The sequence below is a fragment of the Anoplopoma fimbria genome, chromosome 20 (genome assembly GCF_027596085.1).
Source record: "Anoplopoma fimbria isolate UVic2021 breed Golden Eagle Sablefish chromosome 20, Afim_UVic_2022, whole genome shotgun sequence".
NCBI lineage: Eukaryota > Metazoa > Chordata > Actinopteri > Perciformes > Anoplopomatidae > Anoplopoma > Anoplopoma fimbria.
The window spans coordinates 17,192,659-17,330,204 of NC_072468.1; the positions used below are offsets into that span (position 1 = coordinate 17,192,659).

The 137,546-nt window shown below is 40.9% G+C and overlaps 19 protein-coding genes across 34 annotated transcripts in view; 6 read left to right on the top strand and 13 right to left on the bottom strand.

Annotated features, from left to right (window-relative positions):
• Positions 1-638: 638 nt before the first annotated feature.
• Positions 639-7,647, top strand: cacng8b (calcium channel, voltage-dependent, gamma subunit 8b). Its single transcript, XM_054622115.1, has 4 exons — positions 639-861; positions 4,678-4,761; positions 6,429-6,569; positions 6,851-7,647. Exons 1-4 carry the CDS (start codon positions 639-641, stop codon positions 7,645-7,647), a joined length of 1,245 nt encoding a protein of 414 aa, XP_054478090.1.
• Positions 7,648-12,950: 5,303 nt separating this feature from the next.
• Positions 12,951-18,263, bottom strand: cacng6b (calcium channel, voltage-dependent, gamma subunit 6b). The gene is made up of 4 exons (XM_054622409.1): positions 17,900-18,263; positions 15,124-15,198; positions 13,289-13,426; positions 12,951-13,171 (listed from the first exon to the last, which is right to left on the bottom strand). The coding sequence occupies exons 1-4, from the start codon at positions 18,261-18,263 to the stop codon at positions 12,951-12,953; spliced, it is 798 nt and encodes a 265-aa protein (XP_054478384.1).
• Positions 18,264-25,775: 7,512 nt separating this feature from the next.
• On the bottom strand, positions 25,776-34,708 carry u2af2a (U2 small nuclear RNA auxiliary factor 2a). Of its 4 annotated transcripts, none has more exons than XM_054621748.1 (13): positions 34,008-34,708; positions 32,907-33,048; positions 32,792-32,833; positions 31,094-31,129; positions 30,676-30,782; positions 30,326-30,477; positions 30,088-30,204; positions 29,859-29,997; positions 29,636-29,715; positions 29,114-29,236; positions 28,856-28,942; positions 28,052-28,300; positions 25,776-27,930 (listed from the first exon to the last, which is right to left on the bottom strand). In XM_054621748.1, the coding sequence occupies exons 1-13, from the start codon at positions 34,054-34,056 to the stop codon at positions 27,796-27,798; spliced, it is 1,458 nt and encodes a 485-aa protein (XP_054477723.1). In that variant the 5' UTR covers positions 34,057-34,708; the 3' UTR covers positions 25,776-27,795. The 4 variants fall into 4 exon arrangements, with proteins under 4 accessions (XP_054477723.1, XP_054477722.1, XP_054477725.1 ...); XM_054621747.1 differs by having other exon boundaries at positions 29,841-29,997; XM_054621750.1 differs by lacking the exon at positions 32,792-32,833 and having other exon boundaries at positions 29,841-29,997.
• A 494-nt stretch (positions 34,709-35,202) lies between these two features.
• LOC129109801 (coiled-coil domain-containing protein 106-like) lies at positions 35,203-39,348 on the bottom strand. The gene is made up of 8 exons (XM_054621940.1): positions 39,267-39,348; positions 38,687-38,756; positions 38,499-38,597; positions 38,172-38,393; positions 37,978-38,034; positions 37,536-37,817; positions 37,247-37,414; positions 35,203-37,134 (listed from the first exon to the last, which is right to left on the bottom strand). The coding sequence occupies exons 2-8, from the start codon at positions 38,754-38,756 to the stop codon at positions 36,818-36,820; spliced, it is 1,215 nt and encodes a 404-aa protein (XP_054477915.1). The 5' UTR covers positions 39,267-39,348; the 3' UTR covers positions 35,203-36,817.
• A 1,881-nt stretch (positions 39,349-41,229) lies between these two features.
• On the bottom strand, positions 41,230-51,953 carry si:dkey-17m8.1 (C-Jun-amino-terminal kinase-interacting protein 4). 2 transcript variants are annotated; one of them, XM_054621291.1, is made up of 28 exons: positions 51,856-51,953; positions 50,250-50,653; positions 49,950-50,144; positions 49,707-49,827; positions 49,480-49,550; positions 49,330-49,394; positions 48,864-48,936; positions 48,594-48,763; positions 48,151-48,422; positions 47,727-47,784; positions 47,347-47,499; positions 47,149-47,191; positions 46,876-47,003; positions 46,666-46,719; positions 45,872-46,012; positions 45,611-45,707; positions 45,274-45,360; positions 45,121-45,168; positions 44,840-44,981; positions 44,659-44,701; positions 44,456-44,536; positions 44,250-44,317; positions 43,970-44,118; positions 43,295-43,466; positions 42,793-42,906; positions 42,613-42,711; positions 42,398-42,487; positions 41,230-42,251 (listed from the first exon to the last, which is right to left on the bottom strand). In XM_054621291.1, exons 2-28 carry the CDS (start codon positions 50,346-50,348, stop codon positions 42,133-42,135), a joined length of 2,952 nt encoding a protein of 983 aa, XP_054477266.1. In that variant the 5' UTR covers positions 50,349-50,653; positions 51,856-51,953; the 3' UTR covers positions 41,230-42,132. The 2 variants fall into 2 exon arrangements, with proteins under 2 accessions (XP_054477266.1, XP_054477265.1); XM_054621290.1 differs by having other exon boundaries at positions 45,611-45,743.
• LOC129109299 (transmembrane protein 100-like) lies at positions 50,642-54,875 on the bottom strand. The gene is made up of 2 exons (XM_054621329.1): positions 54,465-54,875; positions 50,642-50,653 (listed from the first exon to the last, which is right to left on the bottom strand). The coding sequence occupies exons 1-2, from the start codon at positions 54,873-54,875 to the stop codon at positions 50,642-50,644; spliced, it is 423 nt and encodes a 140-aa protein (XP_054477304.1).
• A 3,735-nt stretch (positions 54,876-58,610) lies between these two features.
• LOC129109413 (visinin-like) lies at positions 58,611-70,196 on the top strand. 2 transcript variants are annotated; one of them, XM_054621480.1, is made up of 5 exons: positions 58,611-58,991; positions 61,187-61,298; positions 61,767-61,838; positions 66,465-66,473; positions 70,123-70,196. In XM_054621480.1, the coding sequence occupies exons 1-5, from the start codon at positions 58,611-58,613 to the stop codon at positions 70,194-70,196; spliced, it is 648 nt and encodes a 215-aa protein (XP_054477455.1). The 2 variants fall into 2 exon arrangements, with proteins under 2 accessions (XP_054477455.1, XP_054477454.1); XM_054621479.1 differs by lacking the exons at positions 66,465-66,473; positions 70,123-70,196 and adding an exon at positions 63,290-63,440.
• Positions 63,378-67,292, bottom strand: si:ch211-149k23.9 (germ cell-specific gene 1-like protein). The gene is made up of 6 exons (XM_054621477.1): positions 67,097-67,292; positions 64,642-64,824; positions 64,408-64,455; positions 64,160-64,312; positions 63,928-64,039; positions 63,378-63,808 (listed from the first exon to the last, which is right to left on the bottom strand). Exons 1-6 carry the CDS (start codon positions 67,290-67,292, stop codon positions 63,436-63,438), a joined length of 1,065 nt encoding a protein of 354 aa, XP_054477452.1. The 3' UTR covers positions 63,378-63,435.
• Positions 70,091-72,864, bottom strand: atg12 (ATG12 autophagy related 12 homolog (S. cerevisiae)). Its single transcript, XM_054621481.1, has 4 exons — positions 72,661-72,864; positions 71,387-71,523; positions 71,197-71,259; positions 70,091-70,266 (listed from the first exon to the last, which is right to left on the bottom strand). The coding sequence occupies exons 1-4, from the start codon at positions 72,758-72,760 to the stop codon at positions 70,207-70,209; spliced, it is 360 nt and encodes a 119-aa protein (XP_054477456.1). The 5' UTR covers positions 72,761-72,864; the 3' UTR covers positions 70,091-70,206.
• A 20-nt stretch (positions 72,865-72,884) lies between these two features.
• isoc2 (isochorismatase domain containing 2) lies at positions 72,885-75,839 on the top strand. Its single transcript, XM_054621478.1, has 7 exons — positions 72,885-72,987; positions 73,118-73,226; positions 73,639-73,763; positions 73,865-74,077; positions 74,660-74,730; positions 74,856-74,973; positions 75,673-75,839. Coding segments are annotated over exons 2-7 (594 nt in total). The 5' UTR covers positions 72,885-72,987; positions 73,118-73,225; the 3' UTR covers positions 75,739-75,839.
• A 277-nt stretch (positions 75,840-76,116) lies between these two features.
• foxj2 (forkhead box J2) lies at positions 76,117-80,684 on the top strand. The gene is made up of 10 exons (XM_054621149.1): positions 76,117-76,361; positions 76,647-76,993; positions 77,159-77,233; positions 77,367-77,444; positions 78,157-78,315; positions 78,390-78,873; positions 78,964-79,140; positions 79,253-79,354; positions 80,069-80,410; positions 80,565-80,684. The coding sequence occupies exons 2-10, from the start codon at positions 76,673-76,675 to the stop codon at positions 80,675-80,677; spliced, it is 1,851 nt and encodes a 616-aa protein (XP_054477124.1). The 5' UTR covers positions 76,117-76,361; positions 76,647-76,672; the 3' UTR covers positions 80,678-80,684.
• A 1,853-nt stretch (positions 80,685-82,537) lies between these two features.
• On the bottom strand, positions 82,538-93,292 carry epn1a (epsin 1a). 8 transcript variants are annotated; one of them, XM_054621146.1, is made up of 13 exons: positions 93,213-93,292; positions 90,586-90,745; positions 90,155-90,256; positions 89,615-89,773; positions 89,092-89,220; positions 88,639-88,759; positions 88,305-88,462; positions 88,026-88,097; positions 86,538-86,621; positions 85,559-85,844; positions 84,799-84,963; positions 84,318-84,560; positions 82,538-83,020 (listed from the first exon to the last, which is right to left on the bottom strand). In XM_054621146.1, exons 3-13 carry the CDS (start codon positions 90,221-90,223, stop codon positions 82,554-82,556), a joined length of 1,953 nt encoding a protein of 650 aa, XP_054477121.1. In that variant the 5' UTR covers positions 90,224-90,256; positions 90,586-90,745; positions 93,213-93,292; the 3' UTR covers positions 82,538-82,553. The 8 variants fall into 8 exon arrangements, with proteins under 8 accessions (XP_054477121.1, XP_054477115.1, XP_054477117.1 ...); XM_054621140.1 differs by having other exon boundaries at positions 88,630-88,759; XM_054621142.1 differs by lacking the exon at positions 93,213-93,292 and adding an exon at positions 92,956-93,199 and having other exon boundaries at positions 88,630-88,759.
• A 5,647-nt stretch (positions 93,293-98,939) lies between these two features.
• On the top strand, positions 98,940-101,552 carry sbk3 (SH3 domain binding kinase family, member 3). The gene is made up of 4 exons (XM_054621331.1): positions 98,940-98,966; positions 99,361-99,508; positions 99,995-100,197; positions 100,782-101,552. Exons 1-4 carry the CDS (start codon positions 98,940-98,942, stop codon positions 101,550-101,552), a joined length of 1,149 nt encoding a protein of 382 aa, XP_054477306.1.
• A 5,712-nt stretch (positions 101,553-107,264) lies between these two features.
• mfap5 (microfibril associated protein 5) lies at positions 107,265-110,358 on the top strand. The gene is made up of 7 exons (XM_054621301.1): positions 107,265-107,332; positions 108,352-108,428; positions 108,540-108,572; positions 108,705-108,740; positions 108,872-108,959; positions 109,605-109,678; positions 109,762-110,358. Exons 2-7 carry the CDS (start codon positions 108,386-108,388, stop codon positions 109,872-109,874), a joined length of 387 nt encoding a protein of 128 aa, XP_054477276.1. The 5' UTR covers positions 107,265-107,332; positions 108,352-108,385; the 3' UTR covers positions 109,875-110,358.
• Positions 110,359-110,506: 148 nt separating this feature from the next.
• On the bottom strand, positions 110,507-117,334 carry LOC129109268 (adaptin ear-binding coat-associated protein 1-like). 3 transcript variants are annotated; one of them, XM_054621298.1, is made up of 8 exons: positions 117,106-117,334; positions 115,986-116,086; positions 115,461-115,565; positions 115,181-115,262; positions 114,965-115,073; positions 114,624-114,771; positions 112,575-112,683; positions 110,507-111,433 (listed from the first exon to the last, which is right to left on the bottom strand). In XM_054621298.1, exons 1-8 carry the CDS (start codon positions 117,204-117,206, stop codon positions 111,217-111,219), a joined length of 972 nt encoding a protein of 323 aa, XP_054477273.1. In that variant the 5' UTR covers positions 117,207-117,334; the 3' UTR covers positions 110,507-111,216. The 3 variants fall into 3 exon arrangements, with proteins under 3 accessions (XP_054477273.1, XP_054477274.1, XP_054477275.1); XM_054621300.1 differs by having other exon boundaries at positions 111,377-111,433; positions 112,564-112,683; XM_054621299.1 differs by having other exon boundaries at positions 111,342-112,683.
• Positions 117,335-118,867: 1,533 nt separating this feature from the next.
• aicda (activation-induced cytidine deaminase) lies at positions 118,868-120,587 on the bottom strand. Its single transcript, XM_054622385.1, has 5 exons — positions 120,568-120,587; positions 119,753-119,918; positions 119,363-119,645; positions 119,059-119,174; positions 118,868-118,945 (listed from the first exon to the last, which is right to left on the bottom strand). Exons 1-5 carry the CDS (start codon positions 120,585-120,587, stop codon positions 118,895-118,897), a joined length of 636 nt encoding a protein of 211 aa, XP_054478360.1. The 3' UTR covers positions 118,868-118,894.
• Positions 120,588-123,706: 3,119 nt separating this feature from the next.
• nat14 (N-acetyltransferase 14 (GCN5-related, putative)) lies at positions 123,707-125,809 on the bottom strand. Of its 2 annotated transcripts, none has more exons than XM_054621658.1 (4): positions 125,530-125,809; positions 124,907-125,064; positions 124,508-124,813; positions 123,707-124,415 (listed from the first exon to the last, which is right to left on the bottom strand). In XM_054621658.1, exons 2-4 carry the CDS (start codon positions 124,985-124,987, stop codon positions 123,960-123,962), a joined length of 843 nt encoding a protein of 280 aa, XP_054477633.1. In that variant the 5' UTR covers positions 124,988-125,064; positions 125,530-125,809; the 3' UTR covers positions 123,707-123,959. The 2 variants fall into 2 exon arrangements, with proteins under 2 accessions (XP_054477633.1, XP_054477635.1); XM_054621660.1 differs by lacking the exon at positions 125,530-125,809 and adding an exon at positions 125,271-125,520.
• A 110-nt stretch (positions 125,810-125,919) lies between these two features.
• Positions 125,920-133,463, bottom strand: znf628 (zinc finger protein 628). Its single transcript, XM_054621575.1, has 8 exons — positions 132,330-133,463; positions 131,941-132,013; positions 130,895-131,833; positions 130,067-130,237; positions 129,593-129,926; positions 129,169-129,323; positions 128,401-128,643; positions 125,920-128,288 (listed from the first exon to the last, which is right to left on the bottom strand). Exons 1-8 carry the CDS (start codon positions 132,713-132,715, stop codon positions 126,270-126,272), a joined length of 4,320 nt encoding a protein of 1,439 aa, XP_054477550.1. The 5' UTR covers positions 132,716-133,463; the 3' UTR covers positions 125,920-126,269.
• Positions 133,464-134,014: 551 nt separating this feature from the next.
• il11a (interleukin 11a) overlaps positions 134,015-137,546 on the bottom strand; it is a 5,731-nt gene continuing 2,199 nt past the window's right edge. Inside the window, exons 3-5 of the mRNA XM_054621682.1 lie at positions 135,858-135,953; positions 135,539-135,700; positions 134,015-135,395 (exon numbers count right to left, since the gene is read on the bottom strand). Of these exons, the coding sequence (XP_054477657.1) occupies positions 135,213-135,395; positions 135,539-135,700; positions 135,858-135,953 (441 nt within the window). The 3' untranslated portion in view covers positions 134,015-135,212. The remainder of the gene's footprint in view (positions 135,396-135,538; positions 135,701-135,857; positions 135,954-137,546) is intronic.

Genomic DNA, 137,546 nt, shown 5'->3' on the forward strand with positions numbered 1-137,546 from the left:
TGAGACTTTACTTTAGTCTTTTATGTCAGCATGATTAGGATGAAAGGGAAACTTCTGATGCTGTACGGATAATATCTACAACTATAGGCCACTTCATGGGTCTATGTGACTAGATGATCCTGCTTGTGTGAAAGCATACACGCATATTTGTATGTAAAAGGTGCAACCACATTCTCTTCCTAACAAGTAACTGTATATGTTCAAGGTGATCTCGTTAGATCTGCTAAGTGCGTGTGTGTGTGTGTTTGTGTATTCATCTCCAGCCGTGCTGATTCTGAGGGAAATGGTGTCAGGGTCATGAATATGGAGTACACTGAGATTGGGAGGGTGTGATCTGTTGTGTTTCACATCAATTCTGTCTTGTTAAGCGGAGTCAGCAGAGCCATCCAACGCTCCTCCAAGGACACATCATAGAGCCACTTATGCACCTCCCACATTCGCCTCCTACTTGCTCTCGCCCTTTCCCAACACCACCCTCTTTGCCTCCCATCAGTGCCCCTTGCCTCCATAAACTGCACTTTGTGTGTGATTGTAAACACACTTCTGCTTAGTTATTCCATTCTTTTTTGTTCTTTTAACTTGTTCAACCTTTTCTTGTCCTCCCTCCCTTCTTCCTCCTGTCTTTTCTCTCTGAAGGCATGGTGTGTGAGAAGGGGATCCAGATCCTTCTCACCACCGTGGGGGCATTCGCTGCCTTCGGCCTGATGACGGTGGCAATAGGGACTGACTACTGGCTGTACTCCCGTGCACTCATCTGCAACAGCACAGCCAACGTTACCCAGGATGACCCCCATAACAAGGACAAGAAGGATCCAGGGGCGCTCACCCACTCTGGACTGTGGAGGATATGCTGCCTGGAAGGTAAAAAAGGAGTTTCGGGGGACATTGGGTCTATTGGTGGGATTTGGACTGCGGATGCATGCAGGAACAAGTTTGCTTTGGTTAGGCTGTTGATTTCAGTGAAAAGGGTGCAGAGAAAACTAACGTATGAAAGAACAGCCCAGGTTACTTTCCGGCCATAAAGCATTTAATGTAGATCCAAATGTAGTCAGACTTGACCGTCTTACTTACATGACTTGTGAACATGGAAAATAAAGTTGGGTCAACTGTAGATGGAAGAATTATTTTGTGAAATGCGCTTATTTGCTTTCTTTCTGAAAGTTAGATGAGATGATGGATACAACACATAAAAAGCTAAATCCAGCAGCCAGTTAGCTTAGCTGTTTTTGTTTATTAAATCTGTACAAAAACTGAATCCTAAAAAACAGCAATTCCTAAAATGAAAAATTGTCAGAGCCATGTTTGCAGTTTTTGAGATAATCCAAGCTAACTGGCTGCTAGATGTAGCTTCCTATTTACAGTACAGATGCGTTTTTACAAATCCCACTAGTTACCCGGCAAGACCCGGCCTGCGTGGCTGGTTTAGCGGAGACAATTGGTTAAGGTTAGGCATAAACCTCAGTTTGGGTCAGGATAGCCCATTGGATAAGACGTAGGACCTGAACAAATCAGGTCACCAGTACCATTTAAGAGCAGGGACTCTTGACCAATCCTAGTGCTTAAATGCTGCACAGGGCGGGTCTTGCCAGAAGAGTGGGACTTACATAACTCAGTACAGACAAGAAGGTGGTATCAATCTTCACTTCTCACTCTCTGCAAGAAAGTAAATAAGCGTTTTTCCCAAAATGTCAAACTATTCTAAATATATTATTTCTAGTCTTATTTCTCTATGTCAAGTAAAGGGGATGGGTAATATGTGCCAATTGTTCCTGCAGAATGATTCTTACTGAGCACACATTAGTGTAGAGATTTCTGTATTTGGAATTTGTTGTAATCACAAACTCTTGTCTTTCTGCCTCTGCTGTGATTTGACAATTTGACTCGCCAAAATCGAGTGGGTGGCGCTGGACACCGGAGGTAGTGATGGATCCAAGTGAACTGAACTCATTACAGCAGAGTGAAAATATCTTGGCCATGTCAAAGCTTTTAAGTGGAAACATATTTTTCGTCAGTACTCGTGTTGCTGGTTTTATTTCTTTATTTCCTGCGTTGCAAAGCGGGAAGCAGTGTAAACATGTTCAGCGGTGTCTGCCTTTCGCATGACCTTAGAACATATTGTTTGGGAATCTGCAGCATCGCTGTAATATTAGTAATCATTACTAGCATCAACATATACACATTCTATTTGTACTTGGTAGACCGTACCATAGTGACAAAAAAACAATTTTACATAATTGCAGTATAATTACATGATACTGAAGCGTAACCCTTTCTCAAAATAATCCATTAATCATTGTGTTTGGTTCAGGCTGCCGTTATTTAATTCAAGTGTTGAAACAAAAGGCCTGTGTTTACCCTGACGCCCATCGACTTCTCACTCCAAGTGGTCATCAACACAAGCTGCTAATTCATTATACATTACACTGCCTGGCTGACACCCAACAGTAAAGGCTGGGATGGAGCTAACAGTGAAATAGCTACAGCCGAAGGGGTGGTGAGAGTTACCAATCTGTGCCTTTGCTGCAGACTTCTGTCTCCAGGAAAACCTCTTGGCTCTCCTCATAAAGCATCCCCAGCCCATCCTGGGCTTGGTCATTGTACAAAGCTAATTTGTCCTCATCTCTAAGCTTCCTGATAGCAAAGCAGCCAATTAGAGATAAGCTCTAGCCCTTGCAGCACTGCTGCAGTGCACCCCCACCCACTCCCTCCGATGCCTGACTCTTTCAGTTTCTCCACTTGCTATCCCTCTGTCTCACTCCCCCAAACATTAAATTTAATCTTTCACCGGTTTCTCCTCCTCTTCCCCTCCATGTAGTTTCCTCTCTTTCAGTCTTTTCTCTCACATTGTGGTGCAGTAAAGCTGACAGTATCTTGGCATGGCTTAGAGGTCAAGTATCCTTGATGTCTTTGGAGTATTCAGCCAAGATAGATGCTCAGTAGTTGAGCAGCGATGCAGTGAGGTGTAGCTGGAGTGGAAATGCAGGACATGCTAGGGCTAAAAGATTTATGGCTGTGGGTGGGTGGCACATTATGCTGTAGATATAGATGTGTCATGTCCTCCTCTCCTGCCCTTCTGCAGGTTTACTGAAGGTGGTGTTGCACAGAATTACCTGTCAGTCATTACTTTCTTTTATTTGTCGGATTTTCTATTCATAGCATGTATTTAACCTTCCCCACAGCTCTGTCAGCTGGACTCAGGTACACCTTCATCGACGCCAAGCATCAGGTCATAAATTAGTTCACAGACTTTTTATTAACTGGATATTATCTAATACTATTCATTACATAAAAATAGATATTGCAAAATATATACATAAAATGAACTCTTATTGTTGAGGTCAGTTTGGTGGGGTTAATATGTGTATCTCTTGGAGTGGTAGAGGCTCGACCACTTTTCTGTTTATTCCATCCAACTATTTCAATCCTCATACATTGCTTTAAATAACTTTCAAGCTTTTTCCTAATACTTGCAGCTAACAGTTTTTACTTTTTTGCTCACTGGCTTGCTTTTCACACACTTTGTTCATGTGTTAAAGCTGACTCAATGTGTGAATTGTTTTATTTATATTTTTGACTTAATTAATTATCTTATAAAGCCTTCATTTTGTTGTTTTTCAAATTAGTTGAGCAATTCAAAAGCTAACCGGTTCCCCCTGGCAACTGCAGAACCCTGCACAACCAGTACCCTTTGGGTTAGAAGTGCCCCTCCACTGATAAAGATAAACACACCAAGATAAGATGAGATAAGACAGAGCTTTCTTCATCACGAAGGAAATTGTTGTGCAGTAGTTGTAGTAGAAAGTAGGAGAGGATGCAAATACATTGAGTTTGAATATAAAATATCAATATGGTGCAAATTCTTACTATACCCAATGCTAAAAATGTAAACATGTTAACGAAAGGATCATAGATATGTATGAGAAGTGGCAAATAGCTACATGTATGTACAATACAAAATCTGAAGGTAAGTGTTAATGGTTATCCATGATTATGTCCATGATATTGCACATTATGTCAAAAGAACGAGGGCAACAGATGAGTGTACAACATTGGAACCAGTCTTTTGTCAAAATGCATATCATGTCCAAAAAAAATGAACAATCGCCACCTGAAACAGTTTGTCTTAGAATGATAACACTGATTGGTGTCGCTCAACTGATGTATCTCCGTTTCTTTACAGAGCAACCTGTGGAAATATAAGAGCTGTGAGAAAGAGACCAGCTCATCCCACATCTGTCCGTCTCTCCTTCCGTCTGTGTCTCCTCATTCCATCACTTCCATACATCTTTCTAACAATCCATCCATCAGCAACAGTGGTGTGCTGTCATCATCATGCGTGCATCCCTCCGTTTCGTCTGTCTGTCTACATGCAAGACCCCAACGGGTACTTATCTGTCTGCCTGTGTGTCTGCATACTTGTATGTATTTATGTGTGTGATGTATGAGATGTTACTAACTTCGATTTAGAATTTTTGATGTTCTTGTTATTATGTTGAGGTTTATAATCCGGCACATTGGATTCAAAATAGAGATTTCCTAACAAAGCTATAACTGTTGAATCGCGAGTCAGTTTTTTCCTCAGGAGACTATTTGCTGTTGACTTTTCTTAAGGTTACAGTTATGAGTACCTGTCTCTTGTTGTGTCTGGTCACCCCTGTTTCTCCTCTCATATCTCAGGAGTAAAGAGAGGAGTGTGTTCTCAGATCAACCACTTCCCAGAAGATGCAGACTTTGACCATGATGGGGCAGAGTACGTTCTACGTAAGTCAATACCAGCACTACTAGGCATGGATGATAAATGAATGAGAGAGAACTCTGGTTATAAATAAGAGAGAAGAGGAAAAGGGTGTAAATGTAATAGTGTAAAATAATATTCCATTATCTTGTCAACTTGGTTTTGTTATTGCTCATTCCTCAGAAGATTATCTTTGCAAAAATAAACATGTGACATTGTGTACCGAAAGTCAGGGGAGATGGTGTGTCCTAGTTTGTACTCAGTGCCCTGCAGTGATATCTTTCTGCTCCATGATATGTTACATGTGCGCCTGTTCATACATAAAGAAAAGCTTGTGTTCTGTTTACAATGTTGCAGAGGCATTTTGCTGGCATTTAGGTGGCATTTCCTCTCCCATGGCCTAGTTGTCCTAGAAAGGAGTGTTAATGTGTGTGTGTGTGTGTGTGTGTGTGTGTGTGTGTGTGTGTGTGTGTGTGTGTGTGTGTGTGTGTGTGTGTGTGTGTGTGTGTGTGTGTGTGTGTGTGTGTGTGTGTGTGTGTGTGTGTGTGTGTGTGTGTGTGTGTGTGTGCCTGTGCATGTGCGTACGCGTGCATGTGTGTGTGTGTATGTGTGGTTGGCAGACCTGCTGAAAGAACTTAAAGGCCACATGGGAAGGGTTTGAGTCAATCGTGTCTCCAGGACTGAGTAATTAATTTCCTCACTGAGTATTGTTTTTAATGGAGCAGATTTAACCATTATTATTTTCCCTATGACTGTTATTCTACATCCTCCTTGTATTGGCCAAACCTGGGTTACGTGGTGTAAGTTAACACTTTTTGTGGTTGTTATACTCAACTTGGAGTACAGCACCAGTTATTAAAGTTGTAAATGGTGAAATTCCCAGTTGATTTGTTGACAACCATGGTTACCGGCAAGTGCACTTTAAAGGTGCATCATATGTGACTCAGAGCATAGACTCAGAATATAGCAGCAAACAACTATTTGCTATGCAAAGTTCCGGTGGAGTAATGTCTACCTGAGCAGAGAATGTCTGTTGCAATCCGACTGCTTTGTTGACATAGCCAAGCCTGCCGCAAAAGCTTTTAGTGCATGTTAGCGTGCCCCACTGATTAGCTCACTGTCACCACTCTGCACTGCACTCATACAGCTGTTACAGCTGATAATGCTGTTCTGACCCTACATCGTTGCAGAAGCGTATAGCCCTCCAGTTCTCCCTTAGGTCAAATCTGTTAGCTCTGTCAGTACTATTGCCATAGATGGCACTGTTAGCGCTGTTTGCATAGCTAGATGCGAGCCGTCGCCAAGTTGAGAACCACGTGAGACGTAATAGAAAAACTCTCAAACTTGTATTTAACTACTTTAATACTACAGCTAACACTTGTTGAGCATCTGCTGTTTCAGGGATACTGCAACATTACTGTCTTGTTTTGTAGACAAATACATTGTGTTTCCTATGACTTCTTCACAATAGAAGCTTGTGTTTTGCCGAGTGAATCCTTAAAGGTTAACTAATATCCATAGGACAAAAAATGATAACAACAAATACTATCAAAAACAGGGTCTGATGTCATACAAATCTATCATCTTTTATATCTGTAAGACAGATATTCTCACAGAAGTCCCATTTCATTATACATATCGTTACCCTCTTTTCTAGTTTTTGCTGTTCACCATTATTTTCTCCTCTCTTTAGGGGTTGTCAGGGCTTCCAACATCTTCCCGATCCTCAGTGCAATCCTGCTGCTGATGGGAGGGGTTTGCATCGCTGCTAGTCGTTTCTATAAGAGCAAAAGAAACATCATCCTGGGGGCAGGAATTCTCTTTGTGGCTGCAGGTAACTTAAGAGTAATATGTGCTTATATGTGTGTGACTGCTTGTGTGAGTGTATATATTACTGGCCCAAACAGTTTTCATGCTTTGTTTGTGTCTAGTTGTGTTTAGACTATTCTGCCAGTTTAATAGAGGTGTTTACGTTCAACCTTCATCTTGCCAGTTTTCTTTATTGAGAATGTCATGAATCATCATCTCAAACAAATGTGTTTATTAGTACTGTAGGTAAGTCTGTCTGAGCTTATTTAGCTCTTTTGTAAATACCATATTTTTGTGCTCCCTCAGGTCTGAGTAACATAATTGGTGTGATTGTGTACATCTCGGCCGCACTGGGGGACATCTCCCCTAAGAAGGACGAGGATAAGAAGTGGCAGTACTCCTACGGTTGGTCCTTTTACTTTGGGGGTCTTTCCTTCATCATGGCCGAGATGGTGGGGGTGCTGGCTGTTAACATCTACATCGAGAAGAACAAGGAGCTGCGCTGCCGCTCACGCACCGACATTTTCAAGAGCACCACGCACGCCATGCTCCGCCTGCCCAGCTACCGCTTCCGGCGCCGCTCCCGCTCTTCGTCCCGCTCCACCGACCCCTCCCGCTCCCGAGACCCCTCACCTGTAGGGGGAGGTGGGGGCAAGAACTTCGGCCTGCCCCCCTCTGCGCTGCTTTCCCAGGGCCCCATTTCAGTATCCACTTTACCGAACCCCCACTCTCGCTCCCACACGGCCCTGGCTGGAGGCGACATCTCTCTCTACACGTTGTCCCGTGACCCCAAACTGGGGGGTTTGCCGCCCATGTATGGAACGGTGGACAGGGCCACGCTCTACCAGCTCCACAACTGCTTCCCAAAGGATGGAGGTGGAGGGGGGGTGATGATGAGTGGTACACTTCCATCGCTTAAGTCCCACAACCCTTCCAATTCTTCCAACTCAAACGCGCCGATGCCCAACTCGGTGGGCTCCGGCCCTCCACCCTTCACCTCGTCCACAGTAGACAGGGAGCGAGGGATGGGGACTCTGGACAGGCTGAAGGGGGATAGGGAGAGCAACTCTAACACCCTCAATAGGAAGACAACGCCTGTGTAGAGAGAGGGTGTCAGAGGGCGAGAAGAAAGGGAGAGAAGGAGGATAGGTAGTGATGAAAGAGGGAAGATAGAGAGGAGCACTGTGTTTGTGTGGCTCAACAGGAAACAGATAGAAAGACAGGCAGACAGGTGAAATGCTAAACCTCTCCCTCCATGTTCACTGTTATTTAGTCTGCTCAATCTCACTGAGAACAAAAAGAAGATGAGTAATAACAGAGTGATAATAACAACAACAATGAACTTTCACAATAAAACTATTTTGATATTTTAACGTGCTAGAAATGATTTATTTTGTTAATGATCAAACACAATTAACCTTGGGCTACTATAAAAAAATGTTTCACATTTTTTTTGTTGTGCAATATTACCGCTAATTAACCAGATCATCTTTAATGTAAAATTGTTGTTGTGATTATTCTTAGCGTTATTACAGGTCAGCCGTATTTGCAAACACCATAGTTTGGAATGAAAATTGTAATTTTCATGTTACGTTCACTCTAATTTTAGATCTCTACGACTTTTACTGTGAATTTCTTCCATGCAGAGCCACTGGGACTCTCAGTGAGCTGTGTGTAACTGTGTCAAAGTGTCAAGCATGAGTGTGCACAATATGTGGGAGAATGAGGGCCTGTATTTTTTTTAACCCCCATATTATATAATTTTCATTTATAACATGAAGTCAGATTTGACTACTTGTAAATTGTCTTCCAATATTGATACTGACAGAAATGCAACAATAATGTGAGTGACTGAGGCAACTGACCAACTTCATTGTTCTTATAAGTCTGAGTTTTCTATGGGCCTCTGTTTGTCTTATTTCCATTCTAATCAGTGTTAACAGTAGTACTTGTAGCTATAGTCGTGTTGAAGATGTTTGTTCTTGGGCATTAACAGAAACCTCTGACTGGAGGAAGCAGAAAAAAGAGACATAGAATAATACATTTGTACAGATTCAGGTAAAGGTTACTGCCTGAGCAGAAAAACAAAAAAAACTATGATTTTTTTCTATAAAGAGTCCCAAAGTGAGACATGCAACTCATCATTTTCAATGGCAAAAAAAAGACAATATGTATATGTGGGTTGAGAGGGTTTGAAAAAAAAACTATTGAGAAAAAACTTTTGAAAAGATACATGTACATTGTAATTTAGGCATACATATATTTGTAAAGTCTATAGATACGTTTTTTCGGGACCACTGTTCAAACTAGGTATGCATTTTGGGCTGTTTTGTTCCCGGTGCCCTCCCTGGACTCTTGTTGGGTGGTTTCATCCACCAACCCCGCGCTGCCATACTTGCTCCCCCCTGCCCGCCCATATTTGGTCACATGATCAGTGTTCCTCAACTTTATCACATGACCTACAGCAGATTCACCACAGGGAGGACCCCCTAAACCTCTACATGATTCTTTTCACTGTGCTTTCCGTTTGAGCGCTGACTCCTGACCTGATCTGTTTATGTCAAGAATGTAAACACATGTAAACACCCTCCCACCCGCCCCCCTTCTTCTAAACTGTCCTGACTGACTGCAGATCCGGGTTGAAACCATGGACACAACGCTACATGATATAATGAAGAAACAAAACAAAACAAACCAGACGCTTCCAGATTCTATACATTTTCATTTCTTTGATTTCATTTCAGAAAAAGAATAATGTGATAAAAACTGCACACAGATAGCATTTATGTGGGCAATATGAATAGTATGTAGTTGAGAATAGATATATCTAGACAAATGATTATGGTTTATCTAAATGTGTGATAAACTTAAACACTGTATTGCACGAAGTTTATAAAAAAACAATAACAGACATATTCACAGACTGCTGTCTTTTGTTTCTTTTCTGCTATGAAAGAAGAGTGGGGTCTCTTCTTAAATAGAGTGAGCATATACCTGTGTTTTGAGTTAGTATTGAGTTAGATTCATCAGGTAGACAGAAACAGTGCGTTCACAATTGCTCTGTGTTAGCACAGTTTCCACCGTTAGCTGCGAGCCGCTAGCTCAGCGATCGCCATGTTGAGAGCCATGGGGATTCAATAGAAATGTTCTGAATTATGTTATGAGTTATTTCAAGCTAAAGTAGCAATAGCACACTTTTAAAATAATTCATTATCAGTTGAAGTCCTGCATTGAAAATACTTCAAGTCGCCCCTCCACTTAAAAATATATATTTTGCAATTTTTTTATTCTACTAGGATGTTTGATCTTCCCTGTACAGAATGATGTATGTGTGCTGTTTGACACTAGCAGTCTGTTTTCACATTCATTTGCTGAAAATATCTCTGTGCTCAACTTAAATCTGAGATTAGGACATGTACGTAGAAGCAAGATTTTGTAACATCTCTTTGGTAGCCAATTGTGGTTCAAAATGTAACTTGATCGAGTGTGATGTGGACACTTGAAACCTCCAGTGCACTGAGAATAGACTTTACAGTGAAGAAGCAAACACTGTGTCCAGTAGTTAAATATTTGAAATAAACAATATTTCCAATGAAAAGTAGATGTAATTTTAATATATTCTTAATGAAAGAATGTCTTAAACCACACCTGAAGGGGGATCTTTAAGTAAAAGTAAAGAAGTATCAGCAACTGAATATTCTAATGAATCAAATTAAAATTCCTTTTATTAATGCATTAACTAAATTAATTTGAATGCTTTAGCTTTGCCAGGTGAAGCCAATTTTAACTGCTCTATAGATTGTTGGTAAACGTACTCTAGAAAAATGCATCATACATTATAAACTGATCATGTGTTTTGTTTGTGTAAAATCTTAAACTGAAAAAAGTACTTAAGTTACTTCCAATCACTGGGCACGCACACGTTGTTCTGCATTAGTAAGCAAACACTGCTCTTAGTAGTTACTCAAGGTCTTTCAGCCAATCTTTGGTGTGCGGTGATCCTAAAATGACTTCGACCTTCGCTGTCAGACATGAGACTCATAATATTTGCAAATATATGGGTAGCACCAGATGGGCGGTATTTATCGAATAGGATAATGAAAAAGTTCATTCAGTGTACTTTTCTGTTCCCACCTCCCTACCTGAGCATATCACTTTTTTCCTCATGGGCCCATCTGGTACCTCATGCATGTTTTTGAATGAACAATTATAAAGTACTGCAAAAGTCTGCTTTGTTCCCATCAGGTCCACTGGGCAGATTTTGCTTGACCTAAGAGGGTTTATCACTGTTAGAGAGGAAAGTGGAAATCTTTAGAGACAAGAGATGATACTTCCGATGCATTAGGGGCCGGAGATTCCTTGTGCTCCTGGAGACTGAGAACTTGTTATCTTGAGTGCCTTCCCCTGCTATAATAATACCTGCAGTCTAGTTTTAGTCCCAGTGATGCAGCTGAAATTAAAGGGGGAAGGATGAGAGGATGCCAGGACTTCTACTACACAGGCTTCATTCCTTGTACAGCTTAAGGTATATGGACATTTATATTTTTACACATAGGAAGCCCATTTTTATGTAAAAACATGCAGCTACCGTAGTGGTTGTGTGCTACATGTCACACAGTCTCAGTAGAACTATTAACAGCTAAATATACAACCAGGATAGTGTGTCATTAGGATTCGGTTTCTGCCCACTGAGAGTTATAAGCATATGTGGGCAGGTGCCACTCATTTCCCAGCAGGCCGGGTGCTAGAGTAGTTATTGGGACATCTATGATCTGAGCGTTCCCTTGTCCTTGTGTGTTTGTAGGGCAGAGGGGTTAGGTGGAGGCTGGGTGGAGGATTATTGACCAACAGGCTCGCCCGGAGACAACAGGGAAAGTGACGCAGTGAGGTCAGGGGTGGAGAAGGGGAGGGTGGGGGGGCACAGAGCTACGAGGACAGGGTAGAGTGTGGGTTACATAGTTGAAATTCAAGGATTAGGTTTCCCAACCTCTGCAGTGAAATGCATTACGATGAGCTCCGGCCTAAATATAGAGGAGCGGGTTTGGGCGAGGTGGATCTTTGGCAGAGAGGTTAGGAGTCAGACTGTCAAGAGGTGAAATGGGTGAATGTCATGTTTGAGAGCAGACAGGCTGCCATGTCAGCAACAAAAGGATGCAATTATTTCATGTCAAATCCCTTTAATGATGAGCAAAACTGATGCCACATACTGTACATACATATGAGTAGAAATGAGCATATATTTTGTAAAATTGCATTTCCTGCTAGAGAGACAAGGTGAGCATCCTATGACAAAACTAAAGTGAATTTACTGCATACATATTGCAAATGTCATTGTAGACAGCAATACTAATAGTGACCATTCACACAATATAAACACAGTCATTCAGTTTATGTACAAAGTTGAGCTTATAAATTGAGTCCATACAATTCTCTGATATACAAAATGGTATTTTAATCACTTCTCACTGTTGATTTTATTCAACATGCATTCATACTGAAGCAGCATTCACCCAATAGTTGCAAAACACACATATGTAATAAATAATGACATGAAGCCTCTTTGATAATCAAATATTAATGGTTAGAAAGCTTCATAGTACCTATTTCTAATATTGAGGATACTCATTGCCTTTTTTATACAAGTGTCATGTAACTTCTCTCTCAGTAATCAGGACCTCCTCCCTACTGATTGTTAGCATTATCACAAACATAGTATATGTTGATATGCTGATGGTGATACATTCTGATGGCGCTTCGTCAAACTTTTGATTTATAGTCTCATAATTTTGTATTTTTGGCTCTGTGTGGAAGTCCTTAGTCCTTAGTGTACACCCTCTGAGGACCCTAGAAGACCCTTGTACTCGTACTCATGTGTCCTGAAATTATAACTTTGGCTCGAGTCAGATCAGAAGACACTTCTATCTTTCTAAATGATTTGGACAAACGACACATTTTGTAATTTAATTTAAAGTACTTGTTGCTAGCTTTTCATGTTTTTTAATTTCTTAGCAGAAATTGGCTTCCATATTAAACAGACGTTTTAAACGTTTTAAAAAGATAAGTGTCTGAGCTTTTATAGATTTTTTATTTACTCTCCTTATGCTAGCAGAAAGACTAGGTTTATGAGTGGATGTACAGCTTTAGGCAGGCTAACAATCCTATTTGTGACACTTTCATAAGTAAACACAACACAGAACTAAAAATTAAACAGTCAGCAGTAGCCCCACAAAAAAAAAAACTGAAACACATTCCCTCACTAATGTGTTGCTGACTTCTCCTCATACCTTTGATTAAGACTTTGTATGACTTCTTTGAAATGGGAATCCTCTAGGAAATGGACATTTCCACTAGCTTTCAAACAAGAAATCAAGAATACTGTATGTAAAGTTGATTTTCATTTAAAGTGCTAGGTGGCGCTATTCTTGTCTGGCCAACATTTCTGCCAGGGGCTGAAAGGAAGGGAGAGGATAATAAAGAGGCAACCTCCAAAAATAAGGATGGCTCCCGCTGAGCCCACACAGGCCACAGACCAGGACAGCTCATGGTGTAGAGGTATGGTGTGGTCACTGGACAGCAAGGACAGCACAGACTGGTGGAATATCAGGATAGAGAGAAGGACCAGTACACCTGCACACAGAGCAGACAACTGTTTAGAAATCAGATTATCATCTTTCCAAATATCAGTCAGTTAGGGATTTTGCCACACTTGAATGTTATAGGTAACATAGCACCGTGAGGTCCCACCTGATAGGATGAAACAGAAGGAGGCTGGCTTGAGAAAGAAGGCTACTCCTTTGTTGAGGGACATGGCGATACAGATGGAGCCCATTACCATCATGGTCAAACTCAAAAGGGCCAAGATAGCTGCTGCTAGATTCAGCTCTGTGAAGGAGAGTCGAAAGAAATGAAAAGAGAAAAAAGAAAGATGGCAGATGTATTGTGAAGTGAAATAATACAACACCTCACAAAGTTTGATTCTACTGGGTTTATAGATTAGCTTTGGTTATGAAAATATAAACACGGTGTGAATTGTGCCACTTCCAAACTGGCTCTATTTAAAACAGTTTTGTTGGCATTGCAAACCTGAACAGGTGCAACCTAAAAAGCTGATCAGCCAGTGCCAGTTTTGTGTTTTTTTAAACTCAACAACGCATATATTATTATTATTATTATTATTATTATTATTATTATTATTATTATTATTATTATTATTATTATTGTATTAATCAAAACACAGCAGATACCAGCTTTAGGAATGTTTTTGTTTTTGGGAGGGAGAAGATGCCAAAAAGGACGTGAGATAGATCAAAATGAAAGCGACACAAAAGGACAGCTGTTTTGTTTTTCCCCAGCTACATTTTACAGCTTTCTTATCATCCATGGCAGCAATTGATTGATAAAAGTGTGAGCCCTTAAGATTTTTGAATGAATCTGCAGAGACTTAAATCTTGCTTGACATGAAACAATTATCACTGAACACATTTTGTTAATGCAGTTGGCACCACAGAGTCTTTCTTTCCTGGCATTTTTACGAACCGCTTTCAGATAGCAAGACTGAAGAGTCTAACGTCATGCTAGTGGCTCGGTGAGGCTGTATTTAGGCACACACACGGACACATGCTAACATGCTAACATGCTCACAATGACAAAGGTTATATAGGTATAATGTTCACGATGTAAACCATCTTATTTTTGCATGTTAGCATAAAAACATTATAACTAAATACAAAGTAATGATGGGTATGTCAATTTTGCAGGTATTTGGTCACACACCAAAGTATTGATTTCTAATTACTGATGATGGCGCTATATGAAATATTAAAATATTAATATTAAAGTAATCTCTTAAAGTGATCAAACTGATCCCTCCTCAGGGGACAAGAATGTCTGTACCAAATATCATGACAATCTGACAAAAAGATATTTCACTCAAAACCACATGTCAGCCTCCTGCTGAAAAGAGGAATAGTCAGTTAATCACCAAGGTCATCAGGTTACATCATGTAGGACGCAAAATATCTGTAAAAACTTTCAAGGCATTCCATCCAGTAGTTGTTCAGATTTTTCAAGTTTGGACCATGTTGATTGACCAAACAAAAGACGGACAACGTCCCGTTATCCACATGGTTTGTTTGCTTAGTGTATGTCTTCTGGTTTGAATACGCAAACAACACACCTTGTGATTACAATTTGTTCTCACAGCTCTAATATAATAAATATCTGATGTTCCTTGTATGCATCAAAACAGTCCCTGCTCAAAACGTTTGACCAAAAGCTAAAGTTGACTTTATGCTCAATGTGATGTAAGTATCATATCTCTGCCAGCTGATCTTCAAACTGCAGTGAAACCATTAGCTGCCTGGACAGTAAGGTAAACACATTAATCAGTCTGATAGCTTATGGTTTGCTTTGCAAAATGGGTGGCAGCAGAAGTTAATGGGCTGAAACATGCAAAAACCACCGGCATGGTCCTCTGAGTACCCCAGCGAATGTCTTTATTGATAGTCGCTGCAATGCAACTGTTGGTGTACATCTGCATGTGTAACAGAAAATTTCAGGGAGGAAGTAAAATGTCTCACTCTTGTTAGTTGTCTTCTTGAATATGACTGCATTCTCCCCAGAGGTGAAGAATTTGAAGTAGGTGCAGTTGGTTTCTGTGGGTAAATAAAAATATCACACAAAGAGATCACCAACACACAAACACACACACACACACACACACACACACACACACACACACACACACACACACACACACACACACACACACACACACACACACACACACACACACACACACACGCCTATGGATAGCTGCTGGTCTTCTGTTATGTGCCTCCTATGCATCCATGCACTCTGTCCTTCTAGGCATCATTCCTATTTATATCCAAGTGTCGAGCATTAGCTGGAAAACCCAGAGACACACACACTGCTACACACACCGCTACACACACCGCTACACACACACACACACACACACACACACACACACACACACACACACACACACACACACACACACACACACACACACACACACACACACACTGCCCAGCACTGCACATATGGTACGGCCAGAGAGGGTGAAAAACAGCAAAGTAGGTGGATGGCAGAGGGGAGAAAGTGAGGTAGACAGAGAGAAGGGGCAGATGGAGGACAGAAAGGGGGAGGCGTGGCTGTTCAAGAAGAAGAGAGACTGAGGGGAAGGGGATATGTGGGATGAGCGAATGATGAAGGGGATGCAGGAAATATGGATAGAGGCTCAAAGGATGCGATAGCGGGTAAAAGGAGGAGTGAGTTTGGGGGCAGATGGAAGGGGTGGTGAGTGAAGGGGAAAAGAGAGGGGAGCCACAGATGGAGAAGGAGGTGAGGGGAGCAGGAGATGTCAAGAGGGGGAGGAAACACAGAGGGGTTGGTTAATACTGCATTAGACATACACTCTCCCTCAGTCCCTGTCTGTCCCTCTTCCTCGTTTCCCCCTCTCTATATTTAGACAAAAACTGTGAAGTAGTCAGATTCCACTTGGCTTCACAAGCGCATAGTGATGACTTTCACCCACTGAATATTATGTGGTCCAAGATGACCACATGCTTGTGAACAAACACACACTCACAGTCACACATTTCTTTCACACACAAATATGTTTGTGTCTGAGCACATTTGCAAACATTTTTACTGAAGCAGACACACCATTTATCAGCTTACTGATTTTTTTAACACATTATGCTATCACAGTCAACTGCCTTTGCTCTTGCTTCCCCTGCTGAGGCTGTAATTATTGAGCTGTCATGTCTCCCTCTCCAGCAGGCAGCGAAGACGGATTGCCGTTTTTGAGATGACAGGCACGGCATCAGCAGGGCCGCACTTTTCTCGGGACGGGAGCCAAAGGCATGTAAATAGCGATGTGAAACAGAGAAGCGGAGATGGCAAAAACAGTTGTTTTCCTCCAAACATGACGAGCCCACGGCCATCTGCGCCGGGCGGCGTGGGCCAACAGTGTTAGGATGTGTGGGAAAGACTGTCAGAAGCATACTGGCTGCTCTAGCGCACCAAAAGACCATCTCAGAGAGACACATATATATCTACTAGCAACCAGAGATGAAGGACATGTCGACTGGTAAGATGAATTAGCCCTTGACATTTGAATGGAAAAACAATCTTGTCACACATCATTCAAGGTGATGCATGTGAATAGTGTTTATGTTTATATGTGATCTACCTGTATGTCTGCTGGATGAGGAGATGATTTTTTTGTTTCTCTGTCTCAGAAGATTCCCTGAGATGGACTATGATTCCAAGAGCAGAACCTTGTAAAGCCTGCCTTGCCTAGCTCTATCTCACTTCTCCCAATACCTGCCCCTCTCCATCTCCAGACTCGCTTTTCAGACAGAAGTAGGTCACTGTGGAGATAATCAACACCCTCTGGTGAACCTAACCATGGTCAAGTTGAATAAAGTGCTTTTAGAAAGGAGCTGTCACAACTCTAAACATGGCTGTTTGTACTGTGTGTACAACAGGAGATGATTAGGTACCCAGTCAAGGGAAAAACTTAAAATCGATGCCTCATTTCACTGACAATGTTATGAATCACAAAGATTAAATCATATAATGCTAAAAGTACCTGCATGCTGCTTTGTGTTGTTACAATAGCAATAGAATTGAGAATAGCTTTACTGTGGTCCTGCTGGTGCTCTGTTTCCACGCATCGTATTTCTTTAATGACTCAATTTGCACATTATCTGTAGGATGACCTAGATACATATGTATGCAGGCTGTTTAACATACACAACTATTCTTTCTCCACCCCTTTACAAGATTACAGTTGATGTGCATGTATATACAGGGAGAAATGACTTTAAATGTTTATCAAAAATCATGACTATGTTGCTCAGAAATAGTGTTGGCATAGATTTCCTCAGTCCCTTATGGGCTCAGATAAAAGACCTTCCGATGTAAGCGTATTCCCAGAGGGCATACATTATATTAGTTATGCCTGCTCCCTCTGTTTTCACAGTGACGGCAAAGAAAAATCGTGAGTATTAAGAGTACACGTTTTTTCCTCAATGATGTCAACGACTTGCTACCTTTCAGAAACATCCTTTGACCCTTTTCTATTAATTCACTTTCATACTGAGGCACGTTCTGTACAGCGGAGGCCGCCTCAAGGTAGACTTGCATGGCCGGGCAATTCAGATTGCAGGGAAGCATACATGAGCAGACAGTCGGAGAAAAAAAACAGACATGCCCTCCAGAAACCTCACCTGCTCACCTTCTAGACAGCACAGACAGACAGACAGACAGACAGAAGAACACAAACTCATACAGACACACAAACACTCGAGTAAGAGATCTCACCTCCAGGTAGTTCAGCAGGGCCACAGCTCGTCCTCTCTGGGTCTATGTCGGCCACCCATAGGGTGTGGATGCAGCCCTTCCACAGCCCGTAATGGGCCATCTGGCAGGTCTGGTTGCCGCTGAAATTCTTTGGTTGGGCCAGCTCCACCCAAAACTCTGTCCCCATGCCCAACACTGTCAGGGTCACTCCAATGATAGACACAAATAAGGCCAGCTTGATCTTTCCCTCCTGGCTGTCACTCATCCTGTGGGTCCTCCTCGGTCCCCTTCCACCTTTTATCCCACCCAAACCCCCACTTTGTCCAGCCCCTGCCACCCCGACACGACCGTCCTCATCCTGCTGTACGAAGAAGTTGGACCACATACTAATATCAAGGCCAGGCTCAAGGAAGACCAGAGGAAAGAACAGGGCACTTGGGCTAAATGTTACAGGAGCAAATAATAGATGCAAAAATGCAAGGGTGGTTTAGTAGGAAGAAAATGGGGAGAGGTTTGTGAAGAAGGTGCAGGTTTGGAAGTCTTGTTTTAAAAACAGTAAACAAAAAAGATGAGACACAGCTATAACCTCTCCTGTGATGGATGGTAAAATTGAGCAAAAGCAGTCAGGGGAACAAAGGGTAAAGTGAAAATAAGTGGCCAGAACAATGAAATTAGACAGAAAGAGATATGAACAGAGCTACAACAAAGTGGGGAGGGGATGGATGAAGTAAGGTAATTATGAAATGGGAGGAGACGGAGGCAAGGACCAGTGTCTGTTTTTCTGTCCAGTCCCCTGAAATTGAGAGAGGAAACAGAAAGATGAAAGAGCAGCCAGCATATGCTTCACGAGAGCAAAATCCTTTCATCGCCAGCGTAATATTTAATTTCCAAGAGCTTTATCAGCATCTACAGTATTCCCTTCTTAAAAGCCATATGACATGCTCTCAGCCAACAATAGATTAGCCATATGGCGTCTCCCTGAAAGGCACATTTTGCTTCAGATAAAGAAACAATTGGGCCTGTTGAGCTGGTGGAGTTGGATGGTTTGGGTTCAAGGTGAGAGATAAAACCGCAGCGTCAGACTGGACCACCCATCTTCTATTTTCCCAGAGGATTGACAACAGAGCTCTTCCCAGAACAGGTACACTATCTCTGGCTAAGACACAGATCCCCTTTGATCTGAGGGGATAATGGGTTGCTACAAATACGTCCCATCCTGCATTACGTGTACCAACAAACACTTGGAATCTGAAGCCATGACTGTCTTTTTGAGACTGCATGTGATTGTGTGTGTGTGTGTGTGTGTGTGTGTGTGTGTGTGTGTGTGTGTGTGTGTGTGTGTGTGTGTGTGTGTGTGTGTGTGTGTGTGTGTGTGTGTTTGTGTGTGTGTGTGTGTGTGTGTTTCGGTGTATGGCATATTCACTCTAAGTGGGTCCGGGCTTATGGAGTTGTTCCTGTTATTCCAAACTGTGAGCAAGGGGCCTTTGAAGCAGTTTAAACAACGTGAGTGACAGGGCGCGACGGACCCTGCTCTGCACAGGGTGCATGAGAGGTGATAATTCATGCCTGAACCCTCTGACAGAGAGGGGGCTGCAGTAATTAACTCTGCTGCGCAGTCCAACAGGTCACATAGTGCAGGCAGGAGGCATGGCCAGTCAGGAAGGCAGCAGGCCACACACAGTTGTCGGATCACTTAATTCAGAGTTTTGCGCAGACAGCATCAGAGGTTTTGTATAGGCAATGCACCACATGAAGCCACTAAGTGCAATTCTTTTGTGTGCAGTACTTTGCAGTATATAAATATAACGAGCAGTATGCTGTATATATTTAGTTATCGTGAGTTTTGCAGTATATTCCCAACGTATCCTTATACAGGCCTCCAATTAGCTTGAAGACACTTATTTGTACAACAGAAATTTGCAGAACAACATGATAAGATTATATCATAGTAATATTACTTTGCAAAAAGTTGATAAATAATTTCAATTTACTGCCCGATCCTAATTTATAGTAAGCACTGTAAAGGAATATAATCGTCTAATATTAAGCGCTAAGCTTTATTAAATGTCTCTAATGGACCAAAGGTTAAGAATAGCAGCCATGAGATGAAATACTCCTCCAGCGTTAACTGTTATAAAGAATATCAAAACTGCAGCTGCTGACAGCCAAGTTAGCAGTCATAGGGTTACAAACCTTGATCAAATTACATCCATATTAACGATCAGAGGGGTCAGAGCACACCAGGCTACTCTACTGGATGCTCACTTTATACTTAAACATTATCTTAAGCTGTGTATAAATGCGTGTCTTAGAGGTTGATGATGCAACCCAAGCTATAATGGACTGACTTAAGTTCTGCAGCAGCTGAGTGGATGATTAGCTTATACACACAGGGGCATTTTACGAGAGGAAAATAATGGTCTCTCCCAACATTTCACCAAAGACAGACACAGTCACCGGTGTGACATGTGGGCATAAAAAAGCAACAACTAGCTAGGTGAAAAGAAGAGTAAGTCTGACCTGTTTGGTGTGTTGTTCAGTTCAGGAGGAAGAGACGCTTGAAACTTAATAGAGGGGGAGAGTGGTGATGGGAGAGTTAGTGAGAGAGAGAGAGGGAAGGGGAGGTACATGAGGGTTATGGAAAGTGAGTGTAACAGGGGAGGGGGCTGCAGTCTGGTTCGTTAACACTGTTGATGATTACATTTTTTTTGTTTGCACTGCTGCTTTCCCCTCAGACGCCATCGACAATCTCAACATGTTTGAATATTAAATCAAGGAGCAGAGGTGCTGCCAGGGGGTCCGGTCACATGATAACAGCCATGCCATTATGATTAAAAACATGTCTGTATCTGTGATATCCTTGCTGTGTGTGTGTTTGTGTGTGTGTGTGTCTATTTTAGACAGCCACCTGTTAACGACATTAAGTAAGGGTGAAGGAGGAGCCTGTGTTTATATGAGAGGGGCCAGGATGGCGTTTTACAGCAACACTATATACTGTGAGGTAAGTGCAAATCTGACCCAGAGACACAGAGTGAAGAGGAAACGGAGACGCAGAGAGGGAAAAACATAAGTGCAAGACAAAACAGAGAGATGGGAAATTGAGGTGAAAGGTGGATTAGAAAAAAGTAAAGAAACCCTCATGTCTGAGATATGTACTACACTGGTTTAAAAATGGTTTAAAAAAGAAAATCAATGTGCAGCTCCATTTCATTCCTCACCGAACAAGATCCAGAGAGATTTCAGAGACTCAGTCTGGTCCTGTGGAAAGCTTTACTTTTGGCCCAGCTCCGCTTGGATCCTCCACAGTTTAGGTAACATACGTGGCACAGCGAGAGGGAGGCCAACCCCAGCGGCCAGCCACACTCAGGGAGGGTAGGAGAGGGGGGTTGATGCAAACTGAGAGTGAGTCAAGGACATAAATGAACAGGAGAGAATCGGAGAAAAGGGACGAAACAGGCTGTAGGCTGTGGCAGGTAAAATAAACACCTACAATGTCCAAAACAGTCAAATTCCTGCTCCTTTTCAAGGAGAGATGGCTGTTGAAGCCACCATGCAGTTTGCAAATGGACTTCTGCAGAGAGAATGAAACATGTTGGGTACATGACAGCCAGGATTAATTGATCATCTAGAGTATATCTATCTGTTTTAATGCACATATGTGTGTCTGTCCCTAAAAATGACTTTGTTTCTAATTATGCAGCCTAACTCTGCTCCTCCATCATATGAGATTGATAGAAAGTGTCCACAGGCAGTCCAAGGCCATCAATAATCTACAGTATGCTGATATGAAAAATCTTGTCTCCACATCACTCAACTGGCCCTGTCAGCAGTACTGGTTTACGCTTGAGCACACTAAACTGCACACATGTGTTCTCGTGTATGCAGCCATGCGCACACTGACCACACATGTGCACATTACAGCTGCAACCATTTCTTACTCTGACGTTGCAAAGTAATGTTGAGAGTATTTGACCGATTAGAGCATAAGTCTTATGTCTTGCTCTTCTCTATCTTGTATTTTTCTTACTGTCAACAAATCCATGAAGCATTAAAAGACAAATCAATGAATTGATCCGCTCTGTATCGTTGTCCAAATTCAATCATGTGTCTTTAAGTCACACTGGACAACATGGGCACCGAGTTTATTTTCTGTCAATTGCACATAAGTAAGATGCTTGTGTATTAAATACTAGCTAGTACACCAAATCAAATCAGCATCTGAATATAGTCCCCAATAAACCCACTATTTACTTAATTTTAATGGAGTCATAATGTTTGCAAAGCACCCAGCTGTTTAAGTAAATGCTTTATTTTATTTTTGGAATAAAAGCATATATTTGTGACCTGTACTTAAAGATTCCTCTTTGGGAAATTCAAGCGCGGGGCAGAGAACCACAGACAGTCTGGGAAAGTATCGACACACTCTTTTGACAATAACAAAAACATGGAATATGTTGGGTTTTTTTTAACAACATTATCATTAGCTCTGCTCTGTTCAAGTGTCCCAGTGTGACATTGAGCCAACATTCACAATGCCAGGACCCTGAAAGTAATGCATCTAAATTGAAATCAGCCGTTAGTAATTTTATCATCTACACCTGTGCGTTTTCCTATTGTGGCTTGTCAAAATGTCTTCTGTAAAAAAATCCCTTTTCACATTAAACCTGAAATCTCTCTGTGCCAGTGTTTTGAGAGTTATTCCTATGTCAAAGTCCTTTTTTGTGTAACGTTTCCACAAAAGAATCTTTTAACTCCCATACACAGAGTGCAAACTGCCATATGTACACAGAGTACTGAATTCATCGTTCTCCAGTGTTGCACTCTCCCACTGCTGCAGTGTTCTATCTTTCTGAATGAGGATCAATGGGGAGGCATTGCCCAGAATGACAATGACCATCACCAGAGTTTTACATTCACCACTAGAGGGAGATGTATTTGCAATCTTCACTGCAGCATCAGGCCCTGAGAGAGCTCCTTCTCACAGTTAATAGGTCTGGTGTTAGGCAACCGCAGTGTCCTGACCTATAAGAGAGGCAGGGTCTGTTTTACATGTTTCCTCTGGTGGATATGGCTTTTTGTTGGCCGAGAGAGCTGCTGCTTTATCTGTGCCCTCTGGGAACAACAGCGTAGAGAGTGTTGCATCAGTGGCCCTGCTGCTGGGTTTTGTGCAGTGGGGTGTAGCGATGCAGATGGAGATGGGCAGTATAGAGCTGACACAGGACATTAGTTCCTGTCAGAGATTTGTTGCTGTCCTGTAACTTTTACAGTTACAATTCCAAGTGGACATAGCATTTGACATGTACTGCTGCTGACCAAGACTGTGTACTCATGTGGATTGATTTAAATATAAAGGGAAATACTAGATGAATACAACTTCACTTGATTTCGTGGTGGATTTTGACATAGCAAGCAGCCCCAATTTCATTTATTTGCACAGGTTAAAATCAAACAAATGACAAATAACAATGATTAATGTACAGGGAGAGGGAGAGGAAAATAAGCCCAGAAAGGAGCTTATTGATTGGCTCAATCTATTGATATTTAAAAAAACATAAATTCACTGTTGATAATATATGCACATGACATGGGAAGTAAAATAAATAACACAGAGATTAATGTATCCTTTAAATGTGTTTTGTATGACTTTAAGTAAAATGTAACTTTAACCAGAGGAGAGAATGAGTTCTGTAAGTTAGGAACCGTATAACTGATTAAAACCTGACCTCTGCTTGTGAGATGTTTGGGACAATGGTCAGTTGGCTGTCAAGTTAAGAAGATAAAACAACATTTACATGTAACATGTAACTCAACATTTATTTTCTCTTGTGAATAGCCAACCTCCCTGAACAACAATAATCATCTGTTGTCCCTATTGTGGGAAGCGCTGCACACTGGGCAGCATCTTTGGAGGACAACATGCTTCAGATAAAAGGGACGGTCTACAAATCTATCTGATTAGTCCAACACTAAAAACCCCTGCTTTTATGGGATGAGATTAGTGCCACCAGAAATGTAGCCTGTTTTGTAGTGTCCAATTTCAGATTGAATATAATTTTAAAAATTCAGATTGATCCCTAATGTAGGAACGTTCTAACTCTTGTTTCAGGCCACACTGTATGCTTTCAAATCATTTCTCTGAGTCACCGCTGCAGGCAGGATGCAATAGAGTGCTTCAGGAATGAGTCCTAAAACATGTGAATGTGTTGAGCATTTTTGCAGCTCCCTTCTCTCAAAGTCAATGTTTTTTTTAAATTGGGTTTTTGGTTAGATGAGGGAAATGAGGTCTGTGTTTAACAATCGTAAGAGATTAAAACGTGTTCTCCTATGATATAAAATACAGTATTTCACATCAATTACTTAGGCTGTGGCGACCCGCCAAAGACAGTTTCGTTCTGCCACAGTTATTTTTTACAGAGTTGACCGCTAAGGTGTGGATCTCCTTCGTTTCACTGCAGAGTGGCAACATAAACATTGTGTCCTGGAATGCCTGTGTTTACTTGACTGAGGACAGCAAGGCATTCCTGAGGAATACCCGGGTCAGTAAATATGTTAATATGTAAATATGTTCACATTTTCAGCTGTGTGACATCTATCTTTTCTACTCTAAACCCTTTGTGGCTGTAAGCGTTAGCTAGTCATGCTCCATGATGTGGAAACTAAATAATTCACATCATAAGGCTTAACAAATACACGTTATTGACTTCCAATGACCAATCGTGCTCTGTTTGCAAACACCAACCTTTTAGATACTGATGTGGGTTCATTTGACCACGATTCACTACAGTGAAGGTTGAAAATACTGAGGTGTCTTCAGTCTATAATAAACAATTTTACTGTGATTTATTGCAAAAAACGTACAAAAAGGGACGCCGAAATAACTACATAATGATGCCGATTTGTAAAAGTCAGAATTCATGTTTTGTTAGTTCTCTTTATTTGTTAAGCCCTTTTTTCAATACACTATACTATTACTTTTTTAACATACTACACTATTACTTCTGTAACTTTTTTGGACATATTATACTATGACATTTTCGAGATGCTATATTATGACTTACGGCTTTTTTTCGACATGCTACAATACGACCTTTTTTCGACAAACAATACCTATGACTTTTTTGTTACTTTTTTTTCTTTTTCCTACATGCTTTACTATGACTTTTTGCAACAAAGTATGCAATTACTTTTTTTATTTTTTTTACTTTTTTCACATATACTTTGACTTTTTTCAACTTATTTCGATATACTATACTATGACTTTATCGACATACTATATACTATGACTATTCTTCACTTTTTTTCCGACATACTATGAGTTTTTCGACATATACCATGACTTTTTTTCACGTATGATTTTTTAAAAACTTTTTGACATACTATACTGCGACTTTCTTTGACATACTATACTATGACCTTTTTTCAACTTTTTTCAGACTATACTATGAGTTATTCGACATACTATACCATGACTTTCTTTCACTTTTTTCCGACATACTGTACTATGACTTTTTTTCAACTTTTTGACATATTATACGATGACTTTATTTCACATACTATACTATGAGGAATATTTTTCTGAAGTTGTGTAAAGCATTATCACCCATACTATGTTGGCGTGTGATAATATATAGATGACATATTTCCGCCAAAAAAAAAGCTAATGAAGTACTTCTTGTGACTGTGAAATGGCTCCATCGTTTGGACATTATCATTAAGCACAGGACTTGATAAATTATGCCATCAACTGAATGAAACTGTTGGGACATGGCTCCAGTCTGAACCATCTACATAATTAACTATCAATGTCATCACTAAGTGGTTGAATTAAAGTGTGCTGCAGCCTGGTCGGTGGATTCTGGCATGCATAAGAGAAGAAGCATAAAGAAGAAAGACATCATGTAAATTCAGTTTTTAATCAACATTTGAAAACAAATTTGACAAACGAAAGACTGTTTTTGCTTTTTATAAACTAGATGTGGTTTTTAGGATTTTAAATCATTTAAGAAATCACATTGTTTTCCAGAGAGAGGAAAGAAATTAAATGACAGTGACACTGAGAAAGCAGATTTCAGAAAGTAAGGAGTAACATATAAGTTATCACTGACACAATCCTTCTTCAGCACCATCTTTAGCAAACCAAAAAAAGCAGTCTCAGGCCTGTACAGTGTGAACATGTGGTCCTTAGAGATTTAAGGGCAGAAGATGAGGGAGATGAGAGAAAAGCAGACTTTGTGCAAGTACATACAGACCCCTTAGATTTTGTGAAAATCCCCAAACAGCAACATGATATCAGTAAACACTAAAATGTGAAATTTTGTTTGTTGAAATTTAGTTAGGTATTTGATAGCAAGTCTTATTTATATATATAAAAGCAGGCTATATTTATCAAATCATCTCCAGAGAGCCCAAATGTCTCAAATAAGCCATTACAGTATTAGTTTGAATTATTTAGTGTGGACAAGCCATCTGCAATCAAATGATCTAGTTTGTCTTTTATACAAATCATGCTGGAAGTTGACAGAACAGAGAGAAGTTGTGTGGTTTTGGTTTCCCCCTACGGTACAACATGAGTCAAGGGTATTAGTTATGTGTTTATTTGGTCTTATCAAAGAGGTGAGACGTTGCACACACAAAAAGCAACCGGGTCCAACACATCTTACACCCCAAATCTGCTGGGAAACAAGGATAGATGAAAACTAGTAATGCAAAGCTAAAGGACAAGATAGTGACATTTATTAACATACTGACATAATTGTAGAGGGGCAAGCCAAATTTATTTCTTCAGCGAATTGACATGTAAGAACATTAAGGCTTTTTGGTAAGGAAGATTCAAATCCACTATTAAAGACCAATATTTTTTTTTTTCTCTCCCCATCTTTCTTTGTATTATTTTCTAATTAAATCAGGACTGAACTGCTGTGAGAAACAACCTCATCTGTTAAAAGCTGTGCACAAAAGATGGGCGTGAAAAAAGTTACAGAAAATAGAAAAAAGAAACTCAAAATGGTATAGTGGAAAACTTTCTTTTCTGCAGCTCATGTTGTTCTGCAGCCTGAATATAAGGTGATATTACAGCTTAAATCAGTTAAGCTACACACAGTATCGTAACAATTACAGTTGACATTTAGATAGAATCCAATTAGACAACATATTCTCTAACAATCGTCCTGAGGGGGGCAGTAGTCTGATAAAAATTGAAGGAACGCAAAGAAATGATAAGAGTCAAATCAGAAAAAAAAAAAAAAAATAAGAGGCCTCTCCTCTCACTGTTCTAATGATGGTGGCAAAACGGACGTGGATGTTACAGCTACTGTGTATCTAGATTAGATGGTGAAACGAAAAAGGCCCTCATCTTCCTCTCCATCTCCCCCACATCTTCCTCTCACAAATAAACACTCCTGTTTCCTCCATCCATCTTCTCCCTCAGAAAAGTCCAGTTAGTTCCCTTCTGCAACTTCTTCCTAATGTACTTAAAACAGGCTGCCTCCATTTAAATACAAACCTTAAAGTGTGGTTCCCCCCTCCCCCCAAAATGACATTTCTGCCTCACAAAGTATAAAAATGATTGACCCCATCCCAAACCTATTATTACACACATTTCTCAAAAAAACTTTTGACTTCCCCACCCACCCAGCTACACCCATGCCACCCAAATCTAGCCCCCTCTGTTATGGACTCAATAGAAACACTGCCCAATCTTCTCCAATTCCAAAAATCTGTTTTAACTGCTGGACATTTCACATAGACCTCAAATGATTAATTGGATATCACCAAAGCCATTTGTCAAATGATTAATACTCTCAGATCTACCTGAAACGTTGCTCTGCCAAATCAATCAGGGGGCTGATTTGAAAATGGACAAGACATGTTCCCTCCCTCCCCCCCTCCCCCCACCCGCTCCTCTCTTCATGCGTCCTCTACCAGAAGTCCCGGCGGTGATAAGCATCTGGATCGCAGTATTTGGTCACCACCACCCTGTTGGCGAACTTCCTTCCTGTCAGCCCCTGCATGGCCTTCTGGGAGTCAAAAACGGACATGAACTCCACAAAGATCTACAAAGGAATGAAGAAAAGACAATAACAATGAGTGTACATCATAAGATTATTTTTGCATGACATCTAACTCGATACGAATCCAATTCTGGATTATTTACTCAAATGCAGCAGTTCCTACCTTGCCAGTCCCGGGCACCTCCAGGCCGTCCACAGGTCGAGGTATCTCAATGCTCTTAACTTGGCCGTACTTGCTGCACTCGTCCCTGACATCCTCCACAATCTCCTCGTATTCCTCATCATCCAGCAGCTCCTCTGGCGCCACCATGTTCATCAGACACAGCACCTCAGTGGGCAGGCCACCCATTTGAGTCACCGAGCTATTCAGACCCGGCACCTGCAGCGTCACTGGGGTCTGATTTATACTTGTCTGCAAGGACGGATAGAACGGTTAGAACAGGGTCAATGGCATACTTTAAATAACAGCTGGTCTCGGAGTAATATGACAATCTTCAATGTCAATCTGTATTACTGAACTGGAAAAGTTGTGGGAAATTCTGTCCGAAATCAATAACTTTCTGACCTCACCCTATTTGAATTGAACAGTTTTTTTCTCCTGCATGTTAACTTATATAAGAGTGTGTTGGAACATGTTTGATTAACCACCATGACCCACCATTAGAGACGCACCCTCAAAGTTGACCAATATTGGACTGATTCACACATTGTTTTGCCAATTAAGATTTAATGACAAATAGAATTGTCTATGAATGTTGAACCAGAAGTATTGAAAATGTGGATGGTCTTGTTTGTCTTTATGACAATCAGCGGACCATAATGTTTATTTTTAAGGAGATATCTGCGTCTTTAGGTGGGGTGGTTGCCCAGTGAGTCAACTTTGAGGGGGCCGTCTCCTGGTCTTCTCTAAAAGACCATCCAGCTTCCCACCACCCTTCTGTCATCTGTCCAGCCTTTGGAAACTCACCAGAGTGGCGTTCTTGGATCCCACACTGGCTCTCTGCACCAGGAGTTTCTTGTCTCCCAGCTGCATGCCATTCAGCCCAGCAATAGCCTGCAAAACATTAAGGTTTTAATACATCATTTAAACAACCAAAGCCAGGCTGTGTATCTAAATTGACAATGAAATATTAGGACAGTGATTATTCCAAATCAAAAAAGGGGGAAAAGTAGTGTCATTAATTACCTAATTTAGACAACTGTAGTATTCTGTAGTATTGCTTACCTGGTCATTAAGGTTGACATCGACATATTCACAAAAGGCATATCCTTTAGATAAGCCAGTAGCACTGTCCTTGACCAGGTTGAAGGCCTTCAGAGGCCCAAATGACGTCAAGAGCTCCTTCACCTGAGACACATGAGGTAATACTTAAAAAATGTCCACTGATTCCAGCCACCATGTGAACTAAACAGCTCAAAGTTTAGTATTGCCAATGTTGACAGGGCTTATGACTGCAAGCATAAAAGCAAATCATCTTTCTCATTTTATCATTTCTCCTCCAACATTTTAACAGTCTTTTTTTTTTTTATTTGCACCATTTTTTTTGTGTTTTTTTCAAGTGATGCAAGACTCAAAAGTATAATCTGGTGCTCTTTTCTTCTAACACAATATAGTTAATCTAATAGCTATGGTTAGGGTAGTTAACACTGTTTGGGAATGGAATATAAATGTGTTGTGCGGTTCAAGTTTGGTACATTAGCTGTAGCCCAGTTTGGAGGCAAAGCAGTTTCATTCAGGAATACTGACCTGGTCATCGTTCAGGTAGTTGGGCAAGCCGCCAATGAAGAGCTTGTGAGCCGAGTCGGGCACCACAGTAGACACCACGCCTGCAGGAGACATGAAGACAACAGTAAAAAACACAAAAAAAAGAGAAGCACAGAGAGCAAGCTCCTGTGAATAATGTATTAATTATTACTCATGAATTATGCCACAAGTACTTAGGGTTAAAAACCATTAATTGGCTGTGTACCAGGCACATAGACACTGGGGTTCTCGCTCATGCCGGGCAGGGGCTGGTAATCGTGGGGACGACGAATCTTGAGGCTCTGGCCTTGAAAGATTATACCATCAAAGGCCATTGCCTGTGTTGTTTCGTCAACTGAACGGAACTACACAGAAACAAAATTAGAGGTGATTAAATTCTAAATTGTTAGACAAACCCAATAAAATGACATGTTAAGAAGGGACTATTATCTCACCTCAAGGAAGGCAAAATTCTTATCCTGGTTGATCTGTACTGCAAGGACAGGGTTTCCAGGGGCCTGAGTAAGACCACCCAAACGCATCTGGGCATTGAAGAAATCCATCATGGACTCCTGCACAGAAAGGGGGAGGAGGGGGATTAGGAACAGAGTTATTTCAATTTGCATTGAAAAGAAAATATTTTTTAGGTTTAAAACCTTCGATTCAAAAGCCAAATACTATCCTGTTCCTCACCTCTGTGATACCAAAGGGTATGTTGCCAACGTAGAGTCGGCGGGCCTGCCGGGTCATCTGGCTGCCCACTACAGGTACTGGGGTGGGAGTAACAGCCAGGCCATCTGGAGTCATGGTCGGCAGAAGGGCTGTGGCTGGGATCTGGCCTGCAGCTAGAGAGCAAAGGCAGAATGCATTGAACAATCTAACCAGATTTTAACTCGAACCATACAGTGCCTTGATGTGGATATCATTGATGCAGCAAGAAAGGTTTCACTAACTGCTGTAGTAAACATTTTGGTAACAACAAAACAATTCTTCTCAACTCCGAAACTAGTAACCCAAATACAAAAGGCAACAGGGATGGTTACCTTGCATGGCTTTGTACTGCATGGGAGTGATGTGTTCAAAACCAGGTGGAGGGACATCCCAGTACTTCTTCACCTTGTTCTTCTTCTTCTCACGGTGTGGAGAACGGCTGTGTGGGAAGGAATAGAAGGTGAAATAAATGCAGAACAATCAACATGTAAAAGACAGCCCTCATTAGCTCAGCAGTAAACTACTGACACAGATGTTGGGTCATGTCCTTAAATGTTTTTTACAAAACATCTGGAAACTTTTTGGGTTGCATCAATCAAAACCTTTTACACATAATGACGAAGGGACAGAAAACCCAATCCAGACAGATATTTACAGAATGAGTCGACGCTACATAGAATCAGGGGCAGGTCATTAAAGGCAGTTTTTGCAATAATGCACAAACCGCTTTGTGTTAGTTTGCTTTATTACCTTCCAGCATTGTCCTGGGGGATGCTGGGTGGTGAGCTGAAATGACATTGGAAGGGTTTCACATTTCTCGGAAAAATCAATCATGACATTCACCAACATTTCCACTTCACAAAATTAGAACCTGCATTTCTGTGTCCCTCACCAGAAACCAAAAGCTATCACAAGCCTTTGGCAATCTGTGTGTTTCTAAAAAAAAGCACAAAATCTTTGACGTTCAAATGACAAACCAGGGCATTCAGTGAGCCTCACAGCTGATATACAATACCATTTGTGAACAGCTAATGGTGCAATGAAAGCAGAAATGATATCCTCAAAATTATGCAGCAGCTCAAAGGGGGAGGGGTCAAATTTGACATCTTCTGCTAACACCAACTGAACCCCAGTTAAATTAGTAACGAGCCCGGGAGCAACAGTCAGACCCGAGGTCATATTCACAGCCATCGAGAAGAAGACGGACAAAGTTTATGTTAGAAATAATGAAGTGGTCACTCAGGAGATGTATGGTTTCAAGCTGTTAAAAATCAGCCTTATACAAACTCATTAATCCATTTGACCAACACCAAATTCACCCAAAAGCATATTCAAAATACATCATTCTCAACTATTTCTAATCAACTCCAAAAAGACGTGGTGTTATGTGTCCAAAAGAGAGTACATTTCCCTGACAACACACAGGATTGTCACATTGGTAGATGATCATCTGGTAGATGATCATCACCGGCAGTTTTCTGGGAAGTATTTGCAATTGTATAAAAATGTTCCCACAACCATGGGCCTCAACATATTCTATAGAACAACGCAACTCTGGCTCAACATGAGACAATCACACACTGCATGGCTGCATGTGTCAAAGACATCTGATGTAATGTGACACCAGAGATTATTTGCATATAATAAAAAACTACAAAGCAATTCTTTTCACATCAGTTAAATTAACACCAGCCTGTGTGATTTATAGTTCAAATATAGATCTGAAATTCTAAAAAAAACCCAAAAAAAACATTAAAGACTTAGTCTTGACATTCAATGTTAAATCATCATGAATATAAAAGAGATTGAAGCAGCTGTTGCTTTGTGTATTCAAGAGTTTGTCCCATACGCTTGAGGCAAAATTACTGCAATGTCATTAGCACCTGCGACAAAGAGCTTAAGGACAGAGAAATTTAAAAATAACAGCATCCAAAATAGACTGCATGAAAGTCAATCTCTTAGTGAATAAGATATTTCATAAGCTAAAGTGCAGTCAATTTTCAGTGGAGACTGTCTAGCTCAGCTAAAGTTAGTCTAAATAAATGGCTGGATCTACAGCTACACTTAACAGTCACAACTTGCAGAAGATACCCGTCAAGCTTTGTGAATTCACACGGTTACCGAGACTGGTGCCAATGAGAGATATACCCCAAAATGATGAAAGGGTGATTGGAATGGGCTTGGAGGGACATGACTTAGGTTTGTTTGCATTTGCAATACACTAAGCAACTGGTTGGATGCCAAGACCAGGCCGAGGGTCTGGAGAAAACATGCTGGTGCCTAGTGTGGCAAAGATGTACATGGGTGCACTCACTCAGAGATACCAAACTCCCCAAAGTGTGTGCATGTTTATACATCTGTAAAACAAACTGTTAACAATTTATATATCATATTCATTTATAATATTTAAGCGGTGTTATATGCATGACTGAAAGACTTGACTTTTACCTAGTGGTATTTACAGGAACTGCAAGGCCAGTAGGGTTGGATCTATGATGAGAAGAGGAGGAGTTTTCACAGCTTTTTGGTCCAATTGTTACTTTAATTTAAAAAAGGTACTCACCTGCGTCTGTGTCTGCGGTCCTTACTGTCCCCGCGGCGGTCCCTGCTGCGTCTGTCCCTGTCTCTGCTCCTCCTTTTCCTCTCTCTGCTCCGGCTGCGGGAGGAGGACCGACGGTGGTGGCGGTTCTCTTTGTCCCTTTCAGCTGCAGGAATAGAGTGTTTATTTACTGATAGAATGGGATATAAAATGTGAAACACAGTGGAACAGTGAAAACACACAATTATTATCATAGTATACATGTCAAAGACTCTGGTAATACTTAGATGGAAATTAGAATTGCAATGAGCAACACACCGGATTTTGAATCTATCCTACATAACCTTAGCTCATACGGTGATACTAAAGTTTGTATATGCCATGATGGGAATTTCATAACATCACAATAATACAGCTTTCATGGTAGCAATGTGCTGAGTAGTTACCAATCAATGCAATGTGTCCCTTCTGTTCAAAATAGCACACGAAACAAACAGATGTATGTAGTTTGAACTTCTGGTTTCCAAGTGTCCCATTGTGTAACTTGGCCAACTCACAGACTTAAGTTATGGTCCGGCTAGGAGCAGTGTATTGAGTGTTAATGTAAATCTGGGTTAAAGAGAGCTTATTGTGGGATAAGGGCCGTGACTAGGGGTTGGTGATGTTACCAACACGTTGTGAGAAAGCTGAGGGCAAAAATAGGTTAAATAACCCTGTAAGTGTTATCTGGACGTAGCAGCTGCAACGCATGAATGCAAGCTTCCCCAGTCATTCGGTCAGCTGGTACAGGCAGGGGGACTGCCATGATATAGCCTGCCCCTGCCTGCCTTAAAGAAACAATGCATGCTACCTTCTAGTGACTAGCCCAGCTGCCGACCTACAAACACTACAGACGCCTTTCATTACTCGAAATCAGCCATATCGTGTCCGCCAGTATAGCCCACCCAGCACCAGCAAGACTGCAGCCCATATGAAAGGGCTCAGGAGCGTGGGCTCACAGCTCCAGTAATTAGACATAACCTGGTTTGCTAACATGATGGCGGGTGGTGGTGGTGTAGAGGAGGGGGGGGTCACAGTCAATCGAGCCACCACGGTTTCATATTGATGCACAACGGGTTCATTTACCTTGTTTGTTTTCAGAGAGCTGTCTTTCGAATTCGTCGAAGTCCGACATCTCTGGCTCGGGGGCTGCTCGGGCTCTCACAGGCTGCGTTGTTCGGTCGGCGGCGGCTAGCTCGAGCTAGCAACGGAGTGCACAGCACCTAAAGCACGAGAGCGTCGCCGATGGGACGTTGGCGCGAGAGAGTTCGCTTAAACGTGCGGCCTACTGAACGACACGAGTGTGTAACGTCGTTAACCAGCACACACACACACGCGAGCTGGTGTTTAATAACAACGTAACAGGAAGAGTCGCGGAGAGAGAAAACGTGCTCGCATGGGTTAGCTTGCTAATGTTAGCCAGCTAGCTAGCTTGTAGCAAAGTCCAGGCGAACAAGGCCCCGCTGCTCCAGACACTACCGTCAGTGTGGGAGAGCGTTAGCCGGTTAGCTAGCTGCAACGAAAGTCGAATGAATTAAGACTCTTTTCTGAGCCAACCACAAACCCCGGGCGGTCACTTGTCCACAATGCACAGTTATCTGACTAAATAAGCCGAATGTATACGCCTTTAAATGGTAGGAGGCTTCCGAAAACCATTACGATTTCGGTATGCCCGCTTTTTCGCTCCGTCTCCCAGGCACCGTGACACCGGAAGTTGATGAATGACAGACTTCCGGTAACGATCAGTGAAAAAAGGAGGCTGAGGAGCGTTACCTCCTGCTTGGATACATTCAGAGAATAAGTGAAGTTTCCCACACTTATTCTTTTAAATGGAAAAGTTAAGTCTCATGATTGTCTGCTAAAGCTGTGCAGCTGCCACGTTTTTTTTATGCTTAAAAAGGGAAATAAAATAATTTGTTCACATCATTTTGTGTTGGATTGTGTGTGAAATATGCATTGGGCTAAAGGAGAGCCCCAGTGGGCCAACCTCCCAATAGACAGCAAAAAATGGTTGCACTTTACTACCCAATCATAAGCATTTTCCAGTCAGTGTTAATGTTGGATTTTACAGATTAATAAATCTACATTTTTGGAATCAATTGCCTTAATGGAATGTGTGTCACACTATACATTTGGTGAATGCTAGGCATTGTTTCAGTGAGATACATATTTTAGTCAACATACATAAATATACAGACAGACAAATGAGACAAACAGATCATCACACCGTACCCTGGTATGATGAAGTCGGCTTAGAAGTTGCACTGCTGGCTTTTTAGACATACCAACAATCAGATAATGAAAATGGCATAACTTCCACAGATGGGAGTACCTATCTGTTTATATAATTAAGCCAAAAGTCACTGTATTCCACTGTTATCTGTTTTAATATAAGAGATATCATAATTTCACTGCACCCATATAAACACCATGCATTATTGTACAATATAATCAACATGTGTGCTGCATTGGAAATTATGTATTTTGACAAAACCTCTACAAACCTACGGACAATCACAGAGTTCTTTTCACATGAATTTGTAGTGGAGTACTGGTAAAATAGTTGCTTTTGCTGATTCTGACACTCGCATTGTAAAATTGTTTGTGTGATTAATGCCCACAGTTTTGCTCACTGAACAAGAAGTTACACAAAGTTAAAAATAGCTAGTTAAGTAAAAGATCTGCACCGTCTTACAAAAGGTATTTTTGTCACAAAAGCATTATAGCAAGAGCCACAATACCAGAAGGATTAGACACTTACTGTATCATAGTACAGATAATTTAAAAAACCCTTAGTGGAACAACAGAGTAATGCAGCAGTATCGTTGTTAAAACTGATCCCAGGACCAACAGTTATTTATACAATGAGTCAAACGCATTTAATATCACAAACATTTTTGTGTTTGTCTTTGATTCTTAACTTAAAAACAGGGATCTGTCATATGTGTTTCCTTCTCCTCCCCTTTAAAGCCAAAGAAATGGGAAGCAAAAGAGACTGAAATGACTTCAAGACTACAATTTAGGTGGCGTTCAGGTAGTGACATTAGCCCAAAACCATTCCATGTCTAGCGCAAGGAAATCACAAATATGTGATTAAGGCAAGTGAAATGGTTGAGGGTATAATGACAATGTCAAAAATAATACAAGAAAAACAAAAAGACCAATATAAACAAAAAGGAAATGATGATGATCTTTTAAAAGTACATTATAATTCTATAAAACATAAGGAGTGCAACATGATTTTAACATACACAAACATTGTGAGTGAAAGCTACCGTATTTTTAGGATCTAATACACAAATAACGTGTTACAAAATGGCTATGCTTTTTAAATAATTTAAACTGTCATGAACTGAAATGATAGACAATCCATTCATGAACTACTAGCCACAAGATGATCAAGATGTTCAGGAAAGAAAGATATGTGTGTCACTGCAAACTTGAGGCCAAAACATGAACAAGCCAACTCATACACTCATTTAAAGAAAAGCGATCCAAATAGTAAAGACATATTCTTGTTCCAACATTCTGAATCGCAGACATACCATTTTTTCTCTTTGAGCAATGAGAACCATTTTTTTCTCTTTCTGAATGCAGCAGGCACTCCCATTTCCTCAATATAACTGGAACGATGGTGAGGATTTATCAATGAAACTGACATCATATTGATAACAAAAGTGAGATGTTAAAAGTTTATTTGTTTAAAAAGAGAAGGATCTCAGCCACAGTTCACATTGCCATATCCAGGATGCAGAGATTGCAAAATAATTCCTCATGCCTCTGGACATCTCTGAGCTTGAAGGAGAGGTGCCTCTCTGCCTAAACTGCCTCTTCTCTCCAAACTTAACTACCAGTCCACCGTTTTCCAGATAGAAATCCCATTTTTCTTTCTCTCCTCAGTGTCTAAACCTGTAGGAGATGGGCAGGAGCAGGTTATTCTTCTTCAGGGCCTGCACCCTGCTTAGTGTCTCCTCGTCCAGGGCAGCGTAGCAGCGTCGGGCGTAGTCCAGCAGCTTCTCCTTGGATGGGTCAAACTCGCCCACCTCTGCCACTTTCTCTGGGGCGACTAGTAGCAGCTCGGCGATGGGTGTGGTGGAAGCCACCGTGTTGCGGTCCACACCATGGATTTGGAAGGCTTTCGACATATTTTTCAGACGCTGGTATGTTAGCAGGATCTTCTTGTAGCGGAACAGCACTCCAGCAGCATCTTTCACTGAAGAACACAAATGTACAAGAGTTAGCTACAGCAGTTATATGACAGTCTATGGTCAACTAACAAAACTGAAATATTGAGTTTTCTTGCAGGATTTATCTCCTACGCTTACCTCTCTGGCGCTCTCTAGGGGCCCGAAAGATCCGCCTTCTCTTCAATTGGTGTCTGTTGTTGTGTATGGTATCTTGCATTAAATCTTCCCCTGATATCATTTCCTCTTCCTCCAGGTAGCCGTCCTGCTCCAAGTAATCCTCAGATTCTCCCAAGAGTGAAAGTGAATCTGATGAGAACATTAAAAAAAAAAATCTTCAGCAAAACCCACAACATTAAAGCCACAGGAAACATGTTCACCCCCAAGAATAAGAACAATTATGGTGATGGGTTCGTGTCGTTTATATTACCTTGACCTAAGTTGCCATGCCCGCTCATTTCATTCATGGACGACCTTGTAGCATTGTTGCCGTTGCCACTGCTGCTGCTGGCTGTGGTATTGGGAGCACTATGGCTATGGCCCTGCAATAGGGCCTGGGATTGTGTAGAGTTGAACAAAGCATTTATAGAGGCAAGCTGATTGGTAAGTGGATTGGAAACATGGTTTTTGGAAGGCACCATTGTTGGAGGACCAGGCCTTCGTTGGATAAACTGACGTGAGGGGAAATGCTGAGACTCAGACTTCTGTTGCTCTATTAAGGGAAGAAAGGCGTAACAGTTGAGAATCTGCATCTTAGATGGAGGTTATATATAATACAGTAAACCGTGAACATGCTACACAACTATAACAAACCACAACTATATTTAACTGTTTTTAATTTAGCAGTTAAGTGCATAAATCTTTGTTTTTACCAACGGGACGATCTTCCTCTCTTCTTACCCTCCAGTTGAATCGTCTAGATTCATAACCTACAGAGAGACAAATACAAAGAGGTAAAAAATAGTTTTCCATCCATAAAGACTTGCCTTGCAAAAAGTTTTGTTCAACATAATACTCGAATTCCTTTTGGACCGGTTATTATCTCACACCTGTCTCCTTATCTCACCGTTACTGTACTGGCTCTGACTCGGCTCCTGTCCCTGGCTTTTTGTGGAAAAGATGAAGCGGTCCAGCTGGCAACGGAGGAAGTCCCTTTCCTCTTCCAAGTCCTCTATTCTTTTCTGCAGCCAAGAGTTTTTCTCCAGAGAGATCTGTAGCTGGGTTCGCAGGTTGGTGATCACCATGTATGAGTTGTTTACTTGAGAGGAGCCAGCAGATGGGGGCGACTCTGAGGAGGACAGACAGGATTGTTTTGGGAAATCACCAATATTGTGTTTAGGGAAACTTTATGTAAAGAAGAAAATGATTGTACAGGTAAAAGTAAAACATTTACCATCAAAGTTCTGATCGCTCTGATTGAAAAATCCTTGCTGCTCAAAGTTGCTCTCTTCATAGGGGATGGAAATTTCATAGGCGTCCTCATTCTTTGGAGCTGAACAAAATCAAATATGCATGATATTCATTAAATACCCGACCTACAGGCTGAAAATCATATGCATATGCACTCCTAACACCCCTTACTCTGCAGGTGGAGTGAGCCTGCGTGGCTCTTGGATGTGGAAGCAGCATCAGTCCTGTTTCCGTCCTCCATCTCAAACACCAGACAACGTGAAAAAACGTTTGATTAGTTACTGGGTTTTACAGAAATGCAGGTAAACTCGCTGAGATATTTCACCCTAATGCATCGTACAAATACATGAACGTGAGGAGTTGCATAAAGATAGTGCTTATGATCACATTTATAAAAATAAATAAACCGGTAGGCTTTCATTATGGGGTCTGTCGTATTTTATGCAAACCTTATCTTATGTTATTGTTAACCTCTCTGTTCATGCATGAATGATCTGATACAGAAACCCCGACTGTGGTACACCAGTATGTACTTATATCAGGCTGTAATATACCAGGTGCTGTGCTCACTCCATGGATGGGAGATAACACTGGAGTTAGCTCTTAGCTTGGATTAACGTTAGCAAGGATTTAGCTGCGAATATAAAATTACGATTCCATCCTTTCAGGACTCTTTGGTGTTATATCCCGTCATTCAGACATCACTATGATCCCCATGCTACCAATATATTGTGCAGAAACTGGTACATACCACTTTACGTTTGTAATAACTTAATCGTGCACATGTAATAAGACGTTATTACTCTGTCATATCTCCATTCACCAGTTCGCCTGCTAGCTAACAAGCTAACAATAACAATTATCGCTCTTTTATTTTTTTAACACACTCTTACGTCATTTCCGGTTGTAATGACCGTCTTTAATAAACGGTGGTAATAGAGAAACAAGTGCTGCAGTGGCTTTTTTAGTAAAGTGTATTATAACTTATTGCAGTATTTAAAACAATCTTCTTTTATAAGTCTTTTATAATAGGTATATATATATATATATATATATATATATATATATATATAATATAATATATATATATGTTTATATATATATATAAATAAATATATATATATATATAAATATATATAAATATAATATATATATATATATATATATATATATATATATATATATATATATATATATATATATATATATATATATATATATATATATATTTATTTACAATGCATTCTGAAAAGATAATAACTTTGCCTGCAGTAAAGTAACATTTTGGTGAGTCATTTGGCTGATTTGTTAATAATTATTAGTCTTAAACTAATTTCTATGACAAAAGAAGAGCACGTGCACCAGCATCATCCACTGTCAGCGTGGTTGATCCGTAGGACGGGTGCGGTTAGACAGGTAGAGCAGGTGACGACGAGGTGTCAGGTTTCAGTGTTGGCTGTTGGCTCTTTAGTGTCCAACCGGAAAAATACAAGAAGTCCGATATCCTTTGTGATCGCCGTTGTATTATATCTTTTTTTTTTTTTTTTTTTTTTGCCAAAACTGGTAACAAACCGGTAAGTTTGCGATTTTGTTTTGCATAAAATGTGTTCGTACAAATGTTGATTTTGCTGATGTGTATTTGGTCCGCCTATAAAAGGATCGTGAAACGTACAGGGCAGGTGTGGCACCTGTTCTGACAGTACATGCAGGGACAGTGTAAAACGTGTGAGAGGAGAAGCCAGTATTGTAAATGTTCTTATCACGTTGATGTGTTATTTTAAAAAGAATTGTGTGCTTATGTAGGTAAATGATCACTGGCCCATGTAAGTGCATTAATGACATTAATTAGTTGAGATTATTTGTCTGTGGAAGTCTTTATTATTATGGGACTGACATGTCCGAAAGACAAAACCACATTTCCTCAGAACATCTTCCCCTTTCTTTTTCAGTGCAGCCATGGCGCCTAAATATGACGGCTTGTCCCACTGTAAGCTGGCCCTGGTGTTTGCTGTTCTCATGGACCTGTTGGGTGTGATATCTCTGCTACTGGGAGTCTTTGCCCCACTGGAGATCCAAGGCAGAGACTTTGGGGATCTGCTTGTGTACACAGGAGCTCTGCTGGTACTAATGTCCCTGGCAGGCTGGGTCATGTGGTACAGTGGCAACATTGAGGGTCTGACCTCCAAAAAGGGTTTTGGGAGAACTGTCGATGGAGCTATGGATCGCCTGGCCCATTCCCTGAGCCGCAGGATACGGATCCCCAGGACTCATAGCAGCCCGTCATAGGAGGTGGGACCCAAAGATGACAATTACCTGACTGACTGTTTGACTGTTACACAAAGAGCTGTTTTAACCAGGTTGAAGGCAAAACTGCCTGAGGCAAAGGAGTGTCACTGTTGCTTTTCGTTCTCTTTACAAAGACCTCTCTTGTGGACTTACGAAACACCTTGTTCCCATGAAAAAAAATAAAGTGATTTTGTTTGTTTTAATCAGGAAAACTGGGATAATCTGTATCCTCTCTGCTTAAGTAGTTTTATGTGTACTACACTCAGGGTTGTAATGCAATACGCTCTATTATGAATTCTAGTATATGAAGATTAAAGGTGAATCTGCTGTATTATTTGTTTCGTTGTATTCATCTGCTGACCTGTTTATTTTGTGGCACCAGTTTTAAGGCAGAGTAACTCAGAATGAAAGTTAACACATTAACCATTTAAGACATTTTAATGACAATAATCATGTTTGCACAGTTTGAGCGTCAACAAATACTCATTTACTTTCCAAGAAGCATAAGGAGACCCAATGAGTGCACAAACCTGTAATTGCACATAAATACTGACACTATGAATGTATCTCCCTTATTTTACAAAAGATAGTGAAATCAACTGAAAACATAAAATCCAAAGACATTAGGCAGATAACTGATAGAGAAAATAAATAATTTTCACTGAAGTTGTACATTTAAAAGATGGGATATCACATTTTTTTATACAGACACATGCAAAATTGCACGTTTGTAGTAACACCATATGCAATGTGAAGGGGAAGAATTTGAAAAATCAAAAAAAGTTCACATCAGAAGATAAGAAGAGTCTGATTGTCTGTGCTGTACAGTACACTGAGAGATGATCAATACCTGTTTCCAGTTCACAGTTAACAACAAAGTATGTACACAACAGCTTCAAGAGCAGCCACATTATTAAGTTAAACTTTATGATCAATAGATGTTGCACAGAAAGACCTGGTGCCCCCTGGGAGGAATAAAGAGCTGTATGTCAATACTCAATGTATTGTTAGTGCAAAGGTAAAAAAGAAAAAGAAAAAAAAGAAAAGCTATTAACAATCACGCAGCTGAATTTCTTACCAGAAATTATATAAAGTTAGATGAAGGCAAACAGTAAGGCATCAATATCCATCTGAACATTCCAGTGAAAAGATTGTTGTTCAAAATTAATGAGGTAAACAAGGATTATATTGCTCCCACATTGAGATGCTTGTTCATTCAGTTACATGTAAGCACAATTTCCAAAATTGTCTCTAGCTTTGCTGGTGTACAGTACATTACTGCTCCGTCTTTATCGCTTTCCAAAAAGGACAGAACTGGGAGAGGATCAATGTCAGAGGGCAGGGCTGGGCATAGAGGGGGTGGGATTCTGCCAGATGATCATTTGACTGCGTTCAGACCGCTGAGTTGTATCTTGGGACAACTCAACAGATCCCTCATTTGCATCGTCTCCTGAAAAAGTGTACGGCTCTGTTAGGCACCACATAAACAAAGCCCTGCCTAAACAGTAAATAAAGTCAACATATAGCTAGAAAGCCGCTCCAATGCATCAGACAGTTTTAAACAATTTTACACAATGATATTTTCCTTCAACTCACCGATTCGGAAGTTGACGTAGCCCTCTCCTCCACTGAGGATAAGCTGAGAGGAAGTGACATTGATGCTGCCAGGAGGGATGATCAAACAACCTGTTGGGCAAAGATGTCACTACAAGACAGATACTGCATGCGAGCACACTCTGAAGGATCTCCCTGAATTAACAAGTTGTTATAAAACGTTTGGCATGTTTGGTTTAAAACAATCCGATTCTTACCAGGTGCGGCAATGATGAACCTGACAGCTTGTCTATGTCCATGGTAACACAGCTGGGCTGATGAAATGGAGCAATATGGGATGGAAACAGCCTCTGATGCTGTGGACGATCAGTATAGTTAATCTTAGATTGAGCATAAAGATTCAAGTAACCTGTACTCTCAATCTAAATTAAACTCACTTATGGATAATGGGATGGAGAAAATGGCACCACCTCCTGTGCCCACCCACAGACGACCAGAGATGACTGTGAGAGACGAGATCTGGAGAGGTGACAGTGTCAGGAAGGCCTGGCCTACAGAGGGAGACACAAGCATGTTAGCTGAAGTTTCCTGTTTTTTTTTGTTTTTTTAAACGTTGGCTATAGTCAGATTGATTATGAATTGCTGCAACACACCTACAGAACAATTTGCACATACTGTTAAAGCCACAAAGATTGCTAACATTCATAAATATCACAGGTTTCAATGTATTTCCTCAATGAAGAACAGTGAAACAAAAGTGTTAATTGTAGAAACCACTACAATATTTATAAAGTGTCCTGCTAATGACTTAACATTGAGCAGAACTGTTATGAGCTTAAACTGTGCTTGCTAACATTATAACATCACAGATAGGCACACTCTACATGTCCAACTGTAAATGAATTTGCAAGAAATATGAAAGAAATACTGTCTCATCACCTAATGTTTTAGTGACCAAAGCACTAAAATCGACTTCCTGTAGCGGCCGTCCTGTGGACCAGTCAAACAGTCTGAGGATCGGGTCAAGTCGGCAGGATGTCCAAACACCACTTCCACCAGCACACAGGAAACGGACCTGCTGCTCACTGCGTTCAGAGACTGAGAATGTTTGCTATAAGGGCAAATAAGGATTAATGATGGTTGAGTTAATATCAAAGTGAACATGAGACCAAAACAACAACAACAACAACAACAACAAAAAAGTGGCCTTTTCTGTCTTACAAAGCCTTTGTGTGGCATATCCTTAGAAAGTAAATTAGCCTGAGATATAATATGATACCCAGATTGGTCAATTTTAATGGGATGTCATTTCTTAAGGAGACCCAAACTATCAAATAAAAGTCAGGGCGTCTCCTCAATCAATTTTGACCCTTCATTTAAAAAAAAAAAAAAAAAAAAAACCCACAAGTACCCAAACGTTATGAAAATGCAACACTAAATTGCTGGAGTACCCATTTTAAGTTTCATGTCTCATTAAATGCCTCAATATGTATTGGCTTAAAGTGCTGGTTCATCCCAAATACAAAAACACACATCCTTTAACTTTTAGTTATTTTGTTGTATACAGCCATGCAGAAAGCTTTTAGCGATGTAGGTACCTCGGCTGTTTCTTACCTCAACCTTCTTGCTGACAACGTCAACCACATGGACTTTGTTCCAATATCCCACCCACAAGCGGCCACCTTTTGCTAGGCAGCAGCGAATGGGCTGCAGAGGTTTTGTTCCAAGAGGCATCACATAGTGTGACTGTAGATTCCAGCCACCTGTCAAACACAGCACTCATCTCGTTATTATTAACACCAATATGCATCCTTTTTTGTCACGGATGCTAAATGAAGAGATTGATCAATAGAAACAGTCAGATTAAGAAGAAGAGGAAACATAAAAACATTACCTGAACTGTGTGAGAAAAATGCTAAAGTCCCATCAGCTAAACCAGCTATGACTTGATCCTGAGAATGCCTGTCAGATTGAGTCAACAAAAAGCAGTTTATTTTCAAAGATTTCTTGATGAAGACATGAACATAACTCAATGTCACATTATGCTAGTACTTAAATATAAAATGTGATTCAATCACATATAGTGTTCATAGAACTCACATGAGCGAATGAACACCTTCTGAGAGAGAAACGGACTGCAGACAGCGCCTCCTGCCAGCAAAGGCTGAGTGTACCAGTATACTGTGAGGCAGAGACAGTGGGAGAAAGAGTGGGGGGGGAGAGGAAGTTAGAGTGCTTTGTCATGCATTTTACTCAGAGAGTTTTATCTATTGAAGAAAGCATGTTTATTCAGCACACACTACCTTCCTTCCTGAGTTCCGATCCACACAGTTCCTGCAGTGTCACCTGATATAACAAGACCAGAAAGGACAGGAAGTAAGATGATTTTCAAGTGTTTTCAGGTATCCGTTACAATACAAGTACAGAATACATTAGATAAGTTGTCTGTAGGCAGCTGTTGCAGCCCATTGTACCGGCACTGACCTATAGGAGGCACAGCACAGATGCAGAGAGCAGGAGCTGTGGGAGGGAGGCAGAACTGATCCAGTACTGTGTTGGACCGTGCTGGATCAATCACTGTAATATCAGTGCAGGAGGCAGGGCCAGAAACTACCCACACAGAACACTGGCAGAGAAGGACAGATATGGAGTTTGGAGAGATGAGTGTTATGAAACAAAGTGTTAGTTTATGCTTGGATGGCATTGTACATGGTGATTAGAGTATGACTACAGTTGTGATTTAACCAGGATAATGACAGACTTACTGTGGCCTCTCCTGAGATCTCAGGTGTGACTGCAACCGCACAGTTCAGCTGAAGAGAAAAATAAGTGAGGGCCCACATTTAAATGCAGCAGAGGTTTATTCTAAAGGCTTCTAGGTTGTTGAGTTAAGAGAGATTGGCAGTGAAGAGATCTACCTTAGCTGTGGAGTCCCTTTGATCCAGCAGTCTGAGCTGCATTAGAACAGGCACGTTCTTAGGCTCTGGCACAGGTTCATGCGATTCCTACAATGATGACAGTTTGTTAGAATTGTGGAAATGTACCGATCTGGGTATGTTAAATGCTTTGAGTAAGAAGACAACTTTTTTTTTTTCTTTCATTGGTTTGGTTTAAATAAATGCTGTATGGTAACATAAATGCACAATTCAGACTCAAAAAAGCCAGGAGAGCTTTAAAAGCATTTTAAAATCATGTACTCTGGTACATACCCTCTCAGATTGTTGCATTTCCGTGTACCCATGTGTGTGTTTCTACCTGTGTGTTTGCCAGCGGTGTGCTCCAGCCGTGCATCTGCCGTTTTCCGAGTGATCCCCAAATGTGGGAGCGAATTTCTCTGTAGAGTTCTCGCCTCCTGACACGAGGAGAGAGAGCAGCAGGAGAAGCAGATCTAGAGAGAGTGCTTCTGCTGTTAATCAGCATGACTGAGCCGTTTTGTAATGATTATATTCTGTTGCAAACAATGATGTAAATAGAACAGCACAAACAAGAGTGGCACAAACAGAAACATGAGCTTACTCAGCATGAGTTTGACTGACAGCCGGTAGTTGTGGAGATCCCAGGGGAGAGCGACTGAGTGATGGAGAAGTTGGCAGAGCAAATGCAGAGACAGGACGTGGGATTAGGGGTACCTTGGACAGGCCAAACAAGCTGTTGAACCTTTAAAAAAACACACACAAAGAGAAACAATTATCACTATTGTGTAAAGACCATACTATGTCTGACTACAGCAGTTACCAAATATGCATTTACATAGAACTATTGTTTATTTCAGTCGCCCTGTGTTGTGTCCATGTAATGCCAAGTGCCTTTACAGCCAAGATTCTTCCCTCTCAGGCACGTATTGCTCAGCTGACATTGTTTACCTATTTATAACACTCACAGTGCTCAGGATACTTTACAGCAATATTAAGGAGGAGTATTTTGTGTAGCTCCTAAACTCCAACGTCTGCATATTAAAGTCCTTCTAACCAAATGAACCCTGAGCTACATTCCCACTGCTTTATGAAATTTATATTTTAATGTGTTTATTGACAACAGGTTGCTTTATCAACAGAGGGCAATCTGGCGAAATTCCCCATATTGGCATTACCCCCTTGTTTTTTTTTTTAAATAAGGTAAATTGTTTCTTATGTTATTGGTTTTATTTAAGGTGTTCTGCAATAACAATATTTCAGTATCACAAGGACACTTTACTGCATGCATGTTTACCAGGCTACCCTTAACAGCTCCTCCAGCCAACTTAACTGCAAATGTAATTGACAGGAGGATGGATATGCAGTATAATGTCAAATCATAACAAAAACACTTACTTTCTCCAAACACTTGACCTTTTGTCTTCTGTTAACCTCTCATCCTTTGTTGCTCTAAAAAAAAAAGAGAGAAAAAAACGCTAAATCAAGATGGAGATTAAAAACCTGGAACACAATTGTTATTGTTTTTAATTGTAAATGATCTATTAGAACTGACATCAAAGTTACAAAAACATATATACAACTATGTTGATTCAGTAGCATAGTTACCTGAGTGTCTGACTACGTCTTACAGCTTCCTGCAGCTCAAACAGACGCTGCTTGTATTGGTTCTTCTCCATGACCACACGAGCCATTTCAGAGCGAGAGAAGGGGCGCATGGATGTGGGTAGAGAGGCCTGCATGGAAAGATTCATGCTATTTAATGGGATATATATGCATCCGTTTCATACATCAAATGACCACTTTGCAGCTACTAAATTTAAAACAAAACCTTCAATGATGCGATTACTGAGTGATACAGTAGATCTGAAAAGTACTTACATCAGGATCCTCAGACTGGCAAGTTTCCAGTTCTTTTCGAAGTCTAGGAAAAATAGTGGATATAAAGCACAAAGTTAATGTTACAGCAGTATAAAGTATCATAAAATATGATATCATAATTATGATAACAAAAGTAAATGCAATATATATATTTTTTTTAAAGGTTAAAGAATTAGCAGACATTAAATTCTTCTACACCTCTTAGTTTCCTCCTCCTTCTCCTTCATCCTCCCCTCTAATCGTGAGGCGGTTTCCTCAAGAGAGGTCACCTCCAGTTGAAGAGCTGAACGGTCATCAGTGAGCTCCACCACCCGAGATATCAAAGCCTTACGGGCAGAGTCTACTAACTCACTGAAAGAATAAAAATAAAACACATTAAAGGACTAGCAATGTAAGATAATGAAGACAATCCCAATGGTAACAAAATAATGAAAACAGTTCCAATAATTTAGTGACTATAACATTTTATCCACTTATTAATTCTGTTTGTAGTGAAAAATGAAACCCAAATGTTTGGAAAGCCCCCTGCACACAGGACTAGTCACAACAGGGTCAGAGAAATTAAATATAGGACTCACTGGGTGACTTTCAGTTCCTCATACTGAGAAAGAATCTCCTCATACTGGTCTGCACTGCCTACAAAGAACAACAAGGAATGCTTGAACACACAAATAAATATTGGTCATAATAACTCAGATTTCATATTTACGCTTCATTCACATCCAAAAAGAAATAACTAAATGTAACGGTGCGAAATAGTAAAAAGGAAGTAATGCTTTATGAAACCTACGGAAAGAGAACTTTTTCATCGGTAAAAACACTTTCAGTTACCTCTGATATCTGTGATCACTTACTCTGTTCTTCAATGCTGCACATTGCAGAACACAGCCATTATTCTGTTTGTTTATGCAAAATGTTAACTGTCTAATTCCTGGGCAGTTTGTTCTTTCGTTAAGATGAAGCAAAAGCACATCAACCAGCTCTGTAAATCTGTGAATTTACCTCTGACACTGGCCCCTTGGTCTACACTCTCCACATAATCCAGACTCAGCTCTGACAGCTCAGAGAACACAGAGTCATTGTTGCGCAGCTTGAACTCCAGACTATCATCTTCCTCCACCTCCACCTCCTCCTCCTTGTCTTTCTCCTGCCTCTCTCCTCCTTGCACCTCTTCTTCTTTGCGCTCGTTCTCCTCCACGTGCCTTATCTCGTCCTCCACGCTGGTCTTCCACTCATCTCTCTGTGGATATTTGGTGTTTGGTCTCACTGGGGTGCTGATGAAGATAGAGGTGAAAGAGTAAGAAATGTGAAAAACTACGTGAATCTTTGATGTGCTCTGTGTGAACATGAGCTAAAGTGAACTTGTGTTTAGTTAATGGTTACACATTCGTTTTACTGAAATCTGCTACTTAAAAAAAATAAAGTTTATGGTTTCAGATTATTACCTTGCATTCCCACTGCTATGAAATTGCCTCAGCTCAGGAGTGGTGCTTATGATGTCATTGATAAACGAATCTGTGGAGGGCTTTAGTGCAATGTCAATTGCCTTTCCTTTCTTGGCTACTACGTCTTCCAAACAGGGGGGACCAGAAAGAGAATGTGGTCTTTGTATCATCTGCAACAAAAGGAGGACACAAAAGCTATTTCTCTGCCAAAATCTTGTATTAGAATAAATTCAAAATATAGTTTTATGTGTAAAGTCAGAATGTGTTTACCTTTTCATTTACATGGGATTCTGACAAGACTTGGTTGGATGAAAAATCATTATTCTTGAGACCCACATGGCTCCTAAACGCAACATGCAGTGAGACATAGTAAAGAAAAGTCACCTGATTAAACATTTTGAATTTGTACCACTTTCTTACATTTTGCACCATTTTCTTGCAGAACTGTTGCCATTGCTGAATTATAGCTTGTTACCTTTTGATTGACACCTAGCAACAGCTGGTATTTTATTTAGAAAATTCCTACTAGAAACCAATTTTTCAGACTCAATGCTCAAAAATGAAATTATAGCTTTCTCGCTAATCCTTTTCTTAAAAGTCTCAAGCAAAACTTAATTTACATTTTCAAAATGGTCTCAAACTGCCATCTTTAATTTCACTTACATCCTTTCTTTGTGTTATACTTTCTACAGTATAAAAAATGACTTCAGATAAAAGAGAGCTGAATAAGAACAACCTTAAAGAAGAATCTCTCTCAGAATCCTTTCTCTTTTCCAAAAGTTCCCGATATGTGTGAGCCAGCTGAAGGAGAGAACATCAGTGAAAATTAAGAAATATAGTAATGACCCTATGTGGTTTTACAGGAGACTAAACAGCAGTATCTGACCTTGTTGTGAGTAAGCCTCAGGGTGCTCAGTTCTCTATTCAGATGTACCTTCTGCTCCTCCAAGGCCATCACTGCAAAAACAAAATAGCATGTAGCTTTAGAATTACTGAAAACTTCATAGACTAGCTCATCCCCAGCCAGGTTTAACATGTTTCTATCCATGACATGCACAAGAAAGATGAATGAAAATTTTTTTAAATTCTCACCGTTGACTTTCAAATACTCACAATGATCGGCCTGCTCTCTCGCTTTCTTCTCTAGCTCTCTCCCTCGCCGCTCTCTCTCCTTTTCCCTCCCCCTCATGGCTCTCCTCTCTTGTTCAGTTTGGTCATCCAGCTCCAGATACCTCTAAAAAAACAAAATGATTTAACAGCTTTGAGCACAGACAACAGCCTACTTTCGCCGCTTTAAAAACACTTAACCTGAAACATTATATGCCACGCTACATCAACACTTTCAACAATCCGCACCTCTTGACTTTCTTTCCTGAGTGATTTCTCTGCTTTGTATCTCTCCAGCAGCTCTTCCCGCTCAGCTCGTTCTCTCTCTACCTCCTCCTCCCTGTCTCTCAGCTGGGCTTTGCAGCTGGCCAGCCCCTCCAGGATCCACACAAAGATGGGTACCAGCGACTCCACCACACCTTCCCCATGGGTCTCAATAACTATCTGTGACGGGGCAAAGCAGCAGAGTGGGAAACCATTCAGAAAAACATGGCGTTAGAACAATAATGGTATGGAAAAGGAAACATAACTGGAAAATAGCTGCTTTACCTGTAGCTCTGAATACAGTTTCCCTGCCTCTTCACTCACGATGTTGGGGTCCAGCTCCACCTCCCCTGTCCCACAAAGAACTCTCTCACTGTACTCCATCACCCACTTATCTTTATCTGCCGTATTAACTGTCAAAACGGTTTCCTCAACTCGACACAGACGGTAAATGATTTTACAACTCGTTAAGCCAATTCTGTTGATCTCCTGACTATACTTACTCACCAACTACTACAACTAGTTTATCTGGCTTTCTAACACGTCTGTTAACACCGGCACTACCCATCCTTCACAACTTTATGTTTCATTTATGCTTTAAAAAGGCAGCATCATCTTAGACTGCATTAAACTAGTTGTTACTGTACTGTAAGGTTAATCGGATGTCAGGGGGCATTTTAGGGTCCATCCTGGGAAAGAAAAGAAGAAAATATAATTATATGTAGCTTAGGCATGCATCCCCCCCACCCACTTATTACCATAAGCTTATGAATAATTGAACATGGCCATGTGCTTTTCTGCTATCATAATCTGTGACTAATGTAGTTTGTTTAAGAGCACACAAAGCATCTGCTCAGTAAGGATGACATTTAAATTTCAATGGTTGGTTTCACACTAAAAGGCATTCATTCAAGATCTGTAACTTGTTAAGTGTTTAGCTTGCAGACAAATACACAGTTTAGAGTTCACACTTTCATGCCCACACGGATTTCTCCATAAAGTCACCATTTTCTAAGGCAGACAAAAGTTAGTTGAATGAAGTTCAATGGGTTGAATGTATTGAAATCACTAACAAATAATTGTTTGAGTCATTTCAAGCAAAAATAAATATTGCCTAGCTTCAGCTTTATTGTGTCTTATGAAATTGTAAACTGAATATATTTTTTAACTATTTGTCGAATCATTTTTTTCTCAATTAGTGGTTTTGTCAATGTGGAAAAACATTTTTCGAGAAAAAATGACTTAATTGATGATAAATAATCGTTAGTTGCAGCTTTTAATATATAATATATATATATATATATATATATATATATATAATATATATATATATATATATATATATATATATATAATATATATATAGCATATGGCAAATTTATGGTTCTTACAATATATTTTATTATTTTAGAGTCTCGCTAACATGCTTTAAAGACCCTTGGCGTTTAATCTTAATAAATGATTAAACGATAAATAATGAATAAATAAGATTAAAGACACAATGCATGTATCTGTTGAATATCTTGGCATCTCATAAGGATGTATGTAATGTACTGCACAGGAGAGACAAACCAAACCAGTATGTCAAAGATAATTATGCACAAAAGTTCAGTGTACGTTTGCATGTAAACACACTCACAGCCTCGAAAACGTATGCGTCTACATTTAAGCTGCTCAGCCTTCATTGTAAGCTAATAATAATAATAATAATAATAATAATAATACAGCCCTTTTGGAAATGACCCACTTGAATTGCCATACTGTATAAATAAGTAACATGACTGACAGTGGACACCTTGGCAGACCTGTGGCAGCAAGTTTACAAAGTTGTAACTTGACCAAAGAACAAGCCGAGTCGTCGAGCTGCTCGGCTGCCTTTTAAAACACTCACCTTAACGACTGACTCCTTCATAACTTTCATTTCACAGCCGCCCAAAAATACTGAAATTACAGCCGTTTTTTCTTCGGCGACGATATCAATTACACATAAACGAGTTTAAAAAGGGGGGTGTTGTTTGAGTCTGACGTGTGGAGCCAAGTCCCCGAACCGGCCAATCAGAGCGCTGCAATTGTCGGCTGTAACCAATAGTCGTGAAGAGGAGGCGGGACGAGGGTAGTTTTGTTTTCACAAGGAGAAAAAAAAAGTTTCCTGAAACTTGAACGATGGCACGTGACCAGGGAGGTTTGCAGCGGGCTGTCAGGTGATCGCAGTAATGCAGTCCAGGATAGTACCTGTGGAAATGCTTCACATACCTGAGAAGTAGCTGGTTTATTGTCCCATGTTAATCCAAGTGTTAATAAAGGTGTCAGAAAGTCAATCATCTTTGCATTGTGAGACGCTGCTTTGAGGTAAAGTGATTCAAGGTATAATGTTAAAAGGCAAAGTTTACAAGTTAGTTTATTTTTATATAACAGCATCCATGCAAAATCATCATTACATAGAAAATTCCTTGTAAAATATTCACTGTTAAAAACAGCTTGGACAAAGGTAGTTACTATTTCATACAGTGAGTGACAGGAGGAACCAACATGAAGGCCTACTGTAAATCACAGAGAGGAATGTCACTTCATGGGTTACTGTACAGTTCGTTTTAAATCCAGCAGATGGAGGTAACACATTTCCAACCTCTTGGTCCTCTCTTTCTTTCTTCTCCCCTTGTTTTTTTTGTTGACGTTGTTTGTTTTTGTCATTTTCTCTTTGTACATCCATGGTTGACCTGCACTTAGTAGCTCTTAAAGATCCTGTTCTGCTTTTCTGAACCTTACTTCTTCATATCTCCCACTCTGCAGTGCATTCATAACAGAACATAATAACATAGTACATCTTCCACATCCACCTTTATTCCACAGTTATATTAAAGGGGCAGTTCACTCACTCAATAATAATCATTTTTGCCTTCTTGTATACAGTCTATGACTTTTACAAAGTACAAAAAAATTAAGAAAGCAAACAAAAAATGTACCCCAAACAATGTAAGGTTTATGATTAGAGCAGAGCTGTATAAAGAGTAGCATCAACGGAAGTTCAAAATGCCGCAGCAACTGCTGTCGAGCCAGATGGTTTGGATCGATTGATTTACAAGATTCCTTATTGCTCTCTTAATAGAAACATACTTTGTTATCTTTTCAATCTCACCAAGCTTAACTCAGCACTCCTGACTTGCAGTATCATTGCTCCTTCATCGGGCATAAAGTAGGTTACTAATATACACTTAAAAGATTCCCTACATAATATAGTAATAGAATACATGTTTGATGTGATTATTTATGTAATACAGTAGTATAATACTTTTTGTAATTATTATTATTCTCTAGTTAGTCTAGTATGATTTATTTTCCAAAATTGCTGGCCTATTTTGAATTTACCTTTCGTTTTAAATCTCACAAGGTCCTTAAACTTCCCTCTACCATATCCATCAATCATAAATCAGCTGAGCTGCAACAGAGATACAAAAGCCTAAAATAATTCAACCCTATGTTTTATTTTTCTTTAGTGTTTAGAAGTCTAAAATATGCATTCCATCCATACCAGTAGCAATGTATCACAAACATATCTCTCTTCCTTATTATTGTGTACTGTTAACTTTATTATAATGGCTCGTACTCCAATATATATAAATATATATATATATATAAAAAATACTTTCAAACAATGTCAGAGAAGAAGCATCTGTTTCTCAAAATGATGAACATTTTGCAATACAGAAAACAGCGTAATGTAGATTATACATATTGCTTTAACAGTGGTCCATAGGTTTACATTTTGATCTACATCTACAACTCTACATTCACACGCCCTCAATTTTATACTGAGTACATTTTCACAAACATAAACATACAAATGTTACATGTTGTCCATTTATTACATACACTACCATTTATTACATACACTACATGGTCTGTCTATATATATATATAGCCAGTCCTGAGAACAAAAGAAAATACATGCATCATGAGCAAAAACTGTAGTAGGCAGTGTTGGAAGGGGTACTGCAAAATACTTGAATGAAAGTAGCAATGCCCAAATATAAAAAACACTACAAGTATATGTCCTGTATTCATTATTTCCCTTAAATAAATGTAAAATAAAACAAGGAAAATTGAATAAAGTGTTCTTCAGGCAGCAATATGGCCCCTCTCAGAGTATTAACTACTTTATATGCTGCTGGGTAGTTTAATCTATATCAATGCAACAAATCATACACAACAAAACATATAAACTGCTCATATCTTATGTAAAATCTTGATAATCAAAGTAACTAGTAAACAACGCTGTTGATATGAGGGAATATGTTATGTTTTCCTGAAGACAAAAACAGCATTTCTACATAATTGAGATTGAAAGACAAAGGGAGGAGCAGTTGTAAACGATCTGAATGTTTTTTCCTGCCCAATATGACTGTTTTATTTACAGAACAGTCGCTTTTATTTAATGCAGACTTTACATAAGGTTCTTTTATACTCAATAATTCTTTTTTATACTGTGACTTTTTTAATTACCCTCCCACTCTCTACAAGAACTTCTTTTCCGTCCTCTCTCTGCTCTCTGGTCATCTCTCTCTTCTTCTTCGTCAGGAGGTAAAATGCCACCACACTTCCCACCGTCACAAAACTGATGGTCAGAATCACAAATCCCAGTCCCAGTAAGTGAGAGGTTCCTCCTTTGGACCTGTTCAGCACGTCCCACAGCCCCACAGCTATACAACTGAAGCCGATAAGAGTTCCCCAAAAACCAAAGGCCAGCATACAGGATCCACAAGACAGCTCAACACCCCCGGTAACCACGGTGATGCCCGCCACCGAGACGACCCCTCCCGGTAAGGTCACTGTCTCAGATTTAGGGTCGTAGGTGACAGTAGAAGTGACTTCTGTTAGAGTTGAAGGATCAAGTGTTTCCATCTTGGTTGTCATGGTTGCTTTTTATTCCTTTGTCAAAATGGTTAAAGCTGATTTTTCTTGCAGCTCCTTCTTCTTTCTTATGCCTACAACATGACACATAGGCCTGATTAAAAAACAGTGAACTTCTGGTTTCCCCATTTTATATCCCCTTATGTAGTTAAAAGATTGGAAAAATCTTCCAATTCTTCATTGAAGGTATTTAATGTTTACACAGAGGGAAATATTCAAACAATGTTATTTTATTTTACCAAAGGATGTCTTGTAAATCATTTACATTGTTACAAAAAAATTGCCTTATATATTTAGTATTTTTGGGAGCTTTGGGAGATCCACATTAATAAGAAATAAAGGTATTTGGGTGTGAACAATGTTTGGCTCTACATCATAAGTATGTAAAGACTGACTCACTGGTAAGCTGGGTTTTTGAAAATGTAGAATAATAATGATATTTTATCATTGATCATTTAAAAGAGAAACCACCAAAATAGCTCCAAGTGTTTATACTAAACTGAGTAAGATACAAAGCAAATTATTTAAAATTCAGATACAAATACAGGTGAAAATTTTACGTCAGGACCAACAAAGATTGGAGCCTGCATGAAACCTAAAATGACCTCATTTCAGCAAACTGCAATCATCCGTAACATAAGCCTTACTCTCGTCAACCCAAAGGACAATAGCAGGTCTGGATTTGGAAAATCATGTTATGCGGACAAAATTGCTCCAGCCAACTAAATTTCTAAATTCTAAATTGAAATCTGAACAACACAAGTTGCTCATAGATGCATATCTTCACTTTTTGGATAGAACAGAATATGAAAGAATTGGCCAGAAATGTGGATATGTTTGTATATAAAAAGTACGGCATTGCTTACCTCAGTGTTGAATCAGGACCATAGATATCGGTCCCTTAAATTCATAGATGAGATTTATTTTTGGTCCAGATGTGTGAGGGATTTAGTGAAAGCCTTAAAGTGCTGCAGACTTTCTCTCTGGACAATAAGTGTGGAAATGTGAGCAGGGGCCCTGAGTACTGTTACCTTTATCATATACGTCACAACCTGAGGACTCACAAGATTGTTGAACACAACTGTCAAGATTGTTGTCAACGTTTGTTTGTTCCTCTCTTCCCCTGTGTGCAGTAGGAAGCTCTTGTCCGTCATTAACCATCATTATAACCCATTACCAGATATTTATCTAGGAACAACTCCCTTCCTCTTTTCCTCTTTCTTTCAGTCTTAGGAGTTGAGTCGCGTCCCACCAAGACATTGTTTGGGCTGAGAGTGGATTTTTCTGTTTTGTTTTTTCTAACATTTTCCTGTTTAGCTTTACCATTTCTCATGTCACTAAAAGAAGGTATCTTTTAGTACTTTTACTTCTAAAATGTTCTCTTTGAAACGTGACAAGTACTATTCAACAATGTGACTATCTTGAAATATTGGGCATGAATATGATGGAGTTTCTGTTACAGAGGGTATATTGAAAAGTCAAGTTTTTATCGGGTCTTTTCATGTGGGACATTAACAATAAAAAATCATACACAAATAATGTTTTTTTTAAAAACTTTGTCTTTGTCTGTGTGAGTTCACCAAGTGCAAAAAACAAGCAAATGAGTGGGCCTGACCTGTTGTGACTGAGTGAAGCAGATTTACAATATATATGTCAGCACTGACGTGGAGCTGGCTCCCGGGTCAATGCTACACAGGTGAAGATTGATATCGCCCGCTAATTGGGTTTAATGCTGCCTAGCCAACTGGGATGCTGCCAGTAGTGAGACGCTGGCCTAATTGCAGATATTTCTAGATGTGTTGACTTCAACTTACTGCACTTTTGAATGTGTATAATACGTCACTGCCTGCAAAGTAGATATATATATATATATACAGTATATTATTTTTATTGTTACAAAGCAATTTAACAGCTGCTATTCATAATTTGTCATTTCCATATTAAGTAAGTGTCAGTAATCCTGTAAGTAACGAATACACTAACTAATCGAATTATTAGTACTTCGATGCTATAGGTTGTGGTTAGACAACAATATTATATGACTCCTCATCTGCACCGCAAGTAGAAAAACATTTGTGGCCACAAATCCTTGCTTGCTCTAGCAATTAGTTGAGACTACGGTTCGGGATAGGTGTCAGCAAGTGATTTGTGGAGGGGAAGGGGTAATTCTATTGGCAAAGTCACTCAGAGGATGATGATGATGATAGTAATTGGCTAAATGTTGGATTGGGTGGGACAGGGCAGGTCAAGTAATCCAATAGATGGACTCACTGAGCATTATTATGGAGCAAAGAAAATCCTGCTGCAAAAATAAGACACAGGAAAAAAATCATATAGATTAATAAACAAAGTGTAACTAAGAAGTGCTATTAAAGCTGTCAGCTTATGCTTTCATCTGTCCCGTTTCCCACCCATGTGCAACTCTGTAACACATAAACACTGCCAAGTTAGTCAGAAACAACAGCTAAGAAAATCAAGATAATACTTTCAGTCTCATCAAAGCAGAAACTCACAGACTGATGATGTAAATGTGTCAGTCAAAGTGAGTTTGATGTTCTGATTACTTTGCCTCCTTCAGTATGGTGATGGCTGTTGACAATAAAGATGGAGACCATACAGAGAAAGCCCCAAAGGACTGGGCCTGAGTTACAAAGGACTGGTTGGAATACTTTGTGTAGGGAAAAAAAAAAAAAAAGGTAAGGAAAGACGGGCAAAAGGTTCTTGGCTCAATAAAACAAACCCAGGCTAGTGACAGAAAAGTCAGTGAAACGACATCATAGCTCACATAGGACAGGAAGGAGTTCATGCACGGAGAAGGCCGGCAGTGAAGACGGTGTGAAGGGCGTAGGTGGGATTTGAGGAGGAGGGGAGTTAAACTGCCTGGACAGATGGTAGTCTGGAATTAGATGTCAGTGGTCAACTAAACCCTTTGAAAGTCCACTACTGAAATAGCAGACAAACTGCTTAAAGATAGCTTTGAAAATAAACACCCACCTGGTGCCATGTTAACAGGCTTTCCTACAACATGTGTGCTAATGTGTTGGTCAGTGTATAAAAATAATGAGATTTATTTTTACCCTGTAGTAACAAAATATTTCTTATTTTCACAAAGTTACCTAAAGGATACAATGAAATGCATTGCACATCTTTTGATTGATCAATATAGGCTTATATAAGATTTAGACTACCACAAGGCATAATTCATAATTCTTCCTGTTTATAAATAATATAACAGAGGAATGAAATCAACGATGTCACCTGCTGTAGATCTTTCTAGACTTCCAGAACCAGTAGAGAAAAGTAGGATCCGGGGGTTCAGTTTAGTCGAAAGCTCAGCCACCGTAAATCCCCTATTAACAGAATTAACCCACTGGGATTGGGTTTCCCCCTGCCCTCCTTATCTCCAACTGTCTTACTGTTGAGACACACACTCATTTCTCCAGCCAGCGTCTACTCACACAACACACAGGTAAGCTTCCCCTACATTTTGATCATCTTCACAATGTGATTTCTTTTTAGCCGTTTGATACAATTCAGGATTTCATATGTGGACTGTACCATATGTGTAAATCTATTGTTCTACTTGCAGGTCTCGACAGAAGAGGTCAAGCCAGTAAAGAAATAACTTCAACAAAGAGGACGTTCAGGTGGCACAGGACAAGAAAAACTCAGGTGGCAAATATTTGCCGGTGAGTCTGTAAGAACTGACAGATTACTAAAACACTTAAAGCAACCACCATGGGAAATACTACCAGTAGCGCAATGTCGAAGGAGATCCTGGAGGACCTCAAGCTCAGCACCAAATTCACTGAAACTGAGATCTCCCAGTGGTACGAGAACTTTCAGAAGCAGTGCCCGACGGGACGCATTACACCAGAAGAGTTTGAGCAAATCTACTCCCGCTTCTTCCCTGACAGCGATGCCAAGAGCTATGCACGACATGTGTTCCGCTCCTTTGACACCAATGACGATGGCACTTTGGACTTCAAGGAGTACATCATCGCTCTGCACATGACCTCCACTGGGAAGACGACACGGAAACTGGAGTGGGCCTTCTCGCTGTTTGATGTAGACAAGAACGGATACATAAACAAGACAGAGGTGACGGAGATCTGCCAGGTGAGGGGGAATACAGTGATGTGTAAGATAAGGATGAAATAATAATACATTCTAATTGTGGTTCTGGTATGACAAAAAGCCATTAATGGTTTCACCTATTTCTATAGTGTGATGATGAATCTTGACCTAAACATTTTGCCTCTTCAGAATAATTTATTTAATTGTATGGAGAGTAGTATCAAACCATGTTGACTAAGAGTGACAAAGACAGAAAGGCTATTTTTATTCTACCATAATGTTCATCTTTATCACTGCTATAAACATATAATATCAGACATTTAAGCTGTTCTGTTGCTCACAGTCCTTAGGGAAATGTTTTAGTCGAGGATGTCAAAGCTACAACAGACAGACAAAAAAAGAGGATTACTTGACATTATGCAATCCAATACCATTGGCATGTAGTATATTCTATTTTTTTTAGTTTATAACGTTCAATATTCCTTTAAATTGATATACCAGTGAGGTGTTGATATAACTCTATGGTCGTTTTGGTTTAAAGTAGAATATTTTCTTATTGTTGGCCTGCATTATATTGTCAGGTCTTCCTGGAATTTCTCCCTCTCCCTTTGACGTCCATTTAAAATGAGTTGCTATTTATTGAAAAGTGTAAAAGTAGGTCTAAGTAGTAATTGCCAGCCCAATTAGCCAGTCTATTTGAGCCTCAAACCCCTGATAATCTCTGTGATTACAGGGTTAACTCTCAGAAACGTAGGCAGTCCTACTCTTAAGCAAGACTACCCTTGCATTGCTCTGTGTCTAAAGAGCGACTGCTCATCAGCCCCGACTCTAATACAATATTTCTGTTATTCATTAGGCTGCCACTTTTGACTGTTCATTGCATTTATGCTAATCACTGAATACTAGTTGTTAAACATTGTTTTCATATCATCAAAACTCAGATGGAGGTTGTACAGCTTCTTATCTTTTGCTCAAATGATATTGCATAGTAAGAGGTTTAGACAGATCAGATGTCTATCCAGCTGGCATTGTGATGGTATTTTAATTCCTGGCCAACTTGACTGAGTCCATGTGCATCACATTTAAAACCAATGAACAAATAGCTACATTTTAAAGCCACACTGCCAAAAGTTCAACAACCTACAACAGAATTAGACTCTGTGGAGAGGTAGTAAATAAACAGATCTGTCATATGCACAGAAACCAACATCATTATTTCAGAAAGATAATCCAGAGTGTCTGTTTTCATTTTGGGGTTTGAAGTGGGAAACAATCCCACTTCAGGAAGGTAGCCAAAAGCAAAGTCTAGTGTAGTACACTACACTGATATGATATGATAGACTAGCTAAGAGAGGGTGTAAATACAGTGTATATTTGAGGGTGACCACATTTGTATGACTGCTTGATATAGATCGGTGTTTTTATTTATAAATTACCAGTAAATGCTATTCATCTATAAGTGTGAACTATATAGACAACAAGAACAGAGGGGCAAGATGGAGAGACAGTCCAGGGAGAAAAGAGAGGACATCTTGGTGTTTGGCCTGTGGCCTGAGTCTTGGCACTAATCCATGTTAATCTAGGTGTCTTAAATGTGGGAGATGAGTGCTTCCTCTCTAAGTGGGACACACACTTAAAGGCCTGAACCTAAAGTGCACAGTCATTTAGTCATTTACAATCCGCTGGATTCTAAGTGGCATATTCCAGATTTACTATCTGTGAGAAATGACACACAGGCCCGCATGTGCTGCCATGGGCTGCTTGATTATTAATTAAGTCACTTTTAAATTATATACAGAGTCTCCATGTTAATTGTGATGCCCAAGCCCTCCAGGATTGCTCTTGTAGCTGCATTTGGGAAGCAGATCAGCCGACATGTGGGGATTGCAGGCTACATTTTATGTAAGATTTAAGTGTGGGCTACTTGATTTGGTTGTATTCAGCCAAGTCGTACAGAGTATACATTGACTAATGACAGTAATCAGGGACTAGACATAAGAAAAAGTGTTGGCCTCTAGCTTTTCTCTAAATGTCAAGTTGTTTTGCATCAGACGCTCTATAAACCACAAAACACTAATTAACTTGAGCTTACTCACTTGTCCTACAGGCTACACGCTTGGTTTGCACACATTTCTTTTCTGTGCAGTATTGTGCTGTTGTCTTTCCATACATTATTTGTGTGAGCGAAACGATGCAGCATTATCACAGCTCTTGTACCCAACCCCCCCCCCTCTCAGGCCATATTTAAGCTGATCCCCAAGGAGGAGCAGTGCAAGCTACCAGAGGATGAGAGCACACCCGAGAAAAGAGCCAACAAGCTGTGGTCGTACTTCGAAAAGAAAGACAACGGTAAAGGAAATATCACACACACACATGTCTATACATTGTGCCCCCGCCGTGCATTGCGGGTCACCGTGTTTTTATCACTATGTACTTATGTTAGAGAGAGATGAAGGCAGTGTAAGCTCTTTCTACCTTTCACCAGCAGCTGCTCTTACATCCTGAAGATTACATATTACAGCTGTTTGGCTTAACAATAATACGTGCAATAAATCCACCTGGGGGCACAACCCCGAGTTACAGCATCACATGTGTCATGCAAGCTTTATTATGTATGTAGCAGCCATGTATCATGGAGCCTCAAGTGACTCCAGTGCTTTCCATGCTACTGTCATTCACATAAGCAAACCCACACAAGAGATAAGACCGGATTTCTTAGATAAGATGAAGACGCATTATTCAACCTCATCTTTACCCCTCACTTCTTACTGTACATCTTGTTTACTGTGTTCTGTTACTTTCTTTTTCCCCTCATAGAGCGACTGGCTGAAGGAGAGTTCATCAAAGGAGTGATTGAAAATGAGAATGCAATGCGTCTTATCCACTATGAACCAATAAATCAATAAATGTATTCGTACTCTGTCCACTCTCACTAGATCCACTCAACCCCTCTGTGTAAATACTCTTTTCTGCAGTGTTGTTTATGTCATATTGATGATGAATTCATATCAAATAGAGGCTAAATGAGGCAAATTATGGCGTAGCATTTGAAATGTGTTTACAGTTAAAAAATAAGATTTATGGTGACTGTTATTGATGCAATACATAATATAATTATAAAGGATATGTATGGTAATGATTGTCCTTCTGTTAATCTTATAAATGGTTCAAATTTAATTTTGGCTCCGGAGAAATTAATGGTAATCACAACTATATAAGCATCATACCTGATTATTAGCTCATTCATTTTTTTTACAGACCTGGAAATGTCTTAATAAAGGTTTTAGCTCTTTAGGAATGTCTATTCACTGTACAATTAATTAAAGGTTTTCTCATAAATCTGTGCTTTGAAAATCAATTTATTTGTCTTTCCCAGAAAACAATGAATTCTTCTATGACCTGGAAACAAACGGTATAAGATAGTGCTTACATAAAATGTAATTTTAGGTCTTAAGTTTTCAATTGTGTTTATCCCAGAAAGTAAATCTGTAAATGTAAAAACCTACAAACATTTAAGATAAATGTTGGTACACTTATTTTAATTTAACACTAAACACAGTAGATAACTGAATGTGTTATCCAGTTTAAAAAAAAGATTTCCCTGAAATTTTTCATGGTGCATTGTATATACGCGCACGTGTGTGTGTGTGTGTGTGTGTGTGTGTGTGCGCGCGGCCTGTCAGAGTGCGTGCCTGTGTCTCTTTCCAACTTCCAGTCTGACCCCCCACAACCCGCTGCCCCCTCCATCCCTTCACATGCTTTCCATCTCTCCCCACTCTATTCCTCCTTCTTTCCATCCAACTCGGGATTACTGGTTTACACATAATCTTCTGTTCAACATCAGAGAGCAGACTTTTCAAAATCTCTGTAATCTTTCTTTCACTGTGTGTCTATCGTACGGGTTCGTCTGTGCATCTGCAGTGTTTGTTGTAGCCTTTGGTAAACATGCATTGCATAAAAAAGTTTGTCACAAGAGAGAGGAGAGTTTGAAAAAGGAAGCATGTTGCCACTCAGATAAATTTGAATATATTGTATATTTACTCTTAAGGACAGGCTGATCTGTTAAGGTTTCAACAGGAGAAGAAGCATCGACCCTGTCTAAGCAGTGAAAAGATCATAGTCCTTGTACATTGCATGTTATTATATAAGCAATCAAATAATTTAAACATACAAATGTATATGCGTTTACATGTAGAGACACACATTTACTTTCCTAGCATGAGGCACTGAGAAATACCCAGAAAAATCACAGTCTTGCATGTCAGTGTGACATATTTATATACTGTTGTCTTTGCAGTTTGATATGCATCGATATGACCGGCCTTCAACCATAAATTAGTATTTCCCAACTTCACTGAAAGTGAAAGTGAAAGAAAAAGAAAAACAGGATCTGTTTGCTCACATTGATCCGTCTCCACCACGGTGACAGCGTCTTCACTTGTTCAGTTTTTCAGCCCTTTTAAGTTGATGGATATAAAAAAATCCCCTAACAAGGTGAATCAACTCGGTCCATGGCCTCGTCCATCTCATCCATCTCTCTCTCACAGTCTTCACACCCCTCAGGGCCACAGCCTCCTACCAAAACAAGCGTTGGTACATCCCCATTTCCCACTCCAACCACACTGCCATTCGGGGCCCACGCCACGTCGATCATGCCGTCTGGACACTGCAACAGGCCGCTGACGGAGTAGAGCCCGCCTCCTGGAACGACCTCATCATAGGAAGGAGCATGAGTGGCGGCTCTCGCTTCCTCCAAACGGAGCCTCTGTTTGCGGCGGAGCTCGATGATGGTCTTTGTGTAGGAGTTGAGCGTGACCACAGCCGCCCCCATACAGCAACTGAAGGACACCCAGGCAAGACTGGGAACAGGGGAGATTTAGCATAATTAAAAGATAGAAGACAAACATGTAAAAAAACAAGTACGTACATGCTTTAACAATACAGGCTTGTATGCTGTCCCAAAAGAGAAGCCACCTACGCAAAAGACCAGCCGTAGTCCCAGGACTGAGGCCTCCAGTCCTTCGGGCCCACAATGACTGTCATCTGAAACACTGTGGTGTACATCATGTGGGCCACCATCCCAAGAAGACCTGTATGGGGGGTGAAACAAACCAAAAATAGACAGAAAAAAGAGATTACCATGCAAATAGAGAATGATATATGGAGGAGGTTGTTATAAGTTAGTTAAATGTAAAAAATGTAAGGATCACCTGATAACACAGTACATATAGCTGCATAGGCATTAATTTTTAGCGAGTGCATCTCTTTCTTGGAACACAAGACTTCCAGCCACATCAGTAAGAAGCCCATCCCCAGCAGACCGATGTACGTAAACTCTGAAATGACTGAGAGCCAGAGCACACCTGCAACATTGAAAATAAAAACACAATCAACACACATGAATTACACATTAAAAAAAAGCAATAATAATGCCACGTTTTTTATATTTCATATATACCTTGTGTTTCTCCAGGTGTTAACTCTATAAAGCTTCGACATTTCTCCCCTGCCAAACCAAATTTACAGATATGAACAGAATGAAGACAGAAGACATTGTTCTTTGAGAATAAATGCAAAGATTTGGCGGAGAACTGTGACTGAAAATAAATTATGAAAACATGTGAAAAATGATTGTGACCCGATGCAGGTGTGTTACTCTATGTGTGTTTGGACGTGTGCTTTGTGGCCTCACCATCGCTGTGTTTCTCACAGCTTTCCCAGAAACCAGTGTGGAAGTATCGAAAAGCAAACTTGTCTTCTCCCGTCTCCCAGATGTACTGAACTGCGTTGGCCAGCTGCCTCTGTCTGATCTTGGCCAGCTCGTCCCTCCTGGCTGGAGACAGTGTGCGGTTGAAGGGGTTCTGGGTGGGACTCTCTGTGTGACGGGACAAGAGGGTGACAATGAAAAAAGCATCTTAGGTACATGTCTTTTTTAACTTGCTTAGTCCTGTTATAGATAATGGAGTTGGTGGCAGGAGCAGAACCAAACAAGCACTGGGTGGACCATTTATTCACAGCTCGTAGCATCAAGACAGCAACGCATTCATACTTAAACACATCTGGGGGCCATCTTTATTCTCCAAGCAAATCCAGACCAGCACTAGCAGATATCATGCAAACATTAAACAAACTCAGGACCCTGTTCCTGTCAGGTACAAGCATTAAAAACTGATCCAACATACAGAACATGTATGACATCAACAAACACTGAAGTGAATACTGCAAATGCACTCCAACCTCACAAATATCAAAAAGGGTTATTTGATTGAATATTTTCCATCGTCCATCGAAATGATTGGATTATAAAAAAAAAAGAGTATGAGCTTTAGAATAGAACGGAGAAACAGTGAGCCCAAAAAGTGTGTTAATCACACCGTCGTCTCAAAAGTAACATGCCTCTGTGTTTTTCATTCACATGCAGGCTTGTCAGCTAGCACCTAGTCATCCCACGTGTGTTTGTACATCATGTTTAGAAGCAAAAGGGAGACTTAAATCCACCTCTGTAAAGATGGATCTTTTTTTACAAGTACACAAAGCACATGTAGTTATGAAAGATGATTCCTACGTGCAGTAAGAGATGTTAATCTCATTGTGGATTAAGCATATCTGTTGAGAAAAAAAAAACAAGCAGCAGGCAGAGCGCTCGTCCCCATGGAGCAATACACCTTTGGGATCTACCCTCACACCCTGCATGATAATATTAAACCATATTTAAGGGACAAAGGTACATTCGAAAAGAGATTAAAAAAAAAAATCAAACCAAGGACAATCGTTTTCTCACATGGGGAGAAGCCTGTCAGTTTATCCACTCAGATTAGTTTGAGGTATTGGTTGTTATGCAGTGACACTACTGCTGTAATCAGGTTCAAAAGTCAAGGCCAAAATTTTGGTAAAGTCAAAGTCAGAAAGCTGCAATTTATATCCTCGGGACGTTTTGGAAGACATAAGAGACAAATCACGATGACAAACTGACCACATGACACTCAAACAAAGATGTGACATAAAGTGTGCACATTTAACACGTTCAGCATGGGATGCATTCATTCACAGGTGCCTCAACAAGCACTGTGGATAGTGAGCTCCAAAGGCTCATTCTTGACCTTGGGTACTTTGATAAATTACTCTTTATTTAAAGTCAACTTTTTTCCATTACAAAGAGTTTTCAATCACATCTCAGAGTTTAGTCGATGTACTTGATCTGCTCCAGTCAGATAGAGTCTGCCACTGAAGGCTGTGAGATGCAGTTGAACGTTTCAGAAAAGCCTATTGGTAGACCTTGAGACATGATTGTTTTGTCAAATAATGGTGATTGTATAATAAATATATAAATGATACAACTGTCTGATGATCAATTGAGCAGGATAATGCATCGTTTCTTAAAACAATGGTGCATTATCCTGCTGAGAGTGTACGTATGAAACAGAGTAACGACGATGATGGGTGGTACCTGGTCAGTAACGTTTCAACATTCAGATTATGCCCGACTATTGCAAAAGCCTAATGCCTGGAAAACAAATGAACCCCGTGAACTCATGCTGTTTACTACAAATTGTGACCTGCCCGTGAACGTGTTGCAACAGACATCAGGATTAGTCACCAGGCAACTTTTTGTAGTTTAGTATTGTCTTCTCTTGGGCAAGCAGAAAGCTTAATATTTTAAAAAAAACTCCTATTCACCACTGTGGAACATAACAAAACACATTTACGTTGCGGTACTGTACATCAAAAAAATGTTGTGGTACGTTACACTTGTACTTCGCCACATGTTGTACTTTTTATTCAACTAGATTTATTTGACAACTGTACTAACTAATTACTTAACATTTGAAATAAAGAACACACAAACAACTTCCTTAATAAGGTTCTATATACGTTGTGCATCACTATTGACATAACTAATGTATACTTGTTGCTTCCTTGTTAGCTAGAAAAGTCTTTAGAAGTCAACTTTTTTTTTCTAATTTGTAGAGTTCTACCTCAAAAATGAATGCAACATTTTTGTTAATGAGATGCTAAATCTGTGTATGTACACTAATAATAATAATAATAATAATAAAGTGTTTTTGCCCAGGAAAGTACAGTAACTAAACATCTCCAGCTTGCCTGCTAAATGATCTGTTGAGACTCAAAAAATTGTGGACATCTACCTGTGGTGTAAGGCTCGCTGTTGTTCTGACCGCAGTTCTTCATTTTGACGGGTGACAGGCAGAGTGGCTTCACCACCTTGTGGGTGCCCTCACACCAGTAAGAGGTGCAGAGAGCCAGGATGGAGAGGGCCAGAGCCAGAGAGGTCAAGGTCAGGGAGAGCAGGGAACGAGATCGACGGGACATACACTCCAGCATGGCCACACAGGTGAAGAGGGAGGCAGCGGGAGGCCAGAGAGAGAGATAGGGGGGAGAGAAAGGCAAAGAGAGGGCAGATGCTGCACGTGGGAAGAGGACAAACAGGACAGAGGGCACGACAGCAGTCACAGATGGAGCAGGGAGGGCAGGACAGATGTTTTGGGCCGGTTTAAAGAGGTGATGAGCTGCCAGGTTTAAATGGAAAGATAAATACGATGTAACAGTACAGGCAGAAGATGACAAAACACAGCTGACAAAGTGATACTTTGTGATTAAAAGAGAGGAAGATCAAGAGAGCGGGAAGGGAGGGAGCCGGATAAGATGCTCTAAAGTTGGTACATGTGGGAAAGGACAGATGGAACAAAAAAAATGAACAAGAGGGGATTTAGGTGGACGGGGGTTCACTCTCGGAGAAATGCAAAGACATAACAGAATGCTGGCCGGAGAGCGTTAATGTGATATCCTGCCTTTGGTCACTGTGGTGAATGATTGTGGCCATACATCCCCTGACTTGTAGACCCTTTTGTGTGTGCATTTAATAGATCAGTGTGACTGTACCAAAAAAACACTTAAAAAAGACTAGTATGCTTTTAAGAGGTGATAGAGGACATATTTAAACCCATTTCATCACCTTTTAAATTGTTGAATAGAGCACATACAGGCTAAAACCAGGGTGTCTATATGGTGACATCTGACTTTGTTGAATATCAGGGAGCCATAAAAGTGTGTGAGGTCACATAGGTCCTCCAGCTGGGCTATGAAAGAGCAAGTTATGTGTGCTATTCATGTGACTCCGGCTAATATCTTCCTGCTTCCTGATTAACTCACTCAGGCCTGACCCTGCCGCTCATTATGAACTCCACTGCTGGACCCTAAGTCAGTGGGAGACAAGACGGAAGGGGGCAAAAACAAGAGATTACTTTTTTTGATGAAATTATGGATAAACCACAGTCCTAAATGAATTTTTTGCTAGTAATCCCTGGTAATCTTCTTTAATCTGTTTGTGTTAGGTGCGTTTTAGTGTGAAGTGAATTCTGACCATGTCTGATGTTCCTCTCTCATGCAATGTCTCCCCGTCAGCTCACAGATCCTGAAATACAACAGAGCATTAGTTAAACCAACTGAATTCAGCACAATGCCTGATCTACATGGGAACCCAACAATGGTGGTTTCTAGTACCTAAAATAATGATGACAATAAACAATGTAAGTAACAACTTTGGAAAAAAGTTGAGATCATTGTGGCTACATGTTGACTACAATCTGTATGTTTCTGTTCATTTTTTATACTGTATCTATGAAAAGATTTGTACAATCTGTGTAACATGTACAACAGCCAACGAATAAGGCCTAGCTGTATACGGTATGTGACCTGCACTCTGTTTATCCCCTGATATGATCATCATTATATTATCCAGTGTCAATTTCTTCTCAATTATAATTACTCTTCAGCTATAACATATTGAACATGTACAGTGTGCCCAATACAGCATTTATTTAAAGTTAACAGCATGAACAAGTTGGGTGCAAGTTTATCTTTAGATTTTGACAGAATTTTACATGAAGACCTTAACAGCGATATACATTTTAGGTAATCTTCAAAGAAAATTGGAAATTCTTTGAAAACATTTACAACAACAGAAACAAATATTAAAGGTAATTGTTTTTTCAGATGTTTGTCTGTCTTGACAAATATTAAGTAGCTGATTAGAAAATGAACACACACCATTTGCCTCATTTTAACCCGCACTCACTAGCAAAATACAATATACCCATTTAGGCTTAAACAAAAAAGCAAATATGCTATTGTAAGTAAAAATTGATTTTTTTTTTCTGTTAGTGAGAAAATAGTGAATAATGCACAAAATAAAAACGGGAAGGTAAAGTCTATTATTAATTAATTATTACTTGTTTAATCTTAACATCAATGCATAACACAAAGCTACTTGGTTTCACAATCATAAATAACAAAGAAAAGCATCAAATTCTAACACAAGAGAAGATTTGTAAAAAAAAATGACTGAAATTATACATTTTCTGCTGACTGACTAATCTTTTCCGCTCTAGTAATCTTTAAAATAATCAGTGAAAACCACCTACCTAAGATATTTCTCGCTCTTCAGGTCAAACATGAGCTTTCCACCACAGAGAAACACGTTCCCGTCTTGCAGTCCTCAGTTATGTCTGCCTTGTTCGAGAGCCCTTAAAAAGCTCCTTAGGAACTGGATTTTAGTTGCTCCATCTTGAACCGATTCTCCGTGTCACTAACCTCTTCATCTTTGCCCTCTGTATCTGTCACTAGTACTCCTCCTCCAGGAGTGGCCCTTACCTCTCCAGCTGCCCCCCTCCCTTTAAATCTCCTGGCCAATAGTTGGACTGCGATGAGAGACTGATGGAGCGACTGAGCGTCTGTCTCCACGCTACTCTACTCTCTTTTCTGTCTTTCTTGGGAATTTATGTCACAAACCCATCCTGAATCATGTAATCCCTCTAAGTCCATCTGTTACTGTGGTGCCCTCTCACTTCCCGTGTCTGTCCCTTTTCGCAACCTCCCAAAAACCTTTAACACCAGTCTGAGCTCTAAGCAAATTTGACTTTTTACTAGGTATTCATTTATTTTACCAAAAGAGTGAATTATGAACCAAAGTATCCATATGATTGAGCTTTTCCTTTGTTCCCCTTAATCAGTACCAGCGCTCTGCAAAGCCAAATCCTGTGCCTGCTAAGTTAAGTGTATATTTTTGGGTGAAAAATGTGATGCCTTGAAAAAAACAAAACAGTAGAGAAGCTTCATATAGTTACAATAATTTATTTACAATATGTATGTACAGAAAAACTGAAAGAAAAAAAATGGCAAAAACAACATTGTGTCTATGAGGATGAATTTAAGGAAAGGGGGAGGTGACGGGAGCAGTTTAACCCCAGGCTTGAGATTTACAGTAATGTAGAATGAGCTTTCCATCGCTGCCAAAACACTGAAAAAGAGACAAAGAGAGAAAGAAAAATACATTTATGTTAAATGTTTAACAAAATACTAAGGCAGAAGAGTGATTTGACATTACAGTTCCAAAATGACTGTGTAAAATAATTAATGTTTACTGTTAAATTTAATTTTATATCATTGACCTGTGGAGCAGGGAGAACGGATGTCTACTGTGAATTCTGGACCTTGAGGTCTTTGCTGTTACTTTAATCAGTAGTTAAGGATTTTGGCATTTCTTAAATGGAGCATCCCTCTTATTGCCCCCTCTGCTGGTCAAAGCTCCACATGAGCATTTCACTTCTATGGGCTGAGCCCCACATATGGTAAAAACATTAAGTTATACTGAATATCACGACAGTATCTGTTAGAGCGTGTATATACAGTACGTCTCCTATAAAAGGTTAAATGATATATTTAGAGAATGTTTACATTATTGATAAGTTCCATCCGTAATCACTAATCGCCGGTAATCACTTACTAAATAAAACAAACAATATTTAAATATTTGTTATTGACAAGTAGTGTAGTAGTTAACATAAAAAACATATTGTTTGGACATGTTGTAATTTTATGACATGGTTTAAGTTTGTGTGTAAGGTCCAGTTACTAGCTTTAACTGCGAATTTCAACCACAATTTATAGTCTTTATCAGTGAATTGAAGTGAAATCAAGCAAGTTTTTTCTCAGAAAAAGCCAGCGAGGGGACTTTGGAGTTTAGTTATTTTATTACACATCCTGTTCCAAAGGTCGAGAATGAACACCTATGCTCATGTTTTAAATGGATAAAAAAAAACAAAGAAGACAAAAGTGAATCATGTTTATCTGCCGTTGGTTTCTCTTTTCAATCGTCATTGCTAAATGGTACTATTTAAGGAACCCACTAGTGTCACAGGGCATTAAAACGTGTGTTTTATGTACTCACATCAAAGAGGACGCCTACATCTTGATCCGGTGAGGGGGCAAATGACTGGTTAACATAAATGAACTGGAGGGAAAAAAAGCAGATACAGTTAAATGTAAAGAATTGAAAGACCTGAAGCATGTTTTTAAAACCTCTGTCCAAGACATGAATTTAGAAAGTGACCAAACGAGTAGACCAACTTCATTCTTACCAGTTGTTCACTGCCTTCAAGCTTGAGGAAACGAGAGATGAACTGAGACAGGGATTGTACCGTCCTCCCCCTGTCCACCGCCCACTTCTTTGTTTTCATTATAGGAGTGTCTCCCACTGCCTTCAGCAGCACATCAACTATAAAAATGGAGAAAAGTGAAAGTGCTGCCGCCACAAGCCAGACTGGTCCGGGCAAATCTAAGCATGAACTGTTCAGGGGAATTTCGAGAGAAGTTGAATCCAGTGACGCATAACCACTGCTGCACAGTGGAAAAACAAAACCATGATGATGTGCTTCCAGTCAGGAATTAGAGAAACTGCAGAATTACATGCCTTTATATTAGGCCGATGCAATAAGGACAATAAAAATGAGTACACCCCTTGGGAGTTTAAACTATTTGTTATTATAGCCTAACATTCCTTTTGTGCAAAATTCCCTTAATGAAACTGTGATGTTTATTTCAATTATTTTAATTTCCTATTGCTTTCCTGTTTGGTACAATTGTGAACTACATTCTCATGTATACCTACTTGAAAACCATTTTACTTGATGTAATGATACACTTTGGGATTCACTTTTGTCAAATATTTGCCTTGATGATGGTCTAGTGACAAAAAACTAAAAGATTTGCATTGGACCATCAGACTTCAATTCACCTTTTACTTTTACTTTAAATCGTATGACCAATTTATATCATAGATTAGATTAGAAGTTTGGCCATACATCTGCAAAATGATTATGCTGTATCTTGATGACTCTGATTGGGTTTCATCTTTGGGTTGTTATTTACACGCAAAATTCATCATCTATTAAAAAAGGAGAGTATTTCCTGAATACACTTTTTACAAACCCCCAAACATATAACAGATATTTTCAATAAACTGAGCTGTCACAGTTTTAGGCGAACTGGAGTTTGATACCTCAGCGTTAATACAATATTCTCATGTGCAAGTTGTGCAGTTGTTATTGGCATTAATGTAAAATATATTTGATACGTTATGAAAATAAACAGCCCCTCTGAAAAACACGTATCCTATAAGAGCAAAAAGACATGTTGCCTTGATAAACATTAGCATTAGCTTTAGCCCATTCCCAAACCGGAAAGCTACATGTTGATTGGTTAAGCAGAAAAACGAAGTGTTCCTATTGGCCAGAATATCTGTCAATCATTGGCCACGTCATAAACCCGGAATTGTTTCCTCTTGCAATATCAACAAGGCTCGTAAACAAATGGTTGTTTCTCCCTTCATTTTTTATATATTACACTGGCTTACTTTTTTTCTTATCATCGTTCGTCGTGGAGTCGTCTGACGGCGGTTGTGACTCCTCTTTTGGCGTTTCTATCGGGGACTCTGTGTTGTCAGACATCTTCATGTGACCACTTTGGGTTTCTCTATGGCTCCCACCCACCTGAGCTAGCAAGGCGATTCGCGGCGAACACTGGCTGCTATTGGTTCACAGAAACGTCAATCACCAAAACACGCAATTCTATTGGTCGGTACTCTATTGACGATGCGTGAAAGGCTGTGGAACTTGTGTGTCTTCTAAGCTACATGCTAGAGTAGTTATTGTTTTCATTTTGCAATATATTTGTTGATAACGTAAGTGTTGCACTGATGTTTGTCTGCTATTTGGTTAATATTTTGCCGTTTTTATGTTGTATTGAATGCATTCTTTACCTTACAAGTTAAATAGGTAAGGTCACATTACAGTTGGTTTCTCATTACACAGGAGGCGTCACATTGGACATTATACTTTAACCTGACAGTTGAACTTCTTACGTGTCCTGTTGAACCTGTCACCCACTCATCCTCACAATCGGACCATTCATACAACAACAGTAAGTAAAACATTTATTTTTTATATTTCAGTTCGCTCAAATAACAAAATAACCTAGGATCGCAGTCATCACCATGTTGCTCCAATTCATTTGTGTAACGCTAGGACACCAGTATGTCTCATCGTTATGAAGGCAATGCAACACAATGGAGGAAATATTTTGTACAAGGAAGAGAACCTCTTTCCTCCTTAAGTAAACACACATTGCACCAATGAGAAACACATAATTAGAAGTTCCAAATAAAGCTCAAAAGTAGCCTCCACATTGCAAACATCACATGCTTATTTCTTCAGGTGTTATTTGTTAAAAAGCTTCAGAGCTATTTTAATGCCACCCCCAACACTGTACCTCTGGAATTGTACTTTAATGTATCTGAATACAATGTTCTTTTTCTGCGACTTTGCTTTTGTAGTGGCAAGAGTAGGCAGGCTGTCCACCAATGATACAGTGCTCCTCCTGTGTGACATGCAGGAGAAGTTCAGACCAAACATCTTCCAGTTCCCCAACATCGTCAGCAATGCGGCCAGATTGCTCCAGGTTTGAAATACTCTCCATCACACAACTATCTCAGTGTCTGTCAGTCATACCAGACATTAGTGTGTCAGTATTCATTACTTCTCTCCTTTTTTTCCTCACAGGCCAGTCGTATTCTGAGCATCCCCTGCATTTTGACAGAGCAGTACCCTAAAGGCTTGGGTCCCACAGTACCTGAGCTGGGAGCAGAAGACCTGAAGGCTCATGCTAAAACTTCCTTCACCATGATGATAGAGGAGGTGGAGAAGGAGCTAAAGGCCCTGGGGAACCCTAAGCAGGCTATACTGTGTGGAATAGAGGCACACGCCTGTATCGCAGTAAGAACACATCATTGCAGTATAGCTGCTTCATAAAACACAACATAAAGACAAATGGGAGCTTACTTCCAGTAATCAATGCATTTAAGTTCACAGTCATGTTCATCCTCTACGTTTGTGCTTTAGTTGACATCAGGCTTCAATGAAGCACGCTTATCCCCTCTCTATTTTAAATATATTTTTAGTGTGCACAATAGTTGTACTAATCAGGAAAACACAATTATTTGCAGGTTTGATTTTTCCAGTTGGCTTTCCTACCGTTCTAAATTAAGGGTAACAATGCCTCTACACATCAGCACGTGCCTAATACATTCTTGCATGATATTTTTTCTTTTTGTTGCCATTGGGCCGGAGGAAAAAAAAAAAAGAATTACTGCCCCTAACACAATTTCCAAGATAGTTTGAAGTGCATCTGAATGTGTATGTTTGTTGTATATGTTTGCTAAAAATTCTAGTCATGGCAGCTAAGAATGACCAAAAACATAGATGTGACAGATGATATTTAAGTTACTATTAAGTATTGTAACTGTCATTTTGTGCCACAGAGCTTCAGTTAATGAATCTTCTTCTCTTTTTCCACAGTGCACAACATTTGACCTTCTTGAAAAGGGAATGGAGGTTCATATTGTGGCTGATGCCGTCTCATCCAGAAGGTATCTTGTATTTTTTGTTGCTATAGAGCATCATTATCACCTGCATTAAATGCGGATTTGTTCCTGTGTGTGTCTGGAAACTTTATATAGGTGTGTGTGACTACTTTTCTTGTCTCCCTCCACAGTCAGACGGACCGTTTGTTTGCTCTGTCTCGACTGAAACAGAGCGGAGCTTTCCTCACCACCACAGAGGCTGTTCTGCTGCAGCTGGTTCAAGACGCCAGACACCCCAACTTCAAGGAGGTGCTTACTTCTGCTGCTCTCTGTTGCACTCCTGAGTAACTTTTGTTTGTTTAAATATGTCATAAACCTACAAGTCCTGCCGTATAACCCCCGACTGCAGTCAAAAACAGTGTTTAGTGCAGCCAAAAATACACCGCCTACATTCTTTATTACTGACACTGTCAACCAGTTACAAGTGATCTTAGTAGTTTGAGGTGACACTTCATACTGCAGTGATCCAACCCAAACATAATAATAATAATAATAATAATAATAATAATTGTATTTGTATACCACTTTTCAAGCTGGGAGCACAACGTGCTTTCCATAAACAGCAGATCAATACAAAATCTAAAGAAATCAAAACAGCAAAATATAATTACACAATTAAGAGACCGTATAAAATACATTTACAGATGAATCATTCAAAAGCATATATGATAGGACAGGTGAAACAATTTAAATAAACTTAACATAAAGTGGTTACACAACAGAGCTATATTTAAAATGAACACATAAATAAAATTCATCGTCAGGCAAGAAAGGCAAGTCGGTAAAAATTTGTCCTAAGACAGGACTTAAAAGCGGAAACATGGCACATCTTTCAGTTGTAAAGCTGCCAACTTGCCCTTTTAAGTTTGCCAAGATTGTTTGTTTTAATTCTGATAATGCCGCCAGTATAAGGTCTGAAAGTGACAATCATATTTTCTTTTTTAACAGATCCAGAAGCTTTTGGCCCACCCGTCCCCTGACACCGGCCTCCTCTCCTTCTTCAGCGCTCTGTAGGGAGATCACCTGTCATTCTGTCCCACATATACTGTACAGAATTTCACTGCTTCCAACAGAGTGAGAAAGTGCTTCAATAAAGTGACGCTGCTATAAATCTGTACTGTTTTTGAGTGTTCACGTTTCTGAATCAAACCTTCATGCCTTGTTTGATAGTACGAGGTTCTCCTGGGTCAAAACAGTTTGAAGACAAACATACAGGTTGTTCCTCTTTATTGATATCCTGGTCCAGACCACAGCTTTTAGAAAAACGTCTACTTCAAGCTGTGAGAAGCTGGAGAGGAGGGACCAGCTCCCAAAGGCGGGCACAGAGAGTGATGTCACAAAGAGGGAGGGGTGAGTGACGTAATTCTGGTAAAGTCTGAAAGGGAGGGGAAGGAGAGAGAGAGAGAGAGAGAGAAAAAGGAAGCTCTCCGGTAAGTTTTTGTGTGTATTTATCCAAAAGAACACAAACTTTCACAAACTAAAGGTGTGACTGGAGGCCTTGCGTTGGAATCAACATGCTGACGAGCGAGACCTGAAGGGAAGGACGGACTCCAGTTTGTCAGCAGTTGAGCACAGCTGATGACAACATCAAATATTAACAGTTTTTAAGGCCTTGGGCCTCCGGTGATCATAAAGAGGTAAGCAAGTCAAGCTTTTTCCTCACAAAATAGAAAGGGTAGGTTAAGTTGTGACACATAGATGGTGTCAGAATCATGCAATGTCTTTACTTATGAGTGGATAGTTTCCAGAGCAGCACAAACTGCCTGAACTTGCTGGGTGGACGTACAGGAACAGAGTGGTTGACAGTGTTACATTACAGGCAGAGTGGAATCTACTGAAGCTTTTCTGTGTTTGGTTTGGTCGTAGCAGTGTCCAAAGTAAAAGGATGTGTTGATCCAGTGCTTCCCCTTCTGGTCCCTCAGACCCTGGACAGAGAAAAGGAGAGACAATGTCCTCTGAACTGGACTCCAGTCTCACCAGTATTGACTGGCTGCCTCAGCTGGGAATCAGCAGCCTGCGCTCAGGGAAAGAGAGGGGAGGAGGCGAGAGGGACAAGAAAAAAGAGAGAGGGAGGGAGAGAGGAGACTTCCTACCCTCTTTACCGGACCCCTCCCCTTCCAACTACAAAGGGAAACCCCCTCACAGCTATGCCACTCTCATCGCCATGGCAATAGCAGCTGCACCTGAAAGGAAGTTGAGTTTGAATGACATCTACACCTGGATCAGTGACATGTTTCCATACTACAGCCGAGCTGGCCGCGGATGGAAAGTAAGCTTTCATATTATTTTATTATTAGTGTTTCAGAATAGTAATAACCTTGTTACTAAAGTACAAGTTTAACATTGGTTTGGTATTTTGTAACAGATATTTATATTATTTGCTTCATCAGCTGGTGCACGACTGACTTATTTCATCACTTTGTGTCCTTAACAGAACTCCATTCGTCATAATCTGTCTCTTAATAAATGCTTCAGGAAAGTTCCTCGGCCACAGAGTGACCCCGGCAAGGTGAACTACTTTTTATAGACTTTTTATATTGTGACGTTGGAAGCATATATGTGCAGTTTTTTTTAGAACTTGCATCATGTGAGATGGATTGCCTAAAAGAGAGTAGAGCTGAAAACCTGTACTGTATTTGTAGGGTTCCTATTGGACGATGGACGGACCTGCAGAGGTGAATCAAGTGAGGGCACTAAAGCGTCCCTATCCAGAGGAGGATGTATGTGGTTTGATATCACTCACTCATAAACCTGTTAACTATCAAAACTGACAGCTGTAATTATAAGTCTCATAGCAAATTATGATTTTATACTGAAAACGTACTATAATGACTATATAAAACTCATTAATTAACACTTAACACTGTGAAGGGACCAGTTTTTGGTAACACAGTTTTGTATACCAATTAACTTTAAAGGGTCAGTTCACCAAACAAACTCATTTTCGAATTTAATTTTATCCAGTGCTATTTAGCCATGTCGATACTGGTTTTGTTTCTACTTATCAAGGTTTTGAGAATACATGAGATTTTGTGTGTCCACCGCAGTAAAATGATAAATTAAACTTAACGGTCACAGCATTTAACAATTCTTTCCAGAAAAAAATGTCCTGGTTATTATTGATAATATGCAGCCAGCAGTTTTAGTAAGGGCTACTTTATATCAAGAAACTGTTTATATAAAAAAACCTTTAACATTATTTTGGGGGGGATTAGTCAGCATTTATTTACATCTACTTAGGGTGGAGGCAGAACACTCAAAACCAGGCAAATAATTGCATGGCTACATTAGAAAAAATGGTATTTCTGTATTATTTCTACTAATATTTTTGGGTGAACCAACACTTTAAGTTAAAGTAATTCTACTTTTACTTTCCTGTTGGATTTTATTACATTTTCTAGATTTGCAAATGGCAACGCTTTGCTGTTACAGGTTTCTCAAACTCCGGTGACACAAGCAGAGCGAGGAGCTTCTTCTCATCAACCACAGCCATCCTCCCACACAGAACACCAACTTTTTAACACAGAGCTGCCGGGAGCCATCCAGCAGCAGTCGCCCCGCCCTGCCTCCCTCTCTCCTCCCCCATGCAAGGTAGAGTCCCCCACATCCTCTCTATCACAGTGCAGCAGGGTTGAAACATCTGATCTAATATCTTATCTCCACAGCAACCGTCACCCTACATGCCGAGACCCGTATCCACTCACCCCGTCCATCATCATCATCATCATCAGTCTGTCTCTCCTTCAGCTGGGATCAAACCCGCTGCCTGCACGTCTTCCATCAATTCCTTCCCACTTCGCCATCCATCCGGCCCCACATTTTCCATTCCCGCTGCCTCTGCTACACCTCTTTCCTCTGCCAATATGTCTTCTCCAGCGGCTCACTCGTTCTCTGATGCCACTCTGTCCTTTCCTAATTTAGTTTCTGGTCCCACTTTCTGCTGTGCTCCTAACTCAGTGCCTGTGTCTGTTTGCACTGCGTCAGGACCCTCTATCTCCTCTTCATCTGTTGCTGCCCCTCCCGTTGTCTCTTTAAACCCCTCCACTGATCCTCCGATGCGTTTCACCTTTGATGAGATGATCTTACCAGACTTGTATGCGTCTTTCAAGTCTCTCTTCAAGACCATGCGGGAGCGGGGAGGCTCACAGTGTAAGTACTTTATTTGCCCATTAACTCTATAAAGTATACATCATACATGTGAACTGCTCCAATCAATGACTTCTTTTATGCTCCTTCCAGCGGATGCTGCTCCTGTGGGTGTTCTGATCAATGACACTACTCCACTTCACACCCCAACTCTGCTACCTTTGTCTCCTCACCCTGCACCACCTGCACCACCTGCACCGCCTGCACCAGCCCCTACAGCTCCAACAGCTGCCCACCCTCCTGAGACAGAGCAGCGCAATCCACAATACAGTGAGTCTCATATAACCTTAACCCCAGAAAAGCTTGAACTGAATTTAAAGCAGAAACACAACACAGGAAATATCACTGCTTTCTAAAGTTTGCTTCCTCCCTTCCGCTCTAGCGGTGCCGGCTGACTGGTTCATTAACCCAGATTCTCTGAAGGAGAGCTTCCGCATTGCCAGCAATCTAGACTGGGCCAACATAGACCTCTCTGGTCACCCAGGTCTGTGCTGTCTTGTCCTTGTTCGGATTTTTCTGAGGGTTTGATATATTTTTGTCTGAGCGTTGATTCTACAGAACACTCATAAGACTGTGGATATTAGACAACATACAAGAGTCGAAATGTTGAGTCAATCAGGCAAAATGATAATGTATTGGCAATTTTTTTTATTACCATTGATTAATAATTTTCCCAAGTTAAGACACCAAACATTTTCTTCTTAAATGGTAAGATTTTATGCTTTGATTTAGTTTCATGTTAAAGTAAATTGAATATATTTGGGTTTTGGACTGATGGTCAAATAAATCAAGCATTTTGAAGATTTCCCCATGGGCTCTGGGAAAGAATTTGGGTAATTTTATAGCCAACACAATTGACTGATTAATTGAGAAAATGATTTGAAGATTATTCAATAATGACAAAAATCTGTTAAATGCTGTGAGCGCCACCAATTAAATGTCATTTGTCTTCATTGTTTGGAGAGCAGGGTGAAACAGATAAAAAATGAGAGAAGAAAAGATTATCTTCACAGCTAGATGCCACTTTAAGTTTGTTTTTAGGTATGGTTTGTTATTGCAGCTAAAGTAAAAGCTTTTACACATTGTATTAGCCAGAATTTGTAATTGGTGGCAGATAATGGAATAATGAACATCATGATTATTGAGATCTTTGCTAAATATTTTTTTGTACTAAAAGGCCCTCACTTTCTGTCACTAGACCTGCTGGAGAGCATGCGGCAGGCGGAGCTCTGTGATTGGACCCTGGACCCGGCGCTCTTCACCTCCCTCTGTGACTCTCTGAATCGCTTCTTCACTCACAGAGGCATGATCACCTCTGGGAATAACTCCCCTCTCGCCCTCGGTGCACCTCCATCCTTACATGTCCCACCGTTCCCCTCCAATCCCCCTCCTACCCTTGCCAGCCTCACTCACCCCTCACCCCTCCCCTACTCTCCCATAGTTCACCCCGCCAGTGGAGTGCAGCCGCCCCGGAGGGCTCTGCACATGCAGGGACAAGGCTTTCAGAGACCACAGCTAACACAGCCTGCAAACACAACCGGTAAGACCCGAACCTCACGTTCAAAAAGTAGTTTTCTTTTTTACTTTCAGGAGTGGAATGTAAAGGAGAAGTTATTTAAATAGACATTCTTCCAATAATTTCTCACTTCCTTTTAGTTGTGTGCTACCTCAGTTAATGTTTCTTTCTGTCTCAGCTGGAATGCAGCCTCAGTCTATGACACCACGACAGCGTCCTCCATTAAAGAGTCTGCACAGCAACAGCGAGGAGATCCAGGATGACTTTGACTGGGATTCTCTGCTCATTTGACCCTTCGCCGTCTGTATGGAGAAATGATTACAACAGAACTTTTCAGAGAAATGTGGCGTCTTCACTAAACTCTATGCAGAGCTTTCTCACTTGGAGCTTCTCAGAGAGCAAGTTTGTCACAAATGACTGAACGCTGTAATCCAAGGTTGAAAAAGTTGTACAATTTTTCACCTTTATTCAAATTCATATGCTGTAATAACGTTAAGCTTTTTCTTCTGCAGGTTATTGGCAGGGTGTTTTATTCTGTTGGATTTTAGATTTATAAACATGTTCACAAAATTAAAATAAAGTGTAAACATTATTGTTCTCTGCAGCAGAACAAAAAAAAGGAAACGTATATGGGATTTAGACATTAACTACAGAGCAAGCATGAAACAAGCCAAACGCACAACCTGTGTTTTTGTTTTATTTCATAAATTCCTTTTGTTTTTTTTCCATTTTACTTTTCAAATGTGAATGTTCACAGTCATCACCACACAAAATTCAACCTTACCCGATAAAAGAGATATTTTTCTTGTTGATATAAAATAACAATAAATTCATCAAACTAAATTAAAAGAACAGCATGGAGCATGTGGTCAAGTCCCATTTTTTTTTTTTCCTTCCTTTCATTTGTTGAAATAATTGTCTTTTTTTCCCCTTCTCCTCCCTGAAGGAACGAGAGATGAAACAGGTGGACAGTGGTGCTCTGGGACACCTGGACACCAGGGATCCCATTTGAAATTTGATTGGAAAAAAACTAATGCTTCTGATTAACAAAACAAAAAAAATAGATTGTGAAATATGATTGGCAGAGAAATGTGTGACCCTTATAATACCTCATTTGAAATCCCAACATTACATAGTATTTATACAAGTGACAATTTTTAAAAACAAAAATAATGGATGTAATGTCTTCCTTTCTGAGTCACTGAAATAAGGTCTGACACAGGAGAAAATCGAGACATATATTGATACATTTACACAGAAACAGGCATTTGCACTATTGCATTCTCACAAATGAGCATTCATATTCTCATTCGCACATTTCTGCAAACACACACATTCAACAATCATCCCATCCTTTTTCAATATCAGACCACAGATGTCAGAGCTCTCTTTTACATTTTCTACAATAAGGAAGGGGAAAAAATAAGCATTTGATTTAAATGGCATCATCCTGTGATTTTCACTGTTTATTTGTTCCCAAAAAATTGGAAAAAAATAAATTACTTTTAACATTAAATTAAATTAAAAGTGAAATAGTTGAAACAATTTGACCACATTGTGTCTGAAATGTTAATGCAGGTTTTTCAGTCCGTATCTCTGACTGACCGTCAGGAGTTCATTAAAAATTATCCTTCATGCACTCTTTTCATTTCAGTGATTCAGTGTTTGTCTTCATTCTAGAGGGAGAGAAGAGGAAGAGGCAGGTGCAACAGTTTGTCTGTTCAGTTTGTTAGTGGCTATGTCCCCTCTCCCTCCATCTCTCTCTCAGTGCAGTAATATAACAACAGAGTAGAGTGACACTGCTGAAAAAGCCTCCTGCTCTCACGGACTTACCTTCATCTCAAGATAGGACTGAAAAAAACAAAACATAAAGGAAACAGAACAGGATTAAAACAAAATAAATAGATTTCTATTTCCCGCCCACAAACAACCCATACTGAAATGAAGAACTAAATGTGGAAAATTATTCTGAAATAAAATAGTGCTTTTTAGGGAAAAGATAAACTGAATTTTTGATTTTTCTGTATTTTTCTTTAAATATAGAGATGTACACATTTTTCTTTTTTGGACACAAATTGTGTTGAGGGGGGAGGGGGTGAATGAAGGGGGCAGCAGGTACGACAGAGAGGAGGTTGAAACAGGGGAGCAAAATAGTGGTGACACTTCCTCAAAGGAGAAAAGGGTTGGTGCTCGCTCCCGTCGTTCCTCCGCCTCCCATTGATCCTCCTGCCCCCATCACTCCTCCTGTTCCAGTGGGCCCACCCAAAATCAGCTGAGGAGGTGCTGCGGCTACAGGCCCCAACAGAGACGAGCCTGGGGGCGCCATTGGCGAGAGCCCGCTGTAGGGCATGCCCATGGGGCTGGCCTGCATCATGCCCAGGCCCATTCCTGGAGCCCCCATACCCACACTCATGGGCCCCAGGCCCATTCCTGGTTGCATCATGCCCAGCATGGGATTGGGAGGCACAGGACTGGAGCGGAGGCTGCTCAGGCCAAGTGATGAGGGCTGAGGTGAGATGGAGGTCATGGGTGGAGCCACGCCGAAAGGGTTGGAGGAGGCAGGTGTTGGAGAAACCCCCCTACTGGAAATGGTGCTGCCTGGAGTCACTGCCATGCCAGGAGCAGGAGATGAGCCTGAGGGTCAGAGGAGACAGTTATTAAATTACTCTTTGGTATTTCCTATCTGCCAGTACATTATGTTCAACACATTTTCATATTATTCTTTTAATTTCTTTCCATCAATGTTTTGAAGGTTTTCATATCTGGAAACAAAGTGCTGGTTAATTAATTAGTTAATAAACTGAAAAGTAATCAGCAAATATTCTGATAATCAAAATGCTAAACATTCATTGGTTTACGCTTCTAAAGTGTGAATATTTATGTTACCTAAAACTGAATATCTTAGTCGGACAAAACAAGACTTTAGGAGCCATGAATTCGATTTGTGTTTAAGTGTAATATGTCTCTGAGCACTGGCGGTGTTTGGTAGAGGCCGAGGCTAGCCACATGAACTTTAAGGCCATACCGGTAATCACAGATGTTGCTGATCAAAAAGAAGCAAATTATGACTCTGCTCAGACAACATTGTGTGACTGCTTTTAACTTATTGGAATTGATGGACACTGGTGAGAAAAAAAACACATTATAAATATATATATTTGTTATAGATCAAATGATTAATCTGGAAAATAATTGGCAAATTGATAATAAAATAATCAATTTGCAAATATAATGAAAATAATTGCTTGTTGCAGCCCTGGACCCAACTGTTACCATGGGTTACTCATACAGTAAATTCTCATTTCAAGTTACAAACTATTTATTATGCAACACATTCCTGTAAATAATTTACTCCCTAATCTTGTGTCAATAATATTTCCTTAATTGATCATTGAAAACATTTCCTGCCCTTTCCCAAGAGGGTCAGCTTTACACTAAATTCTTGCTCAAGCTTTGAAATGTTCCTTGTACAGAATATCTTTTATTGTCTGTCTTTTATAGTTGCATTGACATTTTCCCAAAAACCTTTGGTGCAACTCCTGAAAACGTGAGAATAGTTTGTCTCCAACTTTATTGTTGTTTGTCTGTTAATTGTCTGCTTTTGATTTGAGGTGTTCAGAAGAACCCGCTTTGTTCCAGCCAAACTCTCTCCATACTTGTGCGTTAGGGGTAGTGCATCAAGAGATTTAATTAGATCTTCTTAGAATGTATTTCAATGGTCTTTTTCTACCACTGTATTTATTGTGACTATGAACAAAGCTGATGATGGCATCTTAAAACTTGCGTGGACCTAAATGTCCCGAGATAAAAATTCCAAATACTTCCAAGTAATTTGGTAAGACTGACTGACTGTTTTTTCTTTCTACAGAAGTAATGCTGAGCTTATCACTTACTTCTCCTTTACACCGATAACACGATAGCTGTAACTAACCTGTGTTCTGGAGGAAGGGGTTGTGCGCTGAAGAGGAAGAGATAGAAGGAGGCGGCGGCTGTTTGGGTTTGGGTTTAGACGACAACAGGGAATCCAGATCCACCAGCGCTGCGTTGGGGCCGAGGAAGGACTCGGGAGTCTTACGAACAGGAAGTGAAGAACCAAGAGATGACAGGTCAAAGGGCACCGGGGAGCCTGTGCTGTCACAGCCTATTGCTGGGGACCCTCGTCGCTCTGGGTCTCCTGAGGAGGAAAAGGAGGTGTAATAGAAACAGTAAATCAAATTAACAAAAAAAAAAAGTATTTATTTTAAAAAACACAATATACAACTGCAATACAACAGATACCAGAGGAGGATGAAATGTAGGACAAGACAACTGTTGTGTGCATGCAAATGAAAATCTGTGTGTAGATAAAATTCCTTAGTGTGTACCAATACCTCAGTGTTTGTGAGTCTGTATGGCTTTAAGTGTGAATGTACCTGTGCCATTTGTGTGTTTGGCGCTGCCACTCCAGATGTCGGAGGTGATAGGGTCAGAGAGAGGGACAGGCCCGTCCCTTGCCCAGGGGTCTACTGGCCCCCCGGAGGAGGACGTGCTGGGTGTCACTGGGGGGCCCCAGGGGTCGGCACTGGGGGGGGTCACAGCTAAAGGGGTAGGGGAGGAGACGAAGGGGAGGGGAGGGTTAACACCACACCTTACACTGACAATCCACAACAAAGGAGGGAGCTGGGCTGGGTTCCAACACAGGTGTTTCTCTCCTTGACCTCTGCAGCCCAACTAATTTGACAAGGACAGATGAAAGCAGATTTTCCACAGCTGTCCACCATGTTACTTTCACCTGTTCTATATCTGAAGCTCACTGGAGGTAAAGGAGAGATGATACGCAGCTAGCCCATACATTAAAAAGGCTCAAAAGGGTAAGAGAAGAGACAGCTCTGGTTGAGACACAGCCAGTCAGTCCTGAGTAGAAACAAGAGGATACAAATCCCTGGTTTAGACACAGAGGGAGAATGGATTTAGCATGCTTGCTTTCCTCGGTACAATCTGAAAGCGTGTGTAAGATACGACATGAGAGGAAACGGAACGGCGGCGTGAAAAGTCGAAAGGTCGAGTGGTCTTCACATCCTCTTTGATCATCAGAGCAGGACTTGGTTCTGCTTTGATACTCAGCGATGAGTGCATTCCCACCAACCTGACTGGCTGCAGGGTTGATACGTGACCGGTGTTGTGGCTGCTTACCTGAACTCCCCCAGGGGTCAACGTTGTTAACTCTGTTGGACGTCTCTCCCCAGGGGTCCGGAGGAGGGGCTATAGTGGGTGGGGCTCCCCCACCCCAGGGGTCAGAACTTGTAGGAGATGTGGGTGACGCTACCCCCCATGGGTCTGTGGGGGCTGTGCCCCAGGGACCTGAGGCAGCAGCGGCAGGAACTGTGGGGGGAGGCGAAGGGCCGGCAGAGCCCACAGTGGCGCCGGCAGCAGCTGGGGCCCCCCAGGGGTCCACGGCACCCAGTTCCATCAGGGCCCCCTGTGCAAGAGAAAATATTAAGGATTAATGTTCCTACCGCGGTATTCGGGAAGTTCACAAATCAGAGAATTTGAAGGAGACAGAATTGTAGACCAGACATGCATACATTACTGAAAGAAATCAGGTTGAACTTGATTCTTGGTTCCTTGTCTGTTCTTTGTCAACGTTGCTAAAACTGCCACACGAGTTCTATGATTTTATTCTGCACTTTGTATATTTTACATGTTTATAGTCACATACACTCATTTTGTGGTTTAAGGGCCATCTGCAACCATCACAGTGACATTGTTTCTGCAGATATTTCAGGCCCTAGATGGAGACGAATTTCCGCTCGAAAGTTTATCATGCCGGTTACTGCGTTCAAGAATCTTGAAGTTTGATCAAATTTAAACCAAAAAGTTGAATCAGTATCAAACCCGACAAAGGACACAAGCATTTAGAATATACCTTAACCGTGGTTAATTTTTTGACACAGCATATAATGACAGTTACAGCTGCAATCAAAAGAATGTGAGCCCAAAGGCATGACTTTGATAACTTCCACATTGGCAATGTCTGTAACATGTATGGAATGTGTGCTCCTTCACTAGTAAAGAAAGAATCTTATTCATAAAGCTGAACATGCTGTCGTTATGAATATTACCCCTGCTGTTTGAATCTTCCTTAGGATTTAATCTCTTATTTTACACATACCTCCTCAGGCTTAGTTTTCTCCCTCCTGCTCTCCTCGATGGCCATCTGCAGTCTCAGGTCATCACCTCTACGCAGTCGCTCTTCCTGCCAATCAGACACACTGATGTCAGCAACCTGAGGCACACAACCTCGGAAAGCACACCACAGGTACAGATTTAGGATCAGTTTACAACTCCACAATTTCAGTCTGAATTGTTGGGAGGGGAAACTGAAAACCTGATCTTTAAATCAATGCCTTCAGTCAACAGAAAATGAACACAAATCAACCAAACACTGCATTGTTTATGAGTTAGACATTTTGTGTAATTCTCATTTTTCCACAAAACATGGTCAAATCAGACGATGCTTGTTTTCAAAAGAAAATAGGCTCATCTCCAACTGCTGTCACAAGGAGAACTGTAGAACTGTTTGGTGGAGGTTTAGACATTGATAGGCTGTGAATCTCCATAAACAGAATACTGAGGTTTAAATGCAGTTTCAACAGACAGCACCACTGTAGGAGCGAGGAAAGCTACAAAAGCAGTTGTGGTTAGTTCATTTGCTGACATGCCGTTGGCTGATTTTAATCTGTTTGTGCTGCTCGTGGTTCACTTGCTCATAATAATAATCTAGATTAGGAACAGGTACCAGTATTTTAGCTAAGCCCAGTGGAGCACAGAAAGTAATAATAAAGAAAAGGAGTGGAATTTTAACCATTAAACAAAAATAATGCTTTGATCACCCCTTGCAGATCGCTCCAGGACATCTCTACCCAATGCCATCTTTTATCCACCTGATTATAAGGAGGATTGACTATGAAAACAGCAAAACACTGACTTATCCACAAGGAAACGGCCATATCTGCTATATAAATCAGCAATGTTTGTGCATTGTGCCACAACAATACAACAATAACAATGGCATCTAGCTTTAAAGGGGTAGAGTATGGGCAGAAGTAGGTAAACACTTGCATACAACAGGCTAACACGGTTTGCACTCAGTGAACTCAGTACAAGGAAGTTACGACAGCAGGAGACAGGTGGTGTCACAGGTAAGGAAAGACAAATCAAGACTACAGCTGAATGCATGCTATCAGAGAAGATGACAGGGAGGAAAGAATAATCAAAGCTTACAAACCAATCGGTGTGTAATTTAGTCAATTATGGTAAATATTTGCCAATGTCATGCAGATTCAAAAATCAAATTAGAGTTAATCAATTCTTTGGGCGCTCACTTTCGACAAGGATTTGAAAGCACCTACTTTTCACAAGTTTTATGAGTGCAAGCTCCATAGTAGAAAGTGACACGACACCAAACTAAATTATCTCATCCAAGTTACTGCAGTCTGATGCAAATTTGTGTCTTGAGGGAGATGACACATGACAAATATGTGCAAAGATTAATTGATTGATCAATACTTGATGCGTGTTTGAGAAATTCCAATTGACGGAAAGACAGATAGTTGATGACTGGATGGCCAGTCAGCAGAGCAAACTCTCTGCCCCTGACCTTTTGTTGAATCTCTTTGCTGAGTGTGATTGCATAGCGGAGCTCTGCGTCCTCCAGAGGGTCCTTGCTAGTCTGGGGGAGGTCAGGCATTACATGGTGAGAGCAAAGCTAGGTGTATGTGGTGAATAATATCAGTAACATCCCTCTGTGTACACAGGTGCTGCCACAGACTGTACAAACTGCAAACTTAGCTGCAGTTAGTTGTAGTTATGCTTTGAATCTCATCTTGGAGAGCATTAATGTAGCTGTGCTTGTCGTGAATATGCTGCTTTTTGTTACCTGCTCTGCCTCTTCTTTACTCATGGCTAAGGCCAGCTGGAGCTGCAGATCTTCCTCTCCAGTGCTCTGTGGCCAGGCCTGCTCAGGGTCTGCACCTCCGGAGTGGGAGCCCGCTGACAGGCTGCCCCCAATACTGGGAGCTGAGGGAGCTGAGGAGGCTGGGGCAGAAACAAACAAGCGTATGCATGTATGAGAGCTTGTCTTAGGTCATCAGCCTCTTGGAGCTAAAGGCCTCTTATGCTATTGTGAGTCCACCTTTCTCTCAGAGTGTAATAATGTAGCTTTGAGCAATGGTTGAATCGTTTAAAATATCTATTTTAAGTACCAATCTCACCGCTGGAGGTCTGTGCCATCTTCTCTTTGGTTTTGAGGGCGTGGATCCTCTCCTCTCTTAGCCTCTCTTCATCTTTCAGCAGTGTCACCAGCTGTTTGGCTTTCTCTCGCACATTCACCCCCTGGAAATATACAGGTATCGGCACACAATCACATGCAGCACAGTAAATGTAATGCTAAATATTACATTAACATACATACATTGAATTACTAGTGCTGTTTTTACACACATCTTATTGTTGTTATAACAGTTTTTTAACACTAACAACCCATAAAAACTTTTCTGTCTGGGTTTGTTTGCACAAGAGGTTATAAACTCATTGTAAAATGTCCTTGAATGACACACAAGCGGCATGTTTGACAAAGTGAGCCTGCATTCCACAAAGGTGGACCTTAATCTCTAATCACTTCCAATTTTCTTTGCAACTTTGTGGACATGGGTGTGTTTTTGTACCTGGTCTTTGCCGTCCCTGTCTATGTACTGAAAATCCTTGAGGGTCTGGACTGCGTAAATATTCTCTCGGCACTGTTGGGCAACACGTTCTGAACCAGTCTTGATCAGGTACTCCATAAGAGTCATAGCCTGGTGAAAATATAGATCACAACAAATGACCAACTGTAGAAAATGTCTGGATAATTAAGTAGCAGAAATACAAATATTAAAACAGTTTTTGGGCTACAATCAGACACTTTGTTAGATTCCATCTTCCATTCACACCCAAGGAGAAACACAAACACACAATAATTACTACAAACCATGAAATATAATTCATACATTTCATTAAATGGCAGCCCTATTTGGGTTATGTCTGAAATCACTCTCTTGCCTACACCTATACATTAAACACTCAATAGTTTACTCTGTACTGGGCAGTAAATCAAGATTTAAGAAACTTCTGAGCATCATCATCCCGCATCCTCAGCGACAGGTGAAGTGTTGCGCAACAATTATCCCCAACTTCCACACAAACACCAACCTTGTACACATGTCTCCAGTTCTTGCCGTGGTCATTGAGGCGCTTCCACACCATGCTCATGATTTCCGAGAAGGCCACAACATTGTACGTTAGATCAGCAATCTCTGACATCAGAGAGCTGCTGGGGCCCCATGGGTCATTGGATGTCGCCTCTCTAACCTGAACAACACAGGAAGGGACAAACTTGAAGTCATCCTCTATCCAAACTGTCCGTGATAAGAATAATTAAGGGCCAATACTTTGTGACAATGTAATGGTTCACAATGTTCTGAGTAGCAATGCAAACTCAATAATGACACAAGACGGAGAGAGGCTAACTAATGAACAGATAATAATTAGATTTAGCTCATTATGTTTAACCAGGGGAAAGAGTGAGGAGGTTGCTTCAAATAAAAATTAAATTATCAGCAGCTACGTTATGTCATATGTGCTAAGGAGATACACAGGCTACATTTCCGCCATGGACATATGGTGGATGGGTGTAAGAAAAAAGAAAAAAAAAAGAGGAAGAAAAGCCAGATAAGCAGAAGGACACACAACCTTGATTTCAGCCTCTGAATAGTTGTGGACGATGTTCTTTACTTGTCGCCGTAGCGATGAGGTCGACATGGCAACGGTCTGGCCGTCGAGTTCTGTTGCAATCTGAAAAGCAGATGGAGAAGAAAGGTTGTAAAATATAGTTAAGGCAAAGCAAACAGCGACTCGAGGCAAAGAACATTGTTATTTCAAACAAAGACAAACAAAAAAGACTTTAAAAAAAATAATAATTCAATACTACAAAAAGAGTGCAAGAAGACAAAAATTTAAAAAGACAAGAGAAGATGTATGCAAGTACATACATCTTCTTGGATGAAAGAGCGGGAGACCTTGAGAGGAACAATCAGAGTGTGAAAGAGGGAGTCTATACCAGAGATCAATCTGAAATGTGACTGCTGGTATCAACAGGGGAAGAGAGACAGCGTCAGGCACACCTGTTACACAAGAATGATGCAGAATAAGGGTCTCTCCTCTTGGTATCTTTTGTTTTTCTGGCTTGTGTGCCACTCATTCACAGAGTGCTATTTCTCAGTTTGTCTGTATCTTCCTGTGGCAACATTGGGTCCCAAAACCTCAGGCATAGGGAGATGAAAACTATGGAGCAAGATTGAGACGAACATTAAAAAAGAACCCATATGCACTGAGAGATCACTGCTAAATCACAACACATAGACAAGAAAAAGCTCAACTTGATGCTAGGTCTAATTCTGGTGTAAGCATTAGAGAATAAGGACAAAGCAGATATTCAGCAACAAAATCACATGACCTGTTGCTGATCCACACATGCCCAATAGTCTCAGATACAACATATTAGTAAGATAACATATCTTACTTATCAAATTCAAGTCATAAAGTCCTTCTCTAAAGAATTAGAGTTAAGACTACTCCTGAACCAATTGGTCACAGAAAGGGAAAAGACGTATTGTATTATTTCTTATACTTCACAAAATAACTGTATTGTAGCAGCTGGAATCACAAGGAGCAGCATGTTTTAGGGGTAAGAAACATTTGCAATTCAAACTTCTGAGTCATCCATGAGCCAGATAATTAATTACAATAATTCAACTAACCTTTATCTTACTATCACAATAAAGCGATGCAACAGCGGTACTAAATAAATATTGTATGTCTGAACGGAAACTGAATTTGGAATTCTGCTGCCTTACATATATGTAATATGTATCCATTTACTTAATTTCAGATAATAACACTACTTATAATTAGATTGATAAACCCATAAACTGTAATCTTGAACTCATATTACCTGGCTGAAACATCCAGTGGATTGAGAGTTTACCTAGGATGGATAACTAAAAAAACTCCAACGGTGTGGATAAAGACACAGGTCATAACAGTACAGACTTTTAATGCCAACAGATTATATTCAAACATTAACTTAACCATACATGCAAGGGCTTCTCAGAACATAGTTCAAACTCCTATTACTCCTACATGACTTATATCAGCTTTTAACAGAGTGAGCATGTAATAAGCAAAAACTGGATGATAAACAAGTGGGAAAAACCCCATGATGAACATCAGAGAGTCCTGTCTGCTGCTGTTGCTGGTGTAATGGCATGCAGAGAATGATTTCGTGGCACAATATTGGATCACTACGTGGGAGCATTGTTTGCATTTGATTGCTTACACAGCAGGCTTACACATTGTTGCTGACCAGATGCATCCTTTCACTTACACACATTGAATTTTCTTTCCAAATAAATGTGTAAAATTATTTTAAACATGAATAACTTTATTCTGGTCTTAGCCATGTATAAAAAACAACAATCTACTTTAAATCTGTTTCTTATAGTCTTAAATTAACTCTAACCTACTCTATGACTGTGTACTGTAATTAGGTAAATTAACTTAACACAGGAATTAAAATGTTTAAAAGAATCCATGCATTTGGAAAACACTATTTGTTCAGGTTGTAAATATACTTTGGTAAACTAGTAATATGACAAATATGCTCTACTAAGACAACTGTGCTGTATACTTTTAAAGTGTTTAAAAGAAGCCGGACCCGCATAGCACAGCATGTCACTGTTTAAATTTGTAGGTCAGACAAATAGGAGAGCATGTTGCATAACTGAACATAAGGCAACTATTGCAAAAGCCAGTTGAGAGACTCCTGAAGCTCTGTACCAAAGTTCAGACAGATCCACTAATCTTTGATAAAAGGTACACAGCGCGCCCTTTGTAGCTTAGGTTGTCTCAAATATCTCCACAAGCTCTGACTATTTAAAAAAAAAAACATCAAGTGAATGTATTTAATGAACTATGTTTCATTTCTGCTGCTCTGAAACACCTGAGGACACAATCACTTTTATCTTCTACTGTGACTTGACAGATGACTCACTTGGATCAGCAAACAGCTAGAACAACCACAGATACACCTGTGTTATAGTATAATGGTAGCTTTGCACAGATAAGAAACAAGGCTAAGAGGTTGTTACTGAATCTGGGCTAACTTACCCCTATGTTGAACTTACCCACACCCAGTTGGCACACACAGATACCGTTGCCCATCTAGACAACTCCCCCTGTTACACCTAACCTCATCAAGTTAGCTAACCTGATGTAACCCTGAGTCCACTGACGTGTTGCCCCAGCAGTCCCCCAGCAGGATACCTCTCCCATTCCCACATGAGCTAGTCGAAACAGTCGGCTAGCTCTCTGCCACCAGAGGTCTGGGTGAAGTCTGAACAGGGGTACAGGAGGGGGTAGCTGGGTCCGAATGGGCAGACAAACTAACACAACATGCACTCACACCAGATGATACAAACGGACGTGAATGTTACCTGCCAGTTTGACTGATAAAACAAATCCCCTGCTGCTCTCTTGTTGCTGCTAGAAAAAGATTAGCTAGCAAGCTAGCAGTTAGCTAGCTAGCTCCTGCTGGTTAGTTCGCAGCAGGACTGCTAAGCTGTCCAAGCCTTAACAGGGACACGTCCTGCTTCCGGACAACGCTGGGTATACACATTTAAATCGAGAGCCGAAATGTGAAGAAATGCTGACAACACGCCACAATAAACATTCAAATGAAGTGTGTACTGACCCTGCTGTAGCCTGAGTGTACGAGGAGATGGCCGAGTTTCCGCTTCCGTTCTCGACTACAGGAAAGACCGCACCCCCCTGTAGCTTTGTTTTGCCGGGATGGTAGTAGAAGACTCATGAATAATTAATTAACGTTGTAACAGTCTCAATTAAAGTCCCATAAATGAAAAGATGAGAGAGATGGTGAGGTGACGTTTGATTGATTGTCTGGCCTTTTTATTCATTATTTTATTAAAAAACACCCCTTGTGTATGTAGGGGAAATAAATCACAGCCCTTTTTCACACTATTTTTGAATAGTTTTTGTATACTTTCATACAGTCTTATCAGAGGTATTGGGACTATAAACCCATGTGGAGAGCAGAGAAGACCATTATAAGATATATCATTGAGATTGGTGAGATGTTTTATAGTTATATAACTTAACTTTTAAAAACAAAACAGACTTTCTGTCTCAATTAATTGATTATTGACTATGAATTTGCGATAATATATTAAAAGCCTTTATTTCTGATTAGTGTAACCCGGTGCATGTGGTTCATTATGATGAAGGTTTTTCAAATCTAAACTTTAGATATTGGTAAAATGGTGCCCAAAGTGAAAATGAGACATTATCACCATTGTCACCATCATCATGGCCCTTGTTAAAATGTGTGAAGGTTTTTTGACAGCTGGACTTAAAATGTCCTTTGAGTGAGCAGCCATAAAGCATTAAAATCATCCTGACACACACAGGGTTATTTCTTTAATTCATGTATGCCATTCATTCAATGGAGGTGGATGTAACACACTTTCTTTTTGCACAAATAGTTATAAACACATCATGTTTATTTCTACTGACTCTCAGTATGACTGCTCATCAAAGAAAAGTATTTTTGTTGGAGACATATTAGCAGGCTGATTGATTATCCTCAGTGGATTGAAACTAGTCTGTAACATGTCACATCATATTGAGTCATACAAAACTGAGCAACATGTGTTTCACCTTTAAGATCAATCTTACAAAGTCTTGATTAAATTAAGACCAATCTCGATCCAAAATCCCACTCTAAACTTCATTAAAAAGGCATGACACTGTGTGTGGTTTCTCCTCAGTAATGTAATAGCACACGTCGTCCACAAAGAGGCATCGTTGAACTAATTCTAACTTCAAGTGAAACCAGAACAGCGTCCCATTAGAGTTGTCTGTCAGTGGATCCAGAAATAAAACATGGTAAGCCCCATAGATCAGAACAACACAGAAACAGCTGGGGTGGATGTCTGTTACAAAATTCCCCCTTTATCCTCCATCTCTTTATCCTTTTATCTTTGCCTTCTCTCCAGGGGGGTGGGGACTGAAGGAAATATTGCAGCATGACTCAAGCAAACTATATAACTGTGATGCACTGTTGTTCTGCTTTGGAAACACTAATCTCAGGAAGACAAACAAACAAATGCAGGCAATAAGAACAGACATCAAAGCTATTTTGACATGTGTTGTTCCCCTGTTATGTCACAGAGCAAATTTATATTTCCTTTATTTTCACTGCCCCTACTCTGTTGAGTAGTTTGAGACGGCATGGTTCTCCAAGAACACAAAATAAATGTTCTGCAGTGTAATATCAAATCAAACATCTAAATCTCCAGGTAAATTGCAAAATATATATTCTAATCATTTAGATCATCAGTTTGTGGATGTAGAAAGATACATTAGCTTGACCCACAATGAAAATTTGATGCAAATATTAGCCAAACAGAATGATTCCCAGATGAACTAATGAGAAACAAATCTAATTCAGCAGTCAAATCTGGTCCAGATGATGCTCATATATCTCTGTGCTTCTGTATGTGCATCTCTACTTTATAATTTTAACCAAAACCGCAACATGATGTTCCTTGTCTTTCAAAAGTATGCTTTTTTTATATGTCATATTATATTCAGTGAGTTGAATGAGACATTTGGGGTCGGATCTAATCATATTTTTGTAACTAGACATTGTTATTTGTAGGAGATGAATTGCAAAATAAGTTATAACTAAAGTATTAATATATTTAGTTAATGGATATTTAGTTAATGGATTATCCATTAACTAATGGATTTAGTTAATGGATAATCTTCTGAAATTATATATTATTTCAATTGATGTAGACCACAAGGAATAAATCTTGCAATCTTCTCTCAGCTTATATATCATGTGTGTTGTACTAGTATGTAATATATCTAAAGTGCAAGAGTTGAAAGAGAGGACCATCTCATCTGTCGCGTTAGCATTAACAATTTCCTTTTTTAGTACTCAAAAGCATTCAAAAATACGAACGTGTAACCAAATAGCAAAGGCGTACATTATGTAACTTGACAGTAACTGTCATCGAAGCTGTCCTGAGTGTCTGCTCTTGTGCATATGTGCATTACTCTTGATGAATCCACATTCATGTAGCATATGCTTGTGTGCCTCTAAACTTTACGTGTGTGGGTTTTACGCCCTGCATTTGTGAATGAAAGTGACACTGTCTTGGCAGTAACCTTCGTGAACACGTTGAAAGTCTAGTTCTGGTGTTGGAGAGGTTGTCACAGCAGGGGCCAAAGGACCCTATGGTGCGAGCACAAACATTGGAAGTCAATGTTGGCCATGGCTAGCCACAGCAGGGATAGTAACCTGAGCGGGGACCTGCCGTTGTGATGGCAGCCAATGTTTGTGTTACATAACAAGCAGCCATTGGGCTAGTGGAAAGAATAGTCCTGTAGTATGTTGTACCAAGGGAAATCTAAGTGGACAGAAAGAGGAGGAGGGTGTTGAGCCTATGGGAGCTGGAGATGAGGCCTGACCTGCAGCTGTAGGAAACAGAGCTGGCATGTAGACAGCATAACACAGAGTGAAGGTGTTTTGTAAAGCATGGTATCAGCTGTTAGCTGTGTCAGTGCATGATGGTAGGCCAAAGAGATAAAGCAAGATGGGTTTCATGACAATATAGTGGAAGATGAGGGAAAATAGTTGACTGATAATGAAAAGAAAAATAGCACCTTGAAGATGTTCTTCGTGTTGACTCAAAAGTTTAGAGGATGTCATTGGGAAATTAAATTGACATCCTCTTTCAGAGTTAGATTAGTACAGAAAGAAAGAACAGTGATATTGGACAATAAAGTGTCATGCTTAACTGTACCCAGTAATCCCAGCATAAAATAAAATAAGATAATCCTTTATTAGTCCCGCAGCGGGGAAATTTGCAATTCAGCATCATTCAGGGATCACGGGTACAGCCTTTTGGCCTATTCCGATCGTTCCCACATACCTGTTGATTAAATTAGAGATCCTACACTGTGTGGGGAATTCCTGACTCAGTCTGGCTGAGAGGGTGAGAAAGAGTGAGAGACATGGAAAGAGGAGGAGGAGGAGGAGGAGGAGGAGGAGGAGGAGGAGGAGGGTGTATTTGGATTTGCAGAAAGTAAGTGACAGCTGAGGAGAAGAGCGATGGGTTAATGTGGTCAGTCTGACTGACAGATTGGAAATGGTGGTATATTAACACTGCTATGTAGTAGGAGGTGGGGGGTGGGGGGGGAGCAGAGAGAGAGAGAGGTTTCAAATGCCTTGTAGCTGGTTCACGCGTATTTGCCAGCATAACAGGAGAGACGCAGAGAGAGAGAAAGAGAGCTGGCTCAAGAGAAGGAAAAGAGAGGGAGGGAGTCCAGAGTGTGTGTGAAGCACACAGTCAATATCCAGGTCTCATGCAAACATCTATGAGCCGCCTCTATAAAGCTGCTGCACTCCTGAATGGACCTACGGAGCAAAGGGGAAAATAAAAGCTTCAATTCCAATTCGATTGTCAGCCTAGCAGAGGGCATACAGTTGAGCTCCAGCACAGAACAGTAAAGCTAGCTTCAGTGGCAGCAGTTTGCCAGGAGTTTAAATCTTTAGATGCTGTAAAGAGTCAGGAGAAAGTGAGCAGAGATCAACCAACTGAACAGAAAATGACAGTAAGTATTGAACTTTATTCCTGCAAGCATGAATCCAGCTGCAAAATGTTTCATAAAATTCAGTTCATAAAATCCTCAGTGTGCCACAAAAATTCTAACAAAATCAATGGCAACTAAAACATGCAATTATGTCCTGTGTGTGCAAACCGTTGGGGTTTTAAGTATCATATTAAAAGTTGTTTTGCTGCTATATGATGAGATGACATGCAGAAATGGCACAAATGCATTGAGGCATTTATATTGCAAAATTACTGTGAGGCTGCAAAGGTTTGATAGACAACGTCGTTAAGAGGATTTTCAGCTTGTAATGTTGAGCACTTGTGTTGGACTTCAAATTTGTTAATGGCTTAGCTCATGCAGAGCCCCTTTTAAAATCTCAGATCACTTGTCGCTTTATACCACGGGCCATTAACTAATAGGGTTTGATAAATAATCACCTCAGTTCACAAGGACACAGCAAGTATCAAGGCGCACCTGGTGCAGCAAATGTTTTAGATGCATCTGGGATGGTTAATGTATCAGAGCCTCCAAACGTAATAAACTATAACCATTTTATATGTGGCATGAGTGAAATGAAGAGCTGACGAAGAATGTAATAATGTGTTAACCCTGACAAGTGTTAACAACTCTGTGAACGAAACCCAACTGAGAGTTGAATTCAGGAATTTAACACTGTGCCTTGAGTTCAAAACTGAGAAGATGATTGGACATAAACAAGGCATCACTGAAATTTTACTTCTGCAAAATGGCATGATAGACTTCTATCCATCATGCCATTTTTACCTGTGATTTTTTCTTTATATACGTATTTAAATAAGCATTGTTGGAGGGAGCCTGGATCTACAATTTAATTGCCTACTTCTCTGAGGTTGCTGTCTTTATAACAATAAAGAACTTGAAACTTGAGACAAAGATAATTCACTCTTTTATTATGTCCATGTTACCAGTTACATAAAAGAGCATTTAAGTTGATGCGTTACTTTTACAATAAGGTTACCTATAGAGAAGCCATGTTTGGAAATGTTACTCTCTTTGCATTTGGAAATGGCTCAATTGCACCGTTTTCTCAAAATGTCTTATTGGTTCACAGATAGAGCTACATTAAACTGTACACCATTGATCCTGAAGCGACCATCATCGGCTCTGTTTAAAAAAGTGTCGTCTTGGTAACATCTGTGCCAAACAGCACACTCAGACTGGCTGAAATCTGCAGTCTTATATTTGGCTGCACATTAGATCAATTTGTTTGTTGACCAGTAACTCATAACTGAGATCCAGTTTTAAAGCTGCTGTCATCAAGTGACAGAAAAAAAATCTAAAGAGTCACGTGTCATCATTTGATCTCATATCACTTTCAGAGATTTATTGGTGATTGGACATTTTCATAATCAGTCTTATCATCTTAATCCAAATCAGAAAAACTAATTATTATGATATTACTGCAATAATCACCAGAAATGTTACATTTGATTGCAGAGAGAGAAACAGGTGTAATTTAATCAGAATGAATATCAGTTGACCATCAAGCTTAGTTACGCAACAAGTGGAAGGTCACAAGTAAAAATACGTTATCGTTTTATCTTTTGTGTTAAGCTGTGTGCCTGCAGTAACTGGTCTCAGCCTTCCTAATTTGCTCGGGTATTTGGTGGGGGATCTACATCAAAGGTCATCATGAATGTGAATGATGGTGGAAACTGAGTGACAGCGCCAAGTGTTCTGATCGCCCTGATAAGACATTGGGTTGATGACGTCTGAAGTTTATCCTTCCTATAGGACAATGGAGATCATGCCAGAGCTGCAGAAAGTGAATACATAACACAATACATGTTCCACTAATCTCTGCTGGGATGGCATGTGGATGGTTATTTAACTCTGATTTGGAGTATGCAAGCAAAGAATGAATGAAATTAAAGAAAACAACAAACCTCATGAGAATACTATTAGGGACATATTTGAGATTGACAGTTGTGCAGAAGGTTCAGGTGACAGATTCAGACTTCATTCTGTCAAGCTGTGGATCTTCTTTCTTTTTGACGCATCTGAACCAATCATCGGTATCATGAATATAATTATGGATTTGTTTGTGTTTGTGTGTTGTGTGTGTGTGTGTGTGTGTGTGTGTGTGTGTGTGTGTGTGTGTGTGTGTGTGTGTGTGTGTGTGTGTGTGTGTGTGTGTGTGTGTGTGTGTGTGTCACCAGGCTGCAGCAGCTCAGGAACTTGACGAGCGATGTTTCCTGTCAGCGCAGTCCATGCCCAGTCTGAAGGTATCCGATCACTTCCAGGTGGTAAAGCTCCTAGGAGAGGGATCCTACGGAAAGGTCATGTTAGCCGTACATAGAAAGAGAGGTTAGTACAAGATTCAAGGTCAAAGGTTTTGACCATCTCAATTCAGTGAGTCTGCAAGAGTGTATGAAATTGCCATTCAAATTTCCCGATCCTAGTATATTAAATAATGCCTTTACAATTCTACTGCCAAATCTGAAATGGGTGAAATGGTAAATGTCCATTGCAGCACTTTATCCTTCTTTAGACTGCACATGTCATGTGGGAGAGTGGTGCAGTAACGTGAGAAGAGATCTGTCTTTTGATAGTATTCACTTAACCTTTTGCACTTCTGTTGCTCTAATGAAGTGCTTTGGGACGTTCTCTGAGATAGAGTTTCTGCATCTAGGTAGTAGCTGTGTAACAGAGTCTCCCTTAGGGGAAGTTATATTTGTTCACAGTGTCACTGATGGACAACTTTCACATACCATCACTGATGACAGTTTTTATACCAAAGCTGTTTAGATGGTGTAATGTTCAACACATGTTGTCTTGCTTCATCCCCTTCAGGAACCCCTATGGCTCTGAAGTTCTTCCCTCGTCAGTCTACCTCGCTCACCTCTTTCCTGCGTGAATACAATCTCTCACTTTCCTACTGCACCCATCCTTCTCTGACAAGGGCCGTGGGCATCTTCTTTTCCACGCCGTCCTACTATGTCTTTGCCCAGCAAGCTGGTCTATACGGTGACCTCTACAGTGTGATAGTGTCAGAGGTCAGTTTGGCTGATTTGCGGCATGAAATGGGCTGATAATGCCCAGCATGGTGTGTCCATCCTAACCAGAAAAGATGGATTTTTTCCTCTAGTTTCAGCAAAACAACAGCTTGAATGTTTGGTTGGGTTGCAACCACTACATCTATAGCCTACTAATTCCCATCCATCCATTAGTTATAGTAGCTTCTCAAAATGCCTAGACTTAATGTTTGCAGTGTGGCTTTCTCATAGGGATTTTAGGGAAAATGTAACTGCTGACCTTGCCCTATTTGAGCTCTCATTTATGTCAGCAAAACTTGAGACAAGTTTGATAAGGGCTTCCAGCTCGCCCTCCTCTGTGTTTGTGTCACTGCCAGTAACATAATAGAGTACTGATAAGAAGAAGGGCACCCTGCTCTCATGTAAGTGAGGGTTTCCAAGAGCGTCAACAACCATTTTGGTGACACAGATTTTGTTCATCTTTGTGCCAACAATGTTCCGACCGCACCTCATTTTTAATGAAAAATAGGTGATGCTGTAATAAGTAATAAAGAGATGGTTTTCTGATGTTGAGGCAACTGACCCAGACTATCCTTTTCTTTTAGGTCGGGGTGGATGAAGAGCGCGTCCAGAGGGTGATGGCCCAGCTGAGCGGTGCCGTTACACATCTCCACTCCCTGGGCTTCGTCCACCGCGACATCAAACCTGAGAACATCTTCCTGTGTGACAGTTCCTGTCGCTGGGTCAAACTAGGTGACTTTGGCCTCTCCCGGGCCATTGGCTCCACCGTTCGTGCCGTCTGGTACGAGTCTCCCTTCTGCACTCCTGAGGTGGAACCTGCCAAGGAGGCTCAGAAGGAGTGGGATGGGACCGAGGAGGGGATGGAGGACATTTGGATAACGGTGGAGCCATGTATCGACAGCTGGGCCCTTGGTGTACTCGTCTATTGCCTCTTAACCAGCTGCTTCCCCTGGGAGGAGAGCACCAGCGACGACCGCGGCTATCGTAGATTCACGGAATGGTTTTACCGTGAGGCTGAAAAGGAGGAGAAGATGAGAGAAGGTGAGTGGAGGGGTGAGGAGGAAATAGACAGTTATACAATCATGCAGGAGAACCAAAGGGACAACCCTCCTCCCTCACAGTTTGAGGGCCTCAGCCCACTAGTGATGACTCTTTTCAAGGAGCTGCTCCACCCTGAGCCCAAACACAGAGGGAGTCCCGAAGAGATCCTGAGCTACCTGGGAGGGCCGTGGCTGACGGAGACAGAGATCGAGGAGAAGAGGAAGGCAGACGAGGCGGAGAAGGAGGCCAGAAAAATAAGAGATGGAGGAGGAGTAGAAGAAGAGCTTGTGAGGGAAGGAAGAGGGGAGAGATAAGCTTTGGATTTTATAAAATGTTATAGGTTTTGAATGAATGTAACATGTTGATTTTTGTGTATGGTTCAAGATTTAGATCTAGTACAAACGTATATTCTATAAGGTGCTATATTTTCATACCATTTTTATAAATTTCCTTATTAAAGTTACCACTTCCGTTGTTATTGTGTATTATTCTGTGTGTATATATGTGGATATGTGTGTCCATAAAAATACAAGTAAAGTTTGGAATTAAAAGCTGTATTAGTGCCTTTAAACATCTGTATCACAATTAGCTATTAACTATTAACAATAAACTACTTGTATTTTACTTCTCATGAGAAGCAGTTCATGAGTTACACATTCAGTATCGTATCAAGTAAATGTAATAAATGGAGCACAATAACAGATGTGTCTCTTATTACACAATTCAAATAATTTGCATTTCAAGAATAATACTTCTTGGTTAATATAGAATTGTAAATATGGAGTTTAACCTCTGAAAACACCAAAACACTGCACTGTGAGGACAACCCCCCCACTGCTGCTCTACTACTTTTATTGTCACTTCAAGACCCCGATGCAACTTGACCTCGCTGATCTTTTTGATTAAAATATAAATGTTTCTGATGCAGGACAGGAAGGTATCAGAAGACATCTTGATCATTCAAAGCTAAACAATTCAAAACAAAAGTAATTAAGGGTTTATAAATTATGAATTATGAATTAAAAATAAATGTAATGATAAGCGTAATAATGTAACAATACAAAATTAAATTAAATTTGATTTGATAAGTGCAATTGACCAGACAAGATACCTGTTTTAAACTTAATAAACCTTGTCAATAGTTATGTAATGTTTTAATAATAATAAAACAATAACAAAATTGCATCTTGTAAATAATAAAATCAGTTATTTTTAAATAATCATTGACAACCTATGAAACCTTTACAAGAGACTCTAGAAAGTGTACATATGGAAAGAAGGGACATCTTTGACTCGTTGAAGCAACAGGTGCTGCGGACGAAGCACATCTAAAATTGGACTGAACAATACAACCCGATAGTGATACCAGCATGATCATCTTCCACGTCTATGTGATGCAAATCCAGGACATAGTACTACCTGCAACGGGAAAACAAGATATCAGAATCAGAGGTTATTGCCAAGTAGGTTTTCACATACAAGGAATTTGTCATGCTGTCTAGTGCATAACAGTGTGGAAAAGACAGTAAAAATAAATAAATAAATAAATAGTAAAAGTACTGCAAACAATCAAGAAGTAAATTATACATAAAATATGTCAGTTTAAACAATTAAAAAAAAGTCCACATTGAAGCTAAAATTACCTTTATAATAGAATATTATACTGTACTGTACTTGGATACATGATTGGTTGACGTGTTGACTGTTAAACTAACCTCACGTGAAATCTGCACGCATGACAGGTTGATCTCTATGCTGTAAGTAAGGACAGTTGTCCTAGATCTGTCACACAGGACAATAACCCGTTGAAAAATCACCTGCATTCCCTGATGCAGTGCCTCCAAAAGAATGCTTGGGTATCGCTTATAGCCACTTTGCACACTTCTGCCACCACTGAATCATGCTAGGATGTTAACAACGGTCTACCACTGTAGATGCAAAGAGGCAGCAAGAAAATACAACTTTAAAGTTTAGTTCACAATATTTTTCCACCACTGCAATAAGTAAATGTAAAATGCATTATAGAAATTAACTTTAACTTCACATTGCAGTGTGCACAATGTCTCAATTTCAAGTTGGAGTGTATCCCTGTTGGTAGCAAGCTGCTAATGTGCAGTGTGGGTGACAGTGTGTACCTCAGTAGGGCCTGTGCTAACCCCTGCTAAGGGCCACTCCAGATGGACTTATAAATAGATCCCAGACCCATCTATTTACACACCATGCATATCATCACCTTCCTCTGACTATCCGCACTCCACAGACCTCCAAATGCAAAAGTCAGGCTGCCATTGGCGCCTGCAGGCCTGTAACTGGGATATGATGGGACACTGTGACCCATCTTGCTGGTTAACTCCCTCGTCTCTGCTCTCTTTTTTGTCCCTGACCCTCTTGCTGATTAGCTTTCGTCCTGTGTTTCTCCACTCATGCCACTTAGGCCCTTGTCTTTCCCTTTCATCTTCGCTTCTGTGGTCATGTCTACTTTGACAGCTGTCTCCCCTTCATTCACTCCCGCCCTGGACCTTTCTCTTCTCCGGTAACAACTAAGTACAGCTTCTTTAGCTGTGTCCCAAACTAAAGTATGCTTATTAAAACACTATCTCCTATGGTAACCACTGTTTGGGATGCGCTGTTTACCAGGAAACAGAGGACACAAGGCTCATGTGACACTCGGGTGGGGTCAATGGAGGACCACAGCCTGACAAATGGTAACACATGGTGCGGACTAATGAGACAATAGAGTGCCAACAGAAAGATGCTGAGCGAGGTGCAAATCTGCTCATGGTCCATGAGGACAGATCACATGGATGATGAAAACAGGAGAAACAAGGACAGCTAAACACGCAGGTCCTCATCAAAATCCAACCGCAATGTCGAAGAGATGCAGCTCATTTCACTTTAAGTCTTGTTTGTACTTCCAAGTCACGACAGACCTTTAGACATTTGTGAAGATGAAAAACAAACTCGCAAATCTGGAAACCCGAGATCATCAGATTTAGATTTGTAATGTCAGCAAAATTCAGATTTTATGTTGTTTACACTTTGTGAAGGCATGGTGTCACATTCACTGCCTATAAATGATGAGGTATGTTCTATATTTTTATATAAAGTGAGTTCCCTTGCTTGTTACTTAAGAGGAGAGTTTCGAGTTCTTTAACACAAATGTTTCTCTCTCACGCAATACAGATTATCGCAGGTGGCATGGATGAAGGATGCGGAGACTGGCAGCTGGAAAATGAAGTTAGGTGTAACCGATATTTAGACAGATATTTGATAAAAGATGTAGCTGCAAATAAAGACACCGATATAAGAGCCAGATTAATGGGCAGTGTGGAGCAAATAAAGAGTTCATATGGCCGAATGTCTGAAATGTATCCCTGCAGCGAACAGAACACTTGGGTCATCACAAACTGATTTTCCACCTACACCAACAACTTTTTCTGTCACCTGGCTGCTTGTTAAGGTTCAGCTATTTTAAATGCTTAAACAGGATCGAGAGTGATGATACTGATTAATCAGAAGAGCCTCAAATCATCACTTTAGCAGAGTGACAGGCACTGACAAGCAACACTGGATCTCATTTGTAATACATCATGAGTGAGTATTTACCGAGAATCCAAAAGTGTTAATGGGAGAGTTCACTTGCTGCAGTGTGTGTGTGTGTGTGTGTGTGTGTGTGTGTGTGTGTGTGTGTGTGTGTGTGTGTGTGTGTGTGTGTGTGTGTGTGTGTGTGTGTGTGTGTGTGTGTGTGTGTGTGTGTGTGTGTGTGTGTGTGTGTGTGTGTGTTTTCATGCACAGAAAGCAGCAGTACAGCTACACAGCAGTACAGCTACCAGCTAAACAGTAAGAGAGAAGAAATGAGAGGGAGGAGTGTTGGGGTGAGAAGGAGGTCGGTGGGAGAGTATTGCAGAGCTGGCATGCCTCTTGAAATGCCGTCTAACTAATAAACGAGTCTAGAGATTATCATGTGTTTACTATCTGGCATGTTTTCCTTAACCATTCTTTTTAGATCACCCCACAACCTGAGCAGTCAGGTTGATGTGTTCAAAACACTGATCGTCCCTCTTGGCTCATCTCCTCCTCTCTTTTGCTTATACGGCCTCCATCTGTCAAGCTGTCATCGGCCTCGCCCAGTCGACCTTGTTAGGGCCAACCCCACAGGCGCTCACCCTGGAGTCCCTCTAGCCCCGATATGTCAAGGGGATGATGAGTGTCTCCCTCTTGGACTGACATGGCCTACAGTAGGGTGAGGGCCAGTGAGAGTTGTGACTTCAACGGAATGTGGAGCAATATTTATATTAGCCAAGTCCAAGCAGAGTCAGGTTTCCCTTTCAATGCAGCTATAACGGTCCCAATGAAAAATGTCTTTTCAACACAAACAGCCTCTGAGACAAAGGTTCAGGAACCATAGCCTTGATAGTCACTTTCATCTTCGCATAGATACCATTTGGGGTATTTTAAGGATAGCTTAAGTAAACTCAAAAGGAATTGTGGGTCAGATAGAACAAATGTTTAACTACAAACATGCAAACAAAAACTCTCTGCAAGATTTGTTCAGCATGATCATTAATTTATTAAATTGTGCAAGATTTAATACCCTTCTGTTACTACTGCTGGTCAAAGTTTTCGTTTAGAAATAGCGTCAAGAGACAACAAAGAAGAGCAGATGAGTAGCTGAGTACCTTAGGCTTCTTATCATGGATGAAAACTCTTTGACATTATTTTTCTATTGAGGTCAACTGAGCAAAAATGTTTGCAGAAAAATGTGCTTACCTTATTATTAAAGGCATTGACTGTTAATGCACAATATTCCAAAAACACTCAAAGGAATAAATTAAGTATAATAATGCCATGCAGACATGATCTCCTCAAATTCCTTTTTAAATTCTTTAACTGAAGTTTTGTAAGTAAGATTTATTCCTGTAGCAATAATTTAAAGCTGCACATTATGAAACAATTGTTTGTATTTGTATTTGGCATTCATTGATTGGTAGTTTATTCTAGAAAATGTATAGAAAAAAAAACCCATCATCACTTCCTGTTCAAATGTGTCTTTTTTCCGACAGTATACATTTACATCAATATAAAACAGAATGTTTGGTGTTTTTGCTTTATCAATGACTTAAACAATTGATCAGTTAATATTTTTAAGAGTCATGTCAACCAATTACCAATCATTTCAGCACTAAATGAACACTAAATAAACTGTGTGCCATTGGGAGTACAGGTCATGGATGTACAGAATGTGCAACACATGACTTGGTGAGGTGCAACGTGTTTAAAACACGGGACTGTGGCTGATCATTACTGCAGAGCGACCCTGGGTCAGGATGGCTAATCCTCTAGGCCTTGGCTCACTTAGCAGCATTAGCTGTTCTATCAGTTCATTCATTGTTTTTGACTGATCCCTGCATATGATTGTATGTTGAGGCCAGAGACCATATTCTATGTGCACTGCTCCACCTGCTGCTTAAATTAAGTAGTGCAAAAGTCAAATATGAGGCCCATTATGGATGGATGTCTCGTGGGTATTTGTGTCTTGCAATTGCGTCATTATTTAATTTTCTCCATACAAATCCAAGCAGATTCCAGGAGAAACTTAAGTAAGAAATGAGTAGCAAATGTATTCAGACAAGCCTGCATCTCTTACCTCATTATCTGAAATTAGACAGTTAGTGTTTACTTATGTGTTTATAAAACTTTGGGTCTTAAGATTTCAAAGGTCTCTGTCAGTTAACAAATGCAAACAAGCCTATTTAATGAACAAAAGAAACTGCCATACAAATATTTTTGCTTTGTGTGGTAATGAGACACTAAGATACAGGACTGTATGAATATCTGTCTAATAAAATGTCTGCTCAAGAAGAGCAATATATAGGCTTGTGTGTTAACCAAAGAGGAAGAACTCATCAGATTGAAGCTGCATTCTACATTGTTTTACCAGATTGGGGCAGGACAAAAAAAGTAAAGAAAACTGTGATGGTTTGTAAGACAAGGAGGAGGAGGAGGAGGAGGAGGGAGGTGAGGTAAGGAGGGGAAACAAGGGAAGACAGAAGATTCATAAAAACTACAGCAGTTGTGGACGACAGCAAAAGTTGTGAGTATGAGTTAATTATACTGCTTTTTACTCTAATTTCATCTCATACTGTAGGAAATACACAGAGGAGCATCGGCACATGCAGGATATCTCACATCAAAGATATTAATGGAAGGATATTTCCTATTAATGATATGCAATGAAATGCAAGAGTGAATGCTTGGCTGATTCACTTCAGAATCTATATTTCATTGTATCGTTAATTGTGTTCGCATGCAGAGTTCATTAAGTAAAAGCAGTGAAAAACATGCCGTTCTCACAAACAGATCCACAGAGGCATGTGAGTTAAACAAGACAATCCAGAGTTTTACATTCAATAATTGCAAATGTTTGACTCTGGGATTATCAGAGCACAAAAAGGCACAATTTGTGACCAAACTGTCAATTATCTGAGGGGCTTTGTGATGATCGTACAGTTGGAGAGCAGTAATATGTTCTATGAAAAGAAAGCTGGAAAAGAATGTGCAACTGTATCAGAGGAGGGGCGGAGGGGCGCTCGAATAGGGCACAAAAAAACACATTCTTTTGAGAGAACTCACGTCTTGGACTCCAAAATCACACTGACACATCACGAGAGGAATGATGCAGGGCGGGAGAGGGAAGGAGAAAGAGTAAGAAAAGGAGTGAAGGCAAGGAGAAAAAGACACATTTTTAGAGGAATAAAATGTTTTTAAAGTGTAATTTAAAACTCTCTCTTGCAGTTTCTCCTCTGCTTCTTTATCTAGCGTTTTACAAGCAGTCCAACAGTCTACAGAAAGAAACAGTAACACAGATTATTCCACAGCAAAATGACATCAGACGCTCCTCTATAACGATGACAACTTATCCAAAACACAGCACTACTCTCTGTGTTTTTAGCTGGAGCAAAACCTCAGGGAAAACATTACAGTGACCTGGGAGCATTTATATGCAGTGAGATTAAAGGAAACATAAACAGCAACAAAAATCCTGAGTGAGGATATTGAACAGTTCCACTCTGTTAAATCATCCCGACTCTTTTCCTCCTCGGTTTCCTGCAGCCTCGTAAAGCTCAAACTCTTACAAGTTGAAGGAATGGGCAGACTTCCAGTGGTCCTGCTCCTCTGCGGTTTCCACGGTAACGCTGCCAAACAGGACACACAAATCATCTTGTTTAATTACGGTTGAGTCGCTGTGTGTTTGTTTTTATGCTGCGAAACACTCCCCTCATGTGGTTTCTGTTCCACAGCGCTCGGAGCAGTAGCCCAGGACCTGCAGACTGGTAATGCTCTTCTCCTCATAAGTCACACGTTTAGACCAGGACAGGTTACAGTGCATGGCATCTGTCAGTCTGTGAGTCATTGCAATAGGTCACTGGTATTTTCTCAATCTGATCTTGTTTTGTCTCCTCTAGAGATCACTCCGGCACCTGAAGGCTCCTTGCCAGACAGTGAGTGACAGCAGATTGGAGATGACCTCTAAATTGCCTCTCAGGAGGTCACATGAACTGAGGGCTTTAGGTGGTTCATCTTGTCATTGTGGTTGATCAAGTTTAAATATGTTTTTTCTTTTTCTCTGCAGACTGTAGGGAGGAGATGTATCCCTGCACCAGGATGTACTCGGTTCACAAGCCCATCAGGAGATGTATTGGTGCTCTTTGTCTCTACAGGTGGTCTGCGATCTTTCTACAAACACCAGTTCTTAGGAGTGAATGTGTCACATTTTGGCATCAACCATGACTGTTTCTTAAACACACATGAAGTAGTACGCAGATCAGAAGTGGAAAAAAATACTCAGACCTTTTACTAAAGTAAAAGTAGTGACACAACAATGAAAAAATACACGATGAAAAGTTAAACCATGTGTGGGATAGGATTTGATCAAATTTGATATTCAGCGATCCAGTCAGCTTAGGTGTACAACCCTCAAAAGTCATCAGATTTTTATTCAACTGTTGCTAAAACAGTATAAAGAGCAGCGGCAAAAACAGAAAACAAGGAAAACTGTCGTGAAATAAGCCTAAACTATTCTAACGTTGGCAGGAAACAGGGATAATTGCAGACGCTATTGCTCATAATAATAAGCTGATTGGATAGATCAGTTCAGGGCTTTTATGTCCAAGAATATTAGCATAATTTAGCATTACTTAACACTCATTATGTGGCGTAATAGCGTGTGTCAGTGTTTTGATTATATAGATGTAATTATTAGAGGGAGTTTTGGAAATTGTACTTGGTAACATTCCACAACTAGTTAAACTTTCACTACAGCTCTTTTAGTAAACTCATGATGTGATCTCCTGTTTCTTATGCAGCCTTTCTCGTGTCTACGTGATCAACAACGAGATCTGTTCAAGGACCGTGTGCCAGCAGGATGAGTATCTGAAAGGTGGGACACTCTGCTAGTAAAACAAGCTTGTGGATACGTGATCATACATTTACAGAAATGATATGTCTCTTTGCACATTACAGCCGAACTGTGCAGAGGGTTGTCCGGGTGGCCCAGGCGCGTTGAGAGGTCATCTAATAGGAAACGATGTCGCAATCGCCGTAGCAACCCCAAAACCTGGGCAAACAAGGCCTGATGGGGCCCCGGATGGCGATGTGACCACCTGTGAGGATGGAGCCTCTCTTAGAGACACAAGCCAGGGACGTCATCATAAAAACAGCCCATAACACCGTAAATCCACAACTCAACACCTGGGAGTCTTTTTCTCTTTCACACATACGCACATGTGCTGAGTCATATCTATGTTTATGTATTAGTATTTTATGTGTGAATATTGGAGCTCATATCTTCTGTGTGTTTTTGGACACATATCATGTCTTACATTGTTTACGATCATCCATTTGAGGTACTGTAGTCATAGACCTATAGCAGCACTGAGTCATTCTATTGTACAAAAAACGAACCACTCTGTGTACTCATTGACAATCCACTATGTTGTGCATTAAAGTATAAAAAAAACAACACATAACTACATTTGTTCATGAGTTATTTGTTTATTGATTTGTTATTTTTCGCTCTGTTTATTCAGGAGAAAAAAACCCAAATTAAAGTTATGTTCACTGAGTGATATCTTTATGTTTTTCTTTGCATATACATTTACATACACATATACAGTTTGAATAACAAGTCACATTTGGGAGAGATGCATATAATTTAAACAGTAAACAAACACTGACAAACATTGTTTAGAGCTTAACACTCACACAATCTATGTGTGTTCCAATCATTATCCATATTCATCATCATCACCACAACACATGTGATATCAGTGCAACATATTCCATCTCTCTGTACATTACTATATCACAACAAAACACTGCATCAAACACAGATAGCTTGGTCCCAGGTTGCATTCGTCTGCATCAGAATACCATTAACGACGTTACATCTTAGCATTGAATTGAAGTTTACGGTTAAAACTCAGTTTGTATAGAACAACATGCTGTGTTTGAGGTCTGCGACCTGACCACCTTCTTATAAAGAATTAAGGAGATGAAGCTCTCCCCAGACAGACGGGACAGTGCAAAGACACAGACCTATTCATTGAGGAGGAGAGAGGTCGTGACCTAAATGACTCACCAGTCGCAGCTTTAACAGCTGGGCTGAGTAAAGATGACATAACAAGGACTAAATCTTCTGTTTCCCCTTGAGGCAAAGATAAAAGTGCTTGATGCCTCTCTTTCTTTTGCCAACACCCAATCGCATCAAACATTCCTACTTCCCGGTCTCTTTGCACTGTTTTACAGTTAAAACAATGCAGACAGTGCCAAGGACCCATCCCCAATGAAATATGTGTTCAACAGCTGCAGCTGGCATCTCCTCTCAAAATGATGCTGCGGAGCCACTAGAGAGAGCTACAGAGCACCACTAATCTGTAAATCAGCTTCTTTCAAGTAAAATCATTGTGTGGTAGACGGTTATTCTACACTGCTGTTCAAAAGTTTAAGATCACCTGCCAAAAAAGCTAGATACGTTACAGTTAAATTCATGCTTTTAGGTTGGAGCATGTCCTCTTTACAAATAGATGTTATTTGATATGAAAGGTTTGCAAAAAAAAAAGTAATGTTTTGTACATGTAAAACAAAACGCTGAACAATTGTTAGGGCAGAAAAAGACAAAGATCCATCTGAGCAACTGTTGAAAAAGAGTAGAAGAAATGATCAGTCCTTGGCTAATGAAACTGGAAGCTTAGTGTTAAAATGCCTGCAGATTTAAATATGAACAGGTTCCTGTTTCAGTGCACAATAAAGCCTATAACATGCTGGAATATAAACGGTTAGTTGCTTCAGCAAAGCTCTTCTTAAAACGTCACAATAGAAATAGAAGGTCAGTTAATTAGGGTTAGCACTATTGGAATATCAGCTGAGCATACTATGGACTGACAAATCACGGTTTAAACCTCTTCAGCTGAGTCGACTGCAGAGGGCCCAAAGAAATACGGCTACCCATATATTTAGAGCCCAAATGCAAGCACCGCGCCGACTAAACATACGTTTTAATCATATAATTATTCCTCTTTTGGCGCCAAAAGTATTTCAAATGTCATTAATACATTTGGTGTCTAAATTACACGCTCTTTGTGCCTCTTAAAATAGGTGATTCCAAACTTTTGATCAGCAGTGTAGGTCTATTTAAACAATCCCTGCTTAAATGCAGACTTTATCACTAACTACATAGACAGAGTGGGCCGCCAGTCAGTGCATATAGTCAGTCCCACTGCTGGGGACTTGGGAGATAAAATAAGCAACAGAACTTACAGGTGACAACACCAATGACAGTAATTACAAACTACTGATGATATATACATTTAAAATAAATATTCTCTGTACAGAAAATTCATTCATTATCATATTTAGTTAGATTTCATCATCAGATGTTTCAGATTATGTCTCAGTTGCTTGTATGTCTATTATGTATACTCTACGATAGAAATCAGCAAATAAAACATTAAGATTAGGAGAAAATGGGCAAAAGCAGAATTCAAACAGGAAAATGGAAACAAGAGAGTTAATATACAGAAGGAGAGGAATTAGGACACCCAAGAGGGATGGAGAGGGTGATGTCCTAAATTAAGACTGGACTGTGAGGTCTGGTGTCTGGTTAAGACCAAAAGCCATGAGAGTCTGAACTTAAATAAACAAACTAGTACAGGGGGTTAACCTGCTTGGCAGGGAGAGAAACGGGACCCCAATAACGGGGAAAAAATGCAAAAAGTGCTGCATACATTTACAGAGAGATATAAGAGGAAGGAAAACAAAGTGTACCCCATTCTCACTTTGAGGACACAGAGTCGAAGTCTCCCCACAGATCAGAGCTGGCTGTGGTGGTGGAGTCTGACGGAGCCGCTGAGTTTGAGTTACTGGCGTCCAGATCAAGCAAACAACCTGGTTGTTAAAAAATAAAACAGAAACATTATGCATCTCTGAAATACTATCCTACTTCAACTAGTGGTATCTTAACATGCAGATCTTATGCTGAGGTTTTGATATATTGGCCTCTGAAACCTCTGCGACCACCAAGCCACATGGAAGTGAATGGGATTTCATTTGTGCAACTAAAACCATTAAAAAGTTACATTTGAAATTGATAAGCAATGAGTCTTTCAAAAGCCTCCAATGTACTCTGGATAATCAACACAACTTTTATTGACGGCATTAAATGGATAGTATTTAGTAGAGAGTAGTTCCAACCTCAGCACATAAAACAGTAACTGTACATGACGAGACACCAATGGGGGCGAGTAGAAAACAATTTTAGTTTTGAGAGTTCCTCAGTGTGATTTCAATGATCAGGGCAGAAGAAGTCTTCACTACAGAGGGCCAGACAGGACGGGAAAATTCCATAATTTTACAACTGGAGTTGATCTGTCATAGTTTTGGCTTGTACTCCTAAAGGTCAGCATAACATCGCTCTCACCACTTTCATTGTAAAGACTGTGGATACATGTTCTGCACTGGAAACAGCTTTACAACAGCCCCCAATGGGGCCAAGGAAAGACAAGCTTTCAACATCGAAATAACTTTCCTCTGACCATTAACATGAACTTTCATTCTGTATGACTTCTGAGGTAACAATCTATCCCCGACTGTAAATGAAACAGCTGCACCGATGTACAACAACCTGCAGGTTGACCGTGGATGTAAAGCTGCAATGCAATGGATCATTGGGGCCATATTGTTAAACATTTAACCTTCCTTTAGACTTCCAAAAAACTGATTTTGACATCTAGACTCAGATTGATTTAAGATTGGGTGGAGCTGTCTCCACAGTACCAGTTATGAGAACAATGCTGGGCTTACTGATAGATATGTTGGCCAAAAGAACAACAATTTGTGTGATCTAAACATTTTTTCCACAGTTTGTGATCTTGACATACATATATTATTGTGTTATCTTGATAAAACAAGCTATCAAATAACTTTCTTGTGATCATGGATTAATCAATATAGAATAACAGGAGAGCTTCATATGTGGAGATCACGATGTATATATTTCCAAATTGAGAAAACACAACACAAGGCTCTAGTTTCAAGCTCAAACTCAATTTAAAACCCAACCAATTCAACAATAAACTGCCTAAATCAGAACCTTACCAGAAACCTTGTTCAAGCATAAAACCCTTTCAGGCGCAATGGAAAACACGTTTTAGCATACGAATCATCATATCTGTATCAAATAACCAAAGATAAAATATTAAATAAATGGGCTATCACAACCCTCAAAGACTGCTGTCAGACAACCAAATACACAAATTGCTGTGTCAATGTCAATGATGATGTCATCAACATGAGTAAGACCTCCCTTCTCCCTAACGATGATTGATTATAACTCATGTCAATCAAAAATTTCTCAAATTAAAAGGAGGCCATAATATGAGACTGAATGCATTTCATATGTGAGGTTCAAAACATAAAATAACAGCTTGTTTGGTAATGGGGTGCTCCTCTTACTTTTTAAATTGTTTTACTCTGAAATTGTGGAATATAAAATGGACTACACTAAACTAAAGCAGGCTGAGCAGGAACAACAGTTGGTGAGCGAAACAACAATATTAGTCTTCCTTAACTTAAATTGTGGTTGCTAAAAAGAAATCAGTCAAAATGTTAGATAAATCTGTTGTTAAACTAAATGTTTACAGCATCTCTGCACCTGTCTTTGTTGCTGTCGCCTTACTGACATGTAAAAATGGCATATGCTGGTTATAAGTGCAATCCACATATTTACACATTACATTGGTAATCATCTTGTCCTGGGCACAGGCAAGACACACGGCGGGCCTGAACTCGCCTGCTTTCCACACTGTAGTGTTTTTATTATTACCTACCGGTGTCACTTCCTCCTGCAGATGGCTGTGTGTTATGATTGGTAGATCTGGATGAAGGAGGTGGAGCTAACTTGCCCCCAGGAGGAGGTGGAAGAAGCCCAAATCCACCTGAACTCTGCGGGCGAGACCTGTCCTTCTTTTTTGATTGCTGGAAAGGTACAAAATCAGGGTGAGTGAGTGTGGAATTAAACACATTTTGCTGGTCAAGACTGCAGAGAAAACATATCAATGGAGGTGGTTAAAAATGTTAAAACTGTTGTATACATTTGTGGGGTTCAATCATCACACTGTAAGCAATTTTGCTGTTCCACTAATGTTCCAAGCTATGAAAATCAGGTTACCCCTATATTGAGAGTTATAGTCTGTCCCTCTTTGAAGCCCAGGTCCAGTTTAGGGGTGGTGTCTGGAGTCTGCGCCTGCTTCTTAAACTCATCTTCCTGTTTCACCCACCTGGAGAAGACGAGTAAATTATGACAATAGAGTTTCATAAACTAGAATAAATAAATTCACTGCTGAGTTGGTTATGATTCATGACAAACTATGAAGCAGCTGCGTACTTGAAGTGGTCCTGAAGTGCAACATTGAAGTCAAAGGCATCTCCTCGGTCTCCAAACCCGATGCCTATGAACGCACTGCGGCCTGAGAGAGGAATACACACAACAAACAAAAGGATGGAGTTTAGTAGCAGATGTGCAATGTATTACAAACAGAACACACATTAAACCTCACAATAATCTCAACCCTACAATTAAAGCGTTTTAATGGCTTTCAAATGTATTCTAAATAATGAGCACATTTACCAAATATTTATAGCTTAGCAACAAACAGTTTACCCACCGTTGTCGTCCTGGATGCGGAGCACAAAGTAACGGCTTGAGTCACTGACTGTTTCCACTGTGAGGCCAGGGTACTCGTCCACTGGTGCCTGGGCAAACAGCTCCCCTGTAGGTTAGAACAAAATAAATATGTTCATTGTCTTTTCGGTAAAATGGTCCAGTGGGAATTTGGATCATGAAGAGACACTAAAAGATAGTTTCAGTTTCAAAACAGGGACAGACATTAAATAGTTGGCTGATGCTTGTAGAGATAGTTCTATCTTCCAAGATTCAGATAATATAAAAAAGGGGAAATATAAAGTATGATCTGAGGACAACAAGCATGCCAATACCTGAAGTGTACTGGCACAGACAGAAAGAGATTACCACCCTGTCTGCTTCAAAATAAACTGCAAGCTTGGACGTGGGCTGGGTCACCTTGGAGCAGATGAGTAACAGAGAAGGCGATGGCGGACACGGTGAAATGATCTACAACAGCGACAGGGCCGGTAAACAACGGCACCATTCTGTCTGCTTCTTTTCTCACCAGATATTTTGTCTTCCAATTTCACGTAGGCTGCTTTTCCCCGGGCCGTCACACGCATGCGTCCCGTCCAGTCGGGAGAGTCCAGCTTCCAATCAGCAGCCCTGGGACAAACACAAACACACACACACACACACACACACACAAGCAGTCAGGGAGATGTAGTGTGATGTAGGTGCAAGAAAAACAGGAGATTTGTGATTTGGGTGCACGTGTCCGTTATGATTTTTTCCAACACTCAGACACCCTGACGTTATATTCTGGCAATTTTAACTTTTTTTTTTATGTAAACAGAACGTGACTAAGGCATCAGACCTAAGGCTGATATATTACATCATCACCCTTACTCACTGTACATATGGTCACTGGTTAACCAATCATGTGTCTCATGGGAATCAGGCCTGTGCTACTGTTTGGTTGGTGTGATGTCCACTCAGATGCAGCCGGAGCACCAGCCAATGAAAGGTGGGATAAACAATGCAATGATAACCTTTTTTTTTTTAAGCAACACAACAGCTCTCCTGCATGGCCACTTATATGCATTCATAAGATGTCGGACAGGACAACACAGTCTTTCAGTTTGATGTAAAGCCTCTTGTCATCCTACAGCCTCCAGCCTGCTGGAGTGTCCTTGAGCAATGCATCTTTTCAGCTTCAGGGATGCTGCTCTGCTTATAATGTTACTACCTTATACTCCTATGGAGGTCAGAGCAGCAAAATGAGAATATGTGAAGCAAAATGAGGTGTCCTATAAAACCTCTTTACGCAGTGTAAGCAGTTTTTTTTATCCTGTGTGCCATTGGACGACAGCGTGCATAAACACATGTATGTAGCCAATCCATCCCCGTCCCTGTTCAGTGTACTAACGCAGTGCAGGTGTAAACGTAACCATTAGTGACGTATTTCCCATGATGACCTTGTAAACACACAGCAAAAACAACCAGCACCCCCCACCAAAAAAAAAAACAAAAAAACAAAACGTCGCTTCTGCGCGTGAGATTAACGGATGAGCTCGGTTGGTGCTGTAGGTCGCCGAGGCAACGGCTCCGAACGGCTGCAGCTCCTCGCGGATGCTGGGTCGGGAACCTCGCCATCAGGGCCGCCGCGTGCCGCTCTCACTCACCTGATGGCCCGGTTGGATGCTCTGGGTGGGATTCGGTAAACGCTGACTTCTGGTTTGACACAGAGGACCGACTCGTACTCAGCCTGACCCTCGGTCGCCATCTTGACTTTTTTTAGTCAGTCGGTGCACGCCGGTGGTGGTGGTGGTGGTGGTGGTGACGGCGAGTGGCGTGTCCGTGCGGCATTAACGGCTACGTGACCGTAATACACGGTGTATTTGCGCAGACAAACTGTCGACCCAGCCTCACTGGTACTCTGACAGTGATGCACTTAAAGGGGAAATACACCGATTTTACTCATCATGAAGAGTGAAATCAAGAAATATATCAAGTGACATACAGTACCAGTCAGAAGTTTTGACACACCTTCTCATTCAATGGTTTTTCTTTTTTTTTTTTTTTTTTTTTTTACATTGTAGATTAATATTGAAGACATCCAAACTATGAAGGAACACATATGGAATTATGTGGTAAACAAACAAATGCTCAACAAACCAGAATATGTTTTATATTTTAGATTCTTCAAAGTAGTTGAGTGAGAAGGTGTGTCCAAACTTTTGACTGGTACTGTATATTTATTGGTTTTATACATTTAACACAATTTACATACATAAATGAACCTTCCCCCAACCTGAACATATGGCAGTATATACAATAACAATAAATAATACAAATATCACTTGAAAATAAATAAATGGCTAAATTATACAGTACCAGTCAAAAGTTTGGACACACCTTCTCATTCAATGGTTTTTCTTTATTTTTATTTTTATTATTTTCTACATTGTAGATTAATATTGAAGACATCCAAACTATGAAGGAACGCATATGGAATTATGTGGTAAACAAACACATGCTCAACAAACCAGAATATGTTTTATATTTTAGATTCTTCAAAGTAGTTGAATGAGAAGGTGTGTCCAAACTTTTGACTGGTACTGTAGATATGAGTAGTTTTGGTTTGGGCTTGGGGACTGTAAGACAACGTACCCAATGTGACAAATAGTGTTGACTTGTATAAGGGGCTTAAATGTACAATTCCTCTGATGCCTCAATTTGAACCAGATGACAATCTCCCGGTCTGAAAAGTGAAGCCAATCCGTAAATGCTTTAAACTACTTTGGTTGCAAAATAAGTGAGATTGTATAGAAGTCTATGAGAACCGCACCATACTTCTCAGTTGATTTATTACCTCAGTAAACATTGTATTAAACAGGTGTCTAATGTTGAAGTCTTCTCCATTACAGCATGATGATTTGGTATTTTATGGTACAATTTAGAGCTAAATAGATGATAAAGCCAGATACGCTTTAGGGCGTGGCAACTTTGTGATTGACTGGTCGCTGCCACGTTGTTGTCCAGTCTGGATTTTGTCTACGTTTTCGTCTCAGAACTTAGAACTATTTTAAGTTTATGAAAATGAATTGCAACATTTTTTGTCCCTAAACATGTCCTATTCAAAGTTTGATTGTACTTAGCTTCACCCTCTCTTGTCACTTCTGTTTGCAAAAAATCAAAATGGCGATGGCCAAAATGCCAAAACTCACATACGTAGATACATCAACAACACAAAACACAAAATGATCTCATTGTTTTATTTCATATATCCATAATGCTTCAGAATAAGCAAGCAGCAGCTAACGTTACAAGCCTTGCCACAAGCAATTTTTCTCAGTTTTTCACATTCCCAGTTTTAGCAGTTGTAGTGATGGACTAATGCCAACATGTATTTTTCTCTACAGACTTAATAATAGACTTAATTCTAACACCTGAAGAGGTCAGAGGTCATTTTCACAGTCCAAGAAGCTTGAAGGCATCCCTTAAATCTTCTGCTTCACAAGGCTGAGAAAGAAAGAAAACATATAATTATTAGAATTTTAAAACAAATCATTATTAGTTTGACTTACACCTGTTGATTGAAAAAAAAAAAACATGTAGTATGATGAATCTTCTACCTGGAGGATGCGGTTGAGTTTTCTGGCAAGGCGAACAGAGTTTCGGTGCATCTCTTCCCAGGCCTTGAAGTTGCTTTGCTTGCGATCCACAAAGGTATGCCAGCAATAGAAGAAGTCTGAAGGCAGAGGAAAATGTCATAAATTATAACATTTTTGACATACAGAAACCAACCAGGATAAGTAAAACAATGGCTTTTTAGGTGGAATTTGGCTTGCTCAACTTTCCAGTAGTTTTTGGCTCTTAAATAACACGTCCTCTCTCTCTTTATATCTCCAACACATATACACCAATTTATGCCTCCACCTTTGTAACTCATGACTGTGATCTGCACGCCGGCTTTTTTCAGCATCCTCAGGCCGTCTCTTTCCCGGCTGTTCTCCATGTCGCAGAAGTAAAGGCGAGAGACGAAGATCCTGAGGCGAAGGTTGGGCGTCCGGCTGAGGAACTGGGACAAACTGATGGAGCAGTTTACGCAGGGAGACCAGGAGCAGAACCAGGTGATTGAGTAACTGAGCCTCTTCTCTCCAGTGTCTCCGCAACCCCACAAACCAGGGCACAAGGCTCCCAGGTAGCGAAGGAACAACAGCTATAGAGAGAACAGGGATACAATCTTATACCCTACTTCCACTTGTTATTTACTCCCCTGAACAGGCTCTTCTCAAATGCTTCTTCATCTTGACCCACGTCACTTACCTCTACATGGCATCCAGTGCGATTGCGGAGGTGCCCAAAGTCAAAGGATAAGGAGTCTGGCCCCACTCGCCTCTTCACTACAAAGCAGAGGTAGGTCTCATGTCGGCCTCTTGCCCAGCGCATGTTCTTGTAATGGTAGATGAACTTTTTTCGGGGCAAAAGCACACTGAGACAAAAGGAAAAAAATATTTATTTGCCAATGAAATGTGGGCGGCTTACCTAGAGAATATCTTAAGACCAGACCCATTTACAAAAACTTGGTGCTTTGATTTTATCAGTCAGCATTTCAAATTATTTAAGTGTTGCTGTTTTGTGAGTCAAAATCTTTTGTGACAAATAATCTTAGTAGCATTCAGAATTGTTAAGCCAGGGAAAGTCTGACAATTCTGTTAAGGCACTCATATAATTATAATTTAACGTATTATTAGTCAGATGACTCACACATGAATTACGGTTTGAAAAAGTTAGCTCAATAAACTCATGTAAAACCTGTGGTTAACCATTTGTGAATGATGGACAGTCAGACGACGACTAACATTCACTGCTTCTTTTCTCACTCTCAGTTTCACAACTTTTAGCGAAACCAGGAGAGTTATTCATTAGTACAGAAACCTCAACTGATAACACTCAAAACCAGTACACGGCAATAATTATTAATAAAAATTCACCTAGGAATGTTTTCAATCGGTATCAAAGTATCAGCACTTTTCAAAAAACTTTTGTTTCATTTGATAGTATCTGTGTGTAATCTTAAGAAATCTCTGTCAAATAGAAATACATACATCGTATCAATAGAATTTATTCACTTTGCTCACCTGTCTAGCTTTGTAATCATTTCGAAAGACGCGCTTTGTCACTCGTCGGGCGTGAGCAATAAAGGGAGGTAAATGACAAAGAGCGAAAGTGTGTGTGTGTGTGTGTGTGTGTGTGTGTGTGTGTGTGTGTGTGTGTGTGTGTGTGTGTGTGTGTGTGTGTGTGTGTTTGTGTTTGTGTGTGTGTGTGTGTGTTTGTGTGTGTTGGGGGCTTAAAGGGAGGGAACTGAAAATATATACCTCTAAACATAAACATCCTGCATACAGAGGCAGCTTCTGGTTGGACCGAAAGATTTTTTAAAGTAAGTTCAGGGGGCGTGATACTGAAGAGATGGATGGATGGAATTGTTTTGCTGCAAAAAAACAATTAGAACTTTAAATAAATTACTTAATTTCCAAATTCTTTTTAATTTCATCATAGTTTTCCTGTGTTTTTTTTAACATTTCAACATTAGTTCACATAGTGTTTAAAGCGGTTGGTTCAAGGCCATAAAGGCATTTTATTGGGGAGGCTGATTACACTACAAAGATTTTACTAAACAATCTGAGTGACCACACATGAGAGGAGGCCTGTTTGACGTGATTTGTAACCTTTGGAGTTTTTCATAGACGTCAGTAAACTGAGCCAACTGTCTGGAACTTTCCAAACACTTAAGAGTCATCGTGTCTCGTGCCCCTCCACTTAAATTTTTCCTAGATCATTAAGTATAAACCTCCAGATACCATCTCACCTTGATCACCAGTACCGTCCTGCTATTCAGCCTTTCCACCTCAGCCCCCCCCACACACACACTTCCTCGGTGCCCCAAGATTTGGTGGAGCCATGGGCGTTTCCAGACCTCGGAGGCTCTGACACCTACTTCGTCCTCTGATCTGGGTTTTCCCAAACTGTGTCAGGCTGGGAGCAGAACTGCAATCGACCTCCCTCACCCTACGTGTGTGCTGGAACGGCAGGGCCAGCTGACTGACCACAGTGTGTGGATAAATCTCACTCATAAGCCTTTGAACCATCAGATGCTGTCATTCGTCCTCGCCAAATCAGGATGTGTATTATTTTGCTCCCGTCTTTTCTTTGCTCTGTCTGTTTTAGCTCTGGCCCAGTCTGCTCACTCAGTGGCACTGCATGCAGGCATCCTGCTTTCCCATGACTCCCCTCACCCTCTCATGCACTCTGCGGTTTGGGGAATTCACCGTTTCCCAGGGTGGCTGTTTTTGGAGCTCCTCTGTGTGTGTGTGTGTGTGTGTGTGTGTGTGTGTGTGTGTGTGTGTGTGTGTGTGTGTGTGTGTGTGTGTGTGTGTGTGTGTGTGTGTGTGTGTGCACACACGTGTGTGTGTGCTAGCCATCTGTATGAGAATGTCATTAACACAGTCTATATGTTATACATCATCTGGAACTAATTTATCTAATTTATCCTATGATTGTGTGGTGCCCCAAAATTTTAAGTGATTCATGTGAATGTGTGTCTGCATGCTCTACGGGACCTCACATCATATTGCATTACTCTGACGGTGCACTAAGCCTAATGTCTCTGCACATTTGATCTCGTGTGCATGTGTCTTTTCTCGACTTCAAGAGGCTGATCAAATGCCAAAATATATGTAACCACTTCCCACCCAGCTCTCTGGGTTTGACCACAGTTGACCAAGGTCATCTCCCAGTCACACATGAACGCTCACGCGCACTACCACCCCTCTGATGAGTGTGTGTGTGTGTGTGTGTGGTGTAGTAGGACAGTATGGCCAGACACGGCTGTGCATTTAACCCATAGTCAGGGCCAGAAACCGGTTGTAGGAAATGCCAAGTCATACTTTCCAAAACCCACCCGCCCACACCCTGCACACGCGCACACAAACACTCACACACAGCCATACCGTGCAGACGCGCATGACCACAGTCACAAACAGACTTTCTTTCCAGTGTGTGAACTCACATCTGTTTCCTGACAACAATAATAGCTACAGATCGGGCGGGTAGAGGCCCAGCTAACAGGTGTCTGCTCTTTGACAGTAATGAAGAAACAACCCGATGATGACCAAAGAAGTAGCACAAGTAAAGCACAGCTTTCATGAGGTGAAATGACCTGACCACCCACCTACTCGTGCATGTAACAACACTGTTATGTTACTGGGTGTCTCAGCTTTTCATCAAAGTTAATTAAAGGACAGTGATTTTCCACTACAGCTTGCATGATCGAATTTGCAGTGAGTACACAGTAGGCCTTTATCTGTCTGCACATCAGGTGAGATATGGTTTCTTCTCACACACCAACATTGTACAAACATCCTGTGGTGTTTATCTGTGGCACATTAATGCTATACTGACATCGCCTGAGGTTTGCAGGAGGTAGATGCGAAATGCGAATGTGAGAGCTGCTAACCACATTAAGGTTAGCCTCAGACTGGGGCTGTGTGCATTTCCCCACTTAGTCATATAACCTGGTCTGCTAAATGACTGTAATGTAATGTAAACTTCCAGTCACCTGCAAAGCACACATTCTTGAGTCAGATTACCTACGCATGAAGTGTATTTAATGCGCTCCTAAAATCTGCAATACAAATTAGTTTTGAAACACTGATATCCATATAGATTTTCATTTGTGTGATCAATATTTTAGGGCTGCAGCTAAGCGTTACTTTCATTAAAAATAAATCTATATTTGTAAATAAGAGGGTAATTTAATTATGCACACAGCCCAAAGTGAAGCCCCTAAAATTGCTTCCTTTGTGAGAATGTTAAAAAACTTAAAGTTATTAAGTTTAGCCCTAAAATATTTATTTAACAACTACAATCGGCATTATTTTTTATATGACAAAGAAAACCAAAATGGAAGAACAAAACCTCAAGAAAAGGGAGGGAGCCCTGTTCTGGCAGACTCATGTACCAACATACTGTACGTGCCGGTGAGCCATGGCAGCGAAGGAGCGCAGAAAGATAAAAGCAACCTAATTCTGCAAATTCACATTACATGTACATGCTCCTACACATTTGTACGCTTTCATACACACACACACACACACAAACAAAAGCGTGCAATCACACACATCATTTTCTGTGCGGGCGTGCTTGACAAAAAAAACCACACTAGTTATTAAAGAAACACACATTATACATAAATATTTTATTCCATCATAATGACTGTGGCTTCATGGTATTATCATATTTTTACATAATAACCATCTGTTCTAAAAGAAGGAAGCGATGGTACTTTATATGAGGAAAAGGTATAAATATAGTTAAAACAAACAGAACAGCAACTCATACGGTAAATAAATACTGGCATAAATAGCACAAATATTCAAACATGTTGCAGCAATGACACCTTGTTTTATGGCTTCTTCACCCTTTAGCCATTCCAATGCCTCCTCTTTCTCTTCATGAGTCCATCATCACTCGATCACAGGTCTTTGTAAAACACTTTAGTGAGGGGGTATCCCAGAAAGCCTCTCTCTGGAGGCTCAAGCTTCCTCTCCTCATCATCATCTTCTTCTTCTTTCTCATCAGTCCCCTCCCCAAATTGCCGATAGCCCACCTTCCTGAAAAAGGCTTCCCCCAGTTTGGACGGGAAAGGGACGTGAGTGTACACTCTGTGTGCGCCAGCCTCCCTCTCTCTCTGCTCCAGACTCTGGACCAGCAGCCGGCCCAGACCCTCCCTGCGGTACCAGCAGCCCGTCACCAGCCTGCAGATCCTCCTGACGTCCGCTCGCTTCTCGCTTTCCCTGAAGATGCAGCCGAGGATCTCGCCATCGCATTCTGCCACCCAGACCTGCCCGGCTTCCTGCTCCCTCTCTGGGGTGACAGTCTCTGTTGGCAAATCTTTGTCCTTTTCTTTGGGTGTGATTCTGCGCCTTGGCTGAGGAAAATAAATACGATTATTTAGCTGCCTCATTAGGTCACTAAAGTTAAATATACGCAAAAGACCTTTGAGCAAACCAGTAGACCAACCTTTCTCGTTCCTGGTGTCTTGCCACTGATCCTACAGTAGGGATTCAGCAGTGTCTCATCCTGTGTCCCTCTGTAGCTGCTACCCACGTAGTCCCAGTAGGGCCGGCTGCTGCCCAGAACCCCCGAGGACCGCGGCATGGTGATTTTGAGAAAGATAATTAGCAGGAAGACAGGAATAGCCAGGGCCAGGATAAATGAATGCACAAGGCAGCGCAGCATTGAGGAGAAAACAGCCAGGATGAAGAGGCAGAGCGGCCGAGTGAGGATGTGGAGGATGAGACGGTTTTCTGTGCCCTCGCAGCCCTCCTGGAGAGATGAAAGATGAAAGGAATTAGCACAAGCATCACAAGGAGGGAATTCCCACCATGATAACAAAAATCATGTTAAACTTGTACCAACCTTGATGAGAGCTTTGACCATCTCTATGTCATCTTCCTTCATCCTCCTCATCACCACCTGATCCAGCTCCAGCCTCACCATGTTTAGGCTTTGAGCTCTAGCAGCAGGATTGGTGCACCAATGTTTCTACACACATCCACACGGTGAGCACGGGGACCCTAAAAAACACATTTAAATTAAAGTACATGGACAGATTGTTGTCTTTTTTTAATTTTTTTCCTGTAAAACAATTTTGGGATGTTTTATACTAAAACCATGCAGATACCAGATACTGCTGTAGACCTGATTGTGTCATCTATACTATGACACAAAGACTGTATTTGAAACAAAATATCTCCTTTCTGCAACGCACTACTTCGCTTACAATGATCCAGTAGTTGCACTGTAACATCACACCCACGCTGGCTCCAAACAACAAAGACAGATGGGGATTATGGGGGATTTATAGCATGCATGTGTCACCATCACTCATTCTAGCTTTCATCCGCTGGTCTAACGGGGATCACCAAATGGTAACGTAACAGTCGAAAGCAAAGACCTCGTTCAAACCCTTATATGGCTGTCGCGAGCTGCTGACACATTTAGACCACAGCACGTGCGCTTAACCATCTGTTTCCGCTTACCTTCTCCTTCACGGTGCACAAATTAAACTTAAAACGGGGGAAACACTCTGCATGTATCCCTCCGTTTTGTTGTGAAGTCCTTGCAGGGTTTGAACGTTTCATTGGTGGACGAGAGTCGTTTCTTGTGCAAAGGAGGGATTCTGAACACACACGTACTCTGTCTTAGGTCCCGTTTCACCCTTTCAACGTGTCGATCTACGCCATTTGCGTAAGCACCACCCGCACTGCGCAAAGGCTACGTAAAAGGCAAACGCAACGTGACAGCGTGAACGGCGCTTCCAAATGCAATGAGCTTTGTGTGTTTAAAAAATATAAAAATAAAAAGAAGAAGCTAAAACTCAAAACTACAAAGCGAAAAAAAAGAAGCAAATGATGAAAGGTATTGACAGATTTATTAATAATTAATTTCTATTTACTATTGACATTTTAAAGAAAGTGGGCCATGTTCAACATTTATTCACAAAAAAAACGTGTTTACTTCATAAACAAACTGCCAATGACAGTTTTCATTTAACTCTAATATATTTAAGAATATTCCAAAGGTCCATGTGCAGCCTATTTGAATGTATAACATTTCTAGTATGTGGCACCATGGGATCACGACACAGTACTCATCTAACTGCATGTTCTCCCTCAGCTCCAGGAGAACTCGCACTAAAGTGCTAACACTGAGCCCACAAATAGTGAGGCATTCACTCGCGCACACACACACACGTTCTTCTTCTCTATCATGCACACTCTCAGAACTGCATCTCTTTAGAGTTGGGTATAGGTCCGTTTCTCATCGTGTCCTCAGTTGACGTCTGGGCCTCTGTATTTGCTGCAGAGCTGTGTTCCTTTACAGACTTTTCATTTGTCTCAACTGTTACACTTTCGTATTTCACCTCACTACTTTGTGAGATCTCTCCGTCCCCTCCTCTCTCCATTCTTCCTTCTCTTAAGCTACTGGTGCTGACCTCAATTATGACTATTTCCTCCCCATTTCCCAGCTGAAATATGCCCTCCATAGCTCCTCCACCCTCCTCCACCCTCCCACTCGCAGAATTGCAACCGGACCCGTCTTCCCCCATCATTCCCCCTTCACCTTCTATCAGGGCTATCATCTGCATACCTTCCTCAGTTTCCTCCTCCATCTTGGTCTCACCCCCGAGTTCAAACACCACCTCCTGCCCATCAAGTGGCATTTGGGTCGGAGTGCAGGAAAGCTGTAGGCTGGTTTCTTGTCCTTGGCTGTAGGTAGCACTGGATGGACCGCTGTCCTGTGCCTCAGTGTGGAAATGGAGGACATAAGACTCTCCCTGGCTTCCTTCCTCTCCAATCTCTCTCTCCCCCTGCTTTTCTCCATCCCATTCACGCAGAAATGACATCATCCCTCCCTTATCTCCCCCATTTGCTCCTTCACCTTGCCCATCTGTCTTGAACTGAAACACAAGTGATTTTCCCTCCCCGCCCACTCCTCCATCCCCTGCCTCCTCTGATGCATCCCCTTCGAACTGTAACACGTATGACTGCCCACCCTCCTCGACACTCATCCCCCCTTTTGCCCGTCCTTCATTATCAAAACACAACACAAACTGTTTCCCCGTCATGGTGTCCTCTGTCCTTATTTGCCCCACTGTAGTATGATGTTCCAGAGAAGCAGGGGCCGGAGTAGAAACTGATGATACTGTGGTGACTGGTGTAGCCATGGTAACACTTGATGAGGGTCCTGAGGTGTACACCGTTGGGGCTACAGTGGTGGAAGACGAAAGAATTGGGGCAGCAGTGCAAGATGTTGACAGGGGACAGTGTGACACTGTGGATACAGACGATGGGAACGACTCCGTGTTGTTAGCAGCAGCAGTCTGTGAGACACCGCTCACGTTACAGTTCGTTACTGACAGAGCTCCACCTGCTGTCTGACTTACTGGAGCTGCAGCAGACATCTGAAGACTAGCTTTTGGCTTGCGCCCCCGTCTGCCCCGAGCAGTCCGCGTGCTTTTCCCTAATATGGGCTTGGTCAGTAGGGAGTTGGCTGAGAGAGTGCGTGTTGACATGACAACAGGAGTGTTTGCATTGTTATTATTGTTAGTGATTATGAACCTGGTCTGCTGTTGTTGCTGCTGTGATATGGCCGGATAGTGGGACATCTGGGTCTGTGTTTGGTTTAGGACGGGCTGGAGTGCTTGGATAGTCTGAAGCATAGGGAGGGTCTGAGGCTCCGGAGCTGGTGGAGGGTTGTTTGCTGTGGGGACCAGGATCAAGCTGCCATTGTTGGAGGGGCACTGTAGAAGGAAGAAGTTTTGGGGCTGGGACGGAGGTGGTGGTGGTGGTGGAGGTGGAGGAACGGGTGGAGCGGATGAGAGAGGAATGAGCTGCAGGCCGCTGGCTGTCTGAATCATAAAGTAGTTCTGGGAGGTGTTGGGGGGGATATTAAGTGCTGGCTGGGACACAATCAGGCTGCCATGGTTTCCTGAGGTTTCCAATGTGATGGGGTTGAGCAGGGTTGTGGTGGTCGTTACTCCCCCAACACTGGCTTTCACAGCCACTCCGTCTTTGCCTCCACCGTCGGGGCAGGGCAGGGGAACGCTGCTGCCGTGTGTGCGGATGTGCCTCTGCAGGTAGGAGTGCATGACAAACTCCTTAGAGCAGTACGGGCACTTGAAGTCCTTGCTCGTGGAGTGTGTGCGAAGGTGGAGCTGCAGGTTGGAGGAGTGTGTAAAGCTTTTATTGCAGTGTGTGCACTGGAAGGGTCTCTCACCAGAATGGGTGCGTTCATGCTGTTCATAAAAAAACAACAAAAGAAGGTGATGAGATAAATCAGCTCTATTACATGCAAAAAGCTAATAATCTACACCAGATCATGGCTGAATGTGTAGCGACGGTGCTGACCTGTTTGAGGTTTGACGTCTGGGAGAAAGACTTTGAGCAGATGGAGCAGGTATGAGGCCGCAGACCAGAGTGCATCTGACTGTGTCTACGCAGGCAGCTGGTGTTCTTGAAGGACTTGCCACACTCCTTACACACATACGGCCTCTCGCCTGTGTGCTGCCGTAAGTGGTACTGATAGTGAGAGCTCCATTTGAAAGTGAGCGGGCAGTGAGGGCACTGGAATGCCCGGACGCCTGTGTGTACCTGGGGAAAGGGGTAGTGGAAAAAATGTTAATGTACACATTATGGTGGATGTTTTTATTTATTTCTTTTAATCTCTAGTCCTATTTGCAGTACAAAAACCTATAAGTATCTGCTGGACAATTAATTGTGACACATATAAGCACCGTATTTAAGTGTTGATTCTAGTAAGTAAAACTTAAAGAATGCAATGAAATCCAGTGTTCCCCTTTCATTGTCTATTCCAATAAAATCTAAATGCAACCAAAGGAAACAAGAAAATGTGTAAAGCACGCAATAAAGCAGTTACAACTGCTACCACTAAAGTGTTATTTAATTTAAGGTATTTTTTATTGCTTTATGTATTCGTCTTTGGTATGTTGCATTCATCTGCTGGGTTGTGAACCATACTAGACAGCTGCCGTCCCCGATAACTAGAAAAATCTCTTCTTCTTGGGTGACATATATGATCAAAATTAGCACCCAAATGTGACATCTCTCATTTGGAAACATTACTCGCGTTTCAATTTCTTGGAACAGAAGCCTTACCCTCTGATGGATTGAAAGCAGAGATGATCTCTTGAAGCTCTTTCCACACTCGGTGCAGCGGTAAGGCCTTTCCCCAGTGTGATCCCTCATGTGATACTTTAGCCCCGATGAACCTTTGAAGGCTTTCCCGCACTCCGAACAGCGGTATGGCCTCTCTGTAGCAAAGTGCGTGAAACATTTTTGAAATTTAAAACAAAAAATGACATAGAATACATTAAAAACTGTTGATTGACTGGCACCCATAGTACTAAATATCACAGTTAAGAATACATTTTTAATTTTAAGTTATTTAACGGAAAAAGAAAGATAAAGTCAAGTTCCCTGTCTGGTATGAATGTATCAAACAACCACTTTGATATGGGATACTTGTCAAATCTCCATTGTCTTTCTGTTTTGTGTCTGCTCTGCTCTGTAATGTCTTTACCTCCAGCAGGAGTGGTCTTGCTGGCCGCTGTCTTTTTGGGGGCTTTGGTCGGTTTGGCCGGTTGCTCCTCTTGCTCCTCCCCGACGGCTATGATGTTGACGTGGATCTCCCTCTGGCCATCCTGCTGCTTGTCGGCCTGGCTGGGAGAGGAGGGGAGGGGGAGAGACAGGGAGAGGGAGGGAGGGCACACTATCTCAGCCTCTGCCTCGGCCAGGAGACGTTGCTCGGGCGTGTGGGAGTGTTGGTGGGTGAGGAGTGAGGAGAGGAGGGGGAAGGAGCGGTCGCAGGCGGAGCAGCTGAACTGGGAGCGGGACTGTGATGACAGAGAGTGCATCTGGACAAACAAAAGCCGAACACAAGAGCCAAATATTATCCTGGGATAGATAAATCAAAATGCAATAAATTAATCTCCGTGCAGTGCTGTAATTTGCATACCAGTGTCAGTAGAAGAACAATTATGACAGTCATTCTCACCAGTGACACATGTCTATTGAGGCCTCCACTGGTCTTGAAGGTCTTATTGCAGTAGCCACATGACAGCCCTGCCCATGTGGTTCTGGCCTCTGGCTGAACGGTCTCAGAGCTCTGAGTCACCTCGGTGAAGCTCTGCAGCAGGTCAAACTGGGCCTGGGTGGTTCCCACATTCTGAGGACAAACCAAAGGAAGTTAAACATATAAATAAAATGTATCTTCAGATCAAACTCAAAGCACTGTATAGGGTGGGTCAAGTTTTTAAGGTCAATTTGAATTAGATTATGCAGACAAATCAAGTGTTTGTCTCTTAATCTCTTAAAGTGTACGGTCATTCTGTTCCATACCACGTTACAGACAGTAGATATGCTGTACAACATACAACTAAGTCCAATCATCAGTCTGAATTGCCATTTTCTTTACATTCATTGATTTAGCCTGACGAGTTTATGAAATCAATCAGTAGCAAGTGTCATTTTAAGAAATTTGAAGTTGACAGAGAAACTAGTAGCAGTTGCTAGGATCGTTTAACTCAACATCTGTCTAATTGATCAAAAAAGATTTGCTGATTTGTAAACCGAATTGAATCTTATAGATGCTTGACACCATTTTTCTGTCTGTGAATGAAGTTCCCATTCCTTATTCAACCTCTTAACTTCTAAAAAGGAAGACAGTGTATATGGACCCAACACCAGACCAATTTCATTTGCTGAACCAAGCTGAGATGTAGGTGACGGGAACCAGGCTACAAAAGTCACTTCACTTTCTTTAGTAGACGGGTTTTTTTTAATCTTCTCTTCTCAGATTTATCAGTTTGATCCAATCACTCACTGCATTGCTGCCATCTCCTCCCTCCGTCAGTCCAAGGAGCACTTCGGTCGTATGTCCATTTTCAGCCGCTGTAGTAGTCTCTACCACCTCCTCAAAATCAGCCAGCAGGTGACCAGCTCCCACCAGCCCGTCCCCAACCTCCATCCCTCCTCCGGGCCCTGCCTCTCCACCGGCCCCGTGTCCCTCCGGAGCCATGTGGATGACCTGGTGCTCCTCCAGATCTGTCCGTGTGCCAAAGGTGTGGCTGCAGCTGCCGCAGCTGTACAGCAGCAGACTGGCCCCGTTGTGTGTGCTCAGGTGAACCTCTGTCCCGATGGCCCTAGACGCACACATAGCCTCCCCAGAGGAGGTGAGGGTGAGCTGGGGGAGGAGGTTCGGATTCTGCCCGGATGAGGTGGTTGACAGGAACACTTCTTCCATCCCCATCCCCACTCCATCAGTTCCCTCTTGGCTCACAAACCCCACCATGTCCGTCAACATGGACGATGTCACTTCCTCTGTCCCGACCACCACCTCCACTACCTCATTTCCCTTCCTCGCCTCCTCTCCCCTCTTTCCCTCCTTCCCTCCTGCGCTGAGGTTGGAGTGTGAGTTCTTGTGCAGGGCCAAGTTTGATGAGTGTGTGAAGCTTCGTCCACACTCTCCGCAGATGTAGGGCCTCTCCCCAGTGTGTATCCTCATGTGCTGCCTTAGGTTGGTGGACTGGGTGAAAGATTTGTTACACACTGAGCAGGTGTACGGCTTGAGACCCAGGTGGACATTTTTGTGTCGCCGCAGACTGCTTGAGTTCTTGAAGGCCTTGGGGCAAGTGTCACAGGGGTAAGGACACTCTCCAGTGTGCTGGCGCAGGTGATACTGGTAATGAGAGCTCCATTTAAAGGTCAGAGGGCAATAGGGACACAAGAAGGTACGCACTCCAGTGTGGACACTCTGATGGACCTGGAGATAGACAGAGATACAGATGTGAGATATCTTGCTAATCTGTAAGCATTTCCTTTTCCCTGAAAAATCCTTGTTCATTAAAATGGCTTTGTGCAACACCTCACCTGGAGCAGAGAGGAGCGTTTGAAGGCTTTGCCACACTCCTGACATTTGTAAGGCTTCTCCCCTGAGTGAGACCTGCAAAAGAAACGTAACTATTCAAGAGGATAACACAATTCATTACACATATATATACATATATATGTCATAACTGGTGTAACACACATAATAAATATAGAAATACATTGCAACACTTTCTTTTATATGTGGTATTATACACTGGCACCATAAATGTCTTTATTAAAAGATATGGATCATGGATTGTACATGATCCACACTACTACTGACTCTCCCTCTTTATTCACTTCAATCCATAAAGTAACAATAACAGCTTCAGGACTCTGTTGTAACAGTGTTACAATAACAAGGGTAAAGAGAATATATGTCTGTGTACCGTTGATGGTAGAGCAGAGCAGAGGAGCCCTTAAAAGCCTTGGGGCAGAGGTTGCAGCGGTATGGCCTCTCATTGTTGTGGCTCCGCTGGTGGTGGGTCAACCTGGACGACCACCTGAAGCTCTTCCCACAGTCCATACACTGGAAGGGATGGTCCGACTGCTCGGCCTGCTGGGGCGGACCCGACACGGACGAAGTCACTATGTCCAGAACCACCTCTTCCCCACCCTCCACTACTCCCTTGTCTCCCTCCACCAGCTCCCCTCTGTCCCTGTCGTCCTCACCATCCTCTCCCGAACCAAGCAGAGATGGGAAAGGAGAGAGCGAGGTGGTGGACTGAGGCGGTAAGAGTTCTGCTTGGACCACTAGGGCCACTGAGTTAGCCATTACCAGAACAAGCTGGCGGCAGATGAGGGTGTTTCTTTGGCAGCAGGTGTGGATCAGTTTTGGTGCAGTATCATAGTTTTTTCTTTCACCTTTCCTTCATTCATGTTTTCTTGTGTTGTCTTTCACAAATTATTTTCCTCTTACAGCCACTGGAAACACCAGCTGTCACCCCCAATGATGGCTCAGGACAGGTCTGACATGAAGTGAAAGGGAAATAAATACAGTATTGTAACTTGGTAACCACTGGTGAGAGTGTCCCCTTTAAATTCCACCCCTCTCTCCCTCCTCCTGTCAGTGAAGCTGGTCTCCCCCTCTTCTTCTTCCTCCTCTTCCTCCTCCTCCTCCCTGCTGTCTTTCCTCTGGCAGTCCGTTTCTGTCTGTCCCCGCAGTGCGGTGCGTTCAGGCAAAACACACACAGAGGTTACATCTATGTTACACGTGAAGCCACTTTATAATTGTACTCTAATGCAACCGATTAGCCGTGCACGCCGACAGGCAACACGCTCAGAAAATACCAGTTTTCACAGTATCAACAAAACCAGCTACTGGCCTTCATTTAAAGCTAGTCTAGCCGCCGTCTGTGGCGAATATCGCCGTTGAACTAAGTCGGGCTGAAGCAGTACTCACCGGCCATCTTTAACGCATCGTAAAGCTTTATTGTTGATATTGTGAAAAGGAACCGGGTACCGCAGTGCTAATCCACACAACCTTAACAATAAACACAGCGCAAACTAACAGCAGTCCTCCACCCGATGCCGCCTCCTAAGAACAGCCACGCTGATTGGCTGTCGGCTACAATAGATGCGCTGCTACCATTGGCTAAGAGCTTCAACAGACAGATTGACGTTTTCAAATCTCACTTACAATTATTTCGCACCTAATAATTTGACGGAAAGCACTTATCATCGATGCGTCTACACTCCAACATCTTAAATATCGTAAATGTATTTTGTAAAGCTTAATTAACAATTAAAACGTATCTGTTATATTCTGACTCTGGCGCTCAGACTTCTGGGTAATGTAGTATGTGTCCGCCCTCACTTCCATCTGTCACAGTTTACATTGCACGGTTGGTGGACCATGGTTATCAAATAACATGTACTCAAATGCATTGTGCACATTCTTTAGTATTTATTTCACCAAGGCACATATTTCACATTGAGGCCAATCAGTGTGTGGAAGAGGCATCTTGATGTAACAACAATAATTTAAACATGATGGTATAATAATAGTTAATAAGAATAAAAACTGTATAAAAGTACAAAAAGATTGGAGACTTGCTCCACTGCAGCACAAAATAAATAGTTCCACCAAGTTTACTTAAATAAATAGTCAATACTGTAACAAATACTAGAATAAGAAGGGAAAAATTATAGTGATAAAGTTGGTAAAGTAATCTACATTATATTGTAAAAAACAACATAATACACAAAGGCACTGTATACAACAATTTACATTCTTGTACACTTATGTACAAATGTACAGAACATAGTGTCACAATACATAGTATTTTAAGGCTTTGGGTGTTTAATTAACAAAAACAAACTTTTCTACACCAAAGCACAGGTTCAAAATCAGCCATCTCACTCATCCAAGAGGCTAATCCTAACAGGTTTGTGCAAAGAATCTAATCAGGTCCATCAGTGCTCAGCAACAGGGCATATTCATACAACTTTACCACAACGTTAAATATGCCTCCTCATGCAGAACGTGAGAAACAGGCAACAACGATAGAGACTCTGCCTTTGGTACAAAATAAAGTATTCACTTCTCTTTGGCTACCATTTTGGCATTTTCAGATAAATACAAATCATTTCAATTGATATGTTAAGACGTGGCACATTTTACAAGGTTAGAAGATGACAATTAAATTAAATTAAACTGTTTAAGTTAAGGGCACTGTAAGTGATAGATAGTTAAAACATTGGCTGTCCCGTTTGTATGTATGCTACATCTACTGGAAGAATTATTGGCTAAAGAAATACACAAATGCAAAGTAGATTAAGTTAGTTTAAACAAAAGCAAGGAAGTGCTACCGTGTTTTTCTTGAGGAACAGTGAGACACAAGACAAAAAGAAAGGTTACAGAGACGTGGGCAAATAAATTCACGTTAATACAGAAAAAAGAAGAGAGTGACACATTACAACTTCAAATAAATACAATTAAATAAATTACCAACAGTCAATAAATAAATAAATACATAAATAACATGGTCATGAACAAGGCCTTTAGGAGACAGTTTGGGGAATTGTGACATGATCATCGTAGTTAAACTGGCAGTAACTGGCTGCAGTATAGCACATCCTTATTGGCATGATGGAAACACATTCTTCAACACAAGTGTCATTGGTTGACATTTGACCTCTTAAGGGATGCTGTTGATTACAGTGCACACTGACAGGGTCTTAATTCCCCCTTGGCTGAGGCGGGGCTCCATGTATCCTCACTGCTCTGCTGCCATGTAGTTAAGAGGAAAAGAATGAAGGAGCTTGGATCGTCATTGCACTGCGACTGAGGCTTTGGGCTTGAGGCTGATGAATGCTCGGTAGGCCCAATCACAGAAGAGCTTGAAGTGTTGAAGAAGCTCATGGCTGGACTGAAGGACATCAAACTGGTAGGGGAGGTGAGGGGGGAGAGAGGGGGTCGCCTGAGTCAGCCTTGGTGCCTCAACTCTCAGCATCTGAAGCAGAGAAGACAAGCAGACAAACAGTTTAGAAAAACATTTTATTCTTATTTTTTATTTATGTTAAAACTTAAATGGATGAACGTCAAATTAAACGCTGAAGACACCTGAGAATCATAAGGCGAAGCTCATCTCTTTACCTGACGGTGCAGCAGATTGATGAGAGATTTCATTTCTCTGATCATCTCCACCAGCTTGGGCAGTGCAGGGTGGTGGTGCTTCTTTGAAACCTTGTTCAGCCACTCAAAGTGGTGCTCATACAGCTTCAGGTCAGCGTGCAGCTGCGAGAGTGTGGGCTTCAGCTGGAAACAACACAGACACACTTAGAGACTTCGCATGGGTGTGGCAAGATGTGACTGTGTGTATAGAAACAAGGCAAGCCCCTTCACCCTCACAAGCACGCACGCACACACACAGACAGAGAGTCACACACAAATACAGAATATATCAGAGCATTACCTCAAGATTGTTGAGGTCATTGGCTGATCTGTTGCTCATTTCTGGCAGAGACCTGAACCTGTGGGGCTCCACATCTGAGTCGAAGGCATGCTCCCTCTGAAAGAGAAAACAAGACACAAAGCAACACGTTAGTAATTGGCATCATTGCAAGTTAACTCATCCTGAGACAAGTCACGGCAGCATGAGGAAAGTATTAGTCTAGCACCTCCGTCGGATGACTGTTTTCTGCTTAGAGACAGTAGCTCTCACTGAGGGGAGTGTGGTCGATCGGGTCAGTGTGAGTTCACCCACATTCAGCCTCCCCAAATGTCAACAATAAGAGCAAATGACCTGAACCCACAGGATGTTTTCTACAGGGAGCGAGGATAACAACATATGCAGTGACTAAGAAAGCTCCCACTGCCACAGACAACACAGAACTGTAGGGAAACTCCAGGGTCACAGCTATAAAAAGAGGGAATGACGCAGTACGGCTGCCCAGCTAGAGTTGTGTTGTGAACTGCGTCCAGACAGCAGATGTAGTTCTCGTTGTGGCCACCAGAGGGGGATAAACAACCTGACTGCAGGTTAATAGAGTTCCACTTTACAAAGGCAGCTGTGCGCTTTATTAGTAGTATCAAAGATGTGTGCCTGATTCAGTAATGAATGGGGTTAAATGGAGATGACTGGTGTGGCATGCGTCACTTCCAATCAGTAGAGGAACATAACAACATTAGGATGATGAGTACGGAGAAATGTTTTGTGTAAACAGGTTGTGTGTGCTTAATGCTTCCTTAACCTGTTATGCAGTGTTTTCCGAGCCCTACTGTTTGCCTCCAGTTGTTTGTGTTGATGTTTGTAGCGATGAATGTGCCGCATTGTCTCGCATGTCTCTGCATCAGCCTTTCGTAAGAGCTCACTTATGTTTGTGTTCCAGTGTTTTGACTCGGTTACTTTTGTCCCCTTCCATCCCTCGCCTCCCTACCCTCTCTCTCTCCCCCCCCCCTCTGTGTCTCTTACCAGGTGCACAAGCACATGCAACATTTCGTGCACATGTGCATGCATGCACACACATACACCACTGGCTTGTCATCTATTTAGCTCTCTGATCTCTTCATCTCTTGTGGTTTTTGCTCCATCTTTCTCAGCCTTTAATTCTCCCCTCTTATCCTCCTTTTTCTTGCTCTCTCCATCACAGATCGTGACCTCACCCGACAGAACCCTTGCATCCAACCTTTTTCTTCCTGAATGCAAATACTGGAATGTGATAAATCTTTTAGATTTTTATCAAGTCACTTTGCTGTGGCGACCGAAAGCAAAACACTAAACACCGCACCTACACAACCATGACTATTTACAGAACCCTCAACGCACACACAGCCACAAAAATGCATACACAAATGCATGAACACATACATTTGCACCCATACTGAATGCACAACACACACACACACACACACACACACACACACACACACACACACACACACACACACACACACACACACACACACACACACACACACACACACACACACACACACACAGCAGCGTTGGAAAACTTCTATAGACCTATGTGAGGACACAGACACATTTTTCTCTCTTAAAGCATCAGTTTCATTGCTTTTGCAGGGACTTTCCATGGATTCCCGTTCTATTTATCTTTCCTAACTTTCTCCTCTCTTTAGTGGAATTCCACACAATAAGGAA

Coding starts and splice junctions, on each gene's coding strand:
- cacng8b (XM_054622115.1), top strand. CDS start 639: ATGGTGTGTGAGAAGGGGATCCAGATCCTTCTCACCACCGTGGGGGCA. Junction 862..4,677: donor GAGGATATGCTGCCTGGAAG/GTAAAAAAGGAG, acceptor CTCATATCTCAG/GAGTAAAGAGAGGAGTGTGT. Junction 6,570..6,850: donor AATTCTCTTTGTGGCTGCAG/GTAACTTAAGAG, acceptor GTGCTCCCTCAG/GTCTGAGTAACATAATTGGT.
- cacng6b (XM_054622409.1), bottom strand. CDS start 18,263: ATGTGGTCCAACTTCTTCGTACAGCAGGATGAGGACGGTCGTGTCGGG. Junction 15,199..17,899: donor CCCTGCTGAACTACCTGGAG/GTGAGATCTCTT, acceptor ATTTACCCACAG/AAACCAACTGCACCTACTTC. Junction 13,172..13,288: donor CTTCTGTTTCATCCTATCAG/GTGGGACCTCAC, acceptor CTCTGTGTGCAG/GTGTACTGGTCCTTCTCTCT.
- u2af2a (XM_054621747.1), bottom strand. CDS start 34,056: ATGTCGGACTTCGACGAATTCGAAAGACAGCTCTCTGAAAACAAACAA. Junction 32,834..32,906: donor GACCGCAGACACAGACGCAG/GTGAGTACCTTT, acceptor TTCTCATCATAG/ATCCAACCCTACTGGCCTTG. Junction 30,783..31,093: donor CCCCAGGACAATGCTGGAAG/GTAATAAAGCAA, acceptor CTTCCCACACAG/CCGTTCTCCACACCGTGAGA.
- LOC129109801 (XM_054621940.1), bottom strand. CDS start 38,756: ATGGAGGACGGAAACAGGACTGATGCTGCTTCCACATCCAAGAGCCAC. Junction 37,818..37,977: donor AGAGGAAGATCGTCCCGTTG/GTAAAAACAAAG, acceptor TTCCCTTAATAG/AGCAACAGAAGTCTGAGTCT. Junction 37,135..37,246: donor CCCTAGAGAGCGCCAGAGAG/GTAAGCGTAGGA, acceptor TGTGTTCTTCAG/TGAAAGATGCTGCTGGAGTG.
- si:dkey-17m8.1 (XM_054621290.1), bottom strand. CDS start 50,348: ATGGAGTACAGTGAGAGAGTTCTTTGTGGGACAGGGGAGGTGGAGCTG. Junction 49,395..49,479: donor TGAGGCTTACTCACAACAAG/GTCAGATACTGC, acceptor TCTCTCCTTCAG/CTGGCTCACACATATCGGGA. Junction 47,004..47,148: donor GCCAGTCTGAGGATCCTGAT/GTAAGTACTTTT, acceptor CTTTCCATGCAG/GCCTCTCTACCCACATCCAT.
- LOC129109299 (XM_054621329.1), bottom strand. CDS start 54,875: ATGACAACCAAGATGGAAACACTTGATCCTTCAACTCTAACAGAAGTC.
- LOC129109413 (XM_054621479.1), top strand. CDS start 58,611: ATGGGAAATACTACCAGTAGCGCAATGTCGAAGGAGATCCTGGAGGAC. Junction 61,299..61,766: donor CTTCGAAAAGAAAGACAACG/GTAAAGGAAATA, acceptor TTCCCCTCATAG/AGCGACTGGCTGAAGGAGAG. Junction 61,839..63,289: donor AATGCGTCTTATCCACTATG/AACCAATAAATC, acceptor CCATAAATTAGT/ATTTCCCAACTTCACTGAAA.
- si:ch211-149k23.9 (XM_054621477.1), bottom strand. CDS start 67,292: ATGCTGGAGTGTATGTCCCGTCGATCTCGTTCCCTGCTCTCCCTGACC. Junction 64,456..64,641: donor CTGTGAGAAACACAGCGATG/GTGAGGCCACAA, acceptor TTGGTTTGGCAG/GGGAGAAATGTCGAAGCTTT. Junction 64,040..64,159: donor TATATGTACTGTGTTATCAG/GTGATCCTTACA, acceptor CCCCCCATACAG/GTCTTCTTGGGATGGTGGCC.
- atg12 (XM_054621481.1), bottom strand. CDS start 72,760: ATGAAGATGTCTGACAACACAGAGTCCCCGATAGAAACGCCAAAAGAG. Junction 71,524..72,660: donor GAACGATGATAAGAAAAAAA/GTAAGCCAGTGT, acceptor CCATTTTTATAG/TTGATGTGCTGCTGAAGGCA. Junction 70,267..71,196: donor ATGTAGGCGTCCTCTTTGAT/GTGAGTACATAA, acceptor TCTCTTTTTCAG/TGTTTTGGCAGCGATGGAAA.
- isoc2 (XM_054621478.1), top strand. Junction 73,764..73,864: donor ATGCGGCCAGATTGCTCCAG/GTTTGAAATACT, acceptor TTTTCCTCACAG/GCCAGTCGTATTCTGAGCAT. Junction 74,078..74,659: donor AGGCACACGCCTGTATCGCA/GTAAGAACACAT, acceptor CTTTTTCCACAG/TGCACAACATTTGACCTTCT.
- foxj2 (XM_054621149.1), top strand. CDS start 76,673: ATGTCCTCTGAACTGGACTCCAGTCTCACCAGTATTGACTGGCTGCCT. Junction 76,994..77,158: donor GAGCTGGCCGCGGATGGAAA/GTAAGCTTTCAT, acceptor TGTCCTTAACAG/AACTCCATTCGTCATAATCT. Junction 79,355..80,068: donor AGACCTCTCTGGTCACCCAG/GTCTGTGCTGTC, acceptor TTCTGTCACTAG/ACCTGCTGGAGAGCATGCGG.
- epn1a (XM_054621140.1), bottom strand. CDS start 90,223: ATGTCGACCTCATCGCTACGGCGACAAGTAAAGAACATCGTCCACAAC. Junction 88,463..88,629: donor GACCTCCAGCGGTGAGATTG/GTACTTAAAATA, acceptor TTTCTGCCCCAG/CCTCCTCAGCTCCCTCAGCT. Junction 86,622..88,025: donor GCAAAGAGATTCAACAAAAG/GTCAGGGGCAGA, acceptor TCTGATTGGCAG/GAAGAGCGACTGCGTAGAGG.
- sbk3 (XM_054621331.1), top strand. CDS start 98,940: ATGGAGATCATGCCAGAGCTGCAGAAA. Junction 99,509..99,994: donor AGCCGTACATAGAAAGAGAG/GTTAGTACAAGA, acceptor CATCCCCTTCAG/GAACCCCTATGGCTCTGAAG. Junction 100,198..100,781: donor ACAGTGTGATAGTGTCAGAG/GTCAGTTTGGCT, acceptor CTTTTCTTTTAG/GTCGGGGTGGATGAAGAGCG.
- mfap5 (XM_054621301.1), top strand. CDS start 108,386: ATGGGCAGACTTCCAGTGGTCCTGCTCCTCTGCGGTTTCCACG. Junction 108,573..108,704: donor AGCCCAGGACCTGCAGACTG/GTAATGCTCTTC, acceptor TGTCTCCTCTAG/AGATCACTCCGGCACCTGAA. Junction 108,960..109,604: donor GGTGCTCTTTGTCTCTACAG/GTGGTCTGCGAT, acceptor TTTCTTATGCAG/CCTTTCTCGTGTCTACGTGA.
- LOC129109268 (XM_054621298.1), bottom strand. CDS start 117,206: ATGGCGACCGAGGGTCAGGCTGAGTACGAGTCGGTCCTCTGTGTCAAA. Junction 112,684..114,623: donor TGCAGGAGGAAGTGACACCG/GTAGGTAATAAT, acceptor TTTAACAACCAG/GTTGTTTGCTTGATCTGGAC. Junction 111,434..112,574: donor TTCGACTCTGTGTCCTCAAA/GTGAGAATGGGG, acceptor CTTTTTCAACAG/TTGCTCAGATGGATCTTTGT.
- aicda (XM_054622385.1), bottom strand. CDS start 120,587: ATGATTACAAAGCTAGACAG. Junction 119,919..120,567: donor ATGATTACAAAGCTAGACAG/GTGAGCAAAGTG, acceptor CTTTTGTCTCAG/TGTGCTTTTGCCCCGAAAAA. Junction 119,175..119,362: donor CACAGTCATGAGTTACAAAG/GTGGAGGCATAA, acceptor CTCTGCCTTCAG/ACTTCTTCTATTGCTGGCAT.
- nat14 (XM_054621658.1), bottom strand. CDS start 124,987: ATGGTGAGGCTGGAGCTGGATCAGGTGGTGATGAGGAGGATGAAGGAA. Junction 124,814..124,906: donor TGGTCAAAGCTCTCATCAAG/GTTGGTACAAGT, acceptor TCATCTCTCCAG/GAGGGCTGCGAGGGCACAGA. Junction 124,416..124,507: donor AGACACCAGGAACGAGAAAG/GTTGGTCTACTG, acceptor TATTTTCCTCAG/CCAAGGCGCAGAATCACACC.
- znf628 (XM_054621575.1), bottom strand. CDS start 132,715: ATGGCTAACTCAGTGGCCCTAGTGGTCCAAGCAGAACTCTTACCGCCT. Junction 129,927..130,066: donor TCAATAGACATGTGTCACTG/GTGAGAATGACT, acceptor TTGTTTGTCCAG/ATGCACTCTCTGTCATCACA. Junction 128,644..129,168: donor TGCTTTCAATCCATCAGAGG/GTAAGGCTTCTG, acceptor CCCTTTCCCCAG/GTACACACAGGCGTCCGGGC.